At 31.9% G+C, this 144,179-nt stretch overlaps 3 protein-coding genes across 6 annotated transcripts; 2 read left to right on the forward strand and 1 right to left on the reverse strand.

Annotated features, from left to right (window-relative positions):
• The first annotated feature begins 1,399 nt into the window (after nucleotides 1-1,399).
• On the forward strand, nucleotides 1,400-4,155 carry LOC122523491 (DNA-directed RNA polymerase II subunit Rpb4-like). 3 transcript variants are annotated; one of them, XM_043645261.1, is made up of 3 exons: nucleotides 1,400-1,558; nucleotides 3,547-3,727; nucleotides 3,901-4,155. In XM_043645261.1, the coding sequence occupies exons 1-3, from the start codon at nucleotides 1,495-1,497 to the stop codon at nucleotides 4,073-4,075; spliced, it is 420 nt and encodes a 139-aa protein (XP_043501196.1). In that variant the 5' UTR covers nucleotides 1,400-1,494; the 3' UTR covers nucleotides 4,076-4,155. The 3 variants fall into 3 exon arrangements, with proteins under 3 accessions (XP_043501196.1, XP_043501194.1, XP_043501195.1); XM_043645259.1 differs by lacking the exon at nucleotides 3,901-4,155 and adding an exon at nucleotides 1,716-3,124 and having other exon boundaries at nucleotides 3,547-3,641; XM_043645260.1 differs by lacking the exon at nucleotides 3,901-4,155 and adding an exon at nucleotides 1,901-3,124 and having other exon boundaries at nucleotides 3,547-3,641.
• A 2,838-nt stretch (nucleotides 4,156-6,993) lies between these two features.
• LOC122523492 lies at nucleotides 6,994-95,712 on the forward strand. Of its 2 annotated transcripts, XM_043645262.1 has the most exons (11): nucleotides 7,025-7,194; nucleotides 7,626-8,036; nucleotides 39,794-40,026; nucleotides 75,467-76,410; nucleotides 83,751-83,875; nucleotides 84,697-84,904; nucleotides 85,846-85,960; nucleotides 91,458-91,695; nucleotides 91,786-92,172; nucleotides 92,293-92,544; nucleotides 92,642-95,712. In XM_043645262.1, exons 4-11 carry the CDS (start codon nucleotides 76,272-76,274, stop codon nucleotides 94,526-94,528), a joined length of 3,351 nt encoding a protein of 1,116 aa, XP_043501197.1. In that variant the 5' UTR covers nucleotides 7,025-7,194; nucleotides 7,626-8,036; nucleotides 39,794-40,026; nucleotides 75,467-76,271; the 3' UTR covers nucleotides 94,529-95,712. The 2 variants fall into 2 exon arrangements, with proteins under 2 accessions (XP_043501198.1, XP_043501197.1); XM_043645263.1 differs by lacking the exon at nucleotides 75,467-76,410 and having other exon boundaries at nucleotides 6,994-8,036.
• A 5,216-nt stretch (nucleotides 95,713-100,928) lies between these two features.
• On the reverse strand, nucleotides 100,929-108,291 carry LOC122523265. Its single transcript, XM_043644926.1, has 11 exons — nucleotides 106,979-108,291; nucleotides 106,546-106,914; nucleotides 106,278-106,462; nucleotides 105,915-106,203; nucleotides 105,682-105,853; nucleotides 103,187-103,343; nucleotides 102,498-103,020; nucleotides 102,048-102,416; nucleotides 101,774-102,009; nucleotides 101,288-101,576; nucleotides 100,929-101,156 (listed from the first exon to the last, which is right to left on the reverse strand). The coding sequence occupies exons 1-11, from the start codon at nucleotides 107,496-107,498 to the stop codon at nucleotides 100,990-100,992; spliced, it is 3,276 nt and encodes a 1,091-aa protein (XP_043500861.1). The 5' UTR covers nucleotides 107,499-108,291; the 3' UTR covers nucleotides 100,929-100,989.
• Between the last annotated feature and the right edge of the window lie 35,888 nt (nucleotides 108,292-144,179).

Below are 144,179 nucleotides of genomic sequence, written 5' to 3' on the forward strand. Positions count from 1 at the left end.
GGGGCCAGGCCATATTTCTTATTAACTCACCATTAATAGTATGTGTAGATAACTTTAGAAGACACAAGTATTTTATTTTCTTCTTCATCGATACAACAAAAATCTTTTCCTCGTACGTTGTTTTTTATTTAACGAAAACTCGTACCAAGGCAAAAGGTTCGCACGAAGAAATTAATACAACGAGAACATAATAAGTGTTGAGAAACATAATAAGAGTCGTAAATCGCAACAACGATTTTATGAACGAACGTTAATTCTCTAGTTTTCTTATTATTATTTTTTATTATGTTCTCCTGATTCCAGTCGCAGCTAGTCTCATAGAAGATATAATAAAAACCGGTTTATGCAACTCATTTATATATACTCATACTTCCTTACTTCTGCCATTTGTACGAGAGTTTTCGTTTATATTCACTTTGATTATTTTTAGACGATTATATTTGCGTTAAATTGTAGTTACCGTATTTGAATATTCGTTAACATCGAAAAGGTCAATGTTAATTATTTCTTAATAGGTTACATCGATGCATTGAACGTGAAATAAACTTTACTAGGCTTCTTTTAACGTTTGTGAAATTTATCGTTGAGAGAAGAAGACAAATTCATGTTAAAACAATTTACAGCTGATTGTAATTTTTGATAAAACATTCCTTTTAAATTAATAACAATACCTACCTTATAAAAGAAGAAAATATACAGTTGCATGATTATCAAATTATAATTGTGAAATGAAAATGAAGTTTCGCCGAATAAAACGTAAGAAAATCAAGCGCAATTCTTTGTTTACGAATGAATGTTCATAATTTCAAGTATCACGAATAATTCCCAGTGGAGATAACAAACCAATAATTAACATACCTAATATATAAGAAGGTAATTTACTCGTATACTTTGTTTTCAAGGAATTTACACCTTCGTGTAAGTTTTACTGTGTCATGTTTATTACATTTTTTACTCGAAGGTTTTTTTTTATTCCAGGGACATGTTTGAGAATATAAAAAGAGTACGTGTACTGTTTCATTTAATAACAAATTATATTTATAAATATTAAAGATGATAGATGAAGACAAAATTGTTAATTTTCGAGTAATTATAATTCAATAATTTATATTATAAAAAAAATATAAAATATAATTTTTAAATTATAATCTAATGCTATATAGGAACTTTAAATTTTCATTACGAGATTTTAATTAAATTAAAAATTTTTCTCCAATAATTTTGTAAAAATAGGGCTTAAAAAGCTCTGTAAATAAATATATATTATTATTATTATTTTAATGATTTTCAAGAATCCGACAGAAACAGATCGCAGCGCCATTATCGATAAATTCCACGTGTATAGAAATCTGTTTTATCCTCGAAGTCGATGACAGCGGTATCGACAAGTAACCAGCGCCAATAAACATTTTATTTCTTGTAGTTGCAACGAGAGAAGCCGTATTTTTGTTTGAGGAAAGTATAAAAGTATAAAAATTAATTAATTAAATTACTATGGCGAATCCAAATTTGACCGATATGACGGAAGAAGATGCAGCGGATTTGCAGTTTCCCAAAGGTATGTACAATTTGTTAACATAAGTATTATTAAAGTAGGTAAACCTAACCTTAGAGGTTAGTTTCTTTTCTTCTGTAATAAGTGAAAATAAATAATGGAAAGAGGTGTATGTACGCGTGAACATGACTGATCTAAAGTAAGGTTTGAAATTTTTCAGACTTCTCGTCTAATAGAAAAGAAAGTCATGGACACAACTTAGAACTCATAGAAGTATCCGTCGTGAAGGATGAAACCCTTACTTCAGATCCAACGTGTTACGCGTGCAAAAGTAACCTAAAAGAGCCTTACGTGAGGTGTGCAGTATGCACCAATGTGGATTTGTGTCCGTCTTGTTTTTCTAAGGGCTGTGAAATAGGTGATCATAAAAATGATCACGATTACGTTATCACTAAGAATGAATTTGAATTGATAAATGGTAGCGGTTGGACTGCTAAACAGGAATTGGATTTGCTCAGTGTAATACAAGAATGTGGATTTGGTAATTGGATTGATGTATCCAAAAGAATAGAAGGGAAAACTATGGAAGAATGTAAGGCACATTATTTAGAACATTACATTGATAATCAGAGTTTACCTGGATTACCGAAAATCAAAGAAACCCAAGCAAGTTTATTTGCATCCGAACCGATCCCCTATTTATTTAAATTACACGATTTGGAAGAACCCCCAAGATTTGCTTCGAATTCTCTTAATTGTAGAATGTTAGCTGGATATAATCCTGCGAGATCAGACTTTGAAATAAATTTTGATAATCACGCGGAACACGTTGTTTCTCAATTAAACTATGACGAATTTGATTCGGACGATGAAAAAATTAACAAACTAGGACAATCTTTACAAGTAGCCGTAGTTCAAGCCTATAACAATAGATTAAGGGAACGTAAAAGACGAAGAAGAATTATTCGAAATCACGGGTTGATTGCAATTAGGAGAACGATTTCTTGGTTGCAAAGATACGAATTTACGATAACGCGTTCGATCGCTGAAAGATTGTTGATTTTTATGCAGCTCACTGGGGGAATGGATTTCGATTATTTTATGGAAGGTCTTCATCGTAGTGGCGAACTTAAAAACCACATTCACAAACTTATCGATTTAAGGAGCAATGGGATAAAAAATTTTTATAGCGTGTCGACCTATCAGAAATTATTGAAACTGCGTCAGGAAAATGAGAGAGAGAGAAAACAATATTTGAATAATCCAGAATATAGTTGGAAGAAAATATTACCGGAAAATGTTATTACGAATTCGAATTTATCAATACCGCATAATATCTCCCAGAGAAGAGCAGCACCACCTCTCGTAATTAATGGCCTACCTGGTTACGAAAGGCTTACGAGTGAAGAAAAATTATTGTGTTCGGTTACCAGAATTGTACCAACGAGCTATTTGGATTACAAACATATTTTAATTACGGAAAATAAGAAATGTGGTTCCCTGCGTTTGGCTCAGGCTCGCGTTCTACTTAAAATCGATGTTAATAAAACACGAAAGATTTATGATTTTTTGGCAGACGAAGGATACATTAATAAACCTATTTAACAATAGTATATTCAATTAAATTGCGTAAGTGTCTCTTTCTGTTAAGTTTATTATTGTATTTCTTTCTACAGTTACGTTAAATTGGAATTCTGTAGTTAATCAATTAGATGTGCTTGACGATTATTATAGTCATGGAGAAATCGCAATATTTTGTGTTATTGGTATATCATTGTCAAATAATTTAAGTACACATTTTTTAATAAGATCACTACAACAAATGTTAATCAATTTTTTTACATGACGAGTATACTCGTCAATCACTGCTAACCAATTAAATCAAAATGATATTTAATAATATTAAGAAAATACACGCGCTTGATATCGACCCACCTCTGCCCATCTATATTAATTATTTAAAAATTACTATTATCATTATTATTATTATTGTTAAATATAATTTCGACTTGCATGAGTATTTGTAGAAATGAAATAATTTGTTTGTTTAGAATTCGAGAACGCGGAAACGTTATTGATATCGGAAGTATACATGCTATTGGAACATAGAAAAGCACAAAACGAATCAGCAGAAGAAGAACAAGAATTTTCTGAAGTTTTTATGAAGAGTTTAACTTATACGAATCGATTTGGACGATTTAAAAATAAAGAAACCATTGCAGCTGTCAGAAGGTATTAAAATTTTCAAATATTGTTTTTTCTTGACTTACTTTCATATAATAAAATTTTTAACGAGTTACAAAATATTTTTGTCCATTGTATTTGTTAAATATACATATATATACATATATATTCATATATGTGTATATATATATATATTTGTATTTATTAATTATGTTGTACAGCTTGTTATTGCAAAAGAAACTTCATAAGTTCGAGCTCGCTTCCTTGGCAAATTTGTGTCCAGAAACTCCAGAGGAAGCGAAAGCTTTAATTCCAAGTCTTGAAGGACGACTTGAAGACGAGGAACTGCGAACAATCCTCGAGGATATTCAAACGAAGAGATCTTTGCAGTACTGACCATCATTTCGATTGTTTTATATTTTACGATCGGTCACAGTACTATAATTATTTAATATTTTTCGAATATCTCATATTTATTTTAAGATTATTATTATTTCATTCTTTTGGTAATAAAATATTCATCGAATTATAACGCGTTTATTCGATTTTTATTTTTTACACGTCAATACGTCGATTATGAATAAATTTCGAATTGAGTTAAAAATAAATTTATAAAGTCTTATGATTAAAAGAAATGAGCCGTTTTTATCGAAAAGTTGTTCTACAATTTTGTTATCACTTAATGCTGTTAATTGTAAACCTAATTATTAATTTTAATTTATTTTGAATGTTAAAAATTACGCATAAATCAAGAATTTGAGGATCTGTAGAAATTTTAAAACTGAAATTAATTGCTTTATTCTCTGAACGGCTCAAATATAAAATTTTGATTTAACGCCGAGGATAATGTGTTAATTTTATTCTTAATCGAAGCAAGCACGAACACAATTAGAGTATAGATATACAATTATGACAATGAACAGTCAAGAAAATGATTAATCTCATAAGAAAATTATTTGTAATATAAAACAAATGATAAAATTCATAAGTAAGAATTTTTAGGCTAAAAACATTGTTGTAATAACCAGCGCAATTGCGTCGATTTGCGAGAGTATAAAAGCAAAGTATCATCACCAAAGAAGACAACTAATAATTTCAGGGAACGACAACCGCATATTAGTAGTCAAGTAATTGCATATGGTTGACTTTGCACGTTTGAGAGCAACCTGTTATTATCATCCTAAGAAGTTCTTGAGTAATCGCGCTAACAACATCCAGTCACAATGTTCCTTGTACTTTCTTTTTCTACTCGAAGTATCTTAGTTTAAATAAAGATCGAATATCTTACCGAAGAACATTGTAACGCGTATCATGCCTTAATGAGTACCTTCTGATCACTGTGCTACGCTCGGAGACACTTCATCTTATCTTTATACATTTTTACCGAATTACTTTACTTTCTTTTTTTCAATCGTTTTTCACTATTTATGTTTAAAAAAAAAAGAAAGTAGAAATACCTTCCTTCCTTACTAAATTTTGAAATAAGATTGCATGATCGATCCGTAGTAATCTATAAGAAGCAACAACAATTTTAAAATAATAAATTGTAGCTGTCCGTTCTTGTAAAATGTCGTTTGAAAAAATCTATACGCAGTATACATATTGAAGAATATTTTTTGTTACGGAATTGGAAGTGGAAGGTAAAGATGGAAACTGCGGGATCGGCAGTATTTCTTTTGACTTAATCGTTAAGTTACGCCATCTTTACTAACTCATTAGTTCAGTCACATTTGATAAAGGAGACTTTAACGCATGCAAATGTTACTTGATCCTAATTAGATGTTTTTTACGTAAGCATAATCGTCCTATAGAATATTAAACAAAAAATTTGATAAAATTTTAGATGACGTAGAAAGTAGCATCGTTATCGTCGATACGTATGCGCCATACTTTAACTGGATTGCTCTTAAACGGAAAGCTTTTAAGATAATTATGTTGATTGTTAATCGACTATAAACTCGATGCAATTACCATTGATTTTATCGGGAATTGAAAAGGTTCCTGCTAAGATAACAAAACTCTCTCGATTTCGAGGGAAATACTATCTAAACGAGACCATTTGAGTGTACTGGACCTTCCAAGATGCAAACATTTCGGGTCTTATCTTTGGGTACCTGAAACAGGAAATGAAATTCAATTAGTAACAAAATTATTCACAATTTAAAAGTATATTTTATTTTTTTCATGATCTAAACTATTTAATTAAACAATAAAACATAATTATGATTAAATATTCTTTGTTACGTGAACATAACTATATCAAATTGTACATTTTATTAAGAAATGTTTCGATGTTTCTGATAATATGAACAATTTCTCGTAACGTTAGAAATCGGAAAATTCTATTTGAAAATCGCCAATTTGATCGCATTGAAAAAGTTTTTCATGCTAAAAACGTCGAGGACATTGCCATAAAGCGCAACAAGTTTTGCATCTAGACTGGTAGGGTTTAGCAGCCAATCGATGGAATCAATTTGCATAATGTATACGTGCGAGAGTGTACGTTCCACAATGGCTCTCTCTAGTGGAGGCGCTTTCTGTCGACGATATCTGACGATATCTGACGATATCAATGTGTATATGTATAAGTAAATGTTACACATTTACAGATAGATGGATGATAGTATTGAAAATTGTGATAACTGTGGGATCGTCATTAACATATTTTCTTTTCAATACTTTTTTCAAATTATGTAACGATACAATAATCGATTAGACTAATAATTTGGTTCAACTATTGTTGGGATTAAACTTATACTTGCATTCTCTCAAGAATAAAAAATTAAACAAAATAGAATTAAGAGCCTCATTCTTTGTGTATTGTTCGCAAGAGTTTTGTAAACAATTTGAAATTATTGTCCCACATCGTGATTATTCGCATGATACAAAAAATAACAATAACTTCCTTGATTATCATCAACAGGCCGCAAAAAATGGATAGGAAAAGATAATAAGAAAAATTTCGTAGTTAATTCAATTGGGGGTTGAAAATTTGAAGAAAAATCGTCGACGTCTAAAGAAAGAAAAAAAGAAAACATGAAATCAAAGCTAGTAAAACTAAAAAAAGAAAAAGAATAAAGAAAAAACCTCGAGAAAATAGGTTCGTTAGGAATAGAAAAGGTCTGGAAGGGTTAGTGAGAGTTGTATGAAAAGTGTAGGATGATTCCGGAAGGTTGTGAGATGGGTAAAAGTAGTAAAAGCGTTGCGCAGATGCGCAACATGCACTAAAATGCACTGCTGCTGGTCGAGCTACGATTGAGCGGGGTTTGCGCGGGCGCTGCACTAGTCGTCAAACCGAATTTCACCGAATGAATCCGAAGTAAGCCGGCCGGGAAGCTGAGCGATTGGTTAGTTGTCATAAACCGAAGTATTCCGATGTTTACCGAATTCAAAGCCGAGTGAGGGGGCTAAATGAGCGCGCGCAAAGCGCCAGGCAGCGAGTGAGTCTCTCCGCGGATAGAGGCGCACACACAGCTCAAAATATATTCAGTGTATTGCAAAGGAGCGCAATAGACGTGTGTCGCTGTTCCGCGTTTCGCTCTTGCCTTAGCTTACATTCGTTTGCGCGCGCATCTTCTCATCTCTTTTTTTTTCTCATCGGTCGCGGTGAACGCGACGAAACGTTTCGATATTTTATTTTTTTTCCTTATTTCTCTCTCTCTTTTTCTCTCTCTATTTTTCTCTTTTTCTTTTTCCACCCTTTATCTGTCGAAAATATATTTTATTTAGAATTTTATGACACGCGAAACGTGTCTTTCATTTTAGTGGGAAAAAAGAGACAGATTCGAAATTGGACGCGTCTTTTATTTTGAAAAAAAAAAACAAGAAGAACGGATAATTTTCTTTTTCCTTTTTTTTATCCCTTCCTATTACCTTCTTCCTACCCTACCTTCTCGTTTTTATCTTCTCTCCTTTTCTATCCTTTTATAACTTTTCTTTGACGTAGAAACGTCGAAGAAGAAGAAGAAGAAGGAGAAGATTCTAAGGGATCACCAAGAGGATACAACATCCTCTTGAAAGAGTACCGCGTGTCGGAGAGATTTTCTTTCTCTCTCCCTCTCTCCCTTTCTTCCTTTATCTCTCTTTCTTTCCTTCTTTCTTTCCTTTCTGTCGATCGTGAGTCGAGTTGTAAACGTTATCCACTTTTTCTTCGCTAGAGAGGATTTTTATGTGAAATCAAAAAAAGTTAGAGAAAAGAAGAAGAAAAGAAGAAGAAGTAGAGGAAGAAGAAGAAAAAGAAGGTGGAGGAGGTGAAGAAGGAGGTGGTGGTGGGGGAGGAAGAGGAGGAGGTTATCGCTCGTGACTAGAAAGGAGGAAAGAGGATCGACGATCGGAGCTTTTCCCACGAGAGAGATCGGTGAGTCTCCGTCAGCAATGTCGTTGTGATACCAAATGAAATGGCCGAAGGTCGAGATGAGAGAGAGAGAGAGAGAGAAAGAGAGAGAGAGAGAGAGAGTGTGTGTGAGAGAGTTCCCTATCTTCTTTTTCTCTCTCTTTCTCTCTGTCTTTTTTTCTTACAGACTCTTTTACGAGAAAGAGAGAGGAGAGGAGAGGAGGTCGTTTACTTCGGCCGCGACGCGACGCTTCCCGCAAATTCGCATCGGTGATTTCTAACAGACTCTCCAAGTGCATCTTTTGCTTTGATTTTTTCATTCCATATCTTTTAGGTTGTCATAGAAAAATTATGATTATTATTTGAATTTGGTTCTCCTACGTTCAAATAAACGAACCTAAAATCTACCTCAATTATTCATTTTCGTGCAATAATTTTATTAGTTGCACGCACAATTATTTTTACTTCATTAAAATTTAATGAACAGCATAATTTAACTGATTTTTCGTGCATCTTTATAAATTATAAGAAAGATTATAAATTAGTCTAACTGTTATTAGCTTGTCTGTTAATTAATTATGCTAATGTAGTCATTATTTGTATGGTTCGAGTAAACTATTCAATTTTCGTACTACGTTTCTAACGTTTACTCAATAATCCAATATTTTTGCACGTCTGTTTAGATTTGATTAAATTTTTTCATAAACAAGATAACCACTGCGATATTCCCTTAATGATAGTAAAAAAACGGTCGTTGACATAGAAATAGAATTCATTGAAACGTTATAGATTCGTGTCAAATGTTCTGATAACGTGAAACACAGATGCATAGACTTGTCATTATCGGTACACCCGTATTTTCTTCCTCATTTATATACCTAATTAAAAACGCTATAAATTGTTTTTTTTGTTTAAACTCTTACGAATGACAAATGCAAACAGACACGATTTAATATTTGTTCGGGGACAAAATATTTCTTCGTATTTGAATGCAACAGTTAAACCATTGTTTGTTCATATGTTCTATCGAACATTCTCTTCAAATGCTTTCAAATTGTTTTATGGACGATATTTAATTATTTTTACCGATATCATGATTGTTACGGTATCGATTTTGTTGAATTTTCTGTCCACAAATTGAATCGATTTTTCCAGATATTGGTCGACCAGACCAAAGTACAACATTGACATTCAAATTTCCAGATTGAATACTCTCGAATCAACTTTATACGACTCGTACCGATACTGCATCGTGTTCATAAATATCACTAATATTTTTTAGTAATTTGAGTCGTATTCTTTTCTTTTTTTATTATTAACAAATTTCCAAATTTATTGAATCTCTTTTCATTATTTTCCCTCATTTTTGAAACGAAATAACTTTTGATCGTACAAAGAAACAATGCAACCTGTTTTTCTTTTTAAACAATTCTATGATACATCAGCTTTAAAATACACGCAAGTATCGGCAGATCCGATTAGTATTACCAGAGTTATGCGATCTTAAAAGTCATATGGAGAGAAAATACGAATGAACTTGTTTCCCCAAGGAAATAGATAAAAACTAACAAGTAAATTCAAGCAAATGATTATTGTGAAAAGAAGATCGTTCGTCATCGGTAATGTAAAGAAACATAACGAAAAGAAAACACCAAATGGCATCCCAGTGGTATCGTATTTGCGGCATCGCATTATCTCTATCATAATATATTACGTTGCTGGTATTAGATCGCGATGCGTTCACGTTGCAAGGCATACTTTGTTCTACGTGTTATGGAAAGCTCGAGTTTCTTGTTCGAACAGATACAAAGAGAGAGAGAGAGAGAGAGATAATTCATGATGGGTTACTTCGATCACACTTTCATTACGCGGGCAGAACTTTGATCTGAAATAAGATACACCAAAGATAAGAAATTTTGACGTCAAAAAGTTTACTTTACTCGAGTAGTTGATATTAATTTTTCGTATATACACGGTGTACCAATGAAAATGACCATTTCAAATAAATCCGTCGCTGGTTTGTTGCATACAAAAATGATTTCGGACCAAATTTTGTTCGTATTTTAATAACAGATAAGAATATTTTTACAATTTGTATTGACGATTTAAGTAATAGAAATAAAATATACACAAGAAAATAAAGTATTTATGAATGAAATTGTAAAAATTATTTGGAATAAAATAAATGTTCAATATGGCGCTAGCAATACTGAAGACTTTAATGAACAATAGTAAATTTTTGTATTTATTTATTCATCATAAATTTATCAACGATATATATATATATATATATCAGTTGAAAAAAGCATTCATACGTCGTTAACTGTTGAACTTTGAATAGGTTAACGTACGAAAGATTTCTTTTTTGAATCTACTAGAAGAATTTTTCTATCCTTCTTGTATTCTTTATGGATAGTGATCTCGAGTTTCCATTGAAACCTATGATGATTTTGCATTTAGCTTGTTGCAGCTTCCATTCACATGTTAATACTATTATTATTATTATTCTATGAATGTTTAAATTAACTTGTGACGTTGTTAAAGCCGTTCGAGGGCAAATTATTTTTACGATTTTTCGTTTTTTCTTTCTCTTTTCTATCTTTTTCTCTCGTTTTTTTAATACTTTTTTCTCTCTAACGCGTTGTCAAAGTTTACGTGAAAAAATATAAAAACAGAAAGGAAAAAGGGTGCACTTTTTTCGATGAAAAATTCGATGAAAAACGGAAAGCTTTTTTTCGTCTTTTCTCTTTCCGAAAATTCATAGATTCGTTGATACGCTTTGTGTTTTTTATTCTAGATAAACAAAAATAACTTGTAACCGGTTGAACATGCGTTAGAAAGAGAGAAAAGTTGAAAACTCGTTTACAATTTGTTATAAACAAATTTGTCAATATAACTTGAAACACCGGATAATATCATTGGATATCATATATTTTACTTTTCAAATATTATTCCGTAATTTTGACTGTAATAACGATTGATAGATTGAAATTATATTATTGATAATATTTATTAATAATTATTAATGATTCAGAAATGATTATAATAACGATTAATGATCTAATGATCAAAAAATGATTAATTATTGTATTAAAAATAAAATTGTTCGAGTATATGTAGGATTGGCCTTGAATGGATAAGGGATTATTGATTTTCAAAGAAATAATGGGACAAAAAATTATTTATGTATTATAGTATATAAGCATAGTATATAAGTAAAGTACATACTCATGTTATCCGAGAAAACATGAGGCTAACGATATCAACGACCCGTAGATATGTATATCGAGTCCGAAGAAACGGAAAGAAGAGCGTTTGATGATGTGTATGAGAGAGAGAGAGAGAGAGAGAGAGAGAGAAAGAGAAAAGAGAAAAAAGTGATAGCAAAGAGAGAAGGAACATGACCGTTGAGAGGATCTCAAAGTGCCTACTTATTTGCTCCTAGACGTTTTTTTGATTTTTCCCACTCGTATGATCTTGAAATTCTTTCTCGATGCTACAAAAAAGTAAAACAATAAAGTTTACATGTTGTTAAGCAACGAAAAAATGATTTGTGCCTTAAGAAGTCATTACGATTGTTAACTTTATGTGATAAGATTATAGAATTTTGTTTTTGGACAACTCATAAATACTCCTAATCGTTCTTTACTATTCTTGATTCATACAACTTTGAAATTCGAACTTAGTACGTAAAAAAATATAAAGTTTACTTATAGTTTACCGACTAAAACTTGAATCGTGTCTTAAAAACTCATGTTCTTCAAATTTTAAAAACTATTTCTTTAATTATATGATTTTTCTTTTTTTCTTCATCGCATAAATCACGACTCACGTACAAATAAATGTAATATTTGTATTTGCCGATTGAATAGCATTTACAGATACGGAAAAATTAATGATGCAAGTAAAAAGGTTTAAAGGAGGGAGAGAAAGAGTAATGTAGGTAGTATTTATTTTAAAACATCAGCAAGTCAAAGTCGAATTTTAATGGGCATTAGCAAAAGAGAAAGAGAGAGAGAAATGACATAATCCATTTTGTATCGCGTACAAATATTGATAATACTTTAGTATTATTTGAATTTCTAGAGAATTCTTTGAGCCATTATATACCAAAATATATTTATGTATATACGTTGGTGTGTGTTTGAATACGTGGAACATTTTATGATATTAATTAACGAGTTACGTTTACTCAAATATCGTACGATCGAAATAGAATGATCGATATTATAGAAGAAAAGTAGAAAATCCTAGCTAAAGACAAATTTCTTTTGAAACTGGCAAATATCGTATGATACGTTTCGATACGTATCGATACGTTTCTAATCTCGTGAACGATGAAATATGTCAGCCTTATCGGTCAACATCTATCGAATGATATAAGCCGGGACTCTCAAGCTACAGCTAGTATGCAATAAAACGTGATACAAAATTGGACATCGTTCGATACTCAATGTTCATCCGACCAACTTGAAAGAAAATTGACTATGATTGTACGCAGGATAGAATAGGAGAAAATATTACTTATTTACTTGGTATGTTTTATCATGATATTGTTGATCGTCTCATGTTTATCAACGCTCGTGAAGTCTTCACGATTTTGAAAATAACGCAAGTTCAAATATGTTGCGATATTTGTACGCGGATTTATAAGTTTCATGATGTAGCAACGTATGTAAATCAGTATTAGAAAAAAGAGTTTGCATTGATATAAGGAAAACATTTGTTTGGTATCATATGACTACTGACATAAATCGGTAAATTGCTATGCATGTAATTTAACGTCGGAAAATATTTGCATCGATGTAAGAAATAAAATGTATTTAGTATCATACGGTGACATTAAACTGAGAACGATTTGTATGTTGTAATGCATTTTGTATTATACAGAAATTGAACAAAATCGGTATGTTGCAGCATACATAATTCAGTATCAGAAAAATCTTCTATTTATCTAACAACAAACAAGTAGAACATGTTTCAACATTAATATTACATCAGAAGTAGAACAATCGGTAACACGGAATTGGTAACAAACAAAATCCGATGCAAGTTTCTCAAAACCCAGGTGTCGAGTCATACATCCGAACGTATTTTATCGTTTAAAGAGAAGTCGTAATATAATTTAGGATCACGTCTATTTGTTTTCCCATCCATATGCAGATTATTCCGAAAATAAATGCTTTCGCTTTGGAAATCCTTTAGTCATTCTAACTTACGTTCTGTTTTGTTTATCATCTTCAATTCTATTGTGACTCTTAACATTTGTTCCCTAAAACTACGATAGTTTCCGCGTTTAAGGAAAATGAAACGATCATATACTAACAATTAGAAATACATTATTTATTCGTAAAAGCAATAAAACTTTCGAATAGATTCGATAAACGATTTCAAACCGAACTCGTTTAAAATTTTACCGATCTCAAAGCGAATACACCGAAAATTTAATCGATATCCAATCGTATGTACTTAAAACGTTTCCGATTTTAAACCGAATTAACATTTAAAACATGTAAACTACGAGGGTTTAAGATGAAACAGCGTAGGAATTTAATTGCGGATATCTAACGATCGTTATCGTTAGACCGCAACTTAATGCCCCTTGCTATACTATTTTATTATATCTATCTAACATACTAAGTTATATATATATATATATAATAAGCGTCGATTTTTGAATCCAACTACACTCTACACCACACGGGCGTACCCATATATTTATTCAGAACCGTTGACGCCGTTGGTTACGTTCAAGTACGTAGAACGGTTATCCGAACGTTACCACCATTTGCATGAATTTATTACTAATGTAAGAGTGTGACCAAATCAACTAACTATCGAGATACATGTATCTATTATCTTCATCTCACCGCGAAGTGTTTAACAGTATTGAACGACCATCTGTTTTGATTGGATGTTATAAAAAATTCAACTGTTATTCAGCATAATGCACAAACTAATGAATCTTTTCAAGGCTAAATTTCATGACTGTTTAAGAAACGTTTATTTATTTAATTTTATTTCATGCAACTTTGCGATATGTTGTTAAATCTTTATTAATTAGATGTCCAGGTGAACACATAAAAAGAATTTTTTGTACCGATTAATTTCAGTAGGATCTAATTGATCAATTTTGTTTAAAGTCACCACAATGAAAAAGAAGAAGAGGAAAAAGAAGAAGAGGAAGAAGAAGAATAAACGCGTACATTACTAACGCGTTAATTAAAGTAATAAAGTAACGATTCGTGTTATATAGTAGAGACACGCGCCATGCATTATCGAGAGGATAACAGTTTAATTAAATAAAGCTAATAAAAGAAATGATATCGTACTTAGTTAAATTAAAATCTTGATCCTACTGTGATTCGATTGGTTGGTACAAAAAATTAATTGTATATCGAATATTCTTACATATTGATAATTAATTAAAATAGTTAATATTAAAATATGTACAAAAATAAAACGTTAAAGGAATAAAGTATTTAATATTGAATATTAACATTAGTCCGATCGATGATTAAAGAAACTAAACAAAATAAAAGACTATTTTTTAGATACCGGTTTATAAACACTAGTAATACAAATTCTATTTATCGGTTATCGGGTAAAATTAACGCGTCAATAAAGATTGCAATTAGAATATTCGTACGATTAGAAATTTTACTCTTAATTGTAAGATATGAGGTAAGAAAAAGTGAAGATATCGATCGATATTTAAGTTTTATTTACGACTATGCTAGAGTATTATGCTAATTGCACCGGCAATTAGTAGAATCACGCTCGTGCTCGATGCTATACACGATTACATGTTTTAGTTTATGTGTATGTCTATACGTGTCTGATGATTGGAAAGAAACCAGTAGGAAAAATCGAACGGAAAAGTAAGAGATAACGTTTACTTTGTTAGATCGAAGGAAAATTTTCTTCTCTTCTGGTTTAGAATTCATTTTTTTTTCTTTAAACAACTGCAAAGTAGTTCGAACTACTCTCGAACGTAGAAAATGTAAAGACGATGCAGATGTAACCGCGATATGTGTCGTTGACCCCGCAGGTGGGCCCCGATGATAATAACGCTCGATCTGTAATTGCTATACGGTGGTTAAACTAGCTGGAACGACGGTTAAAATTACCTGGCCGAGTAGTACTCATCGTTTTTGCTCGTTAAACCACCATCTTTCAACTACCATCCTTTAGATTCCAACTTATTTTTCTTTTATACATTTATTTTTACGTATTAATTGTTTGATATTATTTCTTACTTGTATCTTTGATTTGTTCAAATGATTTTTCACACAGATTTCATAATAGTTCGTTCATCGTTGTACTGTGAATCATTTTTGATATTTGAATCTTTGCTATACTAATTTTTGGTATATTAATGTTATTGTTGGTGGCAAATTTATAGGGAAAAAATATGATATTTCTATATTTTTTTAATACGAATAAAAATTAGATATTTCCTTGATTTTTTTTTATAATAAAAAAAAATATTTTCTAATGAATACATTTATTTTACAAAAGTCAAACGATTGTCAAATTCAAATAAGGAAGCTTACAAGATATATTTCTTATGTCATTTACAATTTACACGATGCACCGTAATTGTGATGTTACTGTTTAGAAATGTAAATTTAGAGCGTGTCAGATTAAAACAAATAACGTGATGTCAAAAACATACTACTTGACAGATCGGGATACAACAAAATTTTAAATAACGTTTAAAGCGTCTGTTTGTTAGAACTTAAAAATTATCCTGAAGGTTTAGACTAACAATAAGTATCGCTAAATGACGAATATAACGAAATTATTTTCCGAATAATCCAATAGTTTTGTAATTAGTGTCACACGAGCAAATTAAGCTCTGTTTTCTAAAACAATTTCATTGCAAAAATCTCAACAATCCTCTCTCTTTCTCTTTCTCTCTCTCCCTCTCTCTCTCTCTTTTTCTTATCGATTCTAGTGAACGTCTGATTTTTATTTCCCCGGTGGAAAGTAAGAAAAGTCCTAGTGTCTTTCTGGTGTAAGAAATCGTTGAAGTATAAAGTAAGTAAGTTTTCTCGTAAAACCCTCGTGACTTGGAAGAAGTAGAAAAAGAGAGAAAGAAAGGAAGAGAGAGAGAGAGAGAGAGAGAGAAAGAGAAAGAGAGGCGCGTTTGAATTCTCTCCTACCCTATGAATCAAATTTTTACTCCAGGCTCCCGAGGCAATTTCGCTATAAATTATAGTGATTTTTGACAGCGATCTTCCTCCGAGAGCATTACTTTGAACAACCAAATTGTATACCAAGTATCTCTCAAATGACGATTATCCGAATCACTTACCACGACGCGTTAGGAATTAAGGAGCATCATTTCGATCGGAGTAGGAGACGTAATATTACGCCGTAGATGAAAATAAGCGCAAAAATATTCTATTAATATTCATTCCTATATACTTTGTGTTTTTGTTTGTATTTTTGTTAAAACTAAATTCTAAATTCTTCTCTCATTTTCTTTTTTTCTTAACGAGATAAAAGGAAGATTTTTCAATTAATTGTAAACGAAAGGAAAGGAAAGAAAAAGGAGAGGAAAATTCAGTTTTCAGTTGTAATAAATAATACATGGCCTGTAATGATATGGAAAAAGAAAAACATTTTCTTTCTCTTTACATTTTAACAAATAATTGTTTCCTTTCTTTTTTTATTTTTTTACATATTATGATGAACGTACGGATGATGAACGTATCTCTTCTTCTTTTTTCCTATCTAATTAATATTCTTTTTCATAATACTTTTTATAAATCTAATCTTTCCTTTTAAATAATTTATTAAATTAATTCCGATAACACACGCAAAAATTATTTTTATTTTATTTACAAATATGTTGAAACGTTTCTATAATAATGCTTGGCTAACAACGTGTCTTGTCAGGGTTATCAATAGAATATGATATCCCATTGAAAGGAAGTGTTGTCGTAATTAGAGAGAGATATACTTAAACATATATATATGCATATTTAATACGCGTGCACGCGCGTGTATGTGTGTTGTGTGTGTATTCGTTTCTCGTGCAAACTGCAAAGGAGCCACAAGCGGGTTGCTTATCGGTTTCTCAATTCTCTGTCTCGCTTTATAGGAAAAAGAAGGTTCATACGGTGAACGGTAGCAGAAAAGAGAGAAAGAGAATAAATGTGATAGTGGGAAGGGGGAAGAGAGGGGGGAGGGGGAGGGAATATAGCAAGAACGTACAAGCGTCTACCGGAATTCGGTGCACAACGGGTTCTGATATAACATCGAGAGGAACGTACTTGGACGTTGATAACTAATAAATAAACGAGATAGTCCATTCGGACTTCATTTTATCCGAACAGTTGTTCAATTTATTGAGCGTAGCTCGTAGCTTCGAGCGTTAAACTTTAAAGGAAAGTGTCCAAGGGAAAGGATCAATTTAAGTTATTAACGTCCCAACGTTTAAGATTTGTGGATAAGTACGAAATTTATGTCTCAACGTTTGAATAAACTTCTTTTTTTTTTTGTTTGTTTTTTTTTCTTTTTCCTTAAGATCATAAAAATTCTATCGCTTCGATATGTCACAGGTTTATTTTAAAGGATACTATAAAAGAGGAAAGAAATATATACGTTGGGGTGCGTTGATTGATGAAAGAACAAATTCGTGTTCTGTTTTTTTTCTTTTTCATTTTGATAGCAATGGACGGTATGAGAACAAAATCGGTAATGTAAAAACAAAAATGAAAATTGCATACAGGTTTCATGATACGAAAAGCGACGTGCACGTGGTTCGGTATTAGAAACATCTTGCATCGTAACAAAAATAACATTTCGTTTCGAAGTTATTATCGTAGTACAAATTGAAAGAAAAAGAAAATCTGTAATGCGAATACACGCTAAACGCTCATGCTAATTTCACGATACTCGTTGCAATTTACGTTAGTTTGGTATCGCAAACAATTTGCATTGATAATTGCAAAATTATATCGTACATTTCAACGATCTTAATTAACCGTGAATGGAAAAATCGGTAATATGAATTGAAACGAAAATTGATACAATTTTGATTTAACACGAATATCGTTTGCATATGTCATAAATTTTAATATGTTTAATGCAATAACCAATAAAATTAATAGAAATCGTTAATGATTAATTCTTGCTAATTGTCACCCCTTTCTAACAATAAAAATAAAGGGTTGAAGATCGGTACTTCAGAGGGTTAAAGAAAGAGAAGAATAATTAAAAGTCTGGCTGGATTCCAGAAGCGTCTGGTGAAGGCGCCGTTTTTATTGTCTCCCGATTGATTTTGCCCACGCGATCAGTACTTCTTTAAAAGAACGTGCCTGAGACAATAATTCGAGGAGAACACGCGTTCCTTCAACCACTTCTCAATCGATCCCTTTCCCCCCTTCCCCTAATGCCCTGATTTTTATTAAATCAATCGAATAGAATTAGGAATGTACTAAATATTTGCAATTATATTCGAAATATATTAATCAATCAATCTAATAACTAATGCTCATTAATTCCAAATTCAAAGAAGGATTTAATAATCCAATCGAAGGACACCGTTCGAAGGACGATTCGAACCAAACTACGCGTCCGATAATCACAAGACCTTGTCAGGAATCAAATGAACACCCACGTGTAAAATATACGAAGTAGTTTAAATATAACTTCGTGTGTTTATAATTTATTTTTATCTACAAGTGTCAACTGTCCACAACCATAATCGTTTATCTTTGAAATAACGAGAAGATATCCTTGCGAAAATGTATATTCCTACTTCGTTCCTTTTTTTGTTATAACTGACGATGTTTTAAACGTATGAAAATAGTATTAACTAAATCTAATTTACACGTGTACATATGTTGAGATTACATTAAGAAATGTCCACCTATCGCGATTTAATCGCACAACTAAATATATTTAACTACTGAATCGTGTAAATTGTTTAAAAACAGTGATAACAAATGTACACTAGGTGTATCAATGATATCTGTGAACTAAACCACTCAAATAAGAACTTAGATTTTCCTCTTTATAATGATTTTTTCTATGTCAAATAGTATTGTTTTTCTATTAGTGAGCGGTTACTGATTGCGAATAGTGCGATAAACCGTATAAACGTGTCCAAGAGTATCACGAGCTACTCGAGTTGATAAGTGTTTATAAATCCTTCTCTGACTCTTTCTATTTTATCTATTTTCTTTTTTCTTTTTTAGTTTTCTCTATCGTTTTATCGATAATTCGATTGAGAATGAAATAACAATAAAGTAAAATCTATTACTTAGCAAACTCGCATCAGTCCTATCGTTTTCCCTCAGATTTTACTTTTATTCTAAACGTAAGCGAAAATGTCATACCTAATCTTAATAAAAAGGTTGTATGCATTGAAAAAGATAAGTATATCGAGAAACGCAACTGGGTTTACCACACCAGAGATAAACAGTTCCCCTGGTGCCTTAGGACAGAACCGATATTGGTTCAATAAGAATCGATCTTTTGTTGTGCCTTTATGTTGTTCTGGTGTTACTACCTTCCAATGCTCAGACCATTACCTCTTTCGAATTCTCTTCCGATCGAATGCTCATTTACTTTATTTTTCCTTCTAAAAGAATTTCCTTTGTAAATTCTAACAATATTCAGGATCAACTAGAAAAATTACACCTCTAGGCAATATTGTTTATCAAATTTAATTTTCTATTAAATATTTATTCAAATAACATATGGCTACCAATTTGATTTTTAAATTGCTAATTATTTTTTCTTGTAAATTAAATTTTTCATCAAAATAATATTGTGTGCTTCTAAATCGAAAAATATTATATTAAAAATCCTAACATATTTCAATACCGTTCGTACCATCTATTTTTCGATTTTCTCTATACTATTTCTTTAATACTATTACATTTTTTTTTTACGATGCACTTCTTAAATTGCACCCCTAGGCTCGTATCTTTTGTGCTTAAGCTTAAAATCACCTCTGCGAATATGGCGCATGGCTTTCCTATTTTATATGCTTCCATGTTCTATTTTAAATAATTTCAAACAGAATATTTTACTTTAAGTTACATAATAAATTCATGCATCTCATTTTGTTGTTACTATGCGAAAGATAATAATATTATAAATGTTAACTTAAGTGTTTGATGATGGATTATTAGCTCGATGAGATTGACTTATATGTTACATCAAAACCACGATTGTTAAGGTATTATTCGGCCTATAGTATCAAACGTATCCAACGATGTGATCACTTTGTTACAACCATGAGCTTACAAGCATTGTTACCGAAGCTTGTTCTGTACTACGAATATTGCGACATGTTCATAATATGAGGGTTCTATCATAGATAATCATTTTAAAGAGAATGCACTTTGTGTTCTATTCCTCCGAAATTTAATCTTTTGTCAGCTGAAATCTATAACAATTCATGACAATCAGTTTACAAAGTACAATCGCACATACACACACATACGCACAATATTTGTCGAACCTAAATTTATAAACTGGCACTAATTTGAATGTAGGTCTAGCATTGTTAATCTTTTCTAATCAAATAACCAGTATCACTTTTTAGAAATGTTATTTTCCATTGTTGCTATTTTATTGGTCATTCCAGTTTGTTAATGGGAGGGGGATATAAATAATATTCGGATAAATAAAAAAAGAAATTTTATGTCTTAGATACTAATTGCTTGGAAATAAATTGCAATAAAAAGGGTTTAAATGATCGTTTAATATTTATACAGATGAATAGAAATGAGTATAAAGTTAGTTAGGGTCATGAGCGCGCCTTTAGAAGGCCACAAGGCGCATTTGTGTGGCCGACGGCTAAAACGGCAGGTCAATAAGCCTCACTTTCAGCCAGATAAAACGCCCCTTTCTCTCGCGCGAGTTCTTTTTTCCTGATGCTGCACGCACCCAGTGTATCATAATTAATATATACACCATACTCGTCGGATACCACCATAGAAATACACTCTCTAATTTCTTTAATGACCATACACCTATTGGCTTGTCCGAAAAAGTTTCGCAATGATTGATATTTTTAATTAACAATTTTTTCTCCATAATTTGCAATAACCTTTCAAGCGAGCAATTTGTAATTTTTACGTTCGATTATTCGAAAAGTTTGTATCAATTTTGAGAGTAAAGAGTAGTATGAATTTAGTATAGAATAATAGAATAGTGTAGTATAGAATAAAGTATAAATTTTTCTAAATTATCGATAATACTTTTCGGCTCGAACCCAATTACGTTATTATTTATTCTTGTATAATACTTTTTTCATTTTTTTTTTCTTCTACCTATACATTATCTCCGTTAGCATTTCATTGTTTATGTTTTTTCTTCTTCATTCAAATCAATCCTTCGTTTGAATTGAACCAACTCGAAGCATGTGCATTTTCTCTATGCATTCTGTTCATACCATTCGTGTTCTCGTTCAACATCACGTGTCATTCTACTACCTTTTCTCTGACAATTATCTTCTTTCTTTTTGTATCTGTCACTCTGTCTTTTCTTCATTCCTTTATTTTTCTATTTTTGATTAACTTCAGTTTGTATGAAACATCTCATGGAATCCTTTAGAAGAAACGATTTGATAATGGATTATATTTATTTAATGTGTTCTTATAAAATATTTCTAAAATGTATTTATATTTTTGAAATGATCTTCATTCGATCTTCATTCGTATGAAATATTTAAAGAAAAAACAAAACAACAAAAATGAGAGAGAAAATAAGGCATCGATCGTTTAACTATCAACAAAATTTCTGATTTGAAATAGGAAAGGTTTGTGTCTTCAAATCTTCCATTACAAGTACTAATTAGTATTTGTAATTTTTCTGGAATTTTTTAAATATACGAAACAATCACAGAAATATGCAATACCTTAAGAATCGTCATTACTTGTTTTATTTTAAATATTCTAATTGGCAATAGAAAAACTTGTTTTCAAAACACGCGAATAAATGTTTAAAATCATTCAAGAATTATTTTTATATTATCGTTTTGTAATATTGTAATATTTCTACGAAATAATTTCTCATTCCAATCGGCGTGAAAGAGGAAATTCCAGTTATGTTATTTACCGGTAACATAGCACGTCTCGAACAGTGACGGATTTACCATTTTTAAGACCCTCCACTCATCCTCCTTTCTCTTGTGAAAAACTACAATAATATCTCATATTAAATTGTAATTTTATTCGGTATTAAAATATTAAAGATGTGTGTACAAATTTGAAATGGAACAATTTTATTTTTTGCTAGGACCTTTAATCAGTGATTTTAGTGTTTCTTTTCGGAAATCAACCACAGGTCTCGAGAAAAGTTAATTTTTAGTGAAATACAACCAACATAAGTAACTTTTTATCTTTTGCTATAGGATGAACTACTTGCAAAACAAACCAGTGAGTTGCAAGGAGTCTTTAATTATGACCAAACATGACTTCAGGATGTTATCCTTGTAGAATGAATAAGAAAAATATAGAAATAAAATAACTTGCATTTTATTTTATCAAGCAAATAAGTAAATGCACAGTTTAGTATTACACGAATCAATCAATCAATCAATTATGTTATTCCTCGACATCAATATTATACCGAAATAATTTTTCTATGTTTTCTTTTACATTAACATCTTACATTCTAAACACTTCAATTAATAAATCAATTTTCTTTTTCTTATTAACAAAAATTATTATTTCTCGGTAATATCTTTGTTCGATTTACTTTAAGTCTCATTGTCAGACAATTCTCAGTTTTCTATCTTTTCCTCATACTTTTTCCTTTCTTTTTTTTATTTTTTATTTCTATCAACAATTATTCTCATAAAACTTGTACACTTTAAATAACTATTTTATTTGTTTGATTTTTGTTTGATTTTTTGTTAATTGTTTAGAAAACTGGATCTTCTTATCGAGAAATCGTAGAAACGACAAAGTTCTTTCTTGTTATATTGTGTAATTAATAATAAGTTGGCAGGAGTAATTGTTTTGAGGAATTAGGATGCACATTTGGAGTTTCACGTATCACGTTCGGTACAAAACGACGAGGTAAACTGAAGACAGTTAAGTAATAAAATGAAAGGAGCTTGTTAAAGACGTGTAAATGTTGAGACAAAGAGAAATGGAAAATAAATTGGAAAAGGTGAAGCCTTGTAATTTCATTAAAATGTCACGAAAACTCATAAGAAACTAATTTCCATAAAGAATTGGTGCAAACGTTAAACTCAACTGTTTAGAAGAAAAGGAACACGAAATCCTCCGTTATTCTTTCTTAAAGATCGTTTGCTCGTAAAATAGATATAAACGATTTGCGTTCTTTAAAATTGCACACATACACACATACGCACACGTGCATACGTTTATACGTGAAGTTAAAGACGACGGAAACGTTATAAATGCACGCGAGAAAATTTACGAGCAGTACCTTTACCGATACTTTATTACGGTGCCTCAGTAAATATGGTGTACCATATCTTTGAAACCCATAACACGATTTTCTACGGTTATCGTCCTAACGTTTATCTAAATTTTCGAAATTTATCCTTCGAATTTATCGATTAACCAAATCCAATAAACCAAAGATAATGGAATATGCAAAACCTTCAGGATCGTATTGACATGTTTTCTTTTTCTTTTTTTCAATTTAAATTAACTCTCATATTACAGAGTAATAAAAAGAAGAAAAAATACTTTACAATATCTGTTTATTCAGAAGAAAAATTATCTTGAAAATCAGTGAAAATAAAGAAAAAAGTTAGTACGTAATATGCAAATCTTCTCAAATCCAATTTACCCGTTTTTCTCGAATTATATAATCGGATATACGAAAGATTATTTTTACGACGCAATTATAAATCTATCTAATGTTAATAATATATAATTTATTTTTTCTATTCAAAAATGAAACTTTAATTTCATTTTTTTTTTCATTAAGTTCTTTTCAGACTTCTTCATTAACTCCTTGATACATTTTATTTCAACATTTTTTGAAATGATAAGTAATGTTTAAAAGATACAAAAAACCAAACTTGAAGAATTATAATTCATCATCCTGAGAACCATAGTTAACGTTTCCTGTTATATACGTAACGAACAAATCCGAAAAGATCTTAAATCCGATTAGATCTTAATATTAATTTGGATGATGCCAAATGTCGTCATTTGAAATCTTCACAAGTATCTTATATTCTTTACAAATATCATTTTTTCCCTATTTATTACTAGATTTTTTCCATATGTAGACACTAATAATAGAGTGAGGAATGTTTTTCCAATAATGTGCTTTATCGTTTCTTTTTTATGCGTGTATTTATATTTATTCATTATTCAACCGATACTTATCGAAACCAGTATCAGAGCCTCGAAATAAGCACTCTGTGTATTGTTCGATTATGGCTCTACAAAGGGAAATCTACTCTCAAAATATCTTCTCTTTTTTATTTATTCAAAAAATATTTAACTTAGATTTTATAGGAAATTTTGGAATGGAATATTACTCAGTATCTGCTTTGCTACTGAAACATTCTTTTCGAAACTTCCAACGGTATAGATATAAGAACAGATCCCGTCTACAAAGTACAATTTATAGAAATTTATTCAATAATTTCCTATTTGTGAATAATAAAAATTAAGTGTCATATTTTTCTAAAAATCCTCAAAATGGAGGAAGAATTTTTTTAGGAGACATGAAGATTCATTGTCAGATCTGGCTATAGATCTCATTTATGTGTAGGAACTGTAAAGTTTCCTTTCATATTGAAAAGTGTTTTTAAGCATACCATACAAAAAAAATATTAATTTATGTAATATATTATTTGAAGATTAGTGATATAATGTATAATTTTTAATCCTAATATTACTATTACAATATACATAATATAGATAATAATAGATATATGTAGAAGTATAATTGCAAACCCTCATTTTTGTGTATAAACAAGTTCTATGCTCCCTTCTTTAAAATTTAATACTGAAATATTAATTATATAAAAATTTATAGCAATTTTTCTAAACCTATGCGCGATTGTTACGATTGACAGAAAACGGCCGCGATCCAACGGTAAGCGCAGTCAGCAACGCCCCGTCGCGAATGTGTTAATATTAAATCAATACAAGAAGAAATATTCAATCTATGTAATAAATAAATAATCAGACTAAGAAATCACCCAAGTGATCCAATAAGAAAGCAATATTTTGAAAATATACTCAGAAGAATTACGCATGAAATACCTAAAAGATCTCTTTACGACATTCTTTCTTACTTATTGTAAAAATGTTCTCTACTGAAAGAACATCTACGTGATAAAACTACACTGATTGCTAAACGAATCTGTCGAATGTCCATCTCGAACAAATTGCAAAGGAAGTTGGAGATATAATGAAAAAAAAAAAAAAACAATATCATCTACAAAATACTACTATCTTAATCATCTGTGATAATTTTTATTTTATATTCTTTCTCAACGTCGTTTAACTAACTCTGTATTAATGGATTTTTCTCGTAAAATAAATAAATACATGAATGAATAAATAAATAAATAGATAGATAAATAAGATGTAGACAGTGGCTTTTCAACGACACGTGTTTGTATTACACCTCGTATGTGTAAGTTTGTATGTAATATCTACTCTGTGAAGTATGTAAATACATAGGTAATACTCCCTGTCATACGTGGGTTGGATTTATGACTATACTAAATCGGACCTTGTTGCTTCCGATTTCTTCTTTCTCTCTTTCTCTCTCTCTCTCCCTCTATCTCTCCCTCTTTATCTCTTTTTTCTTTTTTTCTCAAGCTTTATATGGTTTCGCTTATAATGAATTTTCTAACCCTGAGAATGACAGACGTAAACTCAAGTGAAAACTAATGCGAACGATAAAATTGTATAATTAATTTAACTTATCAGAATATTTTTTTTTCCCTTTTCTCTTTATCTTTTCACCTTTTCATGTTTTCTTTTATACTATTCATGTTAATTTCATTTGAATGACGCCAAACGTTCATTAAACTTCTGTAGAAAAATTTATTCCGATACGGAAATGAGTCTTCTTTTCTATTTTTTTTTGTCCTTTCCTTTTTCTTTTTTAAGGTAAATGAGGTAATTTTGAGGTAAAAATAAAATCTTGTTGAATATCATTTTGAATAGGAAATGTGAACATTTGCGAAATGGAACGTGATGAGGATAAAAGACCTGGTATTGGTGAAAAGGGTCTTATTATCACCGGTCTAATTCGCATAATTACGTTTAGGCCCACATTAGGAAGGACGTTTTATCTGAGGTTGCTGTGCTCGTAAAAACCTGCCCATTGCTGTTGCTGGTTGCGAAAATTTATGACCGTTGGTTGTCTTATGCTGGTGTGCTTTTCATTTCCCTTCTTTTTATTATTTTTGTGTTCTCTTTCTCTTATTCCTCTTTTCTTTTTTTATCTGTTCTTTCGCGTCACTATCTTAGGTTCTTTGCAAAAATTAACTGATATTCGAGTATACCAAAAAGCATAAAAAGTTCGTTTATTTATTTAACAACTTTTAAAAATTGTTATATTATCTATGAAAAAAATTTATTTCTAATTTAAAAAGTTAAGAAAAAAATCAATCGACCGCTACGGTAGTTCAATTTAAACGATTATTCTAAAATTGGAATTAATTACAAACAACTGAGAAAAGTTCAATTGTTTTAAAGGAAAAACAGTTTTGCTTAAAATTGTCTTTGCATTTTCAAATCGATCGTTTAAAACATCAAACTTTAACGTAAAAAATTATAAACAAGAAAATAAAAGAAAGAGATAAATTAAAACGAGAAGAAACAGTTATAAAAAATTAGAAGTTTTTATAGAACGGAGCTAAACGAGGTAGTCCTATTATTGTTTTTTAATTTATTCTATTTTGTTTTTCTTCTTCTTCTTTTTTTTCTAACAAGTAGATAACAAAGCACAATTTAAATGATTCATTCCACTCAAGAAGAAATCGATTATCTACCATGAAAACTTTCATTTCCTCAACTCGGTTGTATGTAGGTGAACAGGCAAGTTCTCAAGAGATGTTTTTTATCATTCGTCTCAAATTATAGAAGGATAATAAAAACTGTTTACAGTCTAAAACAAATGGCATTGATTTTCTCACGATATTTCATTGGTGTAACGTTTCGATGGGTTTGCTCAGTGATGTGTTAAATTTGCTATTACCTGTATCCATTTCATCTGTTTCTAACTGTGCATTAAAACGTTTATTAATTAAACTTTATAATAATAAATATATCAATCGAAGAATATATTTATGAATCGATAGAAAAACTCTTTTGAACAAGCCAATATAACGTGTTATAAAAATCTTTTTCTATGGTAACCGCGAGAAATGTTATCCCCTTTTCTGGAAGAAATGAAGAGAATTTTATATTCCTTTTTATTATCACTCACCAACGTTTTTCCTTTTATGCGTGAGCATAAGTTTTGCATACCATCGTTTTACAGTTACCAACACATACACACACCTACACCCACACACAAGAGTACTTATTCATGTTCTTAGTTGTTTGCGTTAGAAGTGACGAGAGATGCAAGAAGGGACAACTTGAGAGAATTCTCCAAGAGGGAGGAAACTAACCTAAGATTCATCGAACCGATAGCAACGGCCAAGTGAGGTTCGAGTTATTGATCGATGCATCCTATAAGCTCTAACATAAGTTATCTTTCTATCCCACTCTCTCTATTTCTCTCGCATAACGTTTAGATGAAACAGGTATGATCATTTCCACTACGCATCTTTACGCATAAATATTTTCATAATAAAAATTTATACTGGATGTCTCATATTTATCATACAAAAAATGATATCAGTATGTTTTTATACTTAAACAAAAAAAGAAATTAATCTTTCGTATAAACACCCTGTACATATTTACGAATTATAATAATGCAACGCACAACAAAATCTGTAAGCCTGTAATCTCAAGGAGATTACAACATTTTACAAATTTATTTAAGATTTTATATTATCCCGTGACACTGTGTTTTAATCCTGAAAGACAAACTGAATGATTGAGAAAGATAGAAAGGATCGTTTCTTGAAATTTCTACTTGGTGTCATATCCTGGCATGATAGTAAAATTAAATGTCGAATCAACGAGCCGAAAAATACCCATCGGAAGATCTTCCCATCTTTCATGTTCCTTTAAAAGCTTTTTATCAGAACAATTTACTTGAATATTACTATTTCGACGATCCTTTTCCTTCTTTTTTTATTAATAACCAACAAGAAGAAAAAGATGAAAAATATAAATCGCCAATTCGCCATTTTATGTTTTACGTTTTACGTTTAACATTTTATGCGATATTCGCTTATTTTCTGCGCCATTGCGTTCTATCATTATCTGCGTTCTTTATCAGCTTTTTACAGTAACCTAGTCTACGATATTTTTATTTGCGCTGATGGAACGCATATCGAAGATGACGATTTAAGTTTGCCATTTGAAAAATTCTTACTTGTGGAACAATTTATATCGACTTAGAATTGTTTTCGTGGTATTTATTTTATCTGAGATAATTGCACGTTCAATTATTTTTATCTTTTCGGATATAATACTACTTATCTAATCTTTGATAATTATAATATACACGACGGTAGACGTACTATTCTTATTTGATTTCCAATTGCTGTCACAGTTCTACGAATAATGCATCAAAGGTGAGCGGACTCTCAAATGCAATCCTTTACAATTTCTATTACACCTTTCTAATCGCGTAAGTTTCTCTGGATAATAAAAACCCCGTACTCTTAGAAAATAATTACAAATCAGAAATCCTTCGATCTAAAGTCCTTCGAAGAAAATATCCGTTGAAAATCGTTTGAAGGATGATCAAACGTAGCTGGTACAAGGTCTTTGTTGGAATTTATAGTTTGTTCGATTACAATTTGAAAGTAACGTGAATAAATTTCAATTCGACTCGAATATTTGTTGTTAACACATTTCTTACCACGCGTTTTTCAAATAATTCAATTACATATCTACTAATTTAAACAACAACAACAACAACACAACAATAACAACAACAACACAACAACAACAACAACAACAACAATTAGTCACCGTTTGTCATTTGCATTGTTGAAAATTCACAAATGTGCGCTAATACGAATTTATATTGTGGGCTATTCAAAAATGTATAACAATTTAAATTTTTTACTGTAGATTATTCAAAAATATATATAATTCCAATTTGTACAGTACCAAAAATTTACATTCTAAACGAACTGTACTTTAATTTCAATAAAATGAATTTCTAATACAATGAGAGAAATAAATAAGCAAATATCGTAGATATATGTGCTCATAATTATGAAAGTGGTCTAATTGTAAGTCATATATCTCTTGTTTCGAGATATTTGAAAGATTACATTTGAACACTGAATGTATTCCATATAATGTTGAAATAACAACCACTATCTAATAATTCATTTTTGACAATATCGTGATAATTACATTGAATTAATTGAGTTTAAAATAATATGGTGTGAAATAACTGATAAACTTATTTTTTTTTAATTTTGACTTAAACCACTTTCATAATTATGGGCACATATACATTAAACCTTCAAGTGTGTATCGTTTTAGATACATACGGCGTGGTAATGAATTGTTACTCAATTGCAGCTTGGCAAAGAACGTGTTAATAAACATAAGATAATATATATAATCCAAGACATCGGATAAACCGAGATCCTGTTAATCGTAGTTCTACTATATCTGAAATATTCTCATATTTGTTGTATACTTGAAATAATCTCAACTTTGGCATCTCTGTCATTCATTCTTTTTCTTCGAAGTATGATCTAGTCATATAATCCATTACTTAGAATATTTTATTCAATGCTGTATAATTTTTAGACTTTACAGTTTTACCGACATGAATAATTTACGAAGTTTCTTATCGGCCTGAGAGCTTTCCCCCTCCCACAAACTTCCTTTTGAATGAAATTATCGTAGAAAATAAAAAAAAAAATATAACAAAAAATAAAGAAAAGAAAAGAAAAGAAAAGAAAAGAAGGGAAAATTTATTCGATAAACTCGATAAATTCATTAGTATCGTTATAAGAGAATCGTCTAATGCTTAAAAAAATATTTTCGAACGGTAAGTATACGAAGTACGTTGGTTTTAGTAAAACTGCCGGCACTTTTAGATGCAAACTGTAAGTTTTGTCGGGTTTCTTTTCACTAGGAGATTAGAATGCATGATCAGGAAAAGAAAGCGAGTACAGATTGCTTAACGAAGCTCTAAGGTAATCAAAATTAGTTTCAAGTTTCTACAAAGTACTAACACTAAATTCTAAGTATGCCCTTCTTATTCCTTTTCTATTTAAATTTGATTAAAAAAGTATGCTACTTCTAGAGTTTCCAATAATTCAGAATATTGGCCTTAATTTTTCTACTTACTGTGTTGCTTATTTGTTAACATTTTATCATGATATTTTATGGCATAATTTGTATCTTAATTTTTTTGAAGAAGAATATTTTACGATTGATTTAGAATAAATTTATTGTAAAAGTAATCAGGATCATTATAAATAAAAAACTACAAATAAATATAATAAGATTAAATTTGATTTAATTATAGAAAAGGACAAATTGTTATTTCTCGATATTTTATTTCGATCATTCATTGTATAATTTTTTACCTTAATCAAATTATTTGTATCTTAATTTTTTTAAGAAGGAAATATTTTACAATTGATCTAGAATAAATTTACGATAAAAGTAATTATATTCGCTCGAACAAAAAATGAAAAATAAAATAAAATAAAATAAAAAATAAATTTAATAAAATTAAATTTAAGTTGACTATAGAAAAAATATATTGTTGTGAACGATTTTATCGATTTGACTTATTAGTTGGAGAAAGTTTGATTAAGAACGGAAAGTATAGGTCGTTCGGTCAAACGAGAGTTCTCATTTTAATACGTTAAAAGCCGATTTGATGAAACCGAAACGTTTATGGCTATTCATCATTACTGATCCTATAAGATGGCTTTTTCTTCTTCTTCTTCTTCTTCTTCTTCTTCTTCTTCTTCTTACTTTTCTTCGTCTCTTTTTTTCTAGTTGTTAATGTCATCGACGTTGAATTCTCGTCAATATTTACGCGAGAATGGTTACAGCTGACTTGCAGGAAGTGTACTTACTTATCAACATTTTTCTTATTTTTCTTTCTTCTTTTTTTTTTATTCTTTTTCTCTCTCTTTCCTTCAACGATCAATCAATGGTCTCGTTTTTTCCAATAATAATATTTTATTTTTACTTTTTCTTTATTTTACTATTGGTTTATTTCGCACGTTATAGAAAATCACTTCTGTTTATTTATTCTGTTATTTCAATTCGTCATTTTCCGAGAATCATTTTAACGAGAACAAATATTCGACGTTAAATTAAATAAGATTTTTTATTTCTGTTATTTGTAATAAATAATTGATTAGAAAATAAATGAATAAATGAAATTAGAAAAATTTAAATTCTGTTTGTGTTTTTTGAGATAAAAATTTTAAAATGCAATGTAAAATAAAAATTCCAAATTCAATATGAAATATAATCCATACAAATTAAAATATAAATGATTTATTTCATTATTGTAAATTAATACCGAAGTATTAGCTAAGCATCTTTTTAACTCGCTCACGCATTCGCTATTATATAATATTTTATAGTATTATATTTTTTTAATTCTATATAATAATATTTAGTTCTTAAAATATTTGAAATTAAATATATTATTTAACTTTTAATAATATTTAATTAATAAGTCAAGTTATAGCGAGAGAAGCTTGACAGAACACGCATATCAACCGTCTGTAATGTTAATAAATTAAATTAGCTTCTTCATTATAATTTTATTTTGAATAATTTTCATTTGTTTCTTTATTTTTATATTGAATTATTTTCAGCTAAGTCGTGGCTCTCATTCTAATTCTAGATTTTATTTATATTTCATAGTTTTTTTTCCAGCTAACTTCCATTAAATGTAAATTTGAAATGAATAGAATATTATTATACAAAATATAAAATATATCACAACGTCGTATTAAATATAGAAAATAAAATCGGAAAGATATTGAGGATACAATTTGCATGTATAATAAAAAGAAAACAATGTATGACGATACAAATAAATTCATCGAAATAGAAAGAAAAATGTAAGAAGAAATTGTACAGTTAGTTTTCTGTTAAATTTATCATCTTTCAAGAAGTTTATGCTCCGGAAATAAGACAATACGTGCGCAGATATTACAATTCGGCAAATTCGTCAACACGGGAATAATATTTTATCGGTAAAATAAAATAATCGATAAAATTTGACAGACGTAATGTATGCTTTCGATTTATTTCTTTATTTTACTTTATTTTATTTTCTTTTTCTATTTATATTTGCCTCTAAAATCGATATAATCCAGGACAGGAATCTCGAGTCCCACGCATTCAAACTTTGTTTTATCTTCTCGATAACTCTTCGAATTTTTTTCTTCTTCTTCTAATCTCTTATCCCGTCTATAAAACATGGAATAGAAAATAAAATAAAAAATAAAAAAAAAAGAGGGAGAGAGAGAAAAAAAATCCGATTAAAAATGTCAAACATTTGATGAACTAACAAAGCAACCCCATTCGCCATTTTAAATATTTGGGCTTACCAAACTATGACAAAATAATAAATTTTTAGTAACAAACAAATATATACGACTACTACAAATAAAAAAATAATAAATAAATAAATAAAATTAATAATTATAATATAAATATTTCTTATTGTCAGTGTTTATTATTTTTTTAAGAAAAATTACTTCAAATTTTATAACCAATGACAAAGACTAAGAATTAAATTTGAAAATGTAAGTTCGTGTGCACATAACTGCAATGCGGTAACATAACTATATATATCAATACCAACTAAGTAAACTTAGAAGGGTAACTGCCGGAAGGTTCGCGTGCGACAATTCGAGATGCATCGGTGGGTGCATCGGTCGGTGGTGCATCGTCCGTTCTACACTTGCATCGGTAAAATGATGCCATTATCTATAACACCGCACTGCGTTTCTCTTATACTAGGTCACGACCTTTCTTCACTTCTCATCTGTTCACATTTTTTATTCATTCAAAATCAACTAACTAAGTTTTCAACTTAAAACCAATCGAAATTCTTTTCAACTAACATTTTCTTTCATACTTTTTTTCTCATTTACATTGCAAATCACGTCAAACAAATTGAACATACTAATTGATGAACACGAATAAGAGTTTATTGATGTATTCATTCTCCCCACCATCGATCCTTATAATTCGATGCAATAGATTCATAAAAATCAACCCTTTTTTGAGATCTTTTAAATTAGAATAAAAACGAATGAAAAGAACAAAAAAAAAAGAGGAAGATAAAAAAGAAGAAGTATTGCAATTAAAAGTGGATTTGTGTTTGGTACTTTAATTTGCTATCGATATCAGAAAAAACAAAAGGGAATGACGAGTAAAGTATTGATTGTTTTCACCTTTCAATCGGTACTTAATAGAATTCCAAGTGTTTAGATCTGTCGATTCAAAAAGAGAAAGAGACAAAGATAAAGACAGTGGAAAGAGAGAGAGAGAGAGAGAGAGAAATTCCACTAAATGACGTAACGATAGTATGCACGTTTGGAAAAGACGTTTCATAGTTATCAACAATGTTTAAGAGCTATCGTTTAAGATGGGAGTACTAAGAAGAATGCTTTTCTAGAAGGAACGATCCTCCTATACTCTATGACACAGAGTGTTGCATTCGACGTAATAATTTGATTAGTTAGCGAAGTATTAATTGAAGAGCCATGGTATACTTGATGAAAGCACACACCCGTTCTGGACCCATCCACAAATGGATAGATGAATATCACAGACAGAGAGAGAGAGAGAGAGAGAGAGAGAGAGGAGGATAGGGGGATGGGAGAAGTACAAGATCGATTTGGATCGATGCAGCACGATGCACCGGACGCAATAAGCAAACGGTGCGTTTAACCTAGTCCAACGTTTGAAATGTGAAAGGAACAAGAATATAAATATACGTGTATCAATCTTATCGGGGTTTTCAAATTGTTAAATTTACTGGACACATATAAACATATTTATATAGATATATATTGTATATGTATGAAAAAATAGCATCTTTCGAAAAGACAATGTATTGCAAAATTTGGAATATTTGTCAGATAGATTTAAGTATTATAAATCTTACAAAAATATCTTACGTCAGAGACAGTAATTTGTGTTTATTGGATTTAATCGTAAATAATGAAATAATATTAAAAGAAATATGTGTTATTGCACAGTATTTTCGTTCGTGAAAATGATAAAGTTAATTAATGGTATGAATGTTTTGTTTTTCCTTTTTTTAACGAGAGAAGGTATTTCGTTTGATAAAATAATAGGAATAATGAAATGAAATTGAAACAGTTACGTTTGGTATTGATTTTTATTAATTAAAATATTTGAAATATCGGATAATATTTAAACGTGAGATATTTGTATGATTACTTTTACGAAAGGGTTGGGTATCTATGAGTTTCTGTATGGTTGTTTTAGAGTTGTAAAAATGAATTTATTTAATTTATTAAATTTAATTTCAATCAGACGTTTGTAAAAAGTCGAATTTCTTTCGTCGAATGTATATCAATGTCGAAAACACATTAACCGTAACAATAATATCAATGTCTCAAACAGAAAGATCACGTTACGTAATAGTCATGGCGTACATATGTATACGAATGAAACGTACACGAGAAATAGATTCTACAAAAGTAATTAGAACATAGAGAGAGAGAATACGATACTTTCTATGTTACTTTTACTATCATGACTCCTATCGAATAAAATTTATCACGAATATTGCACGTGTATATTATTTTCCTGTTTTAATTAAATGTTGCACCTTGAATGAAATCTTAAATAAATAAATCAATCAATCAATCAATCAATTTTTTATCTCCATAAATAAATTTCTTATTTTCTTGAAATAATTTAATATACACCCGTTGAAATGTTAGTTCTTTTAATTGTATTCTTCCTCTTTTTTTTTTTTTTTTTTTTTAAATATTTTTCATTCTTCAATTCTTTATCTAGTCGGAACAATTTAAAGTCCATCAGTTGAAAAATAACGAATACTTTTTTTTTTATATTTTTCTCATTCTTTCATTTTTTAATAAAATTTCAATTGAACGGTTCAAAGAAGCATCAATTTTTCATTCCTAGATTCATTACTTTCTTGGAATAGTTAAAAATCGATTACGTTCTTTCTTCTTTCTTCTTCCTTTTTGTTTTTTTCATTTTATTTTTAGTCTTTCACGATCATTCGTATTCCCTTACCGAATTTCTTTTTTCAGTATTTTCACTCCTATCTCTCTATTAGCTATCTCATCGTTCAGCACTCCCTAGGGGGTTAAGTCAAACTGTTTTCTATTCGCAGACACGCTTTCAAAGTTCTCGAGTTTAAGGATATCCACCAGGTTCTACGATCCACTCGGACCTATTCGGTCAAGTGTCGTCTCGAATTAAAAAAAATCGAAAGTTTCATTTTATTCGATTTATTTCAATGCAAGTTTCACGAACGAGTTAACTACGATAAATTTATTCTCATTTTCTCGTTATTACAATAATTAATTCCAAGAACAATAAAAGTTGTTTCGAATTACAAGCATTCCAATATAAACGGAATAAATAAAATTTTTAAATAAAATCATATATTTTACATAAAAAAATACTCGATCGTGTTGTTGCATTTATTTTAATCATTTTTTATTCTTTATGATATACTTATCAGTGCAAACAAAAACCGAATAACAAAGATTGAAATATAAAATAATATTACGCGTGAAGATTTTATTGAAAAATTAAACAACATTGATGCCAAAATTCCGATTATATTTTATATCAATGCAAAATAAAATCTGATACTTATATTAGAGACATGCATAATAATTTATACCAAACAAATGTATTTCTGTTACTGTAACGTAAAATATTATTAACGAAAAAATATCAACAAAATTTCTTTCGATTATAAATAGTTTAAATAAACATATCAAAGAGATTTATTTGTATTTTAATAAGATTTAAGATTCGATGCAGATGAAAATCGTACATTTTCATTAATTCATTTCCGTTAGCAATGTCAAATAACATTAAACGGAAAAAAGATGACTGTATTAGTTCCTTCAAAGAGTTCGGAATCTTTCGAGACTATCCGTGCACATTCCAAAGGGAATACGTTGGTTGAGTAAAAAGGGTCAAACGTGAAGTCATAGATAGATAGAAGGAAAAGAATGTCTACAATCTGTGGAATCTTTTTCGTGATCATTCACTCAAGAGAATTCCAGTTTTATTTATATAATAGGTAGAGGTGTCAATAGATGAGCAAAAAAGGATTATTTTCGATCCCCTTGAAAGATTTGCGAAATTTCCAAATAAATATGAGTAAATATTTGAATAACTATCCGAGCCAATCCGTATAATCCTTTAAAGCTTCGAATTCTTTTTCGTTCTAGGATATTAATTAAAAATAATTTTGAAATTAACCACATTTTCATTTCTTGAAAACCTAAGTTCACGTTGAATGGCCAAAAGAAAAGGAAGAACAGATTGGCCGCGAGTTAATTTCGAATAACCCCAGGTCGATGAACAAGAATTGGAAGAAGTGGGAAGGGAAAAGAGAGAGGGTAGGGGGAGGAGGTGTTGATGTTCGTTCGAAAGACCGGTAGAGAACAAAAAGGCGATAAAAATGAACAATTAAGAATGAAAATGAAAAAGGAAGTTCTTATCGTTCGTCGACTGCGACGTATCCTTGACGGTGTTGTTCCCGATCCATAAAATTTCCTACGCCGAGTTATTTCTATTCTTTTAAAACAACGTTTTGCGATATGCACGACCAACTACATATTCGACAATTCGTGTAAATATTTGTAATGTAAATATTTATCGCAAGATTCCACTCACAATCTGTTTGCAACAAATTCGCTTGAACCCTTTTTTCGTTCAACCGTATCAGTTCTCGCTTAATACTCGTTTGGTGTCGAGTGAAAAAAACTTACAACGAATTTAATCGGTGCAAAAGTCCATCAATTTTATTTTCTGTACAAAGTTGTTTTCTTTTTTTGCATGGTTATTAACGCTTTCGAAATTAACCCGACGAATCTAAGAGTCCTTTGACACACAAATTGCATTAATATTATAATTTTTATTAGAAATTTACTAAGAATTATTTATTTTTTAAACGACGTGTTTTTGATTTAAAATAAAACGCTGTTAATAATATTATTTTTTATAAATTATTGAATCCTTACAATTAATTTTGGTATTTAATTTAAGAAATAAACTAACCTTATATATTGGTCGCATTTATTATAATTTTTATTCGAAAATTTATCAATAATAATTATTTCTATTTAAAAACAACTTCAATACGACACGCTGTTTATATTATTCTCTATAAGTTATCGAGAATTCAAAATTAATTTTAGCGATCGATTCAACAAATATGTATACAATACGATTTTCCCGTTTACATGTTGCATTTATTATAATTTTATTCGTAATTAATTTGAATCTCATTAGTAATTATTTATTTTAAAGAATAATAAAAAACAAAAGTAAAATACCCTGTTAATATTATTTTTAATAAATTAACGAGTCTCTAAAATTAATCTTAGCAAAGTCCTCGTACCACGGTGACAATTTCCGAGCACGCTCGGAGTCGTTCGTTTTACGTGCTCGTAAAATATAGTACTTAACGAGATTACGAGCATCCAAATGTTAACTATCGTACTTGAGATCGAGTATGGTCGTTCTATCGATTCAGAAGAAAATTAGAAAGAAAAATAAGATAACGAAGAAAAAAGAAAATATACAAATTATTCTCTCTTCTATCAGAATTAAAGTAAGTTTTATATTTTAACGTTTGAAATTTTTCATTTCAATCATTTTCGTCCTAATTGTTAATCCCTTTCAATTGTTCCGATTGTTCAAAGATACACAATTCTTTGTCACGAAAGACTCGTTAAAAATTTTTCTACTTTGTTAAGCTTTCATTCATTCTTTTTTTCATTTTCTCAATCCTTTCTTCACACCCTCAACCCACAACTTTCAACCCCATACGGACTAACCTCAAACGTGAAGGTAGTTCGAAAAGAAAGAGTAAACCTTTTTTCGTTTTGATAGAGAAAAACAAAAGAAAATAGGATCGATACTGAAAGCTTTCTCAGCATCTCTACTCTGTCACTTTTATTTTTAAATCTAAGGAGTAACAAGTAGCGAAATTCGATGTTAAAATTAACCATCATTTGATATTAGTACAGACGAGAAAGACGTAAAAAGAAAGAAAAAAAGAGAAAAGAAAAAAAAAGCTTCTTTTTCTATCTTTAAAAGAAATTACCTTATTTTTTATGGTGGACGAGAGAGAGAGAGAGAGAGAGAGAGAGAGGGGGGGGGAGAGGTGGCGAGAGAGAAGGAAAAGAAGAGGGAAATAAAAAACAGAAACGCGAAACCTTTGAAAAATTTTTCTCGACGAACGGAATTAAAGTTTCATTTCTTTTCTCTCTCTCTCCCTCTCCCTCTCTTTTCTCTTTTTCCTTTTATTTCTTTTCTCTTTTTTCTTTTTTATCGCAAAGTTGTCGATTTTATATGTAAGTATAGGATGATTATGCTAAAAGACGTTAAGAAAATCGATGTTCCTTCGTCGACTTGGCACGTTTCCCATTTTACGCCGTCGAGTAAAATAAAAGTATAAGAAAAAGAAAAAGAGAGAGAGAGAGAGAGGAAAGAAGAGGAAGAGGTTGAAGTGGGAGTTTGGTAAGGGGGTGGGAGGGGTGGAGGTTGAAGCGGAAGCGAAGACGGAGATGGGAGAGAAGCTGAAGATGCCGCTCTGGGTGGTCTTTAATTGACTCGTTCGTTCCTCGCCGATCCTTGGAAACAAACGTGAGAGCGTAGTATTGCGTCCTGAAATCCTTGCCAATTTCTTTTTCCCCATTGCGTATCTCTATTAAGTTATCTTTTTTAAATTATTCTTATTTTTTCTCCTTCTTATTTCGCGAATCCTCCTCGTATCCACCAATTTACTAATAATAATTTGTTTTTGCTTCCTTCTTTTTTCTCCTTTTTTTTAATTCATTTATTTATATCCCTCTAATCGAAATACAATTACTTATTGCGTTGACAAATATTTTTCAATACATTTTTTAGAATCCGTTTAATTGGAACCCCGTACCTATTGTAATGTACCGATTTCTAATCAAATTTGTTTCTTTTTTTTTTTTTTTTGGTTCTCTAATCGCGACCCAGTATCGGAAATATTCTTCGAAATGTTTGTTAAGTGAGTTGTTTTTTTTTTTTGTACACACTTGAAGAAACTTCGCAAGCATCGTCCTCCTGATGCAATTGAAAACTCGAAATATATTTTAAATAACTTTCGTTTGATTCTTTTCTTTCGTATTCTAATAATTATTTCAATTGTAATTATCGACAATGTTTAATTTTTAATTGTTGTGTTATCATAATTTAAAAATATCCGATCACGTTTTTCGCGATAAAATGAACGAACTTTTTAACGAGTGGTCACACGATAACGTTTTTTTTACCTTCTTTTTCTTTTTTTTTTTAAATGGAAAAAAAGTTGTTTCTATAAAAGCTCGAGTTTCTATAGAAGTTCGTAGAATAGTAAACGCAATTTCGAAGACGTTGAAGTACGTTTTAATCTAATCTAATCGTGACGTTGTTTCTATTTTGTTCCAGATAGGGAAACTATTGAGGAGGAGCAATGGCCTTGGAATCATCAAAGTGCAACAACGTTCGATGTTTCTTTGGCTGATTAATTTCTTCTACCATCTACATTTCGAGTATCCAAGTTTTCCGGAAGATGTTCTTCTTCCTCTATATTTAAAAATTCAAGTATTTTCCTATTTGAAAAAACGCGACGGAAAGAGTCTTTCCTATTTCTTTAACATCACCGGCGTTCGGGATAAGAGGTAAGAATTTTTTGTCGAATAATTTCCTTACCCAAAAGGCACGATTTTTCTAAATTATCTTTAGAAAAAGAAAATAGAAAGAAAAAACATTCTCGTGAAATATTTTCTTTAAATTATTTTACGCATTAGAACGCGTTTATATATTCAATTCAAGAAAATGAGCTTTCGTGTACGGTGAAAACTCAAATTACCGTAAATACTTTGTAAATCCGAACGAGAATTTTTATTCGATTCTAACTTATTTGTTTTTTTCTTTTTCTTCTTCTTCTTCTTCTTCTTCTTCTTCTATTTATCAATCAATATGTTTTATCTCAATTTCTTTTGAACGTAAATAAGTTGCTTCCTTTTTCGCGAACTATTATAACAAAAGATGATTATTTATTGTACAAGAATATCTAGTGTAATAATAAACGAGCACACCTACTCGAAGTATAAAAGTGCATAAACAGGATTGTCCCGAAATTAATCGACCAAACTGCGTGAACATACTCTACGCGAGCGGAAATAAGATAAAAATGATATTTGAAATTAAATTAATAGCCATTTATTAGAAATTTATAATCAAATAATAATGATATTGAAATACGAAATAGTAAATTTAATGGATCAATGAACAAGTTACTGAGCAATCTAATTTAAGTCGAAATTCGTGTCGAAAATTAAATTATTCTGTGGAATTTGAATTATTGTGGATCCATGCATGACTGTTACGAGAATTGCATGTATAATTTTGTCTTCCTGTTTATTCTTGTAAAAATTACATCTTCTATTTATAACGTAACAAATATTTGTATGATTTAAAATAAATTGCGAATAAGTTGAGGTTTGATGAAATAATATTTTTACGTTATTCTAGAAGATAAAATGATTTTTACGGGTACTTCTATTTACTCGGTAAAATAAGAGAATTAAGATTAGAAAGACAAGTAGGCAAGAAGACAAAATTGCAAGATACACAAAGCGTGCATGTGTGTGGGTGTGTGCATGCGTGTGAGTGTGTGTAAAAGAGCAAGGAAAAAATGAGAAAGAATGAGAAAGAAAAAACTAACTACTGACGACACGCGTATAAATCTAACAGAAAATGTGGACTTAGTCCATTACGGGGAAAAAAAAGCACACCCTAGGATAACCGGAAAATCCGGACGTTGCTAGGAGATAAGACAAGAGCTCCTTGGGAGCCAAAAATTTTTCCGGGGACCAAAAAACAACAAACCCAAAAAACTAAAGGCCAAAAAAAAAAAAACCAACAAAAAAAAAAAAAAAAAAAAAATAAAGGGGGCAAAAAAAAAAAACCCACAAAACAACACCAAAAATTCTTTTGGTACAAAAAACAAGAAAAAGAAAATATAAAAAGAAGAAATCAAATAAATTGCTTTCTATGAGTGGTGCTCATGTTATCGCATTGTGGGTCATTGAAAAATATTGAACGTTAATAAATATTTTCGAGTTTGTCAAAAGAGATTGAAGAGTAGGTGATTAGAAGATTAGGCGGATTCATTTCGTTGATTTTTCAAATTGAAAATTTAAATATTCTTACTAGTTTGAATAATGTGAAATCGAGTATAGCCACATAAAAATAATATTGGCAGTTGTGAGACAGTTGACCGGTAAACGATAAACCTGGATTCGAGCTTCGATCCTTGTCAGTATTTTCACTCCTATATTAATAAATAAACTACTATAAAAAAGAACATAGTCTCAAAATTAGAGAAGTTACATTACAAATGAAATAAATATAAGCTTGTACAATTACATATATGCATATTATATAAATAAAAATTAATCTCCAAAACTCTAAAAACTAATTAAAAATTAAAACCTCAAAAGAAACTACACCATACTCCGATCGACTATTTTTTTAAATAAAATCAAAAAAATTAAAAATCGTATTTCACTAATCGTAGAAACTATATATTTGACGTTGTACAAAATAATCGAAATGATATTATAAAACAGACTGAAAGATTAAATCGAGCTGTGTTTAGTTTGTATTGGTGGCTGGTGCCGGGGAGGGGGTGGGGGGAGAGATTCTTGAGGAACGTTGGGGAACAACGTTAATACAAAAAGTAATTGATACATACCTGTTACAAGGATTAAGACGAAACGGTGTGCAATAGTTGTCAATCTATCGAAAATCGTGAAGGTGTCCAGATAAGCAAGCTCAACGGCAACAAACGCCTTGGCTCAACGAAGTTCGAGATAGGTTGGGGTGGTGGGGAGGGGGTTTAGAGGTTGGAGGAGAAGCTGGTCAAGGGATTAGATTGGACTAGGGTTCACGAAGTATGTGACCTAAACCCTGAAAGGCTAGAACCTTCACCTTGCCTTCATTTGACTCGTAGACGAGTACAAGAAGACAAGTAAAGTTGAACATGTGAATGAATCACTCTAAGCTCCTATTTCTTCCACGAGGAAATAAGATCTTTGTACTACGTTGATATTTACTACAACAACTCGAACACTTCCAGGATGTCTACGAGGTTTATTGACCTAAATGGTATTATGCTAAAGTGTTAAGCATAAATTATATTAGTATAAATAATCATGATATAAAATATATCATGAAATCAATTTTTTACATTTTTTTTTTCGAATAAATCTAATATCTGATATTAAAATTAATCAAGTGTTAATAAAAATAAAAAAAAGAAAGAAAAAGAAATGGATTTTGTATTTTAATAATAATCTTTAATATTCTTGGTTTTCTGTCTGTCGATATTAGAAAGGAAGTTTTATTCTTTTTTATTATTTATATGAAAGACTTGTTGAGTACTATGGAGGAAGACAAGTTAAGCCCTTCCTTTAACATTTTCCACCTACAGTTCTGCACATATTTATAATATTAACATTTGTTTTTCTTCAGCTTTACAATCTTTTATCATTCTCCATGCTAACCGACCTCTTTCTACTACAATATGCAAAAATCTTCCTTTGAGAATCCATGGAATAATGAAACGTAGAATTCGCTAGCACGATGCTTCGGCTTAGAATAGATGCATTCGATTCGATTCGATAATGCATTCCACTCGTATTACTTCCGAACGCTAGAAATCATTATTCTTTCGATTCTTTTCTCGCGAAAAAGTTCAAAAAAATATCTATCTTTTATTTTTATTCAATTTCAAGTACGAATTTTGGAATAAAGAAGAATTTTTTTTATAAGGATGACGTATAGAATTTAAATTTCTATATAAAAAAGAAAGATATTCATTGTCACGAGATTTATTGATCAAACAGAGAGAAAATATTCCACAAGTGAAATAAACAAAAAATGATATTTAAAGTTCGATTACAAACGTTTTATAACAAATTTAAAATCAATAGAAATTGAAATAGCAGAACAACAGGTAACAGCAGATTTAACGGACCAATGAACAGGTCACTGAACAAACCCATCTAAATGTTGCACCTAAATTTGTAGAAATTTAGGTCATTGCGTACCCATGTATGATTGTTATGAAAATCGAATAAGTTTCGTCTTGTAAAAGTTGTATCGTTTATTCAGAATATCCTCGATGAGAACAAATTGTCCATTTAAACTGCACTCGTATATCAATTAAAAAATTCAACTCATTTTCAATAATCTATTGGAAATAATTCTTGAACAATTGTGTAATGATAAGTAAATTTTGTATCAATTTTGCAATGTTCTCTAAGTGGTGTTTTGTGATTTTTATTATTGAAATGAATTATTCTGAACGTATACGTTATCCCAGGGCTACGAACAATATATACGAACAACGTGATATTCACTCCTAGGCCGCGAAATAAACTCAAATAGTATAATTGGAAATGGGTGGTGCTGTTCTTCCAGATAATATGATGTTACTTATTTCAATTTCATTTGTTTATGTCATTGCAACAAAATATCTATATCTAACTGAATTTTAGATATTTTAAACGTGAAATAATAATATCTCTCGCATTATAATTTCAGATCATTTGAATTTCGAAATAGGTTAGTACTTAAAATACTACATTCGATACGATTAAGTTGAAGTTACGTATCATTCGTTCAATCCACGAATAGAAAATTATTTCGACAATTTTTTTTTCATTTTCACTCCTATAGCGAATACGATTGAAATTTATGATGTAAAGATCGTTGATAAATTTTGCATATCGAATGCATTTTTCGCTATATTATACGAATTACGGTGAAAACAATTTTTCAAGAATATTTAAACATTTTGCAATAAAATCTTTTTAAATATAAATCCATCCTCGTTGAAGATGAAAATTTTAAAGGAAAAAATTAAAAAGAAATATCATATTTTTCACGTTTACAACTGAAGGATTTATTTTTATGATAGTATTAGTTGAGAATCCCGTGTATATAAAAGCTTCGTACTCGTCGAGTTAATGGCGTTAAACATTCGTCAAGGCGAATACATTCGAAACTGCACTCGAATACGTCTATGCCAACGAGTTGTGTATACTACGATAGTAAACAAGTTAGTAATTAAGATAATCTATGAGTTAATATCTCGGACCAATTCTACGCCTTGTTTATTCAACTAATAAATACTTAATGATTTTAAAAATGATTACTAAACGCTACCATTCAATTGAAAATTATTCCATTATATAAACAAAATATTATATATACATTCTATATATATATATAATCCATTCCATATATATATCAATAAAATAACATTGAAATAAAATTATTCATAACAAACTACGAAATAACATGGAAATATGTATTTATATAAATGAAATACCAAGGGAAAATTATTGAAATAAGACGGACGAAGATACGAATGAAGATAAAATTCGCACGCGATCACAAAAAATTAAAGTTTCTCTTTTATATTTATTATATTATATATACCTCCTATTGGCGCCACAGCGCGTATATATGTGATAGTATACACATACATGAAAGAGTGAAGGCAAAAGAAAAGGAGACAGAGAGAGAGAGAGAGAGAGAAAGAATAAACACGAATGCAAAGGTATGCATTTTAACGTACATTTAATGCATATGTGTATAACGCGTCGTATATACCTAACTTGTATATAAATCGTATATAAATCGATTCGTTATGTGGGCATCAGAGTATCGATTATTATCTTGCGCTTATGTCTATTTATAGTAACGGGCCGGCTCGTTCCTCTTTGTTGGCGCCACGTTCCCCGACTGGATGCACGGCGTAAACTATACGCCTCTCATTTCACACATACATATATACACACACATATACACACATATATTTATATAAAATATATACATGCATATAAACATACAAATACATATACGATGAAGCTTCGTTATGTACTATATATATATATGCATGTGTATTTATGTGTGCATTTATGCGTGTACACTTAAATACATATATATATATATATATATATATGTATATATATATGCGTATAGATATTCAGCTTATATAGGTGCCATCGGCTTAACGTGAATATAAACTTCTATGTGTATATGTATATGTATATTCATCTATACGTAAACGTAATATACGTATCTATCTATCTATCCATCCTTACAGAAACACGGCAGCAAACAAGGAAGTATCGTCGAGAAGTAAAACCAAATATGGTTGCTTGCGTATTTTCTTCTTCTTCTTCTTCTTCTTCTTCTTTGTATAACCATCCATATTTTCTTTTAGATAATATACTTTTCGTCTATGCTTATATTTAATTGAAGTTGTTTGTTAAAACTTTAGATTTGAATTGTTTACTAATTCAAATAGAATTGATTGTAACTTGTAATTTATACCGTGGGAAATGAACAAATTTGTACTGATTTAAATCAGTATTGTATATAATTCGCGTATTAAAATGATTTGTACTGTATACTATTAATTTTGGTATATATTACGAATAAAAAAGTGACGATTCATCGCGAATAATAACGTTCTTATAATTCTTCGTAAATAATCGTGTAATTGCAGAGTATTGATGACAATGATTCGACTTGACTACTAATAGACCAATCACCTTTTAAAGTGTCTCAATAAAACGAAGCCGTACCTCCTTAATATTCCGATTTGCAGTCGTACAAGGGAACCCGACGCCGAAGCGTTGCACTCGATAGAATATTGAATAAAGTGTGTCTCTGCTGCTACTGTCTGCGTGCAGCTTATCGATGCCGTTTAAACTTTCCCTTCTTTTTTTTTCCGACACAAGATTTTAACGTTCTTAAAATATAAACTCGATTATAAAAATATTTATTTAAATTTTAAATTTGCGATAATATATTCTAATTCATATCAGTGATACGAATATTTATTTACATTTGTTAATATATTTTAATTCATGCACCAGTGATACGAATATTAATTTAAATTTGATAATATTTTCTAATAATCCATACCATAGGTGTCAAATAATTTACACGAATACGATGAAACATAAATTTAATTTTAAAAAAATTTCAAAAGACTGCTAATAAATTATAAATAAAATTTATATTATTTATATTATTAATTATTATCGATAATATTAAACATAATTTGTAACTGCAAGGGTTAAAGATAATTAGAAATATATATATCTTTGATTTATTTTTTTGTATTAATCTAATTAATTTTACAATCTTCCACCGTGTACTTATTCGCATATGGTACGTTACGAGGTAAATGAAATTGAAGCACATTATTAATGAACAGTTTCAGCGTGAGGATGAGGCCACATAAAAGCAGATGGATAGATTGACGGAATTTCAATACCGAGATACACGATTGGATATATCGGACGTAGAAATTCGCATACTCACTTTCTCTTTTATGCCTAATGTATAGTTTTCTGATGATTGCTAAGCATTCCATTAATTATAAATTTCCAAATGGACGAAAATGTAAGTTGCGTGTTATAGACCATGCTATCGAAGGGATATCCTTCACTTATTTTCAGGTCTTTAATACAAGGTTAATCTAACTTTGTGACATAAATCAATATCGAATGGGTATACGTGGTTGGTTAGTTGCGTGAAACAACACCGTTCACTTATACGATGATATTTGTGGTAGGGTCACGTGCGTCGATGAAAACAAACCAGAATAACTAAATTTACTTTTCATTATACAATTCAAATATTAATTTGAATAGCATTTATTAAATAATCTCGGGGAAAAAAAATTTGTCAACGTAGATTTAAAATGTTAATTAATTACTTTTATTATGGTATTAAACAAATTCTGTCGAATTTGGTTTACAAGTTTTTGGGGGGAGGGGAATTTATTTGAAAAAGAATAATGATAATTGGATAAATATATAATATTATGTAATTATTATATTATTATATTTATTATATTGTAATAAATAGAATTTGTAGAGTTCTTTGTTCTAAAAGTTATTAATAAAATCTAAATTAAGTAGCCATTCGCTGAATATTACTTGAAATGGAATGTGCATCGTGCAAAACATGATATACATAATACGTAAAATGTAATATTAATTTTCCAGGTCTCACTATTTGGATGTTGTCGCTTCTGGAAACTCACATAGCAGAAATCATTTGATTTCACTAATTGTTTATTCAAATATTACACGGATATAAACACTATAATAAATATATCAACATATGTTTGAAATTATGACTAAAGTCCAACTCGAAGAATAACAAAAATTAATTTTACAATTTATTTTATGATACCATAAAATAAATTATAAACTACAACTGTATATACGTTTAAATATTATTGAAAGAAAATTAATAATATAAGAAAAATACAAATTTGTATTTACAAGCACTGATGCAAAATTCTCTGATGTTTTCTACTTTATGTCCAACGATAAACTGATTTATTATGAATTAATAAATCCTTTAAAGTCACTCTCAAACTAGTTTTTCGCATGACTTTTTCTATAATCGATTACCAATATCTTCAATTTCAAAATTAATAAATAATCCAACACTTTTTATACCACAGACTAATATTTAGACAAACGAACGATGGTTTAATTATCGTTCAGTTATGAATTATATTATATTATTCTACTTGTATGACTGTAAAAAGAATGACTGTAAAAATTGTCGCAGTAAAAATGAATTTTTATGAACGTACAAAAACATGCACACATATGAACGAAAAATAATATTTACATGTATTTACATAATACGTAAAAGTTGGTATAGGACGTATGAATTAATGCAGGATTAGTAGTGACGTCAATCAAAAATGACATCGATAAGATGAATGTGATTTTAACGCTAAGAAATAAAATATTGGCTAGCATTGGATAGAAAACGGAAACGGATTTTCGATTAACGAAGAACTGGAGAACGATGAGATTCCGAGAAAGGATTATCGATAATCCATATGTATAATATATATATATATATATATATATATATATTTATAGGAATATATATTATATATCAAATATGTATGAGCATATGTATATGTGTTTATACATGTACCCTCTGTTGCATCGTCTCTTCGTATACGTCATCGGGGATGTTACTAGTAAATTGAGGAGATACTGTTAATTTTCGTTAACGTGAGAGCAACGTTATAGTAATAGGAGATGACGAAATTAATATTCAATAATCTAACATGAATTTTTTTAATTTATTTCAAAGGATTATAAAAATTATTTATATATATAATAAAATATATTATTTCATTGTTATTATAACATTAACGTAATAATTTACATACAAAATTATCTTAACATTTTGACAATATTTTCACTATACTTCTCAGTGATTTATTAAATCAGTTATTCAAAATCTAATTTATTTACATTATTTTACGAAACGATGAAATTATACGTATACTGTAGGCATTGAAATCATTAATCCGAATTTTCTTTTTTTTTTAAATCGATTGCACCGATAAATTTAGAAACGATCTTTCGTTGTTAAACGAAATATTAAACTAATTCTAATTTCAAATTTTTGACTTACAAACAAAGTATCATTGCAGAAATATTTTAACGTGTGCATGAAAACGTGAATGTTTAATTATTTGAATGTTCAGATATGTGAAATAAATTGATTTGCTCATTCATGAAACATTAATTACGTGTGCGTTTTAATGAGATTAAATGTATTCAGTGCAGGAAATATCAATTATTATTTCGTTTATGGTGATAAGTATTTATGTATTGTTTTTATATTACATGAATATTACGTATAAATATATATAGTTAAAACTATAGTAAACATAAACTTCGAACGAGCACGCGTTTCGCTTAATGGAAAGCTGTTAATAGAAACTTGTTACAATAGAAGACTGTTTCGAAAAAGAATTACCGATGAAAAAGGGTCAATGCAAAGGTAAAAGCATGGACGTGAGCACAAAGAGAAAATCGAGATTGCATTCGTCCTATTGATCGTGAAAATAACCTTTTTTCTGTTCTGCCTAGTATTTTTTTTTCCAGCTAACACAATCATCGTTTATTATACGTTCTCGTTTTAAAATAATAAATTCGATGCGAAACAAATATTTATTGCAATTTAAACACTCATACGGAGCCCTTGTAAATATCAAATAACATTCGGAATGACTGATTGAAACAATAAAAAAAAGAAACAACAAAAATAAAACAATTATTTTAATTATTAGTTTTACGTTCTCAAATATTTTTCATTATTTTTATACCGATATTAAAATAATCGATTTAACTCTTTCGGTACGGAGAAGTTTTCCGCGAAAATGATTGCACTGTACGGCAGCGTAATCCGCGAAAACGTGTTTTACGGAATTCATAGAGAAATCTCGAGTGTAATTAACACTACATTTTTTATCCGGACTGCGACTGTCACGGATGATTGTCGTGGCATTTAACGTGTTTAAAAAACATTTCTTATTGTTTATAATTTTTCTTTTTTTTTTATTTGTTTATTTGCATGTTTCACGGCCGCCGCCAATAGGCGACGGTTGGACCCAAAGAATGTTTCGTGGATGCCGCCAATGGGCGGCAGTAGTACCGAAAGGGTAAATGTTTTGTTTTCTAATTATTTAAATCTATGACTGGGTGCCTTTAAAATTGTTTATCCTTTTTATTTCTTTACATAAAAAACATTAAATTTATTGATGTTATATATATATAAATCATACTCGGGATGTATCAACTGCAAACATTTATTCTGATTAGATATTTTATTGTTTATACTTTAAGTATTAATTTAACAATTGTTAAATATTTTTCTCTTTTAAGATAGAAAATAGATTACCAACAAAAAAATTACTATCCATGTATCCTACTTATCCAGAAGTATACATCTTGATCCGATTTCAAGCTACATGTATAAAACACAGATGAAAAGAAAAATGGAGTTCTATAAACGTGGAAGATACAAAGAATTTATCGATTTTAGTATCTTGGTATCTCGCTTGTTAAAGAGAGAGAATTCCTTTTCTTCTTTCCTTTCTTTCCTCCTAGCAGGATCGTTTTATTTCGCGTTAGAGAGAGGAGAGAAAAACGCGTTCATTATACTCGTCGTTATTTCTGAAAACGGGTCTTTAACGGGCCTTTTATACCAGACTTAAATGTAACGGGTGAGACATTTAAAAACAGGCCACTTGAATAACTCAATTGCTATTGGTGATAGCAAAAATACTGTGTCAAACTGGACATAAGTACTTAATTTCAAGATTGACATAATTCTCCGTGTTAATTGTTCTTTTTTCGACACGAACATTTAAAGGACACGAAAGTCAACTCCAATTTTTTAAATGATACATTTTTCTATATACAATCCAATAGGTGCAATGAGCTATCCTCAAGTTTCTGTTATTAATCTTTTCTTTTTTTTACATCAGACTATAATAAAATTTACCTGGATAGGGGACAGGCAAAATAAGGATTGGCAAAGTTAAGACAGATCAGATAATATTACGTATACGTAACACGGGAGGATTATATTAACCTCGAAATCAAGTAACTTTCGTACGAAACATTTTTTTCTATCATCAATAACAATCGAGTAGTTATTTTTTGGGTGTTTTTTTTTTAAAATTATACACCCGTTATATATTTATAAGTAAATATACCTGTTTACGTATTTATGTATATGAAGTGTAGAATAAGAAGAATGAAAAACAGACGCCAACGGTGCCTGCCCTACCGGATACGTAATTACTCATGATATCGAAACCTTATTGCTATTCATATAGGAATTGAACGACACGACAATCTTCTATCATAGCATTATACCTGTTATAAGGTACAAAAAAAGGGTTACTTTAAGAGAGATCATTCAAACTCACCTTACTTATATAATAATTATTTTACTTTCTTATCGATTTTATATACTTGTAAACATATATATTTGATATAAAAAGTTTAAAGTTTTTATGCTTTAAGATATTTCGATTTCAATAGAAATTGTTTCAGGTTATCGAATACTCGCTTACTATTAATCTAATGGTTTCTATTGGAGATTGGTATTCAACGATAGAAAGATCACAATGATGACGATGATTGGATACTTAATCGATTCGAATGTCACTATTTAACGTCAGATACGTCGGACATATTGGCGGATGAGTTGCTTGGTTTTCCGTGTTGTTAGATATCACATACTAACTGAATATACACCTATGTCAAAGATTAAAGCTGCTACTGTTTGAAGATGACCGCATCGTTTACGTGCAATGGAATTCCTATGAATTTCAACGAGAATTCTGTTACCCGTTTAAATTCTACGCAAGGTATCATCTAATTCTCCAATTTCAAGAGTTTCCTGTTTTAATATATACTTTGAATCAACCATGTGATTACAATTTTATGAATTCTTTTAATCTTTTATTTCATTCACTTTTACGAACAGTTCAGCCTCGTTATGTCTAACAATTACATATATTTTATTTCTTTTTTTTTTTATCGCGTTCGGTTTAAAATGTTGATTTTTTTTTGCAGGGGATGAAAAATACGAGGATGATATTTGATTATATTATTTTCGTTCATTAAAAAAAAAAAAAAAAAAAAAAAAATGCATGCAATCTTTCGTTTACATTAAAGGTTTGGAATTATTCATAAGAGAATAGAAAATTTTTCTGTTTCACGAGCGAGGGTGGCATCTATTTTATCGAGGCCGACCAAGAACAGGTCCATTATTATCGTCTAATCGAACAACGCACGTCTATCGATCAATGTCTTACATCTAGCAGCTATTGTAACGATTTCCAAGACGAATATTTTCTATGCCATCCTACTCTTCTTCTTCTACTTCATTTTCTTTAGCCAAGCTATTGTTGCTACACTAAAGTTATACGATATGCATTGTTTAAATTTATTTCTATTAAAAGTCCAATTAATTTTCCTGTATCCTATTTCACGAACTACGCAAGAAATAATTCACGACACCGTATTAATTTACTTAATTTTTAATTACGTATTGCTATTAAACCGTTTGAGTCTCATGTCAGAGGCCCTTAAAAGAAAACAGCCGAAAAAACCCGAACAGCGCCATAGCGCTTGTCTTAATCGAGTGCGAAAATCTCAAGCATCGCGATAGCGCTTGTTTAACGCTACTTCGACAATTAGTGACGCCACCGTCATAAATTTTGTTATAGTGCTCGAAATGTATTAAGATTTTTCGACACAAAATCTGAAGATCGCGTTCGCTCTGCTGTGACTCAAGCGGTTAAATCATTTTCATGTGTACGCTGTAATTACGGAATTTAATTAAATTTGTCAAAACAAAAAAAAAATCAAACATATTTGATTTGGAAAAATCATTCTTATGGCTAATTTTATTATTTAAATATTTAAATTACAATTTATCGGGGGCAAGTAGACGTCAGTATTTTGTATGCAAACAATCTTAAATCTTGAAATACTAAAACCTTAAATAACGACTATACAAATATTCAAACTTTAGGGATCCCAAACCCGAATCCATAAACGATTCCCGATCCGAATTCGTAATTTCAGGACTCGTACAACCTTAAATAAATTTCTCATGCGTGAAACGAGGAGAATAAACTTGTTCATTCATAAAAGTTGTCATGGTTGACCTCGTGAATGTAACGCGTTTATCAGCCGTAATCTTCTACTGCATTCGCTCGTCGAGTGAAACGATTACGTAAGCGGTTTACGACATGTAAGCTCAATGGGTGCTCAAAGAGTTCGAAGAAAAAAAAAATAAACATATTCTTACAATTAGTTACTTTCGTTTTTTTTTTTATTTCTTAGCTTTTTTATTCGATTCTAAAGAAAGGAAAGGTGAAATAATTCAATTTTAATGGATTCTTTTTCTTTCCTTAGACCTGAAAAATGTATTTGGGGTTGGAAGAACGTTAAAATTTATTAGTTTGGGTTGTGTTTTATATTTGGATTCAAGTTTAGGGTTATAAATGTTTGCTCATAGATAACAATATGTTTAACGCAGCCCTATAATTTATTTGGTAAATTAAATTTCATCAAATAAAAGTTTTAACGTGTGAACAATTAACGCTTTATTCTAGAAATCACGAGAAGATGTAAAATTGATTGAGAAATGTATAATCTTTTGTTTGAGATAACACGTATGACAACACGTACACGATAGGGAGTCAGTCGTATGATAAGGAAGTCACAAATTGTCTAGCTAGACGAGCACTTCTCGATCGTCGTTCAAACTGTACAAGTCCTCGACATTAATTTGAATAAATGACAAAAATCCAATTTAATAAATCAACACGTTGACATATACCGTATTGTGTTCCCTAATTTGTATTTATTAATTCATTTGTTCTTTTTTCATTTCTTTTTTTTCTTTTTAATTAAAAATCGTTATTTTATATTTCTAGAAATCGTTAAATTTCGAGAGAATTATTGTCAACAAAATATACATCTTTCACCATTTATAAGATCAGATAATATGTGAATTTAATGGAATAAAATGAAAGTGGTAAGCTTGAGTGAAATAAACAACCTCGTATACAGAATATTCATGCGTTTATATACTTAAATACATGAGCAAATAATAATATAAGTAAATGATAGCGTGAAAGTGTAGAAACTTTAAGTATATTACGTATAACATTAATCCTGAGTAAAATATAATACTGAACAGAGAGAAAGAGAGAGAGAGAGAAAGAAAAAACAAACCGTGTGCCACTCAATCACTTAAAAAATTTCGAAAAGATTAGAGAATTGAATTTGAAAATTATCATTGCTCTCTAACGTTATGTGATATTTTACGCGACTAATGCGATAACATATACGAGTAGTTGTATACATAGGATATATATAATACAAATATATACATATGAACGTACACGTACATATTTGTACACATTTCTACCGTCGTGCTAATTATGAATTAGAGCTTTTAACGATTGATAAAAAATATTTTTCTTTTAAATAATTGTACATATACACACACCTGTACACACATATACATCATTGTATATAAACGTCGGATTATTTAATAAATCGATATTAGGTATATTAGAAACGAACGAATGAACGAACGAACGAATGGATGAATGAATGAATGAATGAACGAATGAACGCGAATGATACTATACGATAAACTCGATTCAACTTTCGCGTTGTATTTTATCGAGAACTAGATACGTTTATTTCAGAGTTCAAAGGTAGACTACTATCCAAGAAAGTACGAAACTTTCTTTCCTAGGTAAGAGATAAATGCGTTAGGAAGAGGATATTGCTAGAATATAATGCGTTTCTATCATATCCTATTTCTCTTTCTCTCTTCCTTTCTCTCTTTTTCTATTTCTTTCTGTCATTTTCGTTCTTATTTTTTGAGATGTTACATTACCGGCTAAAAGTTTTGGATCAGTTGTCAATTTCCGTAAAAATCGAGTACACCAATAAATATAGAAACGTACTTTCATTTTTACATCAAATATTAAACAAATGGAACGATGTGTTTTAGGAGATTCGACCCTTTTTCTATACGTCCATATATTTCCATAATTTATACACCCAATTTATGACAACATTCCTACTGAGATCATTTTTGGGCAATTTCAACGAGAGGCATGGAAAAAATATTCATCATTGCGAGGATACCCGGAATATATCACTCTGTCGTTAAAAATAAGAGCAGTTATTTTATGAGAGGAAAATTAGAAAAAAATACTCCTTTGTTAATAAAAAATAAATAAAGAAATAATACGAAACGTAAGGCGTATTATCAAAATAAGATTTATTTAAGAAATGAATCACCTACGGCATGGATTATTATTTTCTTTACAAATGTCCTATATGTTTATATAATCAATTAGTTGTTTATCATGTCCAAAAATAAAATTATTAATAAATGTGTCGCAGGGAAGTTGAATAGGATAAGAATTTTAAACGTTATTTCGATTTTATTGAACATATCGTCCCTTCATCGGGACTTCTTCAGCAACCCAATCATTAAAATTCAGAGTCTCTTATATATTATTACAAAGACATACACATTCTTATTTTTTTTAAATAATAAAACTGTACTTAACATATCTACAAATCGTTATATCATAAACTGTTATATTTAAACAGGCAATCAAAACAATACTTGTTTTATACAATATTTCTGTTGTTATTGGAAACTTTTGTTTAGTATTGTATGGAGAAAATTTCTTCCTGGATGAGAAAATTTCTTTTTCTTTTATTTTTGGTATCTCTTTTCCTCGACAAAATCGTTTTCACCTTAGCGTAAAACCCAATGTATATAGGCGTGCTATCATGAACGTAATAATAGCGCATACTTTACGATTGTATGTGCATAGTATCGCTTGCAGTAAGGCCTAAGCATGCATACAGATGTTAGAATAGTAGTGGATGAAAGTGTGAGGAGGTGTACGGGGTGTAGGGGGTGTAGGAGGAGGAGGAGGAAGAAGAGAAGAAGAAAAAAAAAAAAGAAAAAGAAGGAACAGACCCTGAGACAGGATACCATTTAAGTGTTCTGTAAATACTGTTACCACGATCGAAGAAACAATCCGCCTTGAAGTTACTCTCTCCGTTCGATAATGCATTTTGTCGGTAAAGGGTACGAGCCCAACGATGGCATCGTTTTCTATCGGTTTTATGTCCGATCTAATAGCCTTTGATGAAGAAGAAAAAGAAGCAAAATATAAAAAAAAAACGAGAGATAGAGAGAGAGGGAAAGAGTTTATTTATTTATATATACGAGCTCTCTCTCATTTACGAATTCTTTGCTTTTAATTTAGCCTAAATATAGTATTTTGTTTTTTCTTTTATTGTCTTTAATGAATTTGAACGTTTTATTTGCAATATATGTATATGTTACCGCGAAAGATCGAAATTGAAGAATGTCAAGATTCACATGGTCGCCTGTTAAATACGTCGGTACCAAATACGTCGGTTAAAGACCGAATATTTGAATTTATTCTTATACATTAATAATTCGGATATACACCAAGGCATCATGTTAATCTTGACATTCTCCAATTTCGGTCTTTCACGGTAAAATATATGTATGATTGATATAATGTTAGAAAGAACTTATGGAATTTAATGTTGATGATTATTATTGGCAGTGAATTAGAGTGAATGCATTAGAAATTTAAAAAGATTTTTTTTTCAATATCGTTCTATCAACGATTCTATTATGTGGTAAAAAAGTTTATTAAAGAGGCAAGTATTAATCAAAACGCTGATAATTATTTTGAAAAATTTTGTAAACGTTTTGATACTGTTTTCGGTTTACTCCTAAATAAAAACACAAGAATAATTATTCGAAAATATCTTATATCTTCTATATTTTATAACAATGTTCAGTTATTAACCGTTTGAGTCCCAAGCAGCGCGATCGCTCTTTTCAGATTGTGTGTCGAAAAATCCCAGTAAATTTCGAGCGCTATGGCAAAATTTATGACTGTCGAAGTAGCGTTAAACGAGTGCTATCGTATTGCTTGGGATTTTTCGCACCTGATTAAGACAAGCGCTATGGCGCTGTGCGGGCTTCTTTTTCGATCATTTTCTTTTAAAAACCTCTGGGACTAACACGGTTAAAAAACTTGACTATAATCCAACATATTGAAGAATTTAATTAAACGTTCAAAATATTAAACGTAATATTTTCCAACAAGCTTCCAACATTTTCCTGTAATATTTCTTTTGCGTAAGTTATATCTGATCTTTTATATCTTTCTTCGTGAGATCCCTTTTGTAAAATAAAGTTAATTAACGAAGAAGAATAAAAGAAAAATGAATATTTAATCTGCGTTTAGTTAAAACGCGTATAATATTTCACGTATTTTACGCTACGTGGAGTAATTGGCGTGTCAAGGTGTAAAATTATACGTTTAAAGATCATCTTAATGTCACTTAGTTAGTACGAAATAGTTCTATTAATAATATAAAGATGATCGCTACATATAATACAAGCCAAGAGACGAGAGGATCTTGACACCGTTTAGTTATTTTGATCTCAAGCCAAGCAAACACACACCGGTAGCAAATTATACTAGCCGTTGAACAATAGTTTAGCATACGCTAATTAAACACGATTTCCATGTCTTCCATTAATTTCTTGCAACGTTTCGCTCGAATTAATCCGAAAAATAAATTCTTTTCTTAACGAGATATCAGACTAATTTCTATCTTTTACAAAATTCTTCAATTATTCAAGTCGAGATATTCGTTTGAACAATTTTATGATCAACGAAGAAGAATTAACGAGGGTTCGTTCATAATCAAATTGACGATAATTTATTAATAAATAATTGTTACTTTTTCTGATTAAAATACAAAATTATGGTATCGGGAATCTCCATTCCCAATTAAAAATAACATTTATGAGGAAATTTATCAGAGTCTCAGGATAGTTCAAAATTTTGACTAGTCATTTGGAAAACAGAAGACCCAGGATAAATTCCTGATAGTTCACTTATGTTAGAAAAACGATTCAAATTTTGTTCATGGATCCAAAATAATTAAAAACATCTACAAACTATTTTAGAAATTATTTAACCCAATGTTAAATTGGCTACTATCATTATTTAATTCTATAAAAAACAATTACAATTTGATACAAAACACTTACAGCATTGATTCAAGCTACAAATACAAAGTATCTAAATAATTTTCCCGTACAAATTTGGTTACCTCCTATAATACAAAATTCGAAATGGATCAATAATATTAGAAAATGGTTGAAATTTAATTAAGAAATCCCTGAAATTAGCGACCCTCATCCTACTTTCTTTATAATCTTCAACGAATACCCATCGGAACAGAATACAAAGCGAGAAAGAAGAGATTGATCAACGTTCCGACATGGACTTACACAAACCCTTTCCAACACAATGACGACGAGGATGCCACTGTGGATCCACGACACTAACCAAAAGTCCCTACGACTCTGACTTGTAACGCAATTGTACGACGTTTAATTCGATAAATTAACCTCTGCTTTGGCTCGTCGTCGTCTTCTTCGTTCTACTCTGCTTGTGTATGTGATGTGTATGATAGAGAAAGAGAGGGAGAGAGAATAAGATAAAAAGAGAAAGACAGTTTGAACCGAACACCGGCAGGAAATCTCTTCAATCTGCTCTGATGCGTCTCGTTAACGAGTGTTTGTTTTCTTCCGGCCAGCTTGAATCGCTTGGCACGCATCATTCTTCTCGCACTCTTCTTGATCTTTATCGAGAAGAACAAGATTATACAAATAATATTTATATTTAAATTTTTATACAATTTTTTTTCTCCATTTGAATAAATAATTACATCATTTTCTTTATGATTGATCTTACAATTTTCTTCTTAATAATTATATATTCTTTCCTCGAAAGATGTATTCTTTAAATAAAATGATTTAACAGATATTTGAATTATATATCAATAAATTTTTATTTCGTATGCAATTGGCATATAAACGAATTCTACGCGCATATAATATGTGGGCCAAAATTGCAAAAGATAACTCAACATTTTGTTTTTCTTTAGATAAAATGATTAGTTAAATATTCGTCCAATCTTGGAAACACGTATTTGTCGATTTGCATAAATCATTTTCTTTATGATTGATTGAAATTTTTTCCTTAATAATTACATATTTATTTCTCGAACGATATATTCGTTAAATAAGACGATATAATAGATATTTAAATCATGTCAATAAATTATTATTTCTTATTCAATTGGCATATAAACGAATTCTACACGCATGTAATATGTGGGCCAAAATTGCAAAAGATAACTCAACATTTTTGTTTTTTTAGATAAAATGATTAGTTAAATATTCGTCCAATCTTGGAAACACGTATTTGTCGATTTGCATAAATCATTTTCTTTATGATTGATTGACATTTTTTCCTTAATAATTACATATTTATTTCTCGAACGATATATTCGTTAAATAAGACGATATAATAGATATTTAAATCATGTCAATAAATTATTATTTCTTATTCAATTGGCATATAAACGAATTCTACGCGCATGTAATATATGGACCAAAATTGCAGAAGATAACTCAACATTTTTGTTTTTTTAGATAAAATGATTAGTCAAATACTTGTCCTAACAGACAATTTGTAAGATTAAACATGATAATTTGTCTTTTGTTTAATCTAACTTGATCTAGTCACGACGGTTTAACAATAGACCCGTTGTTACTAGTGCCGTTTAGGAAGTATTACGTTCAAAAAAATTTGACAAAAAAGTGAATGAGGAATGAAGTAAAAGATAAAGCTTCAAAGGATACTTCATTTTCCAAAGTGCTGTAACAATTTTATAGATGGAAAACTACCGTTTCGCAGTTTTTCTCTTTCCTCTTCCTTTTTCCTTCTCCTACCCCTCTTACCCCTCCTCCTACTTTTTTTCCACCTTCTCTTTACAGCTTTCTCACTCATCTAACTTGTACGTTTAATCAACGACAGCGTGACTCGAGGCTGTTAGCTTCTTCATTTTTACGTTCTTAAATTCTTTCCTATTTTACTCTCTCTCTCTCTCTCTTTTCTATGTCTCTCTCACTGTTTTGAGCAGGATGACTTGTAAAAGATTTCATCGTGGATGGTCTAAAAATATGAATGATAACGAGCAATCGATATGCAACTCTGACCTCGCTCTCGAAGCTCAATTATTGCGTAGCCACTTTTTATATATTTATCTTTCTTTTTTCGTTGTTTCTATTTTTTTAATTGTTTTTGTTAATTTTGTTTTTTTTTCTTTTTCTTATGTTAATTCTAACGGAGTAGGAAAAAAAAGTTGTTATATAAAATAGTTGAAGTGTGACGGGAAGGGGCGGCTGAGAGAAGGGGATGGGAGGAGGAGATCGAATTTTTATATTTCTTTATATTTACGATTTTTTTCATTCGAGGAAAAAGAAACAAAAAAAAAGAAAAGAAAAGAAAAATAATCGTTTCACGGAAGTATAATAAATTCCAAGGATTTCCAACGCTTTCGAGAAAAAGAGATGATGAAAAAGAGGGGGAAAAAAGTTTCTCTAAAGTGGGAACAAAATAATGTAATTAAAATGAAATACGCGACTGAGTAGAATGCTTGTTGTGTTAGATTTAGTAAGGGGATACTCGATCATATTTTTTTCTCTTTCTTTTTTTTTTTTTAGCGAGCCGTCATATTGGCACCGATTGAAAATATATTACTAAAGGAAACATAGTCAGTCATCAGATTGAAGTACAACAATGGGTGTATTTAAACATTAATACGATTTTTGTTCGAGTCCGATTGTTTATCGATTGTTTACAAGTCCGTTCGAATTTTAAACGATGACTAAAGCTGATGACAAAAATAGAAAATAAAAAAAGAAGGTCATCGAGTCGGAAATACGATTGGCGTATTTAAAACTTTCGGTGTGCGTGAGTAGGGGGCTTGCGGGGTGGATGACAAGTGACTGGCAGTGAATTTTGGGTTGTAAAAGAGAGAAAAAAGAAAGTAAATTCATGATTGGGCGCGTTGGGTTGCATTTGAAATTTTAAAATGTTGCCAGACCGCGGTATGAGTATGTGACTTATCTACTACATAGTAAGTAAATATAATATACATGCAATAATATGAGTTAGCTTGTAAAAGCTAGGAAGGAAAATGCAAAGCATAGGATGTTAGTGGAAAGGGAAGAAATTCCCAGTGCAAATACGAGGGAGAAATTGACTCACGGAAGCGTTCGAGGTACTGGGTAGTATAATCTTGTTATTCCGAGAGCGTTGCGTATCGTCGCACGATGCACTATCACCTCTGTCATTGTAAAATGTATATCGTTTCTTGGTATCCTATCGAAAGATCTTTCATCATTCATTTTTTCTTTTTTCTTTTTTTTCTTTTCTTTTCTTTTAATGATAAATGACTAAATATACTTAAATGATTTCATTGTAAATCATTATTTCTATTTTATTTAATTTTGTATTTTTTTTGATAATATTTTTTAATTTTATATTATATTTAAGTAACAAAGATTTTTGAAGTTATACTTCTTTTGGCGCGTTGGGGAAAATGTAATGGGGAGTGATTTTGTTCCGAGCGTCTGGAAAAACGACACCATGAAGTTTGTCGGTATTTACGACGCGCGGCAAAGCGATTTCAAGTATACGGCATGAAGTTGTCTTCTTTTCCTTCTTTCCCTTTTTTTCTCAAGCGGGTCACCCATCCAAATACTAATCGTACTCAGCGCTGCTTTACTTAAATGATCGAGCGAGAACTAATGCTGTAACCGCGCCATGGCTGTTGACGCGTGAAGTCATTCGATATATCTCTCTTATATTTAGTGTGGACTGATATCTATATTTTGATATTTTTTTTTTATTCTTTCTTATATATATATAATAATAATTATTTTTTTTTAAAGTTATTTTTTTGAAGTTATTTTTGAGGTTATTGAGGTAATATTCGTTTTGGTACGGCAAAGAAGTATAACTTCTTACGTGCGTACATAAGTACACACACCAGTTTTTTAATTTTATATTATATTTAAGTAACAAAGATTTTTTCTTTTTAGGCAATAAATAGATTTAAATAAAATAAATGAAAATATTTATAATAAATAAATAAATATATATATTAAATAAAAGTTCTATATTTATGATTTATATATTTTTAGAATTATTTTCTAACGTTTTGTATTATTATTTGAATATAATATTACTTGTAATATATATTTTTAATTCTTTTTAAAGTTAATTCACCGATAACGGATCATTTTATAATCCTTTCCTCGTAAATCGACGATTTCTGATTAAAATTCCGCTTTGCTTAATCGTCCATTTATTCTTTTCTAAAAATAATATTAAATCCGTGCACCAAATTGCATAGAAAATTAAACACGAAAAAAAGAAAAAAATCTTTCTACAAGAGATAAAAATTCTCGAAAGGGAATGAGATTAATAAATTTCCTTAACTCATCGATGCATTTGAAATTACAAGAATACTATAAAAATCATAATCTGTGTTAAAGATGCTTGTTGCATTCATATCAAAACCTAAAGGTAGAAACTTAGGGATGTTGAATTCAAACTGCAATAAGATCCTACGTCTCGGGAAAGTTATTTATCTTAATCGGAAGAGAAATCTCGGTCAGTGTGGTTGCCGTCAAAGCCGAAGTTGTAAAACTGTAGAAATTCCAATGAAGAAACTTGCGTTCAACGATAATAAAAAATGGTCAATTATGTTAAAATAAATTTGAATGATTTAGTCAAATAAATTCTATTTGAAATTAATCGACAAATAACGTTAATAAAATGAAAATAAAAATAGGAAAATCAGTAACGAAATTTTATTTTTATTCCACGTGAGACATTTAATTAATTATAGTTCTATAGATAATTATTAATGATGTTCTATATTGAATTAGTGATGATCAATTAAAAGGAATTAAATGAAAGAAAACTATCTTTTAAAAATTCTTATTCTTTTCAATTGACAATGTAACAAGGACGCGTGTTTGTACGTGTAAATTTAAAATTACATCGTCGAATGATCGAAAACGCCAATATACGAAATTGACAGCACAAACATGCGTGTTAAGAGATAGACATGACACATAGTTCTGTTTTAATTCGTCATACTTAAACATTGAAAATAATGCACCTTTATTGCATCCTCTTAGATAAGTATATATATTTTAAATATTTATATTATTTTTCTATTTAAAAAAAAAACAAAACACAATCTGAAATTCAATGGGACCTACGTTCATTAGATATGCATAGCAAATAAATGAAACATTTAAAATATAAAGGAAAAATATTGAGTAGCAGAATCGGACGGAATAGATATTGAAATGCAATTACAATATGTTGAAAACTCGGTGAACGTCACATACGATGTTTTGAATATTAATGTTTTTCCGCAGCCCGATCGAATGCGTGTTTCTATTTTTATTTCTATTTTTCTTGTTTTTCCTGTTTTTTCTTTTTACTCGATTTTATGAAAAACAAGAATCGCTCAAATTCTCGAACCAAAAGCTCTATTCTCACGTATAAATTCAAACGTATAGTTTATCGTTCGATTACGTGATATTAAATTCTTCTCTCAACATTTATCCGCATGTCAATTACGCGCGCAAACGTGACCGCACGCGCGCGTATATGTGTGTGTTGTTGTTGTCAAAAAACATCATTGCGTATGCACTACAATTTGATTTCGAAAGATATCGATAGTTCGAATTTAAATCAATTGTTTTGCATTTAGATTTTAATTGAGTTTTAGTACCGATTAATGATTTTCCGTATTGTTATTATTATTATTATTATTATTATTATTATTATTATGATACAGTTTTCAATCAAATTTTACGAGGAAATAATTATTAACAAGAGAATGCACTTTATAATAAGTATTTTCAATACGTATCGTAACCGGTTGAGAGTTTGTAATAACAAAACTAAACTGATGGTTTTAAATGATTACCGAGTCAAGTGTTATATTAAAAACATGATACTCGCTTTCACTTTTTGCGGTTTTATTTCGTAGAACCTTTTGACGCTAAATTACGATCGGTTTAAAAGGTCGCCGTTGTAAAATATAGTCGTCCTCTTTCTTCTCAGAAAATGTTGCATATTTCTGATTTAAATCGTTAAAAGTTTTTCTCTAGTTTATATAGGATGTTTTGAAATTTATCGACTAAACTGCGGGTGCATATTCTTCAATTAAAAGTAAGACAAAATAGGTATGCTCAATGATCTGTTCATTGATCCGTTAAATCTGCAGTTATCCGTTTCAATTTTATTTCGTTATCAGTTCGTGATGAAGTGTTTCTAATAAAACTTCATATACATCATTTTTTTTCCTTACTCTTTAATTATAAAATATACTCCCACAGTTTAGTCATCTTGTATATTCATTTCGTATAAAAAAGTACATAATAAAATGAAGAAAAGGGGTAGATAGAAAGTTGATGGAATTTTCGTGTATCCGAGGTTTATGATGAAAATGTAAAAACATAAAAAGTTCAGCATTTTGCTTTAATATTTCTAAAATCTATATAGGATGAAATAAAAATGGCTTTCCTTATAAGATTTGCATTAGTTATAACCACAATTGATAGGGACAGTGTACTCAAAAACTTGGATATTAATTGGAACATATTATATGAACGAATCTAAAAAATTGTATAAAAGTTTAAAAACTAAATAATTTGCTTCGTATTATCCTAGGAAAAGCAACCTTTTTATTTCGTTCTGTATAAAAAATAATAAAGTTTAAAAAATTAATGTAAAAATTCGTTGTATTATCAAGTTAATTAAAACTTAATTTGAGTTTTTCAATGAAAGCTTTGAACCTTCCCTCAAAAATACGTATTTCCCTTTTTACAAAGGTTTTTCCTTTCTAGATAACGGTAATTTCTAAATACACAGGGAATTAACTCACTTCAATCGATGCGACATCAATTACATTTCAAACGTAAATGCATATTATATTTGCATAATAACGAATAATTATTCTCAAGTTCTTGTTAGCCGTTTATACAACAACAAGAGGAAACGGTAAACGTTTCAGTTGTAAGAGAACTTCCGTTAACGTTTAAATTCAATAATAAAACAGAATTGAGACGTTTCAAAGAAAACAAAATGAGTAGAGAAAATTAACAATAAAGGAAAAGGGTATCTTCACATTTCGATGATTTTCTACGCTTCGTAAACTTCAATTTTCTTTTTCCGAATTCGTCTGATTCTCCCTCTTAAACGAAGGATCGTCCTAAAATTGAATTTATTGACTTTCGATTTGATTCGATAAAAAGACAACCTTTTTTTATTTTGTGTCTGCCATGTTCAACAAATTTATGCTGTCACAATCATTGACATTTATTTTTATCGAATTGTATGCTTTGCCATTTTTTTCCACCCTTTCAACTCTCTTTTCCTTTCTTTTTTTTCTTTTTATTTTTGCGATGACATTATGAATGATAATTTAAAATAAGCCATAAGAAATTTTTGAAAACATAACTCCAAAGGGCTCCTGCAATAACAGCAAATTTATTATAAAGCTCATTTGATTCTATACAAGATCGTAGATGAGTATAAAAGAAAAAAAAGAAGAACAAAAAAAATATAGACATAAAAATCTCTCATTCTATCACAAATGCGAAGGTAGCAATATAATTCTGTTGAATCGAAAATAAAATGAATAATGATGATGAATCTTGTAAAATGAAAAGGGCGAAGAGAACAATGAGACGAGATTTAAATTGTATGAGGGTAAAAAGAGATAAGAATAAAGCATGATTTTAATTTAATTAGAATTTGTCCTTTGAAGTCATCTTTGGCTTTGCAAAATTGAAAAGCGTTGTGGAAGGATGGAGGGATGATATATAAATATTCCTGTTTAATAAGTAAAAGGAACGTTTCAATGCAGGAATAATATTAATAGCATCGCATAAGTATATGAAGAATTTAGAAATGAGACTCGTTTTAATAGAATATATTTAGTAAAATTTTCGAATGACAGTTTTTGAATTTCAGATCGGAAAAGAAGATTGTACAATCCGAACAGAACAAATTTTATCCGCAGAATATAATACATTTTCCTACATATACGTATACTAAACCTACAAGTACTGTAGGATTACGTATGCATGTAAGTTTATATATCTTAAATCTGATCATAGGTAACATTATCATAAAATTCACATTAAATTCAGAAGAGTGACATACGAGCGATAATATTCAAGATTTATTTGCTGTCGTCGTTGAACGGTTCACATCATTTTGCTACATCTTGACAGTTACAGGAACGAACGATGTCGTTCGAATTCTCCTAAAGTTACTACGATCAAAAATGAAAGAAAGAAAGAAAGCAAAAAAAAGGGAGGACTCTTTCCATCGACCATCGGAGAACAACGACCTAATTTATTTTCGACGTTGGTAATTCATTCGATTTTTTTCTAACTTGTATGAACTTCGCGTCGAGGAAAAAACTTTCCGATACGATTGATTTTCAATCGCTAAACGTTAAAGTTAATCTTACGCGATTATTGATGGTGCATTTATTTTGAAAATTGTTTACCAAACGAAGAAAACAGAAAAGAGAAGAAAAGAAAAGAAAAGAAAAGAAAAGAAAGGAAAGGAAAGGAAGAAAAATTAACAGACAAGAATGATAAATGAAAATGTAAATTTGTTGATGGAATGAAATACAAAGAAAGAAACAGAAAAAGGAAAAAAATAAAAGGCAAATTTGTAGGTCGTCAACGTTTCTTCGTGGCAATCGTGTTTTTTAAATCATTATAATACGCGTTGTAGATTTAAACAGTATCCATACGATAACGTAATTATAGCTGTTTATCAAAATATTTGCATATATCGCTAGACACGTTATACCAACCGACCACTATTTTCAGATTTACCAAGCAGGATAAGTTGAAACATAGTGCCAACTACTGTTCTTTTCCATGGAGACGCTTATAGACCACGACTATCGATTTTTCTAAGTGCCCTGTGCTTTCTCTTTCATAGTTCAAGTTGGTATTAAGGAGAATAGTTCTATTCTACCATAATACAATTATTTCTCTTATATAAAATATAAAAATATGTGTATGTGTGTGTGTGTTGATAAATCTGACACTGTACTAAATAAAAAAAAAAAGACAGACGAAATTAATTTTGTGATTCTTCTTTACAATTCAATTCTATTTAAAATAAATCATAAAATATATTTAATTTTCAAAATATTAGTCTTTTGTCTTAATTATAGATTTATGCGCATATACAGGGTGTCCCAAGATTTATTGATTTAACTACAAGAACATATTCTACAATTAGGGAAACAAGAAGAAAAAAAATGATGTTCGATTGCAAACGTACTATATATTAAAAAGTTATAAACGAATGAAATGGAAAACAATAAATCAATTAACCATTTAAAAGAAAAATATTTAAAATACGATGAGCTTTATATTCAGTATTAGTAAAAATTTTTGAGGAAGATTTTTCAGTGAATAAATAAAATAATATCGGTAAAATAATATTTATTATAAATAAATAAAATAATTAATGGTGGTATGATATTGTTTCTCTATACAAAGAAGTAGTTAGTAGTTGATTAATGTATAAATATAATATAATGGAGGTATTATCGTGCAAGGTAAGGGACCTGATCTTAAAAGGGATTATCGTTTCTTAGCGAGAATCAAAGCCAAGATGCATCTCGTTATCATCGTATCCAATCATGAATTAATAGAGCGAGAAAGACGATCGTTAAGGGGAAACAATATACATGTATATTGTCCCATAAGTCGGACAATGTACGAAATACATAAAAAGTATTTTATATAATATAAAAGAAGTGCAGTTTACTTACGTATAAGAAACCTGAAAAGTTCCGAGTCTAGCGTGTTCAAAAGTTCAGAGCCTATCATGCAAAGGGATGCAAATTTTGATCATGATTTTTGAAAGGTTTCGTCAAGATTTGTTCATACTAACACAGAACAAATGGAAGTAATACGTATAGGAGGGGGTTGAAAAGTTCTGAGTCCAATTTGTGGTGGACTATAATAGAATGACCTATTTTATATATATTTACATATATTCCGATATATCGTTATATCTTCAACTTATTCTTCTAGTTTCAAACGTAAACGTAAGAAGAAGTTAAAAGAAGCAAGAAGAAAATGTAAAGGAGAAACGAAAAAGTCTTTTTAACGCGTTGCAATTTCAACTTCCGTTTACTTTGACAGTAGAAAGGAGAGCTCTCGGTCTCCCACACGATTCTCGTTTAATTATCTTACTCTCTAACAGTTCTCAAAGGAATAAGAAACTGGCAAAGAAAATTTATTAACCCAATCAAATAATCAAAAACTAAAATTATACGCTAGTGACACGGGATTCCTGTAATTTTCTAAATTCTTCAATTTATTTCTGCATCATATTTCTGATTTTGAATACTTTTTAGATTCATTTTGAACAGTCCAAAAATTATGATTCGTTGAATTATAAACAATCAAATATTTCAATACAAAATATTACTTATATTTTCTTAATCAAATGATAGATACGCAATGAAAAATCGGCTATAGAAATAATATCGACAATATTTCGACACCTGTTAATTCTAATTTCGAATAGCACGATAAAAAAATAAATGTTAGAATCTCAAAACCCAAAACCCAATGATTCGAGACATACGCATTCACCAGATAACAATTCCTAATTTACACATAACAACAAAATTGAATATTAAACTAATAAGTAACATTTTGTCTAAGAGAAAATTTCTAAAATCGAAAACTCAAATATAATAAAATATCTACGAATAACATAAAACCTAATCAAAATTCAAACGATTTCGTATATCCTAATAAACAAATAAATTCAACATAAAGAACTCCAATAGACAGTTATTTCAATTGGTCTTTCAATTACTTATTGGTGTTCGAAGCAAGTTCATTTAGGAAAAGGTCAAAATGCATAACGTTAACAACCCGCATATAATCACTACGGCATTTGACGAGAACGACAACTACGACCACGACTACGACCACGACTACTACGACAACGACGACGACGACAGTCAGGAGACAGGAGGACGTTGACGACGACGCGTTAGGAATTTAATAGAGCAAGGTGAGTATTTGCGAGAATGTAAACGTCGAGGTTGTGTCGCGTACCGTAATACGTTTCAAACCGGGTATCGACATAACGCAATTCCCACGGAAGTTGCGAACACGCTCGTCGAGTCACTCGATATGTAAAAACGTATTAGGCGTGAATGCACGCGTCTCTGACCGATCGACAGACCCCCCCTCCCTCCCCCCTACCCTTTATCGCCGACACCTCTCTCTCTCTCTCTCTCTCTTTAACGTTTAACACGTTCACTTCTGTCGGTACGTTACGTCGCTTTCTCGGTGCAACGATTTCGACGTGACAAGAAGATTGAGTCCTTCTCACCCTTCCCGTTAACATTATAAACGCTTCGTCACGATCCTACATCTACGCTTTCCTATTACTCTACGAATATATCCCAGTCATGTTTCCAAATTAGATTACATTCTTTTTATATTCTATTTAAACGGTGGTATTTTGTTTTTTTTTTTGTAGAAAAATCATGTTTCTATCATTTGCCAATATATAATGTGAATTATTTTTTATTTAATATTAAATTTACCGAGGTTTATGTATATCTACTTCTATCAGGTTGGATCAAGTGATGCGTGGTATTCAAAAAATTCATATATTATAATATATTTTACGATGTATGTATAGCAAAAAACAAAAAAATATATATATATCACATTTATGCAAGAAGAATTTCTTGATCAATTTAATCTTATAAGAAATTTAGACCAAAATTATACAACCCTGTGTGCCAACGTTTAATATTGTAATAAAAACACGAAGAAATAATTTTTTACAAAAAAAGAAAACAAATTTCGACAATACGATAAAAATGATTTTTCAATTATCGACAAAAATTCAGTGTTAAAAAAACGTTACATTTATTATTGTTTGGGTCGGTTTATGGGAGAAGATGAATAAATTAAAATATAAAAAGAGATAGGAGAAAACTGAAAAGAAAAGAAATGAATGAGTGGTGCCCTTTCTTGGAAAGAAAAGCCCTTTAATGTTTGAATGCGTGGGCGTTGAGGTCGTCTTGGCAGCTTCCTTCGTTTCAGACTCGAGGCGATCGTGCGACGGAAGTGCTATGGCACCGTCAAGAGGATGTCACAATTAATGCTGACCGGGCCTCGTTAGCACGTTTCCTTTTTCCCTGACTCATCTCGATGGAAGTCATCGCATCGAGGAAACGGAGATGGACATCGTCCAGAAGCTGAGAATAGGAAGTAAAACACTATGAAACCATACGCGCACGAAATAGAATGCGAAAAATACCGATAAACAATCTTATTCTTACGTATTATCCTTTTTTCTTGGAGAGGGGTGGGTAGTGGTGATATAATAATCACGATAATTGTTGAGTTAAGAAAAAGTTGTAGTAATTATAGTCTGTTGGTTGTATTAAAGAATATATTTAAAGTAATTATGCGATGTTTTTATTAAATACGATTTTCTATAAAATCAATTGAAATTCAATGTGATCGGTAAATATTATTTCATTTTTTTTTATGTTTTTTTATATTTTATGTTTATTATGTTTATGAGAAAATGAAAACTAGTATATGAAATAATTAGTTTATGTTTTTATATTTTTATTAGTTTATGTTTTAATAATTAGTTTATATTTTTTTTTATGTTTAGTATAAGAAAATGAAAATGATTAATTATGCAGCATTCCAATTCTTTGATTTAAAATGTATTATAAAATAGAATTTATAATTTGTCCAAAAAATATGATTCAAATAATTACGAATCTTATTTTTCTCTCTCGGGAATATTAAACTAGCTGAAGCTTCTTAAATTCCATGCATCATTTTTATGACAACATTTTCATTTTAAACGATCAATATGCAATCAATTATTAAAAATTAACTATTAAAAAAGCAAAAAAGAAAAAGCAACATATGATAGATGATAATGGAAAAAAGACATCAACAAGGAAATGATTAGTTAAAAAAAAACCGAAAAAAAGAACAGCACTTTTTAGACTATATTATAAGATTGAATTCAAGAATTCAAACAAAAACAGGACTAACAATAAAAACATCAACAACATAACGATCAGTTAAAGTTTTTTAATCTTCGAACAAACTGGAACAAGTTTTTTTCTACGATCTATGGAATAATTTAACACACACGAACTTATTTAATCGAAATATTTCAATCATTTAAGGCAACAGAAACAAATTCATCGGATATTATCGATCCTTGTCTATTTCTAATTTTCTCCCCTAGTTAGTTTCCTCTTTCTCGTCCTTCGAAATGATGAATTAATATTTGACATGTTTCCTGTCTGTCGAAATTCATCGAGATAACCAAATACATTGATTTACACAAATAAATTAAATTTTATCATTGAATTGTTTCCTATTCCGTTATTAACACAGATTAAAAAAGGATTTAGCAATGGTAACATGATAGAGTCGGAATTCCGGTTAAAATGAATTTCTGTACTGCGTTCGATAGACAACAAAAAGAAATCAATGAATAATGAAATACGAATTTTGTGTTTTTCAAAATTGTTCGATTCAACGATATAAAATATCCGAGTTGAAAGTGTATCGAAGCGTAAAAAGTACCTTGTACACTCGTTTGCAATAAATGTGTATGGAAAACGCATTGATGCGGCCTAGAATTTATTCATCCTTATAAATGGAGCGCGAAAGTGTGAATATATTTTAATTTTTAAAAATAAAAATAAAATAAAATATATAAAAAATATTCGTACAGATCCGAGATACTTCGATCGATTTATCTACACCTTTCTCGTTCTCTTATACTTATTATCACTGACTGTTCAGTTCTTCAAAACAAAAAAATAAATAAATAAAGTAAGAAAGGGGAAAAACAATGATTGGAACTCGTAAAAACTGCCAATTGCGATTCATAGAAATATACGATATTTTAACTTATCCAATAGTTTTTAAATAAAATTAGTCTCTTAAGTCTAATTAATACGAAGCTTACTGTCCGATCGGAAAGATATCGACTTATAATGATTAATACTATTCATTAGGATCAATAAAGTGTCCGTTTCAACGGGTTTTAAGTTTCTAAATCATATTTTAAATATATCAATAATTTTGTACAATAAATTAAACAAATTCCCACCCTTGTAGAAGTCTATTATCATACAATCATATAATCATACAGATGACGTTGTCCTTTGATAGTCCTTGGTCTTCCGGTCAGCTATTTTCTCATTCTTGCATCAGGTTGTTGCATAACTGCATTATCCAATTAATTACAGGTTTTTGGTAAAAAATGTTTGATAAGAAATATCCACAGTCGTAGCACTCACTGTTTTATTAAAAAATATTCGCGAAAATAAAATCGGCAACGCACTTATCAAATTATCGAACTTCATTTTAACATCATCGTGACTTCTCTCGTTTTTTAACGATGTTGTAATTAATAATATTTCAATAATTAATTGCGTCAGATGTACTTCGTTTTATATACGATGCTCGCATATACACGTATACATATATATACACATCAATCTCAGTACACAGTATACACACACTCGCGCGCATATGCTTATCAATTGCATAGCAAGAAAATGCAATATACACGCATACGCGAAATAAATTGAATATTTTTCTAATATCGTTCTTACATCTTCCGACGTTCCAAGAAAACTAACAATGAATTTGAAAACAACTACTCAATATATTCGACGGATATCGAATTATTTTCCGAATAAACACGAAGGTCAATGTGTTTACAAGTTCGACGATGAAATTTTTAATAGAATAAAAGTAAAAACATTGAAATATATAAACACCGTTTGAAAAGTGTGGAATGCCAGTTTAACTTTTCTTTCCCCTTCTCTTCTCAATCGTCATTATTTTCTTTAAAATATTTATTCTATATTATTTATCTTCTCATGTACACATTCCTAAGATACAATATTAAACAATTTCGATCTGATATTTTAATAGATGAAAATCATCAATTTGAAGTCATCACTGGGCAGGAACGTTAAAATAAATGTATTTTAGTCTAAAAAATCGGAAATACTCAGAGTATTCTTACTTATACAGAGTATAAGTTAAACGTACCGTTCTCTTCGAAATCCATAATTAAAATGTTTCATTTTCCTTTATGAAAGTCCAATTAAATTTTATCTATTTATTTTTATTTATATGACTTTTCGAAACAATACCTTAATAATATATTCTGCGAATTTTTATGCAATTGAATATATTGTATGTTGCAGATGTTTCGCATATTCCTGATAGATATTTTTGCATATGATTTGCATATTTTTTATACATTTTTATTGCACAACAATCGACCGATGAACAAAAAAAAAATAAAAATATATATGCCTGTAGTAATTAGTATATAATTGTAAGATATAAATACGATGAACAAACCGGAGCAGAAAAAAACGATAGAATTAATATCCCGTAAAGCTTTATTTTGATTGGTTTACATTAATCGCGCGATTATCACCGTTTCTAATATATTTACTGTAATGTTTTGTTATATTACATTTTGTTTAGATTATTTTTGATAATTGGAAAATTCATTCTTTATTTCATTGATTTATTATAACATATTAAACGTATTTTATTATAAATTATTTCATAAATATCTTATCATTCTTAAATTATAATATATTTCATTATAAATTATTTTGCGAATATTTTATATTTCGAATTTGATTTTATTATATGATACATACGTAAAATTAGAAAAAATTATTTGTATTATTATACATAAAATATTATTTCTTTCCGAAGAAGGATATTTCGAAAAAGAAAAACAGGACGTTAATTCATAAAAAAGAAAGTTCCTATATCGATGAGTTAAAAATATCGGAGGGTGAAGAGAGAGAAAGAGAGGAGAGAGTGAGAGAGAGAGAGAGAGAAAGAGAGAGATTGGTTTTCTGTTGGCTCAGCGAATCGCATTAATCGAGTTACTTGCATCGACTTGATTGTTCATTATCAGATGATACGCGGAGCGAGGTAAGGTCATCCGGTCGAAGGCTAATTAAATACAACGTCTTCTCGATTGATACCAAAGTATCATCCCGAGTTATACGATCGGTTTACATCCTATCTATCGTTTGAAGAAAAAAATAAAAGGAAAACGTTTCTATATGAAAATTGAAATAACAAATAAATTTTCTGTTTAGACAGGAATTACTATTAGTTGTAGTCAATTGAGAAGAAACAAAATTGCGATATGTTTTAGAACCAATCGTTTGTAAACGTTCAATATTTCTCGTATCAAATGATTCAATTATATTAGAAAAATCGTAACGGAAAAATAAATTCGCAAACTCTCTTTCAGAGATAAAACATATATTCTAATGTATGAAAACACTACTTAAATGTCATAAAACCAATCTACGTTGTCAGTATATTGCTTTCTACCAACTATGATAAAGTTTTTTAATAAACGTGCATCATAAAATTCAGGATTTGATTCGTACGTTTGAAAAATGTTTAGACGTTTATACGAAGCCTTAAGATTATTCGTATTTTATCATTTTTTCGATTTTCTTGAATGGCAAGTTTCGTAGGATGCCTTTAAAGTTTTGGTGTAAGACAGGAACGTTTTCAAATTTATGAAAGGCAAGATCTTTAATGGAAGTTGTTGGAGATATGGAGTGTGAAAGGATGTTGTAGACAGTAGACTTTTTCAGATTATCTTTCGATCCACTCTCTCTCTCTCTCTCTCTCTTTCTCTCTCTTTTTCTCTTTTCGCGATCTCCCTGGAGAGATTTTTTTCCTTCAGAGTCAGAAACTTATTGACGAAGATATAACGAAAATGGTGTCTCTTCAAAGTCCTTTCTTTAATATCGGTAATGGTGTCTTCGATAAAATCAAAAAAAAATACAGACAAACTTAAGAAAATATCGACAGATATCGTAATGGTTGATAAATAATATTTCATACATTATTTAATATTTATGTAATAATAATAATAATAATATACAACGTTCGCGTATATCAGAGGAAATGAAAAGGTTAGGGTGGTTCCGTTCTATTCATCCACCCATCGACTCCTAGTCGAGAACGTTGCGGCTTGCGGCTGCACGCTTGCAGTTGCGGTGAAGTTTTAGTCGAGCTAATTACGCATCAATATCGAATATTGAAAACATATTTTTTGTTTACATCGACAAAACGTGAATATAATATTTACGTAAGTTAATATTACATATGTATATACAAATAAACTTGGTGAATTTTTTTAAAATATTCTTTTTTTTTTTTGCAAAAATTACACGATTCGTTACGTTGTTTTAATGATCATCTATCTATTGGCCTGAATATGAGGAATTGGTAAAAGAAATTTTGAAAATGTTAGGAAGTTAGAAGGAACAAATTTTGACATTGATTCGTAATTTCGTAAACACTTCTGCTGTTACACATCAAAGTTATCAGAATATTTTTTAATTAAGTTAAAACTAGTCAATATAAAAAACCAATAAATTCATTACCCCCTGTGTATTGTTTGTAATAACTAAGAATAAGAAAAGAGAGAAGAAAATATTTCGACCGATAGATAATTCGTGAACACCTGTTAGGTTAACCAATGGTTTGTTACAGAGAATGGAACATGAAGGAGATGGATGCGAGTTGGTAGTAGAAGCGAGGCTGCCGTTGTCACTGATGCCACCTAGTTGGTCATCGTCGTCGTCGTCGTTATCGTCGTCGTCGTCGTCATCGTCGTCGTCGTCGTCGTCGTCGTCGTTTAGTGTAATCAGGATCCTCGTTAATTCAACGGAAGCAGCAGCAGCAGCAACAGAAACAGAAGAAGAAGAAGAAGAAGTTGATCAGGATCGGTCATTTTCAATACCGAATTGGTTGGAATCTTTTTTGGAATTGTTAGAATTTAATTTAGAGAAGAGGTTGACGAGAGTGATCGGTGGTGGCCGTGGTGCTGCCGCCGGGCCGGCGATGCGACGATGAGCTCGTCGAGGGTGTTAGTATCACCACCACCACCACCACCACCACCACTACCACCACCACCATCACCATCACCATCATCACCATCACTATCATTATCAGCACTATTATTACCATCTCCAACAACACCAACAGGAGTAAGAACAACAACAGCAGCAGCAGCAACAGCAACAGCAGCAGCAACACTTAACGTTTGTTTTTACCTGGCACCCTTCGATCATTGTCATCGTTGCCGGAGAAGGTTTCGCCTACCAGAAAAATTAACGATTGTTAAGACCTGGAGGAGGAGGAAAGGGAAGAGAAGGAGAAAGAAGGCGGAGGAGGAGCAGGACGACGACGAGGAAAGAGCCGGTGCTGGACCGACGTTGACCCTGAGGACTACGACGAGGACGAGGACGAAGACTACGTCGATTACTACGACGTTTCTTCCATTCGTCCTTCGGCCATGGACCTCGAGACGAGGAACGGCACCGGCAACAATGATGACCAACACCATGAGTACACCAATATTTACTTTCTCGTCGGAGAACGCAGAGAAACGGCCACCTATCGTTCTGACCAGGTCACGGACATGGAGCTGAAGGGTATGTTTTCCTACTTCAAACCTAATTCAACTGTACTTCATATTTTCATTCTCATTTTTTATCCACATTAACCACTTTATTTTCAATTTCATTCTAAAACAACTTGGTCGACTGCTGCAGAAATGTTAAAGACAACAGAACCGGTAAACTCGAGAAATATCTTGTCGTTTTTATGACTTAAAGTGATATTTTTGTCGACTTCTATTATAGGTTATGTTTTCTCCGAAATTATTGGATTTTTCTGATATACAACTCTTCAGGTTATCGGTTAAATTGGCGAAAATTTAATAGCAAATTGTAGGAACCAATTCCATTGGTTTGAAGAATAGTTCTTCTCTCGCTATTCAGAAACGTCTTTTTGGTTTTATATTACGTATATTACTCGTACATGTACATATATGTATATGTAAATCCTAGGAGAGTTCTTGAATATACCTGCAATGTTACGTTTTCACATACTTCACTCTTGCACCTGACCTATCGACCGCTGTACTTCTCTCCCACTCTCTCTTTCTTTTCTTATCTACAATATTTTTAAAATATTTAACAAATTCTTCGGCCAAGATTTTATCAATGAATTAATTAATTTTAAGACAATCGTTGAAAAATTAAAACTGCAAATAAATGTTTAGCATCTATACTAACAATTAGTTCACACCTGACTTTTCACGATGATTCAACGATTCGTTAAATGCTAAAGAAACCAAACATATGAACCATTATTACAATTTGATTTCTATTAAGCTAATAAGATTATTGTATTAATTATAATCTCGCATTCGAATTATATAATATTATATGAATTAAATATTTTCGTACAATGGACAAAATAATTGAAACTTAGTTAACAGATTGTTTTAACAAATGTGGCAATAATCGATGAATATATTTTGGTCAAAATTAACTAAATTTTGTCTGCAAACGTTATTTCTTCTCACCTGTATCTTATCAAGTGAGGGGTTTATTTAATTAAGGTATTTTTAGATTGTAAGAGGTATTAAAAAAAAAGAAGAACAAGAAAAAAGAGAAAAATTTAAAAAGATTATGACAGTTGCGTCAAGGCATGTAAAATTGAAAAGACTGAAAACGACTTTGACGGGTTGGAAAGTTCTCGTTTCAACGTTGTTATCGATCTTCTCTTCAGCCTCGCTTCGCATCGTGGCGCGTCCATCGCTCGTTTACGAGAATAACTATTCCTTTCTCTCTTTTATAGGTGGAACAGATAAAGATAGAATATTACATTAACAATAAAATTAATCATAATTAATGTGTACCTTTCTTTACCAAGCCAATCAAAATGACTGTTCATGGATAAAATGTAAAAAGATAACAGAACATTTACTACAATTTTCTATTCAAATCAATTCCAACATAAATAAAATATTGTTAATTCTTTCATTACGGACGCCGTATATATACGATACGGTATACGAATACTAGTAATTTTCATACACTAAATTTAAATTATACAATACTTTGATAGGGGTGAATGCCGAATGATAAAACGTTCGAATATTTGATCTTCAGTTATGGTTTATGCAATTAATAATTTTGTTAATGAATATTTTGCATTTGACCTTGATTTTATCATATTTTTATTGTCACGTAGTTCATCATTTTAAATGAATTAAGGTTTTCAAATTAATCATAAAAAAAGAAAAAAATTCGTAGGATTTGGTTAAGTTTTAGCAGAAACTGTTGGAAATTAAGACCTCGATTGTGGATTAAAAAAAAAACAATTTACTAATGCAGTTACAGCTCAATGTGGGTTTCGCGATTTTCATTTTTAATCTAATTGCGAATTAAAATCCGTTATTATAACGAACGAATATAAAATAATTCGAGAAGTTGCAGAAAAATTTTAATATCGGTTATTTAAATTAATGAAGTTTGTAAAACACTGAAATTTTTTATGCACCAATCTAACAATAATAAGTCAATAGTTGTAGGAATATTTTTCCATACAAATTTTCCAGAAATTCTATTTAAAAGAACCAAACCATCTGCGATTAAAAATGAATCGACAAAACAATGGGATACACGTTTTTGCAATAACAAAATTTCTTTTTCCATTTTTACTATCGAAATTCGATTCGTCGGTTAAATCGATTTTCGAAATATTGGATACAGTTGTCGAAGAAAATAAATGGTCAATGTCATGGAAATTTGTCTGAAAATTCTTGAAAAAGGTTGTCGATAATTTGTTAACATTCGATTTCCGGCTAATGCAAGGCTCTCACACTTTCGTTGGACTTCGTTTTCCAGAACCACATGCGCATAACAAATTTAGCAATCTCTGAAAAGTGGCCACCACGTCTGGACTACGTTTTCAATTGCGTCTGCGCAAAATACCAATAGCCAGTTGCATATATGTATTATAAATTCCTAACTAAAAGGATAATCAAAAATTGCATCTAGATCGAATATCTTCAATTAATTCGAATCATTTAAATAGAAAGTAATTAGTAATATTTATAATTATTTTTTTTGTTTTTTTCATTTAGTTTTCTTTATTTCTTGTTATCTTAATGTTAATCAATTTTTTTAAAAAAGCACGAAAAAAGCTTTATCCAACGCTAAGAAATATTCATCGTTAATATAGAAAGTAATTATATTTCTTGCTCGGTCAACGTTAAGAGTCACTATTCATAATTTATAAAACACCCAACCCTGACACGATAAAGTTAATTTTTACTTTCCCTTTATTATTTTCTCTTCCTCTTCTTTTACTTTCTTTTTTTTTCTTTCTTTCTTTATATATATATATATATACTTTGCCCTCGTCGTTTTTCGTTTTTCATTTAAAAGCGAGAGAATAATGTATTTCCTCTTCTATCTCCCCACTACATCGAAAATATTAAATAAAAGCCACCTTGGGTTTTTTTAAAAAAGATATCTTATTATAAGATAAAAAAAGAAAAAGAAAAAAACGAAAGGAGTATAAAATATTTAGCTTCGGAAAAGTTTAGTTTCTAACTTCTTGGAAATTCGAGAGATTTCGTGGATATTTCGATTGGTAGTTCTGTTCAATGAGGAGGATTAATGAATTTCCAAGAAGTTGGTAACGAAGAAGAGCCCGGGAGAACGCTTTAACGTAGACTGGTGTTGCTTGTATGCGTAGTCGTATTCGATCGATATTTACCGCCACCTACTATTTACTTCACCCTAGTATTACCATTTATTGCATGAGCTAACCGTATAAATACGCATATATACGGGATACGCGAATGGTTGCGAAAGCGTACCGATAAAAAGAACATAGGTAACTATTCAAAGTGCATACCATTCAAATGAAAAATTATGTCCCCTGTGACCGAGTACATGATCGCTGAAACTTTCATCGAGTGCAATCGATTGAAACAGTCTTCATTCTATTTTAGATTACTAACTATCTTTAATACATTGATTAGGATTCAAAATCAATGTATAAGTATCATTCGAATTATTCTTTTTTATGTTTATTAGGTAATTACGCTTTTTTAAGGTAGGAATTAAAGCACAGACTATCGACATTCAAGTTTTCTAAAGTCAAAGTTGTTCAAGTTGAAACGAGAAAGTTTTCTCAGTTAGTTTAAGGACTACTTTCTTAACACTGCAACTACTAAACCAATCAAAATAACTCAGCTTCCAAAGTTAAGTCAATTTACATTTATTTTATTTTATTTTTATTGTAATTAATACAGTGAAACTTCTTTCAGTATCCCAACGTTTTACTATTTGCAGGGTTGATTATCTCAATTTTTATTTCAACCATGAAAATTACTGGTATTTTACTGTAGAATCGGTGAAAAAATTGAGGATATTGGAGGTTTTACTGCATTTTTCTTTATGATTTCATTTTAAATTAATCTTAATTAGGTTGGTAATTCATTGACAAAGATTTCTTTGACCAAAATCAAATAAAAATCTTAACAAATCCTAATTAAATTAAAAATAAATAATAATTGCAATTATTTACCTCACAAACCTAATAACAGTAGAATTATCCGACAATTTATTGTATGACGTTAATCAACAGCAACCGATGTGATTTCGAATGAATGTAAATTGAGTTGGTGGTTCATTGACAAAGATTTGCTTAATCGCAATCAAATAAAAATCTTAAAAAATCCAAATTAAATTAAAAATAAATAATAATTGCAATTATTTACCTCACAAACCTAATAACAATGGAACCTCAATTATCCTACGATTTATCGTATAATGTTGATTAAGTTGATGGTTCATTGGCAAGGATCTGAATAACCACGATCAAATAAAAAATCTAGAAAAAAGAATCAGAGTTAAATTAAAAACAAATATTAATTGCTGTTCATTATCTCAGAAACCTAAAATAACAGTAGAACCTCAACTATCCTATTATTTATTGTATGATGTTAATCGAATAATAATCGATGTGATTTCGAATGAATGTTGATTAAGTTGATAGTTCATTGGCAAGGATCGAATCGACCGTGATGGAAACTCGCGAGGCGATACATTCCGAGTACAATGGCTTCCTGCACCTCGTCCCAATGATATTGGCCTCAACAAAATAATGAATAAATTGAGCGTGGGTCAGAATAAAAATATAATCGTCCGCCGTACGTTCATGATTCACGTTTCATTATCCTATTAGAGCCAATGGACGACGGGTAGCAGAAGATGGACTCTCCTCTTCCTTCCTCTTGCAGCTTCTGCATCTCCCTTTCTCTTTCTCTCACTGTCACTCACTCTCACTCTCACATATACTTACTTACTCTTTCTCTCTCTCTCTCTCTCTCTCTTTCTTTTTCTCTTCTATCTGTCGTGGACGCGTTTATTCTTCGTCGGAGGAACATTGAGAGAGTAAGATTCGGTCGGTCGTAAAAATCGTGCTGAGAGACGATCGTTCGCGTACTTTCGATCACCGAGTCGGCAACGTTCTCATAAACAACGCTTTCAAAAAGTTCCAACCTAAGTGCGAGAAAATCACATTGACATTACAGTACCCTGCATATGAGATTTGTCTTCGTTGAATTTGATTTAATATATTTTTAATCTTTCACATTTTTTTTATTTTTATTTTTTATTTTAATTTTAATTCGTTAAAAAAGAACAAATTAGATGGAAGTGGGTGCGATGTGTAAATTTATACTTTTATGATTGCTTTCTATTACTTTTCTTTTTTTTCTGTTATTTTTTTTTCCTTCTTTCTTTTTTATGTCGATTCGTGTTTGAATTTTGAAGTAAACGTCTCGAAAGTATATATTGTAAGGTTGGAAAAGATCAAAGATCGTCTAACGCGTCACGACTAAAAATACGATAACTGTATTTAAGAATTAAATAACATGACTTTCTCCCTTATGATTGTAGAAGCTAGCCGCTCCTAGTTTTCGAATCAATTAGAACAGTTTACTTGACAAACGATGAACCCACTCGATGCCGATGTGTTTACTCGGGCAAAGTTATGGTCGTACAAACTTACGACACACACACACACACAAACACACACACACACCAACAATGAGAAGACACGAAAGCTCATTTTAACATTATAAGCATTTTTAAACCTAACTCGAGAGAATATCTTTGCTCGATTTGTATAATCGTAAATATAACACGTAATTTTAGTTTTTATTTAGTTGTTATATTTTATTGTTATATTTTTTAGTTCGACTAGAAAAAGAAAAAGAAATGAAAAAGATCTTACGAATAGTCTGCTTGCCAGCTGTCCGATTTTTTACCCTCGTAAGCTCGCTTTTTGTTTATTCTCGTAAGCTCGTCACGTTTGCAAATCCCAAGAGGTAACCCAACCTCTGTGAAAGGGGTGGAAACTTATTTCAAATACGGAAACTCGTTTGTTCTCTCTTTATCTCTCTCCTTCTCTTTCTATATATCTCTATCTCTTTCTTTTTCTGTGTGTGTGTGTGTGTGTGTTTCTCTTTTGCCATGTGGTCGGTGTTCTGACCGTAGAATTCATTCAAATAGAATCATTCCTTCCATCCACGTCGTTTCAACATTTTCCTTTGTAAAATCAAGTCTTGCCTTTGTTATCAAGGTTACGAATAAACTTTTATCAGCTTAGAATCATCTAGTTATATATTAACTTTATCACTAACTTTTCATATTTTTCATATCAATTTTAATTCTCATTAGTTATATTTTAAATAATAGAAGATAACGTTGAGAATTTTTTTTTCCTTTTTTTTTTTTAAGATTTTTCCATTGAAAGAGACCATTTGACACAGGTGTGAAAGTAAAAAAGTGAAAGAACTTTATAAATGATCCCCGTGAAAGCTACGATACACATGATAGGATTCTCAAGAAAACCCATTTTTCATTCCTCCATGAAATACTCGAGTATCTGCTTTTGATATCCATAAGCAAGCACACGTATACACCCATACGTAACGTATCAAATCGTTCGAAAAGTAATTTCGTTTTTTCAATGATAAATAAAAGAAGATTTTATCGTATTTAGAATTCAAATTATTTTCGATGATCGTGGATAGGTCGAATTTAATAAATTCAAATTCTGAATTGTTGTTTATCGCTTTATTATGTAAAAATCAGCAATCCACAGTTTCTTCATTTTGCTATCATCTCGTTTAACTGGACGACACGAACGTGGTGCATTTTTTAAATCGAAATTATCAGAAGGAAATTTTGAATCATGACGGATCGAAATACATGAAGGTTCTAAATCACGTCTGAAATGTCTTTTCTTCTAGAATTTCAAAAGATTTTATCGAGTAAACGCGACAAACGAAATCTTTGTACGAAAAATTACTTTTTGAACAATCCAATATATTGAAAGGATCTAAAAAAGAATCGGCAGATCATCGTCAACCCTATTCTATCCTATTTTCGTCCTTTTCTTTCTATTTCATAGAAGAAAAAAAACCATCATTACTACTTCTCTTTTATTTTCATCTTACGTCAGCAAATTCTATGACCTTTACTTAGTCTTTAACGATTGGGTTTTTTTTCGTTATTTGCTTTCTGGTATCTTATAAAAAACACGATTGGTGAATTAATTGATTGATGATTTTGTGTCTGTTAACGTTGTAACGTTACTTGACCATTTTATCTTATAAAATAAAAAGATTAATGGATTATATATATATAATTTAGTTGAATATTTTGTTTATTAATGGTTTTTGATACTTTTTGCTTTCGTTAATTTTCATTTATCAAGTTAGTCCGTAAAATAAAAAAAAATTGCTAGATCAATTGATCAAATGTTTGTGTTCGTTAACATTTCTCGACAAACTGTTTGTCGCTGTCAACGTTATTCGATCAAAATATTTTGTTTTTTTAAAGAAAATAAAAGATCGTTGGATTAATGGTCGGTAATTTTGTGTTAATTAATGTTTCAGAACTCTTTAGAAGCGCTGCAGAGGCTGGTCCTCTGGATATCGTGAAGCTTCGTAAGGGAGATAAGCTCCTGAATATTTCCTGTCATCTACCTGCCAACACTCCCGACACGCCCTATGTTCTTCAGGTAAAAGCAACATTCTTATTGTCATTCATATTTATAAATATTCAACTTTGTTTGAAATCTATATGAATCCTTACACCCAATTCTACTTCATTTTTTTTCAATCCTTGTAACGAATGAATACAAACAAACGTATATTCGTGTATTAACATACGAGTATTGAGTTAGATGGTCGAAGTAATCCAGGTTGCATCATACAATTCGATTCATGCATTATTCGTTAAGATATAATCCGATTTGATAACAACAGATTGGTAAATGCGTAGATCGGTTTTGTACAATTACAAATTGTTCAATGGTCCACGAATAGGCGATTATTGATAGAAACAAATGAGAACGTTTCTACTATAACAGCTTAACAGTATTGTTCTCTGATAATAATAAGTTCATAGATTTGAATTCAAATCCATTAATAATTGAATGTAATTCTGCTTAAGCATAATTATACTTAATGAAAACAAGGAATGAACAGTAGAAAATGAAGAAGGGTGACTTAGAATGGGGTTGAGGTGAGAGTGGGTGGATTGTTGAAGTAATCGAGGTAGAGAATTTATATCGAACCGTTTGAAAGAAATGTAGTGAATCGTGAAACGTGAAATATTCTCTCTTCTTCTTCTTGAAAAGAAAAAAAGAAAAAAAAAAGGAAGAAGAAAAGAATAGAGAAAAGAATGGAAAGACAGGGGGTAGAGGAGGACGGGAGGGGGGAGGAGGAGTATAATAAAGGTTGGAAAGGAAAGAAGCGTTCAATGTATGAAAGGTAAAAAAGGAAAGGAAAGAAAGGAGAAGAAGAGTGTGTCGTAGTAAGTGGAGGGATATTATTCAAGGTCGTCGGAGCTCACCCCGCCTCTTTGGGGATGATGGAGCTGGAAGTTGTACGGACACTCGAGAGCCGCGTGGCAAGCCTCGAGCGGGAACTGCGCGAGCACCAGCAGGCTATTTGCGCTTCACCACCGTTGGCACTTCGGGAACTTAAGAGTCAGGTCGACAGTTTCAAGAACAAGCTCGAGACCACCGAGCATCTCAGTTGGCTAGGTAAGTACGTCAAAGATGAGATATCCCTACTACCGAACTCTTTCACCTTCGATCCCACTTTTGTATCCTTCGTTCTTACAACTACACAACTATTATATTTTACCCCACTAGCACCACTTTAAATGAACTCTCGTGTTTTTTTTGTTGGGAGGGGGTGAGGAGAGGTGTAAGAGAGAGAGAGCGATATTTTATTTTTCAATATTATTCTAATTTTTTTATTAAGTTTATTATATTTTTATTCCGATTATAATCCCATACAAAATTAAACTTTTTCTTTATTGCTATCAGCTTCATTTTTTGTCCTATGTTTTTATAACTACAATTATCGCTATCATTACAGGTGTTACTTTAAATTAACTCTATTTTTCTTTTTTTCTATTTTAGTTTTAATTCCAATAATTAGAGAATGAACTTTGTTTATTTTCTCATACCTACAGCCGCTGTTTTTTTATTTGTAAAAAAACGACACGATCATTAACTTTATTGAGATATTCTTGAAATTACGCAGCCAAGTTAGACCGCTTAAAAAAATTTTCTTATTTTCTATTATTTTTGTTTCCATGCAATATCGGAGACTCGAAAGACAAACGTAAGATCGAATAAACAATCGTGGGAGAGTAAACTCAAGTCGAACGTAAGCCAAGCTCGGTAAACATTTATTCGCTAACGGTAAACTATCCTATTTCTATTTCTCAATCAATTTAAGATTATAAAACTGTTTTTGCGGTAAACAAAAAAAGAAACCGTTCAAATCTTCTCATCATTTCTGCTTTTACTTTATTTTAAATTTGAATAATCAGTGTCAATCCTTTAAGCAAGTTTTCCTTGATTTCCTTTAATAATCGTTTGTTCTACTTAGATATATACCTTGGATTATCTTAAACGACCTTGTTGGAAAATCCTTGTTGGAAGACTCAGCTTTATAATCACGTCATTTCCAGGTTTCTACAAGCAACTTCCAGAACCCAGTACCTCGAAAGAATGTAAAAAGTTGCAGTATCGTCGTAAGAGTGACAGTCAGAAGCGGAAAGTGCAAATGAAGTTTTTCGACATCTGGTAAGTCGAAAAAATTTCATCTTTTCATATTTATTCTCATTATTAAAAGATAAATAATTTCAAGGACGAGTTATTCTGATATAAAATATTTCAAAGGTTTTAATGAACAAATTTTTAATGAACAAATGTAATCCAGATAAGACCTTTAAGTTTTATCAACAAAATCGTTGCGTTTAGGTTATCAGAGAGTTGAAACGTTCAATTGCAATAGCAGTTATGAGAGATGCACTCGTGTTCGGAATAGGTCATCAGACTTGGTAGCCGAAGATGATTATGCGCTGGTTATAATCCTATTAATTAGGCGACAATACGTCGGTGTTTCGAGTTATATCATCGTTGATCTGATGAACGACGTGAACGAGTTGCTTCTATCAACATACCTTAATTGGCATGATTAAGAGCCTATCCAACGTTACGATTCCCCAAACGATGAATCCCACTTGCAATATGACTCGTATATTTTATGTTATTTTCAAATATACTAAGTGAGCTATTTCAAACATGTCAATTGAGATAACTCGATTGTTGTTAGCGTTGATACAAAAAATGTGTCGAATGATAATCATTATTAGTTGATTTTTGATGCCCTATTTTAAATATTTCACACGATATATTTTCATTTTTATGAATCGCATTTTCGTTTTAAAATTGTACGTTTCGTAGAAAATGTATTTAAATTACTTATTGATTTAATGTCTTACAATCGATGATTACTGAATTCGGATTCGATTAAATCGATGCTTATTATTATTATTATTTTTCTTTTCTCTCTTTTTCGGTCCGATATTCGAAAGTTTATCAACTTTTTTCACTTAACGCAGAAATGCAGATATTGTATGCAAAGGAAATTGGAATGAAGCAAAGATTAAAAAGAACGCAAAGTTGAAGAACGTATAACATTTCTATACCTTTCTTTGAACATTTTGTTATTGCTTGTATTTTCATTTATGTTTTCATTCGAGTGTTAAAAATGTTTAAATTAAGGAATAGGAAAATCACGAAGTAGAAAGATTTCTTGAATTTGTCACGTATTCAAGCTTAAGATTTTGGATAGTAGTTAATCTTTTTTTAATGTTGCAAAATTTATGCGTTTTCTTCAAGGATCAATGCGGATATGTCGTGTTAAGTTTTAAAAATATATAGATGTAGACACATACGTATACACAGAAAAGTTCGAAATGAAAGCACGTATTTCAAGGATTTTATTTACCCCCCTTTTTTTCGTATGCGACACGAGAAACGCTCTTCTCGATTTTCTTCTCGTCGTTTAGCGCAATCAAAGCTTTTTACGTTTTGCTTTTTAGTTAAACAAAAATAAAAAAAAAACCAGGAAAAAAAGTAATACTAAAAACTATTCAACTGATTTAATTCCTTTCAAACTCATTTGTCCCCTTTGGTCTCTTGTTAATCCGATGCTTCGAGTTTTATTTCGCTTTTTTATAGAAATATTGAAAGCAATGTGGAATACTTTTTGTTCTCCTTTCTGCGTTAAAATTTATTTCGTAGAATTGCGTATAAAAGCAAATATTCCGTTTGACTCAAACGAAGTATCGCAATATTCGAAGATTACATCGAACAAAAGTTATGTTTTTCTTTAAAGATCAAATACATTTTTATGTCAATTTCCGTTTTAAAAATAATAAAAGAGGAATTAATGTAATATTTCAGTAAATCATTTAATTAATATACAGTTCACGTAGTATGTTAATTATCTACAGTATAAATTTGAATTGTTACATATTTGTAATGAAAATTTTTGTCTAAATTAGTGATCAATTTAAATTTTTCACGTGTACCGTAAATAATACATGTTTCAAATTAACTTTAAAATAAATAAATTTTAATTTTATAGAATAGAAACTCTAATTTTATAAATCAGATAAGTATCTTGTAGTGATTCAATTAAAATGGAATTAGTATTTAGTTAGACATTTTTCTTTTGGAAGATTTATGAATGTAATATTTAATTATCATCTTTAAAGAATGCATTGTACGAAGATCATTTTCCACTTACTGTGATTCGTTTTAAATGGAAGCCAACCGAGAATACGTTGATGGAAAATGGTAATTCGAGGAAGAGCGGAAGAACTTGGAGAATCTTAAAATAGGACCTTTCGCATATGCATATTTCAGCAATGTCGAGGAATGTGGTTTGTTACGTATAGAGTAAGATCGTGTAAGTGTAGTATAGTATGTATAGTAGTTGATGGTTACCCTTTACCCCACCCCACAACACCTTTTAAACATCTTTCGTTTATGTGTATCGATTTATGCAGCTTTAGTAAAATTGGCATTATGCCATAGATTCAATAAAGATTACTTTACACGTTCCTGCTTTCTATGAAACAACAACCTCCACCCTTTTGCGTGTTCCTTAATTGATACTACTTTTACGTTAGGTACATAACCCATGTAATACCTTAGTTCGTTTATGTTTGCGTTAGAGGTTTCTACTTTGATACGATTAAAAGCAAGATTCAGGACCTAACTATCGTTGGATTTATTACGTCACGCTATTAGCTTTCAACAAACACTATACTTACTTCTAATACTAATAATAAGGAAACTTGTAATATTATTTTTGCTCAAAAAAGGACAAACAATTTCAGCAAAGTGCTTAAAAGTGTCCTCAATTCATTACGTTGAAGTAAACTTTAACAAAGGCGAGTAGAATTACGTTTAATTAATTTACTATGAAATTTTCGACAAGGTTCATTTTTCTTTTTTTTCTTTGACGAATTAATAGCAATCACCATTATCAGTTTATGCGACTCACGTCTACCCAAGAACAAATTGAACAAATCTTTTGGGTTCTTGGAAGAACAATAGATTGATTTACTAGGATTAGACCTAAACGGTCAACCTAAAATTAAAATTAATGAACATGTGAAGGGGAGATAAAAGATAGATTAAAGATCAAAGATGAAAGTTCATAATTGGGATGGTAGTTTTATTTCTGGACACGTATTGTTTGCTATCAGATACACGTGTGACACAGCTTTAACAATTAATATTACTAAATCCAACCGAATCGAACCGATACTACGTGTTCTTCCACAAAAACTTATATTTCATGGTTTTCGTGGTCTGTTTTTCTTCAAGTATAAAACAATCCAAACCCTATTGGTTCTCGTACTTGGTAATTCATTTATTTACAATGGAATTTATTTTGAGTAGAATTATATAAAGTGGAATAAATTACCATAATAAGATAATTAGAATTAATTGATTAGATTAGAATGGTGTAACGGTAAGTAAATTGTATATAAAAGGACAAACGATAAAACTTGATAAATTGGGTACTTTATCACAGATTATTATTCTACCGCGAGACGTAAATTCAATTTACGAATTGATTCAAACAGCTCTCTCATTGACTCGTGCCAAAATTAACGTCATTATTTATCGTTACATGCGTAAAGAATCATTTCTTTTTATTTTCACGTTAAAACATATTTTCGCATTATGGGATAAGGATTCCAATCAAAATAATTTCGACTACGCTAAGATAATTCGAAGAAAATTGCATTACTTCGCGTTGAGGGAGCAAAAAATTTGATTAAGAATCGTTCGGGTTTGGAATTTTAATCTGACGTAAATTAATTTGAAAGAATAATAACCATTCTTTATGAGTCGAGTATACAGTTTTTGCTAGAACGTTGTAATTAAGGAAAATATTTGTTAGATTTTCAACGAGGAATTCTTGTTTTATTTGTTAGTAAAGATTTTTCTTGCATTGACATTGTTTAAAGTCAAAGATTATACGAGAATGTTAAATTAATTGTTGGATCGTATTGTTCGAGTTCTGACGAATCACGTAAAATAGATAATTGAACCAATCGAACTATACTTGACGTGTAAATCCTACTGTTGGTTCTGGATCATCAATAATCCGAGGATTTCGAGTTCCCTTTTAATCGTTTACTCTCCTATACTTGATTCCAATGCGGTGCATTAATTAAAGCTTTCATTTTGCCATAATTCAACTACGTTTCCTCATCATTGATTATGTAACAAAAAGATTCACTTCAAAACAATGATTCCTAATGTAAATTCTACGATATGCTTGAAATACCACTGAAAAAATCATATAAATCATTTCGTAAATATATATATGTATATATATAAAATTCCTGTACTTCCCATCTCCTTAATAAAATCATGCATTCGATAATAATAAACCCTTTCAATCATATTTAAAAGAAGAAAAACTACGAAATTAGAAAACTTATTAGTTTGTTATTAATTATTATACTTTAATTTTCAAACGATAATGAACAATGATTACGAGATAATTGGAAAACGATTATTTCCCGGTAATTTCCTTCGTCCATTTAAAAGTAACACCAGTTGTTCAAAAATAACTTGTAATTATATCAATTATAAATGAAATATGTACCCTACTTTATTTTCAACAAATAAAAGTAGACAAAAAATAATCGAAACTTATCTTTTAATGTCTAAAAATAACTCACACATATAATTATGTTTCTATATACAGGGTGTTTCGTAATGCATAGTAACCACTATTATAGGGATCAGAAAAAAATAAAAAAAAGTTTCCTAAAGGCATGTGTCCTATTAGACCATGTTTCAAAGTTTCAACCATTTTTTTATTCCAATAATCCTTAATAGTTAATCTTCACAAAAATAATCCTCGGTTTGCATTTCCAAACAGTGTTGTTCTGCAACTCGTAAATATTTCTTTCTTGTCATCTTTGATGTCGAACATTTCGTTAATTAAATTTAATTATTTCAGTTCCGATGTTCAAAATTCTTTAACTAGAAGTACTTTAGTAATTTCTATTTGCTGTGTGTTAAAAATTACAAACGCGTTATTAGACTTTGGATTCAGATTTTTGAATTCATTTGAAAACAATGATAATTAGAATTTTGTGAAAGACCGCGGAATTCGATGGTGCAATGACTGCAAGTTGGAATGCAAATCGTTATTGGTCATTTCGTACATTTTCTATGAAGATAAACTGTCGTGGATTATTGGAACACAAAAGTGGCTATAACTCTGAAATATGTTCGAATTGGACACAACGTGACAGTATGAGTTATTTTTCATTGATTTTATATTCCTTGCCCACCGCTGAAGTGGGTCCAAAATATTGTGAAACATTCTGTATATATTTGTAATATATAATATATATATATACGCACATTGTCATGATGGAATGGGTTATGTTATTCATCATGGCGACGTAAGCTTCTTAGCGCGTTACCACGAAATGCTATTAAGCCACCGTTAGCCGACTAATAATCAGATGTGGCGTACCAATAATGGCGACCGCCACGTGCATTATCGCGATGCCAACGTGATTTCGTGGTGCCAACCCAAAATTTGTATTGCCAATTAAACAGAATAGTCTAAAAATTAAAGTCAAGTTCAAAATCATGCTTAGTATTGCGATATAAATGAATTATATGTTATAACGGTGTAAAATATTAGAAAAGATTAAAAAATCTTGATGGTTTCTGATTGTTTCAGCGACGTGGCTATGGCATCGGACGCTCGAGAAGGGCTTCGTTCACCAGCCTTTGATGCTCGACAATGGGAAGACGCAGAACTCCTTTGGATGTTGCAAACAATGTTCGTTGAACTCGAGCTACCTCAAAAATTTAACATTCCTTTAACTATATTGAGGAACTTCCTTTACGAGGTCTTCATAAATTACAACGAGGTGCCATTCCATAACTTTCGGCACTGCTTCTGCGTAGCGCAGATGGTAACATCAATTAATACTATATCTGATCATCATCAAGTACTCGAAGTTATGTGAATTATTCTAAAAATAATCATTTGTTTTTGAATTTAGATGTACGCTATTGCTTGGGCGGTAGATTTACCGTCGCGGATCGGTTACCTCGAGGTCTTCATCCTAATTGTCTCCTGTATTTGCCACGACCTTGATCATCCTGGTTACAATAATATCTATCAGATAAATGCACGTACCGAGTTGGCTTTACGCTACAACGACATCTCGCCCCTGGAGAATCATCATTGCTCGGTGGCCTTTCGTGTCTTAGAGTCAGCCGAGTGTAACATCTTGGCGTCCTTGGACTGTTCGACCTACAGGACTGTACGCGAAGGTATCATAAGATGCATTCTTGCAACCGACATGGCCAGGCATAACGAGATACTCGACCAGTTCACCGTCATCGTGCCGGACTTTGATTACTCAAACAAGGTCCACATTAATCTGGTAAAAACATTTCCTTTTATTCTTCTTATTTTCTTTACGTGATTGCTATAGATTATAATTTCGATAACTATCAACCCATTTTTAGACTTGGTCTTTATAACCGAGTTTGTTTTTACGTAGCTATCGATGATCCTCATAAAGGTTGCCGACATCAGTAACGAGGCACGGCCTATGGAAGTCGCGGAACCCTGGTTGGACAGTCTGCTTCAAGAATTCTTCAAGCAAAGCGACGCTGAGAAACTCGAAGGGCTTCCAGTAACTCCATTTATGGACCGCGACAAAGTAACTAAACCATTGTCGCAGTGCAGATTTATCGGCCTAGTTCTTCTTCCTCTCTTCGAAGCTCTCGGCGCATTGTTTCTAGAACTTGAGGTAACGTACTCGAAGAACATCAATCAAATTTATTACCTGTACGATTCTAAAATATTTTTAAGTGCGATGAAAAATATTCAAACGAATTTATTTGCAGGATCTGATAGTACGACCAGTTAGAGAAGCTCTCGAGTATTATGAAAAATTAAATGAGGCAGCGAAGGATGAACGTCATCATCGTAAAAGCGTAGCCGATATTGGTGACTCGAATCAATCGTTGGCTCAAGCTGGCAACACGAGTAGCTCGACGGTCGTTAAATCTACATCGTCTCACAGTATGCGTTCTAAACGTTCAGCCTGTACGATTCATTCAAGATCACGTTCGACGGAGGATGACATTACGGAGAATCTGACTATCGAGGAAGCGGATAACCTCGAAAGTTCCGATCCCGAAACGGCAACTGAAGTTGAAATCAGCGAGAAGACGTTAAAGTTTAAAATATCAACGGAAGGAGCTCCTGTTAGTTCAGGAGGTAGGAAGAGTTATCCTGGTAGTCGAAAGGGTAGCAGAGAGAAATCATCCTTGGATTACCATAATTATGAGCTGGCACGAGCCATGAGAGAACACGAACGCGAAAGAAAACGTAGCCGCGGTGAAAATATTCTCGAAAGTAATATGAGTTCGCCCGTTAGCGCAAAATCGATCGACGGCAGTAAAATTCTCGAGGAACTCGAACGTGACGATTCAACTTTCTTCGATGAGAAAGTCATCAATGAGATTCAAGTGGTCGAGGGTAACGGTAATGCGATTGGTGATGCTACAGAATCATCTACGAGAAGTAATGGTTCCAAGCATCAATCATCTTCGGGTATAAATCGCAAGGACATGTCGATCACTCGAGAATCTGTTGTTTCGTTGTGCTGTTCTTGCGACGACAAGACCAATTTATCCAACAATCACAAATCCTTGTTGTCGCGTTTGAGAAATTTTACCGATCGTTTGAGCATTAGTTTTGACTCCAAAGATTCACCTAGTCCAAAAGCCACCAAACACGTGGCCAAAAGTCTGAATAAAAGCAACTCCGTGAGCAGTAGCAGTACCTGTACCGTTTCCACAAGACGTCAACAGCAGCACGATCTTTCCAACATTTGCAAAAGATGTAATCTCAGGAAAGTGGGTGCGAGTAAGGAACATGGAGGAAAAATAGCAACTGTAGTAGAATTGTCAACTATAGATAAGAGAGCGATGACGTTACCTAAAGTAAGGAAAACGCAGGATTGCAAGAACAAAGTTTGGAAGACGGTATTTGCGAAAGAAAGAAAATCGTCAGCCTCGTTGGAAGTTCTACCAAGGGAGAAGGAAAACAGATCGATCGAATCGAAGCATCGACGGAATCTGTCCAATCCCGAGGGTAATAAAAATTTAAAGGGGCAAAAAAGTCTCGAAATTGACATAGACATCGAGTTTAAGGAAATCGAAGTTAGGCAAACGAGTAACAATCAGCAGCAACGAAAGAGGCCAGAAATAATCGTCAATCCTGACAATTCGTCGCCCTACGGATTGGATGATAGAGAAGACATGGGTAAAATAGAAATCAGACGAAGTTCCGCTAGTATGGAAGACATATCTAAGATAACAAAACAAACGGAAGGTGTCTTATTGGGCTCGTTGGACGCCAAAAAAGCAGAGGAGCTGCAGCACACTGGTAGTTTAGATTCGATGCTGTGCAAGGAATCGGCAAAGTCCAATAAAAAAGTCAACGCATTTTCCTCCCCAGCTGCATCCAAAAAATCTTCGCCAGGTTTGTTTTCTCGTTTCAAATCTGGGATGAGCATCGACAGCACTAGGAGTAACAGCAACAGTAGTTCCTTGCACGATCAAACTTCTCAACAATCTCAAACCGGTTGGATATCAACATTGACTGCTAGTTTCCGGCCAAAGAGACAAACTACAACGACGACGACGATTACCAGCACCGAGTTTGCATCTTCCTCGCCACCAACGCAATCACACAAATCGCACAGTCGCGAGGAGATCAAGTGATACGACCTACGCGTCGATCAGCAAGCCGAGAGAGACACTTCTTCTAATTCCTCGAGACGCGAATGGTGGGCTCGACAACCGTTTTGTTGCAACAGCTAATCTATCGCATTACACGGTCTCAATGAATGTAGAAAAAAATACCTGCGTCTCTCGTAAAATCGGCACGCGATCGAACGCCAATTTGTTTTGCCAAATCGCTACCAAATTTTCTTCTATCCCCTTTTGAAGTTAAAGCCGATAACGAAATCAATCCGTCGGTTCGATTTTGAAATCGATCCGTTTCGAAGACTTTTTAAATCAATTCTTTGAATTTCGTTGTTGACCCTTCATTTCCAATGCACGATTTTCTAAATCGCGCTATCCTTAGTTATTATTCTTCCTAAACTAAACAAATCTAATACGGTGCATAGAATAATTTAATTTATTGTCGAAACTCATGGGCATTGGCCACTAAAATATTAATGTTGTGTCCTTTAATAGATGCGCTTACATAATCGCATCCATATACACGTGGATGGATTATCAAATTTTGAGCCTAACGTAGAAACAATTTTTTGTCAATCGAACTTACTTTTGTTTAAAATAAAATTAAATAAACGTTTTCAACTTAGGCTCCAAAATTTTCAATCCATCCACAAAAAATATACGATGAAAATAAAAATGAGGGCTTGGGGAGTTGGAAGGGGGAGGAGGGGTTGTAAGTTTAGAAAAAATAAATGCCGTAACGTGAAGGGGGTGGGTGTGGTATTCGTCTCGTTCGACATGGGATTAAATAAAGTAAAATGAAATAAAATAAAATAAAATAAAATATAATAAAATAAAATAAAATAAAATATAATAAAAAAACACACATGGTGTACGCATAAAGTCTGTCGCTTAAAGCGCATTTAACGCATGTGTGCAGCTATCTATGTACATATATATAAGAGACACCTTTAAAACACACTATACAAGTTTATATATATATATTATTATTATTATTATTATTATTATTATTATTATTATTATTATTATTATTACTAATGTTATTATTAATATATTATTATTATTATTAATATTATTATTATATATAATACATAGGATATGGCTAGGCGTTTAGTTAGAGACTAAAATGTTGATTCGTAGACGGATTAACTACCAATTGCGTGTGTGATGAAATAAACATAAAAAATTATGTATGTGAAGAAGATAAGAAATAATTAAGATATTAATTGAAAAAAAAACGTAATATGAGAAAGACCCAGCCTAATAGTCTTTCTGATAATTTGATCGGACGAATGATCGACTGGCTCGGAAAAAAAACGATAGGAAACAAATTCGAAAAGAAGGAAACCGAATGAAATGACGAACAAACACGCGCATTTTTTAATCTTCTATACGATTTTAATTGAATTTTTTTTTCCTCCTGCCATTTGTTTTCTTGAAATGTTTATATTTTTATACTATCAGATAATATCGGCGTGTCCGAGAAGCGATTAGAAACCGCATGTATTGTTGAACTCTAGTCTTACGTTATCGTTTTCGAAGGAGAGAGATAGAGTGAAAGAGAGTGAAAGTGAGTGAAAGTGAAAGAGAAAATTCGAATATAATTTTAAGATATTTTGTAGACTTTTTTAATTATTTTATTTGTTTTGTTTTTTGTCTTTTTTTTGTTTTTTTTTTTTATAATTAAAGTAAGTTTATTTTTTAAACGGGGCAGATTAGAACCTCAGATTCAAACGATCTCGAAAGATCGTTTAGCATTAACTCGCCTAATTGTTCCTTTCAAAACACTTTGGTTTGTTCATTTTTTTCGATTGCGCCAAATAGATCAAATAAAAATCAAAATGAAAATCAAACGAATATCAAAGTGTTGACTTTAGAAAACCAAATGATTCTTACAAATCTAATTCGTCTGTTTCCATCAGGAATAATTGCTGAAGAGTAGAAGAAAACAAGAAAATATTTATACAGAACGTTTCGTAATATGTGACACTTGCTTCAGAAATGAACAAAAGTTCTCGAAAACAACGAACGAAAGTTCATATAAAAATGTATCCTATTTGAGTTTGTTTCAAAGTTTTAAATACTTTTGTGTTCCAATAATCCTCGATAGTTTGCATTTTCAAACATTGTTTTAAGACTCGCTATTATTTATTTCTTGTTTTCCTTGATATCACGCATTAAACGTTAGTTAAATTTAATTATTTCAGTTCCGATGCTCAGAGTTCATTACTGGAAGTACTACTAATTATTTTTTATTCTGTTCGTGCGTTCAAAGTTACAAACGCGTAATAATTATATTTTAGATATTGATTTTTGAATCCATTTGAAAACAATTGCGTATTAGACATTCATTATCAGCATTTCTATGCCAACTTCAAACGAGTAAGCAAAAAGATTGTTAACGGTTCAACGGGTATCTGGAATTTTAAAAAAAATGCAAGATTGTGCAATTCGATGATACAATGACTACAAGCGTAGATGCAAAAATCATTTCGTGTACTTTTTTTTATAGATAAACTATCGTAGATTATAAGAACACAAAAGTGTCTATAATTTTGAAACAAAATCAAATTGGACACAGACGTTTGTATGAATTTTCTTTCATTGATTTTCGTATCCCCTGTTCATTTCTGAAGTTGGTCACGTTAGGAAATAATTTGTGTATTAAATAATATATAAATATATATTCGTTCTAAAATATATCAATCCGTCAATCGTCTTGTCTATCTCTTCTTTCAAACTATAAATGTGCAAACTTCCTTTTAAATAAATGTACGAACTTGTAATCCTAAACAAATTTGCGAAAGTTGAAAATGATGAAGAAGTGGAAGGATAAACTTTTATAATCTGTCGGCAAATTTTGGAACGATTAAACAGAAAGAACGAATGTGTTGAGACGTGAGTTAATTAAAAAATACAAAAAATCAATAAATATACAAGAGAGAGAGAGAGAGAGAGAATGAGTGTTGCGTAAAGTAAATGTATAGACTATATATGATCAATTATCAAACACTATCTGTGCCTGACCTACATATTTATTTGTCACTTTCCTAGTTTAACGAAATATTATCTCTAACCCCCTCTTCTTAATAAGGCCGAACAAACCGCGGGCCAATGTTTTCTAACGAAATTGGCAAAAAAAATGATGAAAAAAAATAATGGAAAAAAACAAAAAAACAAAAACAAAAAAAAAGAAGACGAAGAAGATGAAGGAAAATTTGTAAATCTAGCCGGACAATCAAATCAATAACGATCGATACAATTTCTAATGGATAGTTTCAAACGGTATAGTTAGATCGTCTCTCTATATCTAATATTTCAAGTATCCTAAGATTTAACGAAGAAAAGAATTAATTAAAAATTATATTAATCTAATGAATAATTTTTAATCGAGAAATAATTAACGAACGTAAAAAGAAAAGCGAATTAGATTATACGCGATTGAAAAATTTCGAAACGGAATTATTATTCAAATGATATACTTTGACGTATATTTTTCAATATTCACTTTAATATTAATGCTTTATCGGTTAGCATGATTAATGAGAATTAAATTGAATTCTTGGAATGAGATTAATTTGTTTATACGTTCGTATGTACAGTGAGTCACAAAAATATTCTTATCCCAATTAGTATAATTCATATTTATATATTCATACGTTCATAAGTAAATCTAATTTGAGATAATTGGACTCGATTATTATGAAAATAGCGTTAATATATTTTTGAAAAGAAAAATTGGAAAAACTACATAATTTTCATTGATCAGAAGTAAATACATTTCAATTAACTATATATATATATATGAATAAGAAAATAATAATTAGAATTATATGATTTTTCATCAGTTTTATGATAAACGGGGTACGAGTACTCTTGTGATTTTACTGTGATTGATATGAACAAAAACAAATTGAACAGAAATAAAAGAAAGAAAGAAAGAGAGAGAGAGAAAGGAAGAGCAATGATGAAAAAGAATAAAAAAGAGTTATAGAAACTTTGAAACTTTGATATCTTAAATGGGCCAAGGAGTTGCATTATGGCAACACCGTCCTTAATTGTCAATTCATTGTTTATTCGCGCTATGTGTCCTTCTCATATATTCAATGACCATTGTCAATTACGGGGGTACAACCGAGTATGATGTCAGTTGCATAATCTTTTTTTCTCTTCCGAAGAGAGAAGAAGTAGGAAGAGAGAGAGAGAGAAAAAGAAAAAAAAATTCAAACATTTGAATGTCGTAAGAGTATTTAACGAAAGAAAAAAAAAAGAATAACATCTTATTCAACCAAGTCTTCGTTTTTCAAGTCATCTGTTAATAATAACTTATAACAAATGATTATTCGTATATCTAATGACCTTGCCCCAACCCCACCCCACCCCCGATTGCGTCGTTTATCTTCTCGTAGAATCTGTTTAAAAATAGAAAATTGCAAAAAAAAAACAAACGATCGAGAATCATTAATTATCATAAAAAATACAACTTTACAGTCTAACTAACGTAACAAGAAAAAGATAATTAATAATAAAAACGTAATATAATTTGAACTGACTTCTATCCTCGCGTTATAACGAGAAATAAAATAAGTATATTCTACAAATCAAAATGAAATGATAACAAAATTAAAGAGAGAAATAAATAATGGATTTAAAAATATGTATGCATATATGTATACTACAAATATGAATTAAATTCCAGCATACACTGATGAATATAAATATATATATTACATAATATATAATATATATTTATCTGAGACGTGACTGAAGGATAATTTAAATGATAAAGGGAAAGTAAGAAAGAAAGAAAGAAAGAAAGAAAGAAAGGGAGAGAGAGAGAGAGAAAAAGGAGGAAAAAACAAGAAATATTGTTAACCTTAGCTCGCGGGCGAGTTACTATTACGATATTCTAATAATGTATTCTATAACAATGTTTACTAAGAGAAGCTGTGTGTGTAAAGACTCAAATAGAAAAAAAATGCGCAAGAGGAAAATGAAGAAGAAGAAAATATTGAAGATAAAGATGAAATTGATAAAATAATATTTCTCCACATAAATTGTATTATCGACATATTTTGTGTAGTAATGACGATAATATCTCAATAATGTGGATGTATTGAAAAATGCATAGTCGTTTAATTCGCCCTTGTGCCAATGAATGTTAAGATAAGAAACATCGACAATAGTTCGTCTTCTCGTCGAATTAATTATTGTCCTCCAAATTGAAATATTAATAATCAAACATTTCTAGGCTTACTGAATGAATTCGATCATATATGAGGTTGTTCGGAAAGTAATATCGTTTTTATTCATATTTAGAATGCGAAGATTTTTCAAAAGATCTGTGAACAGTCGAATTTGACGAATTCAACTTTTCAGATATTTTTTTCTCGGCTTTATTATACGACAACTAACATCGACCAATGCATTTATTTCACTGTTGTTTCCTTCAACTTGAAAATTTTCCATAAATTGCATGTAACTATTTTTCCTAGTACTGCGTTACTTAACTTGTATTCTTTACGAAACACTCATGATTATGAAAAAAAAAAAAGAAAATAAGCTAAATGTAATGAAAATGCTGACTTTTTATTTCTAATGCGATGCCAAGAACAAATCAAGACGCAAGAAAGTTTTAAATCACATCTGAAGTGTCTGCTGTAATGTCAAAAATTTGCTTGTGCAGAGTATAAAGTTAAATATCAGTATAGATAAAATCACATTCCGAACAACTCGATATCAAAATTGAAATATTAATTATTTAATCTTTGAGGTTAATTGAAAGAATTCGATAATATTTAAATACATGTTTGAATATATACATAAGAAGTATTGGGAGATTATTATAATCATCGCATATGCATGAAATTACATGATGTTTGAAAATGGAAAAAAATATTTAAAACGTGCAAATATTATTAAACGTACATACACAAATAAGCACACACGAATATACACATAAAAACGCGCATACCTTACAAACACACATAGACACACACACAAATATAAATATACATATACAATGAGAACGAGGCGAATAAAGTATACGATATCCTATCGACTCATGGTATCTATCATTCCATTTAATTCCAAGATGTCGTAATAAAAATATATTGTAGTAATATCATTATGTAAATGATCCTTGATTTTTAATAAGATAGATGGTTTTATCTGTTTTGTAAAAAAAATTATCCGAGTGAAATAAACAGTATACACAATACACAAACATGAATCACAAATAATCGTACCGAATTACGAAAAAAAACAAAATCTGAAAAAGTGGAGTTTCCCTCGTGTATCTTTTAAATGCGAATAAGTAAAAAAAGAAACAATTGAAAAGAAGACGATGTCCAATTATATCGAAAAAGAAAAACAAATTGATCTAATTATTTTTAGGTTCCTTTAAATGAAATCATTAAATTTACATTAGAATAATTATTACATTGGAAATCCTTTGAAATAATTTAAGCAACATTCTAAAGGAGTTTTCGAACGTTCAACTGTATTCCATTGATTGGCGTTGCTGTCACACCCTTTGGATTTAAACGCATCGGTATTGTTGTATGCTCGGACGGAGAATATTCGTGTTGTTTGAGTAAATGTAGAATCCCTAATTTTGCTTGCAATAATCCAATTCGTGCACCTACATAAACGAAAAAAATAAATTAATTGCATTTAATTTAATTAAAAAAAGAAAAGAAAATATTGCACGATTTTTAAAAAAGAACAACCATAAACATGGTTGTTATAACACCATGGTTTGTTGTAATTTACCTATACAAATGTGAGGTCCTTCACCGAACGGGAAATAAACGTAACGGGTTATGTTTTTCTTATTAACATCATTAAATCGTTCAGGGTCAAATTTTGTAGGATTAGGGAAGTATTGTTCATCGTAATGCATACCAATCATTGATATCATAATTGGAGTACCCTTTTCAATGACTAGATTTGAATCTGGTAATTTGTAATCATTAATAGCAACTCGATCCAAAAATCCTAATGGCGGATACATTCGTAACGCTTCGGAGACGACCATGTCCATATACGTCATGGAATTTATCTGCAATTATGTAAACATTATACAATTATCAATATTAGTCGGAATCTCACTCTAAAATTAGAAAATAAAACTGAAAGATAAGTTTTTATTACTATGTTTTTCTAACGAATGTCTGATTTTAATTTAATGGAAAAGAAAAACAAGTGTACATTATAGAATTGATCTAACATAATGCAAACGTTTCATAATTATCTTACCATATCATAAGTAACTTTTCCATCATATTCATTTAAAGTATCCAGAATCTCTTGTCTAAGTTTTGTCTGTATTTCCTGATTAAGAGCTAATTCGTAAAGAGTAAAGGCCATAACCGTTGATGATGTCTCAAAACCACCAGAAAAGAAGACAGCTGTTTGTGCTACCAAATCGTCACCGCTGAATTCTAAGACACGTAATGAAAAGTTATTTCTCGAATAGTTTTTATTTTTGTTTTCTAATACCAAATCATTATATCGCATTTAATTTACTCACTGAATCCGCCGAGATCTTCGTCACCGTAAGTGTTTTTCAATTCGATCAACAAATCGATCAGATCGTTCCTCTTATGACCAGAAGCAATTCTTTCGTCGATAACTTGCCAGAAGGTGGCACGGAGAAAGTTGCTCACGTCTTTGCCGAAAAATTTTGCCCCCGTCGATTTGACGATTCCAGGGATAAAAAATATCGACATGAATTCGAAGCCACGTTTAATGTCATAGTCGAAGATCTTTTTACCGTATTTGCGAAAATCGGCATCAGGATTGCTCATAGAATTGGCGCGAATACCGAAAGCGGTCGTACCGATCAAATCGGTTGTAAATTTTGCACAGATTTCTTTCATTTCGACATTTTTCTCTTTATCTTGGAACAACGAACGATTTATTTGATTATCACCAACTCGTAAGAAAAATCATTTAAATATTAAATCATATTTATTCTTACCTCCCAAGTTCAACGATTCGAGATATTTGTCGAGATCCGTGCCGATTTCAACCATCAACTCGAACATTTTCTTCAATTTACCAGATGTAAAGATCGGCGTTAGTTTAGCCCGGAGAATCTTCCAACCAGGATTTTTCATCATAAATAAATTAGCGTAACCCAAACGATCGTTGACGTCAGGTGAGGCATATCGGTCTGAGAAATAATTGAAATCTTTGACCAGAATGAGTTTCACCAATTCAGGATCACGTATTAAAATCGAAGGCTTGTCAAAAATGAAGAAACCCACGTAGGGTAATCCTTTCGATTGATCGTACAATTCCTTCACAAATTCCCCGGATGATTTTTTCATGAAAATCGAATCCCAAAAGTTACCAATAAAAGGAACAGGTGGGATTTCTGTTATTCCACGATTTTTCCAATACTTAAATTTTCTCGTCATGTAAAAATACGCGGCTACCCAAAATGATAGAAAAATTATGATACCATCGAGGCCCCAGTATGGTGTCAAAAATGCCATTTTTTAATTTTTTCAATTTCCCTTAGGTCCTTAAAATTTTATAATAAACAACAATTCTTCTCTTCAACTATAAAATATGGTCCACAGTAATTTTATAATTAATTTACAAATAATTTCTCACAAACTAAAATATTTTTATTTTTTTTTTTTTTGCAGACGCTTATTCTACTTGTTTAAGAACAAAACCAATTAGTTTCTCATCGTAATAATAACTGGTGAACTGTCTCAACTTATATTGCAAACTCATGTTGTGATCACTGTCTTCGGTTGAACTTATACTATTAATGTAATGTCCCCCTCTTCGTAGTTTCCCTTTCTCAATTTTTCTGCACAATACAAATCTCAAGTCGTAGTTTATTTCTTTCATGTCATTATATAATGATTGATAATATTCTCATTTCGCGATTCAAATTTGAAACACGACACTTCTTCACAGATTTTCACATAAATCTTTATACTTTTACCATTGATCCTGAAGTAAATCATTAATCTCTTTTTACTTATTCTCAAATAAATTAACTTATTATTTATTAACTTATATTATTATATTATATTAACTTATTATTTAATTTTTGTTTAATTAGGCACTACAAATTTTCGTACTTTTTTCATTTTTTTGTTCCATTTTAGTTCATATTTTTTTAATTGATAAATTTCAGAATTATTATTCGCATGGCAAAGAGAAAGTCCACCTACTCTTTTTGATATTAATTATCTGAATCTTTTGTTTCATAAGAATAATCTCGCGATATTTACATGAGTCTTTAAAAGTACTTATCAGGTGACTGACCGGACAAAATTTATTATTATTTTTCGACTTGTTTAATCATATGCGTGTTGTCTCTTGAAAAGTATCTAGTAATTCTCTTTTTTCGTAATTTCAACGTGTTATTAGATTTGAGAAAAATTCTCAAGTTAAATTACAAATCGAGAAATCAAAAGAAATAATGATTTCTATTCGATCTGAAAATAATCTCTTAATTAATACTTATATTTATTTTATATAAATATTAAAGTATTTTAGCTATATATATAATTATATAACAATAATTGCGATAAAATAAGAGCGATTATCATTTCTGCAAAAACTTATCTATTTTCTCGAATTGGTGTTTACGCAGTTATGTTTAATTTCAATATAATCATATGATAATTTCGTAATTTTGTTTAAATTGAATTAGTAAAATTTATGTGTTTATTTTATTTGATAATTTTATTTTCATCAAATTTATCATTGATTACGACATACTTAATGTTACGTCCGGAGACGCAAAACGTTAAAATGTAACAAACAAAGCCTGTTTTGGCCACTCTGCGTACACCGAATATAGCCAGGACCAGGCAGACTCGTCTTTCTCGATGATTTAATAATAATGAAAATGGCGAATAAAATTTGGAATATGAGTAAATTATTAAAGGAATGAGAAATGAAACGAAAGGATTTATTAAAGGTGAATGCCAATTCCCGTTCACCGGTGCTTTGGTTCAAAAGATATTTTATATAAAAAAAAACAATTACTTACAGAATGAGTCCTTAAAACGAGCAGCACGCTACATACACACACACACACACTTCCAAATACAAGCTTATAATTAGTAATATTCGAATAATAAAAAATGATGAAGGAAATTATAAAATAAATGCTTCTGACGAGAAATGAATAAACTTTTAAATATATAAAACTACTAGATATAAGGTTTTTGATAAGTACGACTTTTTGATGAGAGAACTTTTTGGTCAGAGACACTTTTTTGTAAGAGACACTTTTAATAAGAAGACCTTTTGGGTAAGAGTTTTTTTGATAAGAGGCGTGGGGCCAAAAAGAGGCTCCTTATATATTCTTTGTATCTACCCTGGTGGAGGTTTTGCTTTGCACCCATTTCGTCATCTCAAACAAAATCTGCGAGCATCCGCAATGGCGGATTGCTACACGTGTACGATCCGTCCAGAGACAGCCCGCAATCCCTCTTTGTTCCGTCACAGGATGTCCATTTCTTGGCAACGGTTCCGTTATTATCATTAGGATGCAACGATTATCATACGACTCAACGGCATCGGTTTTGTCTTTGTACTTCATCTTGTACGTCACTTCCTGGTGGGGGTTTGTTTGCACAATCTCTCAAGCACGTCACAACGGCGGAGAGTGCACTTGCGGAGCGCGTGATAAATGGTCGTACACGTGCAGGAAACAGGGAAGGGGTTTCCCGATATGTTGTATGGTGGAAAATGTATTACAAAAAAAAAACAATATTGAGAAATTATACGCGTGGCGGGACGTCACCTTAAAATATTCAGAAGAGAAACAAATATATGCTTGTATTTATTGTCTCATTGTAAAATGCATTGATTAATTCTTTAGGAGAAAGAAATATAAAAAGAAATACATTAAAATTCGAATTCATTTACATTTAGTTTCTCGAACAAAAAGATTTAATTTACACGAGGAAAAACGTCTTATAGATGTATTAAAACTATTATTAATAATTATCATTATTTGATTTACATTAGAGATACAGAATATTAATTATACGCAAGGATAAATACTTTTTCTCAGAATTATATCTTGATAAATATCTTGTCGGTTTTATTCGTTTAAGAATATCAATATTTTTATCATATGAGATTAAAAGTGGTAATTTGAATTTTCAAAAATTCATCGTTAATTGGTCGTTGCAAGTTTACTCAAGTTTAAGTAAACTCCATCCAATGCAGTTAATGTCAATCCTTTGGGATCTAAACGTATAGGATAAACAGTTTTTTCACACGGGGTAGCTTGGTATTTCCTTAAAATCTGAACGAGACCATACTTCGATTCAATCAGTCCTAATCTTAATCCTAAAAACAAAAAAAATATTTTTGAAACAGATTAAAATCTCTCGTTTAAATGTGTACATACCGATGCACATGTGAGGACCTTCACCAAATGGCAGATAAGTGTAAGGTGTCAAATTTTTCCTATTCTCATCATTGAACCTTTCTGGATCATACTTGTTCGGTTCAGGAAAATATTGAGACTCGTATTGCAATCCCATGGAAGAAATATAAACTGGTGTTCCTTTTTCTAAAATTAAATCATGACCTGGCACTTTGTAATCTTCACCAGTAATTCTTTCAATGAACGGGAGTACTGGATATTTTCGTAAAGTCTCTGATACGACCATGTGAAGATAAGATAAATTCGTAACCTAATTATTTACAATTAAATTCAAATTAGATAAATAATTATTAATAAAGTTTCAATAATTATATAATTATTCACCATTTCGTAAGTGACTTTATTATTATTTTTGTCGAGAGCATCCATAATTTCTTTTCTAAGTTTATTCTGAATTTCTGGTTTTAGAGCTAACTCGAACAAAGACAACGCTAAGGTTGTGGACGACGTCTCGAAGCCACCGGTGAAAAAAACTGCAGCCTGCGCAACCAAATCGTCTCCGTCGAATTCTATATATATAACCGAAAATAAGATATATTATATAATAATATAATTCATTTAAAAATATTCATTTTAAACTTTATAAACTTACTAAATCCGTCGAACTCTTGACCCTTGTGATTTTTCTTCAATTCGATAAGAAGATCGATCAAATCGTGTTTCTTTATTCCGGATTGCAGTCTGTGATCAACGTTCTCCCAAAAAGTTTTCCGAAGAAAATCACCACTATCTTTACCAAAAAAATTAGCCCTAACTAATTTGATTAACGATGGTATAAAAAACATGGTAAGAATTTCGAAACCGCGGTACCAGGTGAAATCAAAAATCTTTTTTCCGTATCTTCGAAATTCGGCATTAGGGTCGTTCAATGAGTTCACTTTCAAACCGTAAGCAGTGATGCCGATTAAATCCGTCGTGAATTTGGCGGACAGATCTTTTATATCCAACGTTTTACCTTTCCCTTTAAACAAAATCAAAAGAACCAAAATAAATGCTAATTATTTATTTCATTCGGAGTTCCTTACCTTCCAAAGACAAGGATTCCAAATAAGTATCAAGATCATTTCCAACGATCAGCATTAAATTAAACATATTTTTCAATTTCCCGCTGGTAAATATAGGAGTTAACTTCGACCTTAAAATTTTCCACGCTGGATTTTTAATCATGAACAGATTAGTCCAACCTAGACGGTCCTTGATATCTGTTCTAGAGTATTTATCAGAAAAATAATTGAAATCCTTCACGAGAACGTGTTTAATAAGTTCTGGATCACGGACCAAAAAGAAAGGCTTATCGAAAACATAAAATCCCATGAATGGAAATCCAGCTGATTGGTTATGCAAATACATAATATATTCACCAGGACATTTTCGTAAGAAAAAACTATCAGCAAAGTTTCCTAAAAATGGAATTGGTGATATTTCCATTACGTTGCGATTTTTCCAGTAATTAAATCTTCTTGTCATGTAGAGATAAACTGTTATCATAAATATTAAAAAAATAATAGTGACGTCAAGAAACCAACAGTTAGTAACAAGTGCCATAATTACGACGAAGAATATTAATCTGGTAAAAAGAAAAAGTAAACTTTTAAATTAAGTAGTAAGTTAAAAAGAATTAATTATGTTGATATTTAGCCCTTTCATTCCTATAGCCGCCTATAGTTGACATCCGCGCAAGGGATATTTTACATTAATCAGTACCTTCAGTAATGGTTATCATAATTGCATATTTTGATCAAGGATCGATTGTATCGTTATATTCATAAAAAATATTACGTAATAATAATTAAAAATTTTTGGAAAAATTGGCTATTAATATATCCGTTAATTTTGTAAACTATGCACCGCACAATGAAATCATGATAAAGGATATATATACACAGTGTTAGCTGTGGCAGAAAGAAAGGGTTAAATGCAGTTGTTAGTTTATCCAAATATTTTTCAATTACATTGATGACATTTACCTTAATCGACGAAGGGAATTTTTTAATTTGATTCGTTTTACGATCAGAATATTCAGATTTTATCAAAAATATTATGTCTTGTTTTAATAAACTTTATGACGTTTCCCAACAATAGACTAGTGAGTAACTGACAGTTGAAGTGATCTGTTCTTCCCATCCCACTTGAAAATTAAATGAATATATTTATCTTTAGTTTTTGATTGTATTTTCATGTCTCTGTATCAGGGCCGGCATAATGTTTTGCGAGTTCAAACATTTTGCATGACTTAAATTTTACAACGAGGAATTATTTATTTGCAAGTGCTGTTACTGTAATATTCTTTTCGCTTTCAAGGGGCAAACAATTCAATGAAAGTACAAAATTTGTAATCATGTATGATTTGCAAAAAACTATTGATATAGTTTAATTTTTCTAAAAAGTACATTTCACTGAAACCGTATGGATTTTTTTATCTAAAGTAATTTCATTTTGTAAGTATCATCATTTTGTAAAATGTTAATCAAAATCAGTGTTTTTTAATTGGGTAATTTTCGTAGACTGCGGGGCCTCTCAAAACGCGGGGCTTTTTCCGGCGAACGCGCTGAACCTACTTTGCACAGCCCTGCTTTATATAATAATAATACGTAATTGTAGTTTATGCTTATCTTACTTAAGATAAGTATTAACGATAAGTTTAAAACTTTTAAAAATAAACTTAAGATTATTATAAATTTATATAAAATCTGAAAATGTTTACATTTAATAAACACAAAATTTTGTTGAATTCTTTATATAATATTTCGAAGCAAAATAAAATTACGAATGAATGAATTAGTGAAATAATGAATTTTAACGTGCTAATTATACAATTGCAATCATTTTCTTGTGCGTAAAGATTATTGGTAATAAAAACTGTTTTAATATGTATATATGTAAACAAACAACATATAAAAACTTAAATATTTTTTCTATATTCATTTTTCGTATCACTTGAAAAAGTTGTTATATATTTATGTTCACTCCATGGAGTTGGTTGTCAGAGTCCATGAAAACAATACCCCTAAACCCCCTCTTGAATAATTATGTAATCGGGAATATTTTTACTTATTGTAATATGAAAATATTCCTTTGAATATTAACCCTTAGCGCTCCGCACGTTTTTGTACCACTGTTTCTATTATTATAGGAAAACAATAAATTGTAGTGTGATTACGATGAGTACAACGGTCGTGCTTCTTTCTTCTCTTCATAAAGTCACATTAGTTAGATATTGATAACTAGAAAATTGTTATTATAAAACTAACAATAGGAACATACACTTATTGTAAGATAAACTAGAATAAAAAAATCAGGCAAAGCGAAGTCCGAAGTCACTTGCGGGTGTATCCTGTTGACTCGTCAATTCACGGAAAGATAATTTTAGTTTCGTCGAATAATTTATTTCATAGTTAACAACCTTGAAAGTTTTCTTTTTTTGTTTTAAGTATTTTGCAGATCGGTCAAAACGTCGAAGAAAAGACTTTCAATATATTACGAACATGAGTTAGTTGCAATCGTTTGGGTCACGTAACGTGACGTTTACGAGCTTAGCTACCGTTTTCCATCTCGCACGCGAACATCGCTGAATTTTTCGAGTCGTAAGGTCGATGAAATTTTCTTTTGAAAGACTTTTCTTTCTGAACTAAAAATCTAAAAATCAGGAACAGATAGGAAACATAACATATAGATGATAATGACTCGAATACTCTGACGCAACTAGTACGCGTGCGTGCATGCATGCAAACACTTATTCCATCGTCCGATCATTTAGCAAATCTGTTTCTCGTGTAACGCCGAACAAAAACTTGACGGCGTACACGCGAGCTCGCGAGAATGCTCCTTCGTGACGAACCCGGCAGCGGACTCGACGAGGATAATGAAGGAGTCTCATACATTGTAGGTAACATCTTATAGATAATTGTCTCGTGTATCCAATTCGAAAAGGAAGGTAGAAAGAAAGAGAGAAAGAGAGAGAAAGAGAGAGAGAGAAAAGGAGAGAATTCAAATAGTAAAAAAAGACTAACAAGAATTTCCTTAAGGAGAAATGCTTTTGTAAAAGATACTTTCGAGTTGAAGAACGCCTAGGTAATTTGTTTAAATTTATTATCTCTCGATAATGATCGTTAAAGTAATAATTGACCTATGACCTCTTACCTTTCACGATCGTCTAGCCTATTAACGAGAGATGTGCGCGTTCAATCAATAATCAAATTTTACCCGTGACTCTCAAACGGGAATAACTCATTCAAATTTCCCGGGTAAACTCGAAACAATTACTCGGTCGATAAATGACAATCTTGACAACGTCGATAATTACGTATAGAATATGAATGTAACGCTGCGTATCGGCAATTTTACAAACTAGAAACAAATCTCTATGAATTTCCGTCAGATGGCAAACGTAGTGGGAAGTTTAAACGTTCCTTATCATTTCTAATCAACACTTAATTTCATATCAACATTTCCTTGTCTACAGTAAACCATACATTATTTTTAAATTAATACATCTAAAAAAAGAAGTCCAAATTCGAAAACAACAAATTACTCTACGTACTGTTCAATCATCTTTCATCATAATAATCCAATCAATGAAGCCACAGATTATACGGTAATCGCATCGGTCTCCTCATGAATTAGATATCGGACAAGTTAATGAAAGTTTTCCGGAACCATTACACTTAATAATAGAGAGCTGATCACGCATCATCCAAAAAAAAAATAGAAAAGGGCCCGCATGAGTTCCCTCTACTATGTTCCTAATTTTGCCTAATGTACAAGTGATTTTAAATCTAGCATTTGGAGGGAGAACATTGTTTAAATTTAGTCATACTGTTCTATCAAATTATTTCAAGTGGGGATACTCGAGTTTGGTCGTGACAACAAAAGGGCTGAAAAGTTTAGAGTCTGTCATGCAGAGGGGTGCAAATTATTGTCATGATTTTTGAAAGATCGCGTCTAAATTTCTTCATACTTACACGAAACAAATATAAATAATACTTATATATAATAGAAATTTACCGTGTCTATAATACTTAGAGGAGGACTGAAAAGTTCTGAGTCTAGCTTGTGAATGTATTGTACGAAATAGAACTGTAATTTAACCGAATGTACAAATAATTCTAAATCTAGCATTTGGAAAGAGAACATTGTTTCAGTTCAGTCATACTCTGTTCTATTAAATTATTCAAAGTAGGGATGATATTCGAGTTTGGTCGCGACAACAATTCGATCGTCAGACGCTACGTAGACGAAAGAAGGGCATCCGAGATGCAATAGGAATAGGAAGAGGGTAAAAGCGGGGGATAAAGGGGTTTGGGTTAGGAGGAAGGGGAGGGGTATGTCTTCGGCGATGCTCGATTTTAAGCTCGCGTAGCTCGTAGAGGCGTTTGCCGGTGCGCGTTTATAACCGTCCGTGGATTAGTAACGCGGTATGCGCGATGCACGATGTTTAATGCATGCCGTTCGAAGCGCGTTCGTTGGGGGCGTGGAAAATTGAATCGGAATTTGGATCGATACGCGACAGGACCCATAGGAACTTTGCTTATTCGATATCTCGACCAGTCCCTGACTGGTAGAATCGATCTAGGAGATGGGGACGATTTAAACACTGCTATAGGATTTCCATGAAATTTTTCATTTATTTAAAAGAAAAATCATTGTTCTTTATGTTAATCTAATTTATCTTTTAATTTTAAGCTTATTATTTTAATTAAAGATCGTTTGTTATATTTTCGAATTGTTTATATATGTGATTTAATTTTAAATAATTCGTAAGATTGTAGATACAGAAAAACGTTTGTAACTTTTAATAAAATCGCATATAAGGATTACGCTAAAATTGTAATTATTTGCTCTTTTCATCTACTAAAACAAATCTTATCAAAATTGTATCTGTTTCTTCTTTTTTTATTTCAATTTATCAGAGATGTGTAGATGCACATCAAAGGTAATTGTACATATTGTGTAGTTGGTCATGTAATTTTATATTTACTTTGTTAATAGTAGAAATAAAGGAAGAGTATCCTCGTTAATGCTGCGCATCAGAAGCCAACACAGCGTCTTACTCGTTAGCTCGAAAATACTATTTTGTATATATGTGTGTGTGTGTGTATGTGTATTTTGTGTTTCTCTTTCTCTTTCTCTCTCTTCCTTTCTCTTTGTCTTCCTTGAACGTAGTTTCCTCTAGTGGCCACATTTTCCAACTTGCACAAACTAACCGCGGATTGGTCGAGTCACTTAAACTGGAGACGGTTGGAGTGGAAAGCGAAACCGGAAGCGGCCAGTCGCGAACGCGAAATCCTCTCGAAATTGCCGTTGGCTTGTTGTTGCTGTTCTTCTTGAGTGTATGTATGTATATGTATATGTTAGTAGTACAGCAAGAGAATAGAATTTTCTCTTGAAAGTCAATCTACTTTCGTTCGTCTGTAAGAGAAACGTTGCACGTGTACAAAAGATGTTAGGGAGACACAATTAAGCCCAGAACAATTCTACGTCCAATACAAACTCATACAGATCCTTAAATTTGTCTGCAAGAAAAAAGAACAATCATTCTATCCCATCTAATTTATCATTAAATTGGATTTAACAAATAACAAAAATTGTAAATTCAGAAAAATCACCCTTAAATTATAAATAAATTGTATAAGAGCATTGGACTATAATTTCGGCAATAAAAACCCTGCATTTCAATATTGTTACGTTGTACTTTGATCGAGAAAAAGAAAGAGGAAGAAAACTTCATTAATTCTTTGATAAAATTCAAGCAATTTCTGATCCTAAAGTTAAGAAATTTACAAAAATTTGTTTTAAATTATTGCTTAATTTTAATTTTCTATCATAGTTGTTTTCAGAACAAAAGAGAGACGACTATTACGAGTTCGTTGAAATCAGTTTGAAGAAACGAAATTAGAAAGAGAAGTTCTCGTAGTTCGAAATAAATTTCCCCCTCGCCCCACCCCTACCACCATTCCTCCGTTGGAGTATACGCAAACGAAAGGGTTGTAGGAAAATAGTCTTCATCCTCTTCTTCCAGCTCGTTCGGACAAGCAACCCCAAAAGTCCGAGGAAGGATTTATAAGAGAAAATACACGCAATAAAATCGCAGGTACACGAACGGTAACACCAATACGCACGCAATAAAAATCGTACGGACTGCGGCGCGCAGTGTGCCGCGCAAGAGTATAAATTCACTCTTGGACAAACGGCGAGAATCCTTTTGCATTTTTTTATTTTTTTTTTATTTAGTGAACAGAAGTAGAGGAAGAAAAAGAAGAAGAAATAGAAGCAGTAGTAGAATAAGGGCAGGGTGGTTCGTCCTTCCTGACAGTGCTTAGATTTAAATATTATCTTGTAAAAAGGGGGATGGGTTTAATGCATTTATAATTGTAGACGGGAGTGTAAGGGCGGGCTTAGGTCATCGGTCGGACATCAGTGACCCTTGCGAATGACCCCGAAGAAAACGGGGTCAGTGTCCACCACGTTCTACGTAACCTTTTCCTTTGCCCAAAGGATGGACAGTTATAGTTAGGAGCAGGAAAGCAAGCGAGAGCCGATCGACACCAGTTCGTGTTCCAGATATGAGGCACGGGCCTTACCGGTTTTTACAACACTATTCTTTCAAGCTTCTTCTTTTTAAGACCTACACGCCAGCGCAAACCTTTCCTTCCTCCCTCTTTTCTTCCCCTCTTTGACCCTTCCGTCCCGTCCTTAGTTCTTTTCGGCCCTAGAACGATAAAAGTGTCCTTAAAGCGAGAAGCTTTCAGTTACAACCTGAACCAAAAACCACCTTGACAGATTTTTTCCCGACACACTTCCATTTAATCTTTAAACATCCTTTTTTAATTGGGGTTAATTTTGTAATCATCATTTTCATTTCTAATATCTAGGCTTTTACTTTGATGAAGAATCATTCAGGAGATATATTGTTAGAATAATAATTTAATTAATTTAAACGGTAAATATTTTTGTTAAATATTTTAATTAGGTGTGACGTTGCAATCTAACGGTTGGTAGGAAAATAGAAACTCAACCCTTACGAAAAGTGGGGTGTCTCCCTCTATCTATTTCTAGAGTTCTCAGCAATAGTATCCTTTTCGATGCTTCTTCGCGAGCATTTATATGTACTCGGACCCTTTTCTAATTGTTTGGGAGGCTAAGTGAGACACACGTCGTATGCATTACGCATGAATATTCGCCAATGTCTGTTCTAACTCTCTTTTTCTCTCTCTCTCTCTCTCTCTATCTCTTTCTTTCTCTCACTCTAGTGTTTTATTCTACGACACGACAGCCCGTATTATTAGTGTCCTCAGTCGACTCAGCCCTTTTCCTCGCGGCCATTACCTTTCGTCCACCTTGGTCCGAGCATTGTTCTTCTAATTTATGCCAAGGTGCTTTCTAACCCAGTCTCCTATCTCTCTCTCTCTCTTTCTTTCTTTATATTTTATATAATTTTTTTTTCTTTTTTTTTTTTTATATTCTACGATACCGAAGCTTTTGAATTATGGAGTTGGCGGTAGTAAATCTTGGGGGCTAATTGAATTATTGCCCTGAAATATCTCGACGCTCGCTTTCGAAAGTGGACTTCTTCCTTCTTTATTCCGTTCATTCGTTCGTTTTCGTTCGTTCGTTCCTTGGTTCGTTCGTTGGTTCGCGTTTACACTTCCTTTGTGCGGGATCGATCGGTACGTCGTTGTTTTTAGGGAACGGACTTCGCCGTGTCTCGCGGCTACAAATTCTCCCGAGACTTTCGTAACCGTGAGAGAGAAGGAAGAAAGAGAGTGAAAGAGAATGGGAGATACTACTCCTAAGTATTTTTCTTTTTTTTTTTTTTCTATACACCGAGTCCTTTGTACAATTTTTTTTTACCTTTTCCTGTAATAATTTGCCCCCACCGTAATCCAAAAAAAAAGACAACGAAAAATGTATAACAGAACAACAACCAACGGTATTATTTTTTTAGATTAACGCAATTTTTGTCGGGCAGAAATTTTTCCTATTTGTTTTTATATTCCTTTTTTTTTCTTTACGTTTTTTTTTTTTTAAATGTCGATAGGTTCGCATATAAACCTCGATGGTATTTTATAGAGAATGAAAAACGAAAGACGGGTGGGCCCGAATTTAATCGACAAACTATTACCGAGTTCCAAGAAACCCTCGTAGAATTTATACGATCGACTAGGTTATTATGAGATATTAGTCGCTTATATCTGTGAATATTACGACGATGACACGATGACATTAATATGATAATTCGGATTTATACGATACGCCAACGTGATTTCCACGCTCAAGTCCGATAATTTTAGTGCTTGTGCGTTCCGCGTTTCTCTTTTGAAATCGCTGCGATATTATAATAAACAAGAAAGAGGAGGAAGAAGAGAAAAGGAAGGAGGGGGGGGGTAGAAGGAGGCCGAGTTAATCAATTTTTGAAGCGTTAATTTCTTCCTGTCATTTACGAATCGAACATTGTTGTTACGACACTCTAATAACTTCTCCAACGTGGACTTGACGTTTCTTCGAAATTTCGAATAGTTAATTAGCCTTTCCCAGAATCGAGGAACCAACTATGTTTGAGAATCTTCTTGAGAATCGATAAAAGATCCTCCGGCGTTGAAAGCGCTCGCGATTCGTACTTTCGATCGTTTCGTTCTCCAATTTTGATTTAATACTAGTCTCTTACAAACAAAATAATACAAAATACATAAATTTCGACACACTAAGGACGAACGTAATCAACGTAATCATTTTTTATGGTATACCTACCTTGTGCTATGGTAAAATCGTAAACAGGTCGGAAAATTAACCGTTGCAATAAAACGTTGTTCGAGTCTACAAAGTAGACACCAACATAAACCTGGTGTAAGTGAATTATTTTTTTTCGTTCTTTTACAAACACACATTGATAATATCGTACGTCCGCCTGAACACGTCACGAAGTGTCTCTCGGAAAAAAATATGGATAGGATTCCGTTACAGTATCGCGAAACGGTAGCAGGACTTTATTAAGAAGCAACCGGGAATCACAACGGATATCAAGGAGCCAGGAAAGTGACCTAGGGGCACCCTGAACAACAACGTATACTATGGACGACCCTAAATTAATATTCAAATCCGTATCAACGGTTCATACATGGACATGCATGCAGTGCCTCAAGCGATTCTTCTTTTTCCAACGGACGGACCTTTAAAACCATTGTCACGTAGGACTTTTAGATACATGTGCTTGCCATATGCATGTTTGATGTATGTTTCAAACGAGGAAGACTATCTCGAGGACTCCTGTCTTTTCCTCATCGTACACCTTGCGTTTTTCCTTAACTTTGATTCGTTTACTCTTCTTTCGGACAACCCACCCATCTCCTGAATCGTGATCGATCATTGGTCACATTTTATTGCAATGAAATCTTATATACACGTGATTACGTTTCTTATTTTGTTTACTTTAAATATGTGCTTGAAAATTACATCTCATAATTCGAAATCCTCTAAACCGTTACGAATGCTCGACTTTAGCCAAATTTCCACGGTACTTTGTCCTGCCTCGTAACATCCGATCTTTCGTTAATAAATCATTCAAACAAAAAAAAAAAGAGCACATTTAGGTTATAAAAAAAAGAGCCAAAACGGGCGAGTAAATATAGTCGAAACCAGGGGGCTCTCCATTTTTGGTTAAATTGCGGACAAATGAGAGCGTCTCAATGTGCGAAACGATGTCCTGAAAGAGAAAAAATTTGCTGAAAAAACCGACAAGAGACAGATTCGATCGAAAAAAAGAATAAAATAAAATAGAAAAGAAAACTTTGATTCCCCAAGTCATGTTACAAAGTATCGTAAAGATGGAAAATAAAATAAAAATTGAAAAAGCTAAAAAGGAGAGGGGAAGAGAACAAAAATGTACGGGAAGGGGGAGAAAGATATGGGACCGCAAGAAGATCGAGATGAAGAGAGATGAAAATAAGGGAGAAAGAGCAGAAGCGAAGAATTGAAAACGGCACGCAAGCGTATTGTCCTCCCATCGAGAGGAATCGTGAAATACGATCGCCTTTTAGTAAAATGAGACCAAAATATAGGGTGTCTACCCCGCGCTTCCCTCTTTTTATCATTCTCTCTCTTTCTCTATCACTTTTCTCCCCGTGCATTCTCTCCTCTTTCTTTTCCTCGATAGTTTTTCTGCAATCTATTTATCTCTCTCTCTCTCTCTCTCTCTCTCTCTCTCACTCCCTTTCTACTTTCTATTTCTTCCACTTCTTTTCACCGTTTCATATGAACAATACGAAAATGTCCGTGAAATGACCATTCCTTGACATGTTTCTCTCTTTTTTCACAAAAAAAAAATTCGTATTATTCGTCGAAATGTTAGGTGCATTAGTGCACCCGTTGATTTTTTTTTTCGTTTTGGATACTTGATATTTTTAGATTATCACGTGGTCGATGCTCAATTACCGAGAAAAATAAATTAATAGCTTTTCTTGCATTTTTATCAAGATGGAATTTTATCAGTTTTCCTAAGATGCAATAAAAATAATGCTACTATCGTTTTATGACACGCTATTGCTCATACGAACAATTAAATTTTGTTTTTAATTAAACATTAAATGTTCATCTTCGTCCCAGTGAAAAATCAAAGACAAGAACAAATATCCTATAACATGAATGTATTGTATACAACATCTAAAGTATTTTAATCGCATTATAGGAGAATTTAATGGTTTCCCTATTCACTAGAAATACTTCGATTGTTATTCTAAACAAATGGAATTTAGTTAACGATATTACTTGTCACGCAAAAGGAAACATATCGAGGAATCCTTACGATGCTTCTACGTGAGTTTTCGATAATTGAAGTTTTAATCGCACAGTTATATATAGACATATACATGTATATTCATACTTTGATAGTTTCACCGATAACGAAACAAATTTAGAGAGGAATTCTAGCTTGTAGGAAAGCACCGTTACCATGAAACTTTAGAAACGAAAAGGTATGGCTTTCCACAGTCCATATAATTGCCGAGTGTAGCAGCATCAAACTCCACCGTTGCCAAGTCTTAGATGTTCGTGGTTCTCACCCCTCTTCTCTCGAACATAACTACGATCATTATACACTTGTTATGTAATTTAACCAATTATTATCTTCAATCATGAATTTCGAAAATAAAGAAAGAAATAAAACATCTCCCTGCTATCAATATGTGTTATCACACACGTCATACAAACTTTTATTTATACACTTAAATATTAATCTTTTTTTTAGTATTTCCCTCTTTTGTAAATAAGATTATAATAAAAACAAATACGTTTATTACAGACCTTATGAATGTAAGAATTAATTTTGTTTAGAAAATAATTGTGGGATTTAAATTTAAAGATTTTTCAAATGCCTAAAAAGAGACAAAGAAGAGAAAAAAATTATTGGAACAAAAAATTGTCAAGGTTGAGAACTTCTATGAAGAATCCTTTTTCTTTCTCCCCCGCACCCTGCTGTGCATAGCTTAGAATAGAAGCAGAGGAAATGCTTTGGGTTTTCAAAGGCACTTTTGGGTGTATCGTCCTAACGACAACAGATTCAAAGCGTATTATCCTGTCTACAACCTTGCTAAACGATTTTAAGGTCATCTCGAGTTTTAATACTTTTACTAAAAATTCCCTCATTGTTTTCTTATTTATTTCTTCTTTTTTTCAAGAATGCTATAAAAATTTTCACAAATATAAAAAAATATAAAATATAAAAATTAAAATATTAAACAATATATTATTTTCAAGATCAACAACTTTCTAACCAAGATAACAAATTAAAGTTATAAATAATAAATAATTATATTAATCTTACATTGCTAATGAAATGTGTGTGTGCGTGTACGAAAAATTCAATTCTTAATAGATTGATATAACGAATTACAATAAAAAATGTGAGGAAATTTATAAATAAAATTTAAAAAAAAATAACAAAATTAAAATATGTCCTCGCTATTACCGAAATTAAAAAATTTTATTCCAAAGAGTTCAAAAAATATATTAGAAGAGAATAGGAAGAGACAGAGTGTGTCCCGTTTATGGATGAAAATTGATGGCTAAGCGTACGGTCTTTGAATGCCTTTTTTCTTTTTTCCAAATATCATTACACTAAAGGGGCAGATGCAGCATCATTCTTTGTAGCCACCCTTTGTGCATCACTGTAGTCTCTTAGCGAACGAACGAACGAGCGAACGAACGAAAACGAACGAAAACGAACGAGCGAAAAAACGCGCGAACGAACGAACGAACGAACGAAAACGAACGAGCGAACGAACGAAAACGAACGAATGAAGAACCCCTCCTCTTCATCCATCCCACCTATCTTCCCTTTATGGGAGACATAGGAAGCTATTCGAATCCTGGGAACCGTTTTTCTTTTTCTTTATCTTTTGTCTTCTTCTTCCTCTTTTTCTTTTCTGTCTTTCCAAGTGCAATTATTTTCACAGCTTGGCGTCCTCTTACACAATGACACTGACAATACTCTTCCAAGAAAATACTAAAAAACTTGCGCTCGTGTCCCCGCTTTCTTTTTATTATTATATTTTTTTTATATTTTTTTGTCTCCGTTTTTTGAAAAATTACCAATGATACTTGAAATTTGAGAATGAATTTGGGGAAACTAATAATTTATGTTGCCTATTGTTTAGTGAAATATTAACTAAGGGATAAAATTTCCTAAATTTTATGCCAATGCTAAAGTGAAAAGAAAAGTTCTTCATGTTTTCTATCAAGTTTTTACGAAATAATTTCAAATTATTTTCTGCTCGATGATTTAGTTCTTTACCGATATCTTGACTGTACTAATATACCGATATTGCTTAATTTTTTCTATCATCTCATCGACCTTTTCACTTATTGGTTGACTAGAACGAGGTGCACATTTGACATCTAAATTTCAATATTGTAAACGATATTACATCATATTCATTACCATTTTTTTACAAGCTTAAATTCAATCTTTCCACTTTTGGTAATAAAATTTCAAAATGAATTTAATTTTTTCTTTATCACTCATTTTCAAAACACGGTTACTTCCAAAAGGACAAATATTGTGTACAAATATTACAAGATCCGATTAATACTATCAAAATTATGCGATTCGAAAGCAATTGAAAGCAAAAAAATACGAAGAAACTTTTTACCCCTGCTAATATTTAATACAAAAATTAACATATCGTTTAAAATCGTTTTTGAATAATTTAAAATTATAAAATCAACATGAAAATGTAGTGAATTATCGATAAGATAATCCAACATCATACGTTTGAAATTCAGCATAATGAGGAGTGTGCATTATCTTTCGGTTTCTGCGCAGGTGCATTTTACTTGTGCCATCCATGTGCATCGATTCGGCAGGCGCAACAAGTGCACGCCGGTAGTTTCTTCTGATACCGCAGCTGTTCCAAACTCCATGGATATGCAACAGAAGGCACATGGAATAAAACTAAAGGGTGTACGATTTACGTGATTCGAATATCTTGTTTTACGTTATTATTATAAAATGCTTGACACTACCATCCCGTCGAAAAAGAAAAAAACATCCGAAAAATCTCTAGAGGAAAGATTACGTCAAAATTTCGTCACTGATAGAGAGTATGAATAACACAGGGTTGTTTTTTTTTTGGATAAAAAAAGAAAAGAACAAGAAAGGAGTTATAACCGTGGGCTATGTTAATGGGATCCATGAAATTCCGCAACAGGTTCATTTCTCCAAGGAGTATTCGTGACACCGTGGTATCGTGTGAAGATCCACAGATCCACCGAGAAATATGTTCCAACGAACGTCGACTATTTGTCATTAAAATACTTGATAAATACGCCATTTCTGTGTCTTCCTTTGCCATTCATTTTCAACTCGGAATCGTTTAAAATTACAACAAAAACTAAGAATACAATTTTCGGCAAAAAGGATAAAGGAAAAGCATCCTATTACTTCGAAGTAGTAGAGTCCATTTTCACTGTCGAAAAATCTGTTATTTCTCTGATTTATAGACTTGTTTTTTTTTAAGAAACTAAATCACACATTGTAGAAGATTTTTCTATCTTGTCGAAATACGAGATTTCAGTATTGGTTGGTCTGTTTCGTTGTTGGAAATACTTAGACTAATCTTGCAATCGATCTTAGGGTAGACTCGGGCAAAAGGCAACAGCTGCAACCTGAGAGTCAATGACGTCACTGTAGAATCTGAAAGATCACTCCCCATAGCAGCATCCGACTGGAAGGAAGCGGAACGAGAGTCTAGCGCGATTCGCTGTTTTCCCATTTTCCCACCCTTCCTGTTCATTATCCAAGCAGCTGCATAGAATTTCTAACCTATCTTTTTATAAGCCTCTGTTTACCCTTTCAGAAAAATCATTGTCTTCCAAATCTTCATCCGATTAATTCTCATTATCATTAACAAAAAATACTCATCGCTATTACAAATTTAATGTGAAGAATAAAACGGGATAAGAAGAGTCGTTAATTTACGTCCTGTTTGCAGTCACATATTCGTTTTTATTACTTGTTTGGAAAGCAGGAACTACTGGAGGAATAAGTGTGACCATTGGAGGGATTACACGCTCGTGTCTCACGGGTCAAGATCATCTAAGGACCATTAGCCTTAGTTGAGTACGTAATCCGTCATGAGTTTCTTACCGATGATCCTGGAAAACTTAGTGAATCCGGTCTAGCGAGGTGTCCACGCGAATGCAACTGACCTTTCCTGATCCTAATTTTTCTTTGGGGAGCGACCGTTGACAAAGTCCATCACCTTTACGTCTTACTCAGTTCGGAAGTATGGAAAAGACCTGTGCGACCGGTAAATCGACTACTCTATCTACTTCCTTTAGACATTGGAACGAATTTTATTGTTCATAGGAACGGAACAACCTGTAGCAAACAAGATAGCAGGCAGCAAGTAACCAACAACCAGCAAACAAGCAAGCGCGTGCTGTCCACCGTGATCGTGATCCACTCAAAGCGAAGACTCGATCGTCCAGGTCCGTGTTTCCGCTTCTCGAACCGGTCAAGTAGTCGGTGGGCTGATCGCTCGACTCCGATGACCCATGGATCCCACGGGGATGACCCTATCGATGATGAACAACGATACCCCTAACTCGTGCTAACCGCCTCTATCTCTAAGCGTATCGCATATTGCTACAATATAAGGATCAAGGATACTCGATCGTAGAACATGATAGGAACGAGTAATTAGACTCGTTAACCGTGAATACTCTTTGTACATATACTTCAGTGTACTTTTATTATTCTCGACCGGATTCTACTTTTGATCGTTTTATGTCATACTGAACTCATTTCCATAAGTATGACGTTATTTTTACGAATTTCCGGTTGTTCTTTATAACTGAACGACGACCGACACTCACACATATACACATATATATATATATTATAATATTTTTAGGATTCAATTATATTTTCAAATCTTTCATTTTATGATGCTATTTCTAAATTGTTTCAAATATTTTCAATCAATTGCTCGATCATTACTAAATTTATTATTTCAAATTAATTTTCATTTGAATATTAAGGGACAAGTATTTTCGTATTTTCGCATAATTCTGATATTGTTCTTTCTCAGGACCAAAATTCATGCATCAGCAATATATGCACTCATACTTATATCTGTTTTTTCATCCTAACTCGAATTTAACTAAACACAGTTTATATTCCTAATCACAATGTTTCATTCTGTACTATACGTATAATACAACTCCTGAACGTATAATATTGTTGTACATTTCTGTAACTCGTTTTAGATTCGAGTATGTGCACATGTATAGGTGTGTAAAGGTATCTTAAAATCGATCGAAGTGGTCGTTTATTCGAGGAAGTATCGAGGAAAGTCGTAATTTCTCGCTAAATCCTAGAAAGCTTTGGAATGTTCCGAAAAGTGTACGTTACCAATATTTGCATAGGACACCGGTGTACGCTCGGTACACATATCCTAGGAAATAGTAAATCACGCTTTTCCTTTCCTTTCCTTTCCGTAGGTACGGACACTTACAGAAAAGTACCGGAAAGAATTTGCTTTTTAAAAGCTAACGTAATCCAGATGAGAAAATCTGAGCATAGATTGTACTCTTATGTCAGATGGACGTTCATGGTATCTCGTCGTTTCATTTATGAACACCATGATTTTCAATTAGAAGAAAAACGTCGTTCTTTAATTTCACTCGACTTTCTATCGTCCATGCTTTTTTTTCCCGAGTGTACATTTCGTGTTAGGCTAACTGCTGAAACCGCAACGTTCGTTAACATTCTTTATTTTCACGAACAAATTTATTCGGAATGACCTTAGCTTCGTTTAGAAGATTCAAGAGAAACGTTTATACACGACTTATCACGATTGCTATACTTTCATGTCCTTCTATATCCCTTATCATTCCCGTTAGATTTATTTATCAGAGGATTAAGTCAGTTTGTCGTATATGGGTCGTAGAAAAGGAAACGTAGCACCTAAGGAAGAAGAAATCGTAACGAAAATTCAGCGTCGAGTTCTACCAGTGAATAATTTCACTCCGAATTTAATCTTTCCGACAGTTTTCATACGATTTACATACGTCTAACGCCATCTTGTTGGGTTGTACTACTTCGGTTAAAACCGGATCGGTGTAATCTTTTACGAAGCAATCCCCAAAATGCAATCCGATCTTTGAGTTAAGGGGTGGCTTACAGTACGAAACGTCGCACGAAATCGTGCCAGCTTTTGATTCGCTCTCTTTCTTTTCCTTTTTATTCTTATTCTCGTTCAGAGGGTTACAGTCTGAAGAAGCGATATCCTAATGGGACCGTGACAGGGACCTGTTGGTTGTTGGTCAGAGGTCCAGACGAGAAACCGGACGTTGGGACCCAAAGGTCAATTCGAGTCAATGGACGCGCGAGTTCGAATCTGGTGCCGGAACGAGTCAATCGACAGTCGACCTTCGAACTTTTCGCTAAACTTTAGGTATTTCCAATCGCGCATTTTATTCGTCTATATCTTTATCAATGTTTCATTCATTATTTATTTGTGTGCGTTCTAACATCTCGAGGAACTGAATTTTTATTTGATATCACTACGAGAAAACTTATTTTTTAATTTTATTTACGATAATTAAATAAACATGATTTTTAATTTTGGATTTGATTATTAATTTTTTGGGTAAAAATATTTATTACGAATTGTGTTTGTTTAACTTTGTAATGATTATACGAGTTGAATTAGATTTTCTGTAAAAATTTAAATTCAATTTGAAAATCACGTTTGCGTGAAGAGGTTATCAAGAAGTAAAAAAAGCAACGCGTTTTTATTTTTTATTTCATTTTTGCACGAATCCGTTACCCGTCGAATTTGACACATGTTATGGAACACCTTAAGCAGGTGCATCCTCTTCCCTGTATCCTGGATCGAAACTCAAAACCTTGTTCAGTGAATTGTAATTTAAATATTCTGCACAAAGTGTTACGTCTTATTATAATATTATTTTTCTTTTTACGAATATAAAATTGATTTTCATCTACTGCAGTAGATAGTTTGTTTATTTCCTATAAGTCAAATATTCTACTTTTCTGATTCAAAATATCGTGTAAATGCATCAAAAAAGAATTAATTTAATTCGAAATTCAAACTAAAATAAAATTTACTATAAATACAGACTATGCAACGATTTAATAAGTAATTAATAACAATTTATAATTGATCAAAATCAAATCCAAAGAAAAAATTCATAGACATTCGTACGAAGAAAAATTTCATAAAACATAAATCTCCAACAAGTTTTCTATTTTCTAGGACAACACGTTAGTTCCTCGTGTCATTTCGCGTGTATTTTCTATCATGCAGAATCTTCCCCTTCCTCTTCTCCTTCTTTTTCTTCTTTTAAGACGGATGTGCATCTCGAAAGAAATATGTCCTTAACCGTTTACTATTATAGTACTCCGTGCAACGTCGACGATCAAGGGGCGAAGTTATACGTTCGAAAAGGGATAGACCAAAAACACTATAGCACCTAACATCCTATCGACAAAGACGCTTTTACTCTAACACACTTACAGTTAGAATCTACAGACATAGTCAAAATGCGTTAATAAAGATTGGTAGCGCACGAATGATCACGGAAATAAAACTAACACTCTCACTCTCTTTCGTACACACACACACACACACACACACACACATACTTCCTCTTTCACTACCTCTTTCTCATTCTAATAAAAGGTGAGTCTAACAAGTTGAAAAGACAACCACCCATGTATATTTTCTATTATTTCTTTTTCTTGAATTAAACTATAAACAATTTATTTTTCCATCTTCAAACGAACTTGTATAAAATAATGCATGTGAAACTTCTCCCTTCATTTTCTTTGAAACTGTTAAGTATTAGGTCTTACTGGTTGCACAATGTATGGACCCCTACAACTGTGTAGAATTTAAAAAAAATCGGTGTCTAGTGTCTTGTAAGTCTAGTTTTTTATCTCCAGATTTTTCTCTCACTCTCTCTCTCTCTCTCTCTCTCTTTCTCTCTTTCTCTCTTTCTCTCTGTCTTTCTGTCTTACTCTAAGTAGAAAAAGGGTGACTGTTCAGTAGGATGCTGTGGGAACATTCTCACAGATAGAACAGATCACCTGTAGCCATTGTGTGGAACATCCCTTCGAGAAAACGGATCTTTCTACCCCCCATCGATCTCTATGCTGTAGATAAACGCGATCTTTAAACGATATACTTTGAAAAACGTGATAAGATTCCTTTTAGAAATCGATACATCAACTGAATGAATATTTCATAGTTTTAACAAAATTCAATTTATTTTACACTTGAACTACCATGATCTACATTAATATAAAATTTGTACAGTTATTCTACGCGATCTACATTTCATATTTTTCATACGAAATTTTCACACTTGATCTACATGATTTATATTTTTCATTTGTCATACGAAATTTAAACAAAATCATATATACAATTGATCTGCATGGAAAACACGAAGAAAGCTAAAAGAAAAATATATTTCGGTAAGAATTGAATAAAGTTGAGGATTAGAATCAAAGAAGAAGGGAAATTTAAAAAAAAACAAAAAGAAAAAAAAGAAAAGGAAGGAAAAGAGAGAAGAGAGAAGAGGAAGCACATCATCCCTTTTACATTTTAATTTCTCCCCTTTTGCATGAGCTTTTCAAACGTTTCTCCCTACTTCCTCGATGTACTCAAATTCGCCATCTCTTTTTATCTCCTCCTTCCTCCTTCCTGCTTCCTCCTCCTTTCTCACTCTATCTTTCTCTCTCTAACTTTTATATTCTCTCTTCCTAACCATCCACCACCATCAGCAGCAGCAGCAGCAGCAGCAACAGCAATTCTAGGTGGCATCCCTTTAACATTATAATGTTCCCATCCCTATTTCTTTCCTTCCTCAGTGGCTATCTCCCTTCCTTTCTCGAATACTCTTCTTCCTCCTCTACCCCTTTTCTAGTCGCCCAACGTACCGATTTATAGGTTAGGAAGGAAATTCTAAGGAAATGTTATGCCACCAGCCCCACTAAGATCAATAAGAAAAAGCCGTTGAACGACGAGAACTCACTCGATCATGATTTTCAAATACGTTCGCGGGATTATCGAGTACCTAGGGTTAATATATAAATGTATGCATGTCTGCATATGTATGTGTGTGTATATGTGTACATGTATATCTATCGATAGCTAAAGATAGAATTGTCGTCTACATAGAAGAGAGAAAAGCCAAACTTGGCTTACAATATTGCATAGTACAGAAAATCCTATTCTAATGCCTGGCATACATTAACGGACATCCTAAGAAAATTGGATTAAACCTTTCGGAGTTGTTAACACCGATTTTGCATACACCCTCCAAAGAATATCTCAAACCCCCTCCGTTTTTTCCCTACTCTTCAATTCTCTTTTATGGACAGATTTACTTATCAAACTTTTCGACTATTCTTACGTCTAACGGATACAGTTTTGTATTTCTACCCCAATTCAGTTACTTAATTGTAAAGTTTTTAACCCCTTTACACTCGTCGAAGTAAGAATTTTGGATTATTGAATGACGTAAGGAATATCGAAAGTTCGTTGAAAGTTATACGAATGCAATTGTTGAGTGTCTGAGTGATTAATGGTCTTCTTGACGGACAACTCGTTTCATCGTAGGGTTGTTTTTGTACAACATATTGCGGTACACCGTACAATTTATTTTCAAAACTCGACACGTATCTTGATATTTAAAAAAAATTAGATAAAAATGGTAAATATTTATCGGAGATATTGATTAGGCTAATAGTTTTAATCAAAATATAAATGAAAAAGAAATAAATTAATTCGATTTATAACACGCGGAGAAAGTTCAAATCATTTATTTAATTACGTCTGAAAGTATTTCGGTATCTAAAATTATTTCATAAAAATGTTGACCACTTATTGCAACAATAACTAAAAGAAATCAATAATTCGATTTGCAATAAGTGAAGGAAATGTAAGTGGTTGAATTATGTCTAAAAATATTTTGGTATCTAAAACAAGGTGCTAAAAATGTATCATAAATTAGGTTAGTAGTTTGACTTAAAATGAATACGTTGAAAGGTTAATGAAAAAAAAAGTAAAGGAATGAATAAGTCGATTAGAGAAATGTACGTGGATGAAGTTTAAGTGGTTGGATTATGGCCCGAAGGTGTTTCAGAGGCACGTGCTAGGAGAGACCTCTTTGACACTGCTCGTGAAATGACCATTGGTCATTGTCGCGAGCTGGAACGCAAGAGGAAAAAGAAAGAATAACCGGTTACCTCCCGCCAAGAAGAACTCAAGAGACCCACGTGCTTCTCCAACCAACGCGAAAGAGAAAAAGAGAGTAAGAGAGAGAGAGAGAGAGAGAGAGAAAGAGAGAGAGAGAGAGAGAGAAAGAAACGTGGTCCAGCAAGTAGCATGGAAGAAGAAGTGCCGATTATGAACAACACTCGTGTAACATCCTGTAACACCTGCCGGCTTCAAATAAATGTTCTCCAATCTCTCGACGGACCAAGGACAACATCTTTCGCTTTTATAAAAGGGAAATTATACCGTTCACTTAACTGTTTCTATTCGTATCTTTCATTTACTCAATCAAATGCATTCTTCTATTCAATTCAAATTAATTCGAAATTCAAGATCGAAACTTTTTCAAGGCCAAATTTTGGAATTGAAATCAATTTTTATCGTTTACATATTTATTCATTGGAATTTAATTTCTCGTCAAATAATTATATTAGGATCGTATTATCGTATTTGTATAAAATTTATGCTATAAGCAATATAGAATATTTGGGAATAGGGATATTTTTATTCGAGCAAAAATTTCAAGGATTGCAATGGCAAGACGTCTAGTAAAGATGTCGGTCAAAGTCAAGGTAAAGTTCGTTGTTCGCAAAAGAGAAAGAGAAAAAGAAAGAGAAAGAGAAAAAGAGGGAGGGAGAAGGTTGAGCATGGAAATCCAAATGGATTTGCATACTTTCCGTTAAACGGCAGTTGCCGCTTTTTCTCTTCCGAGTCTCTTCTCATTCTTCCTTTTTTCTTTTTTTTTCCCGGTCATCGGCCGAGTCCGTTGACCGTGCGCGATTCGCTACATATTTTCAAAAGACTCAAAAGCCACTCTACGTTTTTTATACCAACCTCTTGGCCCCTCTCTTCTCTTTTTCTATTATCATCATTATCATCATTTCGAGCATGGTCAAATAGAAGAAGCTACGAGGAGAGAAGGAAGACGTGCCTCGCAAACGTTTAAAAAGGTTCCTTCCGAACCTTCAAACCTTCGTCATCGAATCCTACTTACATATGTACTGAATTTTTTACACGAGGAACAATAGCCAAACAATTTTGACCAGTGGTCCTGCGTACCGTCGACCGACATCGGATAGGATTGGTCGAACAACCCTAATCGTCTGATGTCCTACTCCCGGAAGAGGTGGCTGACATCCTGGGGAAGGGGTAGTCCAGATTTTAATTCATCGCTAGACGACGACTCGATAGGATTCGTTTGACGTGAGTTTGTTACTTTAATACTTAGTGATCATTCTTATCATCATTGCATGTTACAAGTCTTGATAATAATAACAAATAGACAACTTTTTTTATTGTTTCTACAAGGTGGAATTTATGTTTAGTGAGATAATATCAAAATTATAAAAGTTCATTAAAAATATTTTATCCATTGATATGTCTTTGAATCAATTCAAATTTGAGTCCTTTTATTTGGATAGGACTCGGGGAATTCCGTGATAGGATTCAGAATACGTGAGTTCTTTTTTCAAAATTTTCTGATCATTTTTATCATAATTGCATCTAATTAATCTTTAAAAACTCATTCATAGCAAATAATTTGTTGCAAATAAAAATTGCTTATTTATTTTTCAAGAAGTTTAATTAATTTTCAGTGAAATAAAATCAATGTTTACGATGTTAAAACTATAAAAGTTAATTCAAGATATTTCATACACCGATGTGACTTCGTTTCAATTTAAATTTAACTTACAATCTTTATCAACAGAATTTCCTTAACATAAATTTGTTTTTTCAACTTTTCTTGACCACTTCCATCACCATTGCACGTAATTAATCTTGAAAATAATTCATTTTCATCAAACAATCATCTTTGTTTTTGTTTCTACAAAGTTAAATTAATTATTAGTGAAATAAAATTCACGTTTAGTATTTTAGCTTTTAAAAATTTGCCGAATGTAACTTTATCTAGTGAAATCTCTTTGATTCGATTAAATGTTGACTTTAACTTGGAATCATGAAATAGTGTTTCGCGTGTGAGTCTTTTTATTTCAATTATTTTTCTTTTCCTTAACAGAACTCTTTTGGAGAAACGTCGGATAAGAATTTAGTTTCTTCCATCTGGTTTTTCGACTCGCTCGGATATAAGACCGTTTTATCGTCGCTTCGAGTGTCTTTCTCTTTCTTTTTCTATTTCTCTCTTCCTCTTTCTATTTCTCTCTCTCTTTCTCTATTTATCTCTCTTTTCCTTTCTAGCTTAACGCAAAAGAAAGTTCCAAGTATTCTCTCCGTAAACCAATTCCCTCCTCACTTTGTCGGGAACGATCGAATAGCGTATTGTACTTCTCTCTTTTCCGTTATCGTCAGACTTTTCAGATCGCATTGAATTCAATTTATTAATACTCTTAAGAAAAGCTTATTTTTACGAACCCAAAAAACGAAGTAGAAGTAAAATAAGAAGAAGAAAAAAAAGAAAAAGAAGAAGAAGAAGAAAAAGAAAAAGAAGAAATCAAAAAGTATGACTTAGGGTTTAAGATGATGTTAATAGTAAAAATGGGGTTTAGGTCTTTTCATCGAGTAACATGATAGATGAGAAAACATTAATAATTTGGTCGACAATACCTAAAGGGGGTCTGAAACCGCAAGAGAAAACCACAGAGGATGGTGGAATGTAGTTCAAGTGCACAACCCTTTTCCTAGTCGTGGTTGTAACACTCGAAAATGGAAAGGCTTTCATCGGGGGTAGGTTGGTTGGTTGGTTAGTTGCTTGCTTGCTCTTCCGTTGCTGCGATTAATCAGGATTATCCAAAGCACCGACCTCATGGCCTCGCGTTGTCCTTCCCTCGATAACCATGCGATGACCATCCGTCATCGAAGGGAAATTCTCTCCCCCTTTCAATCCTCACCTCCCCCCAAAAGCCCTCATCACCTTCTCTCGAACCTTCCTCGCACCTCCCTCGGGACGACGATTGGCTCGCGATCCGAGGCCTCTATAAACCGGACGATCATTACAGTGTCATTAACTCTGACGAGCGTGTAATCGTACCGGGCAAGAGGTCAGAGGGTGAACAACGTACCTCTGCCCAAGCTGAGGCCATGTTGGTAAGGTCACGGCTTCGTACTCTATGAGACTTGATTGAACTGCTCTTATGAATTAATTGACCCATCTAAGCGTGATCGAACCGTTATCGATTTACAAACATATCATTTAGATTTGGATTATGAGTAATTGTTTATTGGATTGTACGAAATATTCCTACCGATTTGTACAAAAACTTTCTCGTATCATAGAAACAAGAAAAATATATAAAATTACAATAGTATGTAATTTTATTCTATGTTTGTAACAATTAATCTTATGAAAATATGCGTAAATGCTAGAAATCCGTCGCGAATAGAAGGGGTTTCGATATATCAAAATAAATCACGATTAGATAAGGTAAGTACGAAGCAATGCATGTAAGACAGTATTACATGCTTATCAGGATGAAATCGAGTAAATTAATGCTCAATTTCACCACTATTAACGCGAGCGAAACACAAAGTGTAAAAAAAGGTGCATTAATTAATCATACTATTAATTAAATGAATTTAACCGATAAGACAAGAAGAACTATCCTGAACTGATAAAATGTACAATAAAATATAAAATTTTTATGAATAATTCCAAAAATAAAATTACTCATGTGTTCGTCAATATAATTGATTTAAATAATTACAACCAGTAACTCGTGCGGACCTTTTATTCTTGGCATGATTGAGTACTATAATTTGACGATCAGAGAGTTCCTCGATTTTCTCTTGAAGATTTATTGAAGATCCATCCAAGAATTCATTCCACTTTTCATCATTCACTTTTCATTCCACTCATTCATCTTTGAAAAGGAAGTAAATCCGTCGTCATATTTGTAACATAAAATAGAACAAAACGATAAGTTACCTGCAATATGATCCCAAATCATATCAAATAAAATCAAATACAATGTTTATAAAAATGAATACTTACAATGCATTTCGCGTGAATCTAATAACTTGGTATAAACGAAAATAAAAAACTATAGACGAGTTTTTATCGCGAAACCGATATTTTATTATACGGCGAGCAACACTGACTCTAATTCGCGTATGATTTTAATTTATTATGCGCCTAATCATTGACTCTACAACTGTTTCCAAAGACTGCTTTTCACACAGTCAATGCAAGTACAAAAATCTTCATTTATGCACTGACTCTAATACGTGAACAGTCTGTGCGATTATTTAAAGATAAAAATATAACTTTACTCGAACAAACTCTAATGCAATTACTGTCTTGGTCGCGGTTAATTTAATATATAAATTTCAAAAATAGTTCGCAAACGCGACGGAATTGAAATTAACGAACGAACGTGCTTCTAATACGTGATTTTAATTATATTTAAACGATACAACACTCCCGTATATTGCTTCGTGCACGATTGCAATGCACAAACACTTGTAACACTTCACAAACACTTCCAACACTGTGATATTCCCATGATGATCTGAAACAGAAATAGAAACAAGATTATATAGACCATTGTTATAAAAACATTATTATAAGTATTGAGAAAATGTTTAATATAAAAATTAACTTTCGTTTATTCTTCATTGATGAATGCATGATGGGTATCCTACCTACTTAGGATGACGATGAATAAAATAAAATTAAATAAAAAATCTAAAAAGCTGAAACATACTAAAAAGGTTATAATATAATATTTCTTGAGAATTATTTCTGAAGGCAGGGCACACATTAAAAGATTTTATCATAAAGAATTAATGTTAAATGTAAAAAGAAAATATAATCTATGAGAATTGAGACTTAATTAAAAGTAAAAATTATTAAAAACATTTGTGAAATTGATCAAAGTATGTAACTATTTTTTTGATAGTACTCGTTTTGCATTTCAATATGCAAACTCAAGCAATATCAATTGCTTAGGTCTCACTACTTATATGTAATTGTATACAAAATATGTAATGTTATTAAAAATTGTTAATAAAAATCTTTATAGTTGCTAAATAAAATAGCAAACTCAATAAAGAGTAAACAAAAAAATAAACTGTTTGTTATACCTTTCTATGTAATGAAAAACTTATTAAAGTATTAAAATTAACACGATAACGTTAGAAATAAAATTATTCAACAGTTTAATGCGTCGTCACTTTTACCGATCTTAACTTGTCGAAGGATGGAAGAGGAATAAGCATCTCTCTCTCTCTGTTTACCCTTGAGAGTAACGAATTTTGGTTGTTTTTGTTTTTATCTCATTGTTAGCTCGAGCATTGCTGAAGAACACAGAGACGTATTAATACATGTTTATATGCCGAATGTTTTGTATATTTATTCTCTCTCTCTCTCTCTTTCTTTCTTTTTCTCCTTCTTCTTCCTTTCTCACATTCTTGCTTTTTTTCTTACACTCTTTCTATTACACTTTTCTACGTTTCCAACGAGGTTTCTTTTAATTGTTCAATAATTGTTAATTAATCGATGGAAATGTATATTGTAATCTAAAAATATGAATATACCTTTTGATATACCCTCCTCTTCGAAATCTCCTGTTAGCTGACACGTTGTCATATAAAAAAGTTGTTTTTATTGAATTTTGTTTACACTGCTTTCCTAAAGTTGCGCATGTGTGTAACGAAAATATTAATTGTAATAAATAGAAATTAAAATTATATATAAAATTTTCATCTAAAAGTATATCTCATTGAAATATTATTTTATATTCAAAGTATGTTAATAAGCATGTAATGTTTAAATCAGTACATATGTGTTTAAACAATCTGAAATATAAGTAGAGTGTATTAGAATATTAAAATAATTGTTAATTAATCGATAGAAATGTCTATAGTTGTTTAAAAGCTCAGAATATATGATCTGTGTATCGTCCCCTTCAAAATCCATTGTTGAACTGAGTCATTGTCCTCTACGAAATTTCTTTTATTAAATATTGTTTATACGACTTTCCGAACATTGTGCATGTGTATAAAGAAAATAATGTACCTAATTAATAAAATTTAGGATTATAACGTTCTGATTTTAGCATTTTTATTATTTTTATGTAATTATTTTAATGCTCCTACGCAGTGATGACTTCGAGGGTAAAATTTAGCTGTAATATAAGAAGAGTGCATTAGTGCATTAAAATAATTGTTAATTAATCGATTCTAGTGTCTATTGTTGTCTAAAAGCTCGGAATATATGATTTATGTACCGTCCCCTTCGAAATCCACCGTTGAACTGAGTTATTGTCCTCTATGAAATTTTTTTTATTAAATATTGTTTATATGATTTTCTGAACATTGCGCGTGTGTATAAAGGGAATAATGCACCTAATTAATAATATTTAAAATTATAACGTCCTCATTTTAGTATTCTTTTAATTTTAACGCAATTGTTTAAATAAAACTACACTATAAAGATGTAATTATTATATATAAATTACAGTTATATAATTGTAAATATTGAATGATTACTAATTAATAGAGAGAGTAACATGTCAGAATTAAATTACTTTTTCTCGCACTTATTAACGTATATGTAAATGAAAAAAGAAAGTATATTTCTTTAAATAATTATGCAACCAATATATTAATACAATGAATAAATAATATACTAATGGAAAATGTGAATTATTAAAGTTTACCATTAATATAGAAGAAAGCTGAAGTGTGTGTGTGTGTGTTTGCTCGTTTAAATACCAACAAATATTTACTGGATTCATTTTAAAATCTTGTAAGTTCTTCTTTTATGTATGTACTTCATATATAAAATGATGAGAAAGCCTAATTGATGCTGTGCTTTTCCAAATCTACAAATACTTTCAAATCTGCAAATCGTAAAATTGTATTAGTAAAGTATCAAGTAAACTGAACGAGTTTATATATGTATGTGTATAATATGTGTATAAGATGTCACTCTCTCTCTCTCTCCCTTTTTCTCTTTCTTTCTTTTTCTATTTCTTTTTCCCCTTCTCATACTTTTTATATTACTCTTCACTACGCTATAAAAAACAGAGATAGACTTACCTCGACGAATAAAAAAAGAAGATAAAAAAGTAAACACGATTATAAGATTAGTTATGTATATTCGTGCTGTTTTCTCCCAATGCTTGGAAACATGAAAAGAAATAAAACATAAGATTTCATTAGTATTATATAAAATCGAATTTAATACGAAATACGACCGATGAAGACATAATTATGTAAAATAATTCGTTAGAACATCATTGAAGATGATAACGAGTATCGATATCGTGAAAAATAAGCTGGAAAATTATTAAAATATTGTTTAATAAGAACATTTGGCGCGAGGCCAAGAAACAGCGACTTTATTTTCACGTATATCTTTCGAATTTTTCAATATTACATTTTAAAAACACTTACGTATAAATACATTTAATGTAGCTATTGTTTGATACGTAATAGAAGGCTGTACGTTAGAAAATATCTTTTAATTACCTGAAATTAACGGGATGTCGAAGCATCCTTACGATCTTCAACGGACACCATGGAAAGAACGCTGATTAGCTAAGCAATTGCAATCTTGTACTTTGAATATGTTAATGTTATAAAAATTTATATATTTATCTAAATAAAAAAATGTAATTAATAAAACTTAATCATATGAGTCAGAAAAAGTAATTAATAAAGTATTGTTAATCGATTTGACGAAATTAGATGAATATTTTTTTACTTATGAATTAAAATTGTTTCTAACATCTTATATACTCACACAAGCTTGTCGTCACACATACGGTAACTCATCTTTCTTCTTGACCACGCTAGTCAAACTTGATACGGAAATTTATTTATTAAATAAATCAAAAATCAATTCTATTTTTCTATTAAGAGTACGCGTCTCTTTTATAAATATTCTAAAAATAATGAATAAAAAAAATACGTACTAAAAACTTTGTCGCATAGCACGAAAAAAAACGATCGTATTGAAGAGAATCGTTGTTGCAGGTACCCCTAAAAAAATGGACATCGCGTGCCATCTATGAAAGAATAAATCTGCGTAGTTTGTATCTTTAATGATCTACATTATCGATTAGGTATCGAACATCTGCTTCAATTTGAATACTTTTATAGATTGCATGCAATATCAAATTATCAAAATGTAAGATACATTTTCTACTTTTAGAAACTATTACGAAAACTCGAAGAATTTAACCGTGAAACTCGTAGCAAGGTCATAGAATCCTTCCGTAAAATTTCCCAGAACATGAAACTCTCTAGTATGTATCCTTAAAGAAAGATGGCAGAATATTAGGTCCAACTTGTGTAGCTGCGACTGCGTGAAGATGCAGGTCATTTCGTAGGTCTCCCTTCTAAAGAAAAGCTGAAGAGAGATAGCAAGAATACGAGGAAGAAAGAAAGAAAAGGAGAGTTAGAGTAAGAAGGAGAGAGAGAGAAGGAGAGTGAGAGATGAGAGCAAAGAACGCACCATTGTCCTGTAAAACGTCGAGGACCAGGTGGCCAGGATTCGTCCCATTACGTTCTTGGATTAATTGTAATGCAAAAACTTACGATGGCTAACGAAATGATAGAAGTGTCCGTCTCCAAAGCAACGCTCCGCACCATAGTAGCTGGACTTTTTGCCAACTGGCTGAGAGCAGCATAAGTTATCAACGTGATTAAACAAGGGATCGTGGCGATGCATCTCAAAATTCCTATGGGGATACGAAACGGTCAACGAAAAGGGTTTCGTTCTAAGATGTCAGTTGCTAATCCGTCTTTGGACAATACAAAAGAATTTATTTCTTGGGGAGAGTTAAACAAACCTCGAGAAAACTGAACAAACAAAATGGACGCCAAAAAAAAAACGATTCGATGCAAAATTCATATAAAAAGTATTTTTTTAAAACAACTTTTGTGATAAAATATTAAAATATTCAGATAAGAAAAAAATATCCCAAAGAGATTAAGAATAGAAGCTAAAAATGTAGGATTGTAATATACTCTTGCATATACAGGATATGCTGTTAATTGGTAACGATAAACGATCAAAGAACATTGAAGAGTATTTTTTAAAACTAGAAGCAGGTAAGTCAGTCTTAGAAGGTATAGATGGAAGCTGTCTAATACGAGCACATCGCTTTAAAGCTCTTTGCGTGGGTGAGAGAGTAGATGGCCCTAGGGTGGTTGCCACGCCGGTGGCTGGTGCACAGGGTGGTGTGAGTGGGTTTTCGGAGGTTGGTGATTCTAAGAGGTCCAGTGCTCACACACGTGGGAGCTGTTGGGAGGAAGAGAAGGAGATGGTGGAAAGGGGAAGGAGGAGTGGAAGGACGAAGGCTGCTGGAGGCTCTGGTCCAGGGGGCGCCAGTATTGATCTCTTAGCCCACCTCCGGCCCCCGACTCCTCGGTCCACAGCGAAAGGAAGAAGAAGGAGGAGGGTGAATGGGGGAAGGGTGGACGAGAGGGTGGTGGCCAGGGTGTGTAAGATGTCAGCGTGCGTACATACAAAGTAGACGACCGGTCCGCGTCTCTCGGCAAGACGCAGCAGAACGTGGAGGAAGAGGAAGAGGAGGTGAGAGCTACGCAAGTCCTCGAGTTTCCTCTTCCACTACCTTGTTCTCCTTAAATAAGTTATCTCGCATGACGTATACTCATAGTAGACGGATTAAGAGCACCGTCCGATATATATACTATCTTTATATACTATATACATGTGTATTATATAATAGTATGCAGATATAGATGTGCTTGTGAGCCTCGAAAGGGTTCCAGGGCCGACGGAATTTCATTATGATTTTCAAACATTCCAAGTATTCTCACCGTCTCCGCGAAACCCTTGTCGCTTTGGTAATAACGTTCTTACTTCCTCCTTATTCTTTTATCTTTTCTTCTAACGACAACAAATTCTTCTCCCTTTAGAAAGTTATACGAAATATAATATCGGCCTAAGTCAAAGTACTGTAGTATCAAGAGTCTCATCGTGTTTTAAATATTAGGATATGCAAATAGTTTGTAGCATCGTTTAAAAAGTTTTTAATCGACTTATCGTTTCCTCGACACGCTTCTAACTGAAACGAGGAAGGTAGACGATGATTTACACCTTGTTACGAGATTCCCGATAACCCACTCACCCCCTATAACAGCAGCAGCAGCAGCACCAGCAGCAACAGCAGCACCAACCAACCAACCCCCTTTTCTATCTTACAGAGATCGCATCAACTTCTTTGCTCAGCTCCTTCTCTCTCTCTCTCTCTCTCTCTCTCTCTCTTTCTCTTTCTCTCAGTATAGAAGTGTGAGTGAGTTAGCAGGAAGAAAGGACAAGCATCAAGGACATGGACGCGTAATTATCCGCCAACCCAACACGCATACTCAACACTCTCAAGCTCCTTCCTTTCTCAAACACCCAGGTTCCATTATCTCGGGTACGGGGTGCCAGTTTTGCTCGTTACGCTCTTGTATCCGAGCGAGTGAACGAGCGAGTGAGCTAGCCAACCAGCTAGCTAGCTAGCTAGCTAACACCTATACACATACACACGCAAACACAAATATCTATATACCTTCTACACTCTTACCAACACACCTAAACTCGTGCGCGTATCTGCGCGTAGCGTGAATAATGTAAGGAGGGCAAGGAAAAGAGGGGGGGGTTCGAACATGGCTCGGGAAAAGCCGATACAGCCTTTGTCCACCGCACCGAAACTTCCTCCCTCGAAAACAAATTAATTTCGTTCGAAAAACTTTATTCCTCTCTCTGTATTTTTTATTCCATTCCTTGTAAAAAATACTTTACATTTTGAGAAACATGGTCTCCCTGGTATCGAGTAGCAAATAAAATGTAGGTCAATTCGACAAGTAACCCTGATAAATTCTTCCAATAATTTCCCGCGTACCCCTCAACCCATAAGACCACCCGCAGGTCCAAGAAAGAAACCTCCTACTTAAAAATTAATTATATTCTTTTCGACAAGTATGAAAGTGAAATTGAATTATCAAGATAATGAATTGTCTTCTTCGTTCTATCTAAGGTCTCCTATGTCCAAAACATCACAAATACACACACACACACACACACAAAAGTAAGCAAAATTCTAGAGAAGTGAGAGTAAATGTAATGCCTGTGAAAGACGAAGAGAGTGTAGAAGGGCTGTAGGGGTGGACATGTTAGGAAGGTTTCGGCCAACGTATAACATACGCGCTTACACACGTGTATGATATCAGTAGGAGTAGCAGCACTTGCGCTTAAACTTGGCGAAGCTCCGGGAAGCAATTTACATGGCAGCGCGCATCTCACTCCTCGCGATCCTGTAGTAGGTGGACGCCAACGAAGGGTACGAGACGGCATTGTAATTCAAGTAATGTAAGCTTTATGCAAAATACATGTTAGTTAGGAGTGCAGGAGATGGAGCCACCCTTCACCCTTCTCTGCTCTCTGCCCCTCTCTTTCAACCCTCTTTCTCTCATCCCTCACCACTCCTTCCTTACCTCCCTCTCCTTTTCTCTCTTGCTCAAGCTTTCTGTATCTTGGTCTCTCTCTCTCTCTCTCTCTCTCTCTCCCTTTCTCTTTCTATTCCACTCCTCGAACGTTTTCCATCTCCGTTTCTGTGCTGCTTGCCTGCCACTGGCTACTTCGCCCACACGTACTCACACGTGCTACACATCGACGTTATTTACATACTCGCATACATGTATATACCGGGTGAAGCATTTAAAACCGGCCAAATGAATAGCTCCATCGCTATTGGCTGAGCCGTATTCATGGATGTCCAAACATTATGGTGGCACCAGGGCCCTATGCTAGTCAGATCTTCTGAATAGGGGCCCCGAAAAGTTCTATAAAGAAAATCAAATAAATTTTGTTTACATTAAATATAGATCGATGTAAATGTTATTAACTTTCAGGGACCTCAATATTTCCATTTCTTACAGGGCCCTGCAAAATGTAGAAACAAGTTAAGTTATTGGGTTGTTGAAATAAAATATGTTTGATAAAGTTTAGTTTCGAGGGCTGACATAATTTAATGTTAATTTTTCATACATGGACATGTAGAAGAAACATGAAGGTCAACTCTATTTTTTATTACATAAAAAATAAACGTAAAGCAAATATAGCAAACTCGTAACTCGTACGTAACTTGGATTATATCAGCTTTGAAATCAAATGAATTTTGTTTTACACAGTTACTTTTTATCGTCCAATAACAATCGAGTTATTCTGGTGGCCTGTTTTAAATACTTCACCCGGTATATATATATGTACTTAGATACGTTCATATGTACTTTAGGTATGTAACGATATGTGTGTATGTGCACACGTGACGTATGCAAAAATGTATGGGTTTCTCGGAAAATGTGCGATCCTATGGAATTCTGTGAAAGTCCGCACGCACACCCCTTCCCGATCTCTTTTCCTTCTCACTCTATTTCTTTCTCTCTCTTTCTTTCTCTCTCTTTCTTTCTCCCTTCCTAACTCCCGTCAACCACCCTTCGTCTTTTCTCCGCTTTCTCCCTTTCGTGTGCTTATACGCCCGCACTGTACCTAAACCTCCCTTGACCAAGGGCTGGACCACGCATTGGCGTATTCGAACCATTTCAACTTTTACTGTTTTATTTTATTATTAATATAATTATTATTATTATTAATGAACACTCAAAATTTACTCCTAAGAATGAAAAAATATTTGAAACTATACGCGAATAAAAAGCATTAAAGTCTCTCTATCATTCCCTTAGTTTTCCATAAAAATCATCCAAGATGGATATAAAAGTAAATTCCTTTGTAAATTTTACCGATTAACCTCGAACATAGATGAGTTTGTTGAAAGACTTTCTAAAATTCGTAGAAACGAATTTATTATCGTTCATTTTCTTCGTTCAAAATTGAAATTATTTCTATAAATTGGAAACCCTTAATAATCTTAATTCTCGATCGAAAGTTTGTCTTAGCGATCGGTACTCTTACTCTTTACGCCAATGCGGGGGTGAGAAATAGCTTGGAGGGTGTTGGCCGGATGTAAAAGCGAAAGGGGTTGGTGGACCTCGTCCACGGGTAAACGCGAAATTTCTACGGCGCCTCGCAGGAACGCCGAACGAAAAACGCCACACCGAGGAGGACACCCATACCCCAACTGAACTTCGTAAATAATCTGAAAGGCGACGGCCCCTTCCCTAAAGGAAACCACCCCGTCCCTACACCCACCCACCCCATGTTCCCCCTCCTTTCTCCTCTACCTATTGCGATTCTGGAAAATCGATTCTCTTACACTGCGTACAGTAAAACAGAAAAAAAGAACCGATTTTTTATGAAATGGAAAAAGACATAGGGAAGATATTAATTCGATATAAAGAATGTTCTTGAAATCAATTGTAAATCGAATCGTAGAAAAAACAATTTTCTTCCAACTATAAAAAAAAGAAAATAATAAAGAAAAAGAATCAGTTTTTCTTTTCTTTGTCATAAAATTTTAACAAGATAAATGTTAGTAAACCGAACTTACTTGTAATAAATTGTATCATGAGTCGTAAAAAAGAAAAACAAATTTGTTTTTAACTGGTTTAATAATACCATAATATTATCTAAAAAACAGTGTTCATTGTTAAAACGAGCGTAGGAATACACGTAAGTATGACTCAAGAGTAATCTAAAATACTAGTTAGTCTTGACGACACGAGAGTACCTTCTTCGAAATAATTAAAGAACATCGTTGGTAAAGTTCGCGTGACGGAATGAATGTTTTCTAAGAACAGTGACTTTGTTTTATTGACTATGAAAAGCAAAAGCCGTAATGCGATACAAAGAATCGCTCGAGATAATCTTGATTCTTACTTATTATAAAACAAAAAGAAAAAAGGTATGCTATTATTAGGTAAAAATACTTGATAGATAGATGGAAATTTTCCAGTAGCGACCCCTCGTATCTTTTAAGATCCTGAGTCTAATTTGCATGGATATGTTAGAAGATGAGAGTAAAGGAAATAGGGGGAGGAAGGGAGGGAGGAATAGTAGCAACTATGGCGTTAAGCTTATAGGCCGAATTGTCGGCCCAAGATCGTTGCGAAGGACTTTCAAGAAGGATGAGGATGAGGACGAGTAGGAGGGGGGGAGGAGGAGTAGGTGGAGAAGGAGGATGCTCGGCCGTGCGAGGGAGAACGTGGCGACCATGCCGTAGGGGATGGTGAACCGTTCGAGAGATGAGCTACGGCCAGTTCTGACCCCCTCGGCGACCAGAAATTACCCCCTTATCTTCCAGCGGCAAGGCCAAAGCCATACACTGAATCCTAATGCCCAATCTCGAGATTAACGTTCACCAAAACTCGTCTCCGCAATTGTGAACTCGAACTTGTCCCACATTTTCACCGATTTCTCTTTATTAATAAATCACTATTTTACAATTAATAATTTTCAAATAGTGTTAACGTTTAATCATAAATTTTAATCAAGTATAAATTGAAGTTGATAAAACGTTTTGCTTGAAAAAAGAAGCTCCAAGGATAAGCCGAAAATTTGGCCGAAGTTACGATCGATGTAGAAACGAGGAAAGCAAGGATAGAGTATATGAGTATGTGTGTGTAGAATGAGAGAGAGAGAGAGAGAGAGAGAGGATGGTAAAATCCGGCCCTAGGACGGACACCAAGCGGATATTCCGTGACGCGAAGATTAAAGCTCGCGTGTAGCCGCGAGCGTAGACGTATCCAAGAGCTCACACATACGGACAAACAAGGAAGCAAGACATGTTCACGTACAGGCCTCCTAACACACATAGAAAAGCATGCACGTTTATGAAAGTGACACTAGCGTACACTCGTGCACGCCAACGCGCGTAGAATGTAATTAAGATAAATTAGCGTTAAGGGGAATCGGGTTCACTGAGAGAAAATGAGAGAGTAAGAGAAAGAGAGAGAGATGGAGAGAGAGTGTAGGAATGTGAAGGGGTGGAGAACAAAACGTAAGTGTGTGTGTGCGTACGTGTATGTGTATGTTAACGTGTAGAAGTCATCTGCGAGTAGAGAAGCCGACGGTAGAAAAGGAAACTCGGAGAGGAAGGGTGGTTTGCGAGGGAGATTTGCGAGGGCGGCTTCGTTGGTCGAGGGATGCTCGGAGATGGGAAGAGGGAGAAAAAAGGGAAGTTAAAGGAGCAAGTGGAGTGGAGGGGCTGGGGAGGAGGAAGATGGGGGAGAGCATGCACGTACCGAACTTGGCGCGAGCTTGGTTCGAGCTTGGTTCGAGCTTGGTTCGAGCTTGGTTCGTCGACGTTACGGCACGCTGGAAGCTTAATGATGCGTGCTGTTGCCGCCAAACGAGCATTCACTGATAAAATGATGACCAGAGGGCGAAAAGAAAAAGAAGGGGAGACGAATCTCTTTCCGTGCGTTGGCCAAGGTTATCGAAGAGAGAACGAATATATGAGAAAACGAAGGAGAGAGAAAGAGAGAAAGTATGAGAAAGAAAGAAAAATAAGCGATTATCGATCCGACGCATCCAACATTATGCACGGTTACGCACGGTTCGAACGCGAAACTCCGTGAAGAAGCGCTTCGGTACGTGAGACCAATCCGAACGTATCGTTCGAGAGATCTGGAATATCGGTGAACGATAATCTCCAACAGAATGTTTTCAAACTCTCATCCTTGCCAATATCTTTTCCCGTTCGCGATAAACGCTTTTCCTTTACCTCTCACCTATCTCAACTCACCTCGCGTGTCCGAACGATTCGTTCCATTCGTTCTTACGATTTACGATTTTTATAGAGAGTTTAAAGTTTTCCGAAGCTTTCAAAGTTACAAAGACTGCGATATCTTTGGTTGGATAATTTATTTATTAACATATATTTTTTTGTAATCTTTTTTTTTATATATACTTATGTATTTATTACTGCAAGGCACAGTGGTCAGGAATATTTTTTGAAGTAGAAAGAAAATGACAACTTGATATTTGATTTTTGGAAACAATGTAAATAATTCTATTTATCACATAGAAAAATTGTAACACAATATCCGACTAATTGAATTTTTGGTTTTCCTCGTTCACGTAAAAGTATTTCAAGAATATTAAAATGATGCTATCGAATAAAATAGAAGTATTATGAAAACCTTGTTCTTACATGAATCAATCTGTTGCTGATTTAGATTAAAAATGTAAGAATTTAGATAAGCAAACTAAAGATATGAACAGTACTTCCTTATATTTTAATCTATAATAATAAATAAACAACTATATGAAAAATGAGATAGAAATCACAGTAATTGTGAAGATCTTGTTCTTACATGTATAAATCTGATGTTAATTTAGAGTTAGCGGATCGTTCTGCGAGGTGAACTACTTGACCCTTAGGATCAGTAACGTTGTGAGCTGATATCTTCCGTGGTCCTCTTTGGCAGGAGGTTTGGACAGTAGGGAGAAACAATGCCTGAGGGATGCTGCTGCCGCTGATGGACGCTTCCGATAGCGTTGAAGGGTAGCGTCGAAGGAAAAAGGGGGAGGGGGTAGGATCGAGGGATG

The sequence above is a fragment of the Polistes fuscatus genome, unplaced genomic scaffold, assembly GCF_010416935.1.
Source record: "Polistes fuscatus isolate 324 unplaced genomic scaffold, CU_Pfus_HIC Scaffold6, whole genome shotgun sequence".
NCBI lineage: Eukaryota > Metazoa > Arthropoda > Insecta > Hymenoptera > Vespidae > Polistes > Polistes fuscatus.

Bases quoted from the DNA above. Each gene is read 5' to 3' on its own strand.
- LOC122523491 (XM_043645259.1), top strand. From the start codon at position 1,495: ATGGCGAATCCAAATTTGACCGATATGACGGAAGAAGATGCAGCGGAT. The intron at 1,559-1,715 runs GTATGTACAATT...GAAATTTTTCAG, and splicing joins GGATTTGCAGTTTCCCAAAG to ACTTCTCGTCTAATAGAAAA.
- LOC122523492 (XM_043645262.1), top strand. From the start codon at position 76,272: ATGGACCTCGAGACGAGGAACGGCACCGGCAACAATGATGACCAACAC. The intron at 76,411-83,750 runs GTATGTTTTCCT...TTAATGTTTCAG, and splicing joins CACGGACATGGAGCTGAAGG to AACTCTTTAGAAGCGCTGCA. The intron at 92,545-92,641 runs GTAACGTACTCG...ATTTATTTGCAG, and splicing joins CATTGTTTCTAGAACTTGAG to GATCTGATAGTACGACCAGT.
- LOC122523265 (XM_043644926.1), bottom strand. From the start codon at position 107,498: ATGGCACTTGTTACTAACTGTTGGTTTCTTGACGTCACTATTATTTTT. The intron at 106,915-106,978 runs GTAAGGAACTCC...TTTTGTTTAAAG, and splicing joins GGAATCCTTGTCTTTGGAAG to GGAAAGGTAAAACGTTGGAT. The intron at 101,577-101,773 runs GTAAGATAATTA...ACATAATTGCAG, and splicing joins GAAAAGTTACTTATGATATG to ATAAATTCCATGACGTATAT.